This window comes from Camelina sativa, chromosome 9, assembly GCF_030686135.1.
Source record: "Camelina sativa cultivar CO46 ecotype springtype chromosome 9, ASM3068613v1".
Classification (NCBI taxonomy): Eukaryota; Viridiplantae; Streptophyta; class Magnoliopsida; order Brassicales; family Brassicaceae; genus Camelina; species Camelina sativa.
The window spans coordinates 15798046-15902348 of NC_141888.1; the positions used below are offsets into that span (position 1 = coordinate 15798046).

At 37.5% G+C, this 104303-nt stretch overlaps 7 protein-coding genes, 1 long non-coding RNA gene and 1 pseudogene across 12 annotated transcripts; 5 read left to right on the top strand and 4 right to left on the bottom strand.

The window, feature by feature from the left end:
- The first annotated feature begins 19176 nt into the window (after nucleotides 1-19176).
- Nucleotides 19177-20145, top strand: LOC147938130 (uncharacterized). Its single transcript, XR_015567058.1, has 2 exons — nucleotides 19177-19350; nucleotides 19849-20145. It is a non-coding gene; the product is annotated as an uncharacterized LOC147938130 (long non-coding RNA).
- Nucleotides 20146-20258: 113 nt separating this feature from the next.
- LOC104710913 (fatty acyl-CoA reductase 3) lies at nucleotides 20259-24528 on the bottom strand. The gene is made up of 10 exons (XM_010427567.3): nucleotides 24154-24528; nucleotides 23214-23320; nucleotides 22644-22849; nucleotides 22051-22151; nucleotides 21744-21936; nucleotides 21479-21640; nucleotides 21325-21406; nucleotides 20906-21172; nucleotides 20685-20812; nucleotides 20259-20578 (listed from the first exon to the last, which is right to left on the bottom strand). Exons 1-10 carry the CDS (start codon nucleotides 24242-24244, stop codon nucleotides 20425-20427), a joined length of 1491 nt encoding a protein of 496 aa, XP_010425869.2. The 5' UTR covers nucleotides 24245-24528; the 3' UTR covers nucleotides 20259-20424.
- A 2485-nt stretch (nucleotides 24529-27013) lies between these two features.
- LOC147938131 (uncharacterized) lies at nucleotides 27014-28573 on the bottom strand. The gene is made up of 3 exons (XM_087465488.1): nucleotides 28190-28573; nucleotides 27343-27996; nucleotides 27014-27031 (listed from the first exon to the last, which is right to left on the bottom strand). The coding sequence occupies exons 1-3, from the start codon at nucleotides 28571-28573 to the stop codon at nucleotides 27014-27016; spliced, it is 1056 nt and encodes a 351-aa protein (XP_087321614.1).
- Nucleotides 28574-41051: 12478 nt separating this feature from the next.
- LOC104771144 (protein CONTINUOUS VASCULAR RING 1) lies at nucleotides 41052-43566 on the top strand. 2 transcript variants are annotated; one of them, XM_087467418.1, is made up of 7 exons: nucleotides 41052-41292; nucleotides 41394-41702; nucleotides 42101-42153; nucleotides 42248-42357; nucleotides 42442-42609; nucleotides 42710-42807; nucleotides 43213-43566. In XM_087467418.1, exons 2-5 carry the CDS (start codon nucleotides 41511-41513, stop codon nucleotides 42546-42548), a joined length of 462 nt encoding a protein of 153 aa, XP_087323544.1. In that variant the 5' UTR covers nucleotides 41052-41292; nucleotides 41394-41510; the 3' UTR covers nucleotides 42549-42609; nucleotides 42710-42807; nucleotides 43213-43566. The 2 variants fall into 2 exon arrangements, with proteins under 2 accessions (XP_087323544.1, XP_087323545.1); XM_087467419.1 differs by having other exon boundaries at nucleotides 41068-41790.
- Nucleotides 43567-58639: 15073 nt separating this feature from the next.
- LOC104710910 (protein HIRA) lies at nucleotides 58640-64887 on the bottom strand. 2 transcript variants are annotated; one of them, XM_087465489.1, is made up of 11 exons: nucleotides 64574-64887; nucleotides 64038-64167; nucleotides 63085-63360; nucleotides 62735-62986; nucleotides 62167-62558; nucleotides 61017-62019; nucleotides 60532-60742; nucleotides 59971-60211; nucleotides 59761-59883; nucleotides 59343-59457; nucleotides 58640-59268 (listed from the first exon to the last, which is right to left on the bottom strand). In XM_087465489.1, the coding sequence occupies exons 2-11, from the start codon at nucleotides 64143-64145 to the stop codon at nucleotides 58909-58911; spliced, it is 3081 nt and encodes a 1026-aa protein (XP_087321615.1). In that variant the 5' UTR covers nucleotides 64146-64167; nucleotides 64574-64887; the 3' UTR covers nucleotides 58640-58908. The 2 variants fall into 2 exon arrangements, with proteins under 2 accessions (XP_087321615.1, XP_010425868.1); XM_010427566.2 differs by lacking the exon at nucleotides 64574-64887 and having other exon boundaries at nucleotides 64038-64527.
- Nucleotides 64888-70007: 5120 nt separating this feature from the next.
- On the top strand, nucleotides 70008-72788 carry LOC104710909 (uncharacterized). 2 transcript variants are annotated; one of them, XM_010427565.3, is made up of 4 exons: nucleotides 70008-70279; nucleotides 70680-70891; nucleotides 71523-71784; nucleotides 72293-72788. In XM_010427565.3, exons 1-4 carry the CDS (start codon nucleotides 70130-70132, stop codon nucleotides 72641-72643), a joined length of 975 nt encoding a protein of 324 aa, XP_010425867.1. In that variant the 5' UTR covers nucleotides 70008-70129; the 3' UTR covers nucleotides 72644-72788. The 2 variants fall into 2 exon arrangements, with proteins under 2 accessions (XP_010425867.1, XP_019085982.1); XM_019230437.2 differs by having other exon boundaries at nucleotides 70057-70279; nucleotides 70668-70891.
- A 189-nt stretch (nucleotides 72789-72977) lies between these two features.
- LOC104710908 (uncharacterized) lies at nucleotides 72978-74245 on the top strand. Its single transcript, XM_087467709.1, has one exon. The coding sequence runs from the start codon at nucleotides 73118-73120 to the stop codon at nucleotides 74162-74164; it is 1047 nt and encodes a 348-aa protein (XP_087323835.1). The 5' UTR covers nucleotides 72978-73117; the 3' UTR covers nucleotides 74165-74245.
- A 1802-nt stretch (nucleotides 74246-76047) lies between these two features.
- On the top strand, nucleotides 76048-78021 carry LOC104710907 (ABSCISIC ACID-INSENSITIVE 5-like protein 1). Its single transcript, XM_010427560.3, has 5 exons — nucleotides 76048-76142; nucleotides 76238-77079; nucleotides 77218-77289; nucleotides 77419-77448; nucleotides 77697-78021. The coding sequence occupies exons 2-5, from the start codon at nucleotides 76249-76251 to the stop codon at nucleotides 77781-77783; spliced, it is 1020 nt and encodes a 339-aa protein (XP_010425862.2). The 5' UTR covers nucleotides 76048-76142; nucleotides 76238-76248; the 3' UTR covers nucleotides 77784-78021.
- Nucleotides 78022-78412: 391 nt separating this feature from the next.
- LOC104715230 (putative F-box/LRR-repeat protein 19) lies at nucleotides 78413-79662 on the bottom strand (annotated as a pseudogene). Its single transcript, XR_015567275.1, has 2 exons — nucleotides 79250-79662; nucleotides 78413-79005 (listed from the first exon to the last, which is right to left on the bottom strand). The product of XR_015567275.1 is annotated as a putative F-box/LRR-repeat protein 19 (transcript).
- Nucleotides 79663-104303: the final 24641 nt, after the last annotated feature.

The following is a 104303-nucleotide window of genomic DNA, read 5'->3' on the forward strand; positions in this document are numbered from 1 at the left end:
CCGAGAGAGTTTGAGTCTGTGTGCTGTACCAGTGCTACTAGTCCCGAAGAAAGACGGATCATGGAGGATGTGCGTTGACTGTCGAGCCGTCAACAACATCACTATCAAATACCGCCACCCCATCCCACGCCTCGATGACATGCTAGACGAGCTTAGCGGCGCCAGTGTCTTCTCAAAGATCGATCTGAAGAGCGGCTACCATCAAGTTCGGATGAAAGAGGGTGACGAGTGGAAAACGGCCTTCAAGACAAAACAGGGTTTGTACGAATGGCTGGTAATGCAATTCGGTCTTTCTAACGCCCCCTCTACCTTTATGCGTCTTATGAACCATGTTTTGAGATCGTTTATCAATAAATTCGTAGTGGTTTATTTTGATGATATATTGGTATATAGATCTAGTTTGACTGATCATGTAAAACACCTAGAGGCTGTCTTGTTTACCCTCCGCGAAGAGCAACTCTATGCAAACTTGAAAAAGTGCGTGTTTGCTGCTGATGAATTGGTCTTTTTAGGCTTTGTTGTGAGTTCGCAGGGCCTCAAGGTCGATGGAGAGAAGATACGCGCAATAGAGGAGTGACCCACACCAACGAGCATCACTCAAGTCCGGTCGTTCCACGGCCTAGCCAGCTTTTACCGGAGGTTTGTGCGAGATTTCAGTACGATCGCCGCGCCTCTCACCTCCGTGATCAAGAAGAACAGCGAGTTTCGATGGGGAGAGGAACCAGACAAGGCGTTCACCAAGCTCAAGAAACGCCTCACGCAAGCACCCTTGCTTACATTGCCCGACTTCAACAAAACTTTTGAGGTTGAGTGCGATGCGTCGGGAGTTGGAGTCGGAGCTGTCCTGACTCAAGGAGGCAAACCGGTGGCATACTTTAGTGAGAAGCTTAGTGGAGCTACGCTTAATTACCCTACGTATGACAAGGAGTTATACGCCCTCGTTCGTGCCATGGAGGTTTGGCAACATTATCTATTGGCGAGAGAGTTTGTGATTCACACTGATCACGAAACTCTCAAGCACCTCCGCGGCCAGACCAACCTCAAGAGACGTCATGCGAAATGGTTGGAGTTCATTGAGTCGTTTCCATACGTCATTAAGTACAAGAAGGGCAAGGAGAACGTAGTCGCCGACGCCTTGTCGAGACGGCCTGCACTAATCACCACAATGGACGCGCGCGTATTGGGTTTTGAAAGCATCAAAGATGCTTATGCTGGAGATGCTGAGTTTGGAGATTGCTTCCAGAACCATGGGAAAGGAATCTACACCGAGTTCTACATTCACGAGGGTTTCCTGTTCAGAGGTCGAAGGCTGTGTATACCAAATGGTTCTATCTGGGAGTTGCTAGTTCGTGAAGCCCATAGTGGAGGTTTAGCGCGTCATTTTGGCATCACCAAGACCTTGGCCGTGCTCAAGGAGCATTTTTACTGGCCAAAGATGCGAAGTATGGTAGAGAAGCACGTCGGCCGTTGCATAGTTTGTCGCACCTCCAAGTCGACAACTCACCTGCATGGCCTCTACATGCCTTTGCCCGTGTCCACCGCACCATGGATCGATCTCTCCATGGATTTCATCCTCGGCCTACCCTTCTTGGCGCATAAAGATAGTATCATGGTGTTTGTTGATAAGTTCTCGAAGATGGCTCACTTCATTCCATGCAATAAGAACAATGATGCTGTGCAATTGGCGAACTTGTTCTTTAGTCAGGTCGTAAGGCTTCATGGCGTTCCGCGCACCATCATATCCGATCGGGATCCCAAGTTTCTTGGTCACTTCTGGCAAACTATTTGGCGCAAGCTCAGGACAAAGTTACTGTACTCCACCGCGGCTCACCCTCAGACCGACGGCCAAACGGAGGTCGTCAACAGATCAATAGGCGCCTTACTCCGCACAGCTATCGCCAGCAACAAAGGCTCCTGGCTCGAGTGCATTCCGATCATCGAGTTTGCATACAACCAAGCGGTGCATTCAGCTACGAAAAGGTCGCCATTCGAGGTCGCATACGGATTCAAGCCTTTGACGCCCCTGGATCTCCTCCCTATACCACCGAATGAAGCCGAGAATCAAGACGGAGTCGCATGAGCAGAAATGGTCAAGGCTTTGCACGAGGAGGTCCGAGCCAACATAGAGCGAAGGAACGAGCAGTATGCACGCTTTCTCAACCGAGGACGTAAACCGATGCTGTTCAAGCCTGGTGATTGGGTCTGGTTACATTTAAGGCCGGAGAGGTTCCAGCAGAAACGCAAGGACAAGCTCAGCCCGCGAGGAGATGGCCCATTCCGAGTCATGGAGAAGATCAACGATAACGCCTACCGACTTGAGCTGCCAGGTGAGTTTGGTACATCCACCTCATTCAATGTCACTGACCTCGTTCCGTTTGATGTAGGTGAAGACGAAGATGTTTTGGGGACAAAACCTTTTCAAGGGGGAGGGAATGATGTGATCGCAGGACGCGACCTCAGCCAAGAAGACCAAGACACGCCGGACGCGACCGAGACGCCTGACCAAGACGCATCGGACGCGACCAGGGCAACCTCTTCAGACGCGGCCAAGGCTCCAACGATCCTTCCCAGAGCCACCACACGTTCCAAGAGCTCAGCAAAGGCGGCCAAACAGCGGCTCAACCTATTTGTCCGAACCTACGTCCAACACCAGCCACCCCACGAAGACTCCGAAGGCTCAGTCCGCTTAGTCTTCACTCTTACCCAAGAGTGAAGACGGTCAAGTCGTTAAGCGAGGAAGTGTACTCTTTTTCCTCACTCCGGGTTTGTCTCAATGGGTTTACCGGAGGAGGTTTTAACGAGGCATAGAGCTAAACGCAAAACGCCTAAAGGCTAAGTTGCTTCACGCGCAAGGCCAAGGCGGTTATCTCTCTTTCCCTCTTATTTTTGGTTTAATTTTGAACTTGAGAATATTCTCTTTTGATCCTATGTTTGTGAACGTTGGAGAGTGTTTGTGGCTAAGCGTGTTAGTCAAAAGGTGGCGATGTGTTCTCTTTGTAAAGGGGACACATCAAAAGGACGATGTGCGGATCAAGATGAATCCGCGTGTCCTTAAGCTCCTATCTAGACCTAGCTATTTAAACTCTCCTTAATCCCTTGTTCCTCCTTAGACTTGTATGAAAATAAAACTTTTCCTCAAGAGAGATTCTTGAAACTTGTCTCACTCTTCTCTTTCTTCAATCCGGGATTGGACCATGAGAAAACCCTAACAAGCCGCGAACCGGGTTCGCCCTTGTTAGCGACCGTATCAAGAGGAGAGCCAAACCTCTTGTGTCGTCAATCGATCCATCCGTATTTCCCCTCACCTCGTTTCCATCTGTCCTCTTCTTAAACTCGAGTCCTCTTTCATCTTTCTCGAGCCCCCACGAACCACCTCAAATCATTCCCGCTATCGTTTCCTTCGAAGACGTCCACCCGCTCATTCCGCATCCGTACTGTCCGATTGAACCGTTCGTGGCTTCCCGAAGTATCTCCCAAACGGCTCGTTTGAATTCCTTCAAACTCCGTTTCCCTCGTTTGATTCTCTCCTAGATCCGAAGCCCAGAACCTCGGCCGAGAAAAGCTTCACCGACTGAAAGTTGACCGAGAGCTCAAGCCGCATCCGTACCGCGATCGTATCGTGACCGTGTCCCCGGGTCACATCAAGAGGTATCAATCCTAAATGAGTGTTTGTGAATAATTAAGATGTGCATATGAATCTAAGTTAAGACAAATGTAAAGATTGTTTGTCACTAACAATCCTAAGATGGAAATGTAAAGATGCAGAAAGTAAACTACAAGAACTAAGAACTAAATGCAAATGAAACTGGATGATTGCAACAGTAATGAAGCAAGAACAGAAATAGAAACTACTACTAATGAACTAATGCAAGACAATTAATGAACTGAAAACTAAATGAATGCAACTAGAATGAGACAGGAATGAAACAGGACAATCACAAATCATAAACAAGAGTTCTGGGGATGAACTCGAGCAAGCACTCGACCGAGTGTAGGTCGAGTGGGTGGTCGAGTTGGTTAAATCCAGAAAACAGAGCAACACAATAAAAACAAAGCAATGCAAATATGAATCAAACAACAAGCAAGCAACAGGATTAAGACTTTAAAATCAATAAACAAAGAAGGTCCTGAGGATGGATTCATGGGATGAACTAATCATTGTTGTTATCTAACTTGGTCAACAAATCTCAAGCAAACTTTGAGCTAACCTCTAGACATATAAATCTAAGACAAGTTTCTCCCACTCTCATGGTCAAGAAACAATCAAACCTATGCAATTCTAGACTTGTTCTCACACAGTAAAGAATCTACACAAGCAGGCATTAAGCAATACATCTCCAACCAAACAAGACCTCTAATCTCTTAGCAAGCCTAATAGTAAGCTCTAGATCTAGCCTTATCTATGCTTCTTAAACATTGGTGTGATGCTAAGAAGCTTGAAATCAGATCCTAACCTCTCAGTTCAGGATCAGCATTAAGAACATCTAGCCTAGAAGAGATCTACAACAATCAAGCTTGACCAAATCACACAAACCACAAGATCAATCCATCCTAACCCATCCTCAAGATCCTAAGCAAACTACTCACAACAATACATGATGAACAAAGTCAAAAACACAGAAAATATTAAAACTTGCATTATTAGAAAGATGAAACAAAGATCTTCAATATTGATGAAAGGATCAAACTCAAATTCTCAATATTAAGAAAGTCATGAAACCAACAATATTGAGGAATTTAGTCTTTTTCAAGTACAAGATCTAAGGAAAATAAAGTGCAAAAAGAATAATTCCCAAAAAGGGTAAAAACTAGGTTTAGAGAATATCTAAAAAGCTGGACTCTTTTGGTGGCTGCAGGTACAAGGCTTTATATAGGAGAGGAGGTGGAAGCTCTAAAAATACAAAAAGTCAAAGTAGTCAACGGCTCGGTCGAGTGGGTTGGTCGAGCTGGCTTCTCTCGTGCAATCTCCACTCGGTCGAGTCCTCCTCAGCACACGGTCGAGTGTCTGGTCGAGTGTGCGGTCGAGTTGGACTCTGGACCTTGGTTCTTCAGCCTTAACTCCCTTGTTTCCTCCTCATGATTGCTTCACATCTCTTCTCCATTGCTTCCATGCTCCTTAAGCTCCAGAATCACCTGTTTATGCATGAAAAGATGCAAATGCAATGCAACTAAACTCTAATGCATGATTAGTGCTAAAGCTACACAATAATGGCCTAAATGGATAACAAAAGATGTGAATAAACTAAGGGAAAACAAGGTAAAATATATGAACATCAACACCCCCAAACTTAGTCTTTGCTTGCCCTCAAGCAAATAAGCAAGACATAAGAAGGTAAGTGAGGTTTAAAAATGGGATCTCCGCTCCTAAAGCTTGCAAATAGACCATCTAGAATCAATGTCCAAGTTACTAGTACTATGATGCAAGTTGAATGAGCTGGAATCAAAGACTTTAGACAAGCATTTCACAACCTTTATTGATTTGAACCTAAGACATCCACATGCATTCAAATCAACCATTTCCTTTAACATTCATTAAACAAGAACATGAATCAATTCTATGCAATGCTTAAACTCATTTGGCTTGGTAATAAAGGGTTTTGAGACAATGATGGTCTCTCTTTAGAGTGGGGCTTGTCAATATCAAGGTTCTCTCATGAAAATGAATTGAGCTTTAGAAGAATGCTAAAGGTAAGAACACCTAGACACATACAAGAATAAAACCTTGCATACAAGGAATTCCACACAAAGCTTGTAGCCGGTTTGGTCTTGAGGTATTAAATCAAACCCAAGCTTGCGATCTAGTGGCGGTATGTGATCAAAGGGACCAATGTGGGTAAGCAACGGATGCAACCAAACTGGTGGTACATGTTCAGATTTAGCATTACACATAGCATACTTCCAAGGAACATTAATCAACCAGCCTCGACAAACAAATATATCAAACAATTCCAAAGACATCACAGTTCTGCTATCGAGGAAACCTCGACTTGACTAAGCAGAGACCGGAACTAGAGAAATTGGTCTTGACGTTAATCTACTACAACCAGACCTAGGTAGAGGAGTACTACAGCTAGAGTTCCAATGTCGGGTAGGAGCCAGGAAGGTTACAAAAACTTGCATCACTAACCAGGGTATAAACCTATCAACAGCGGATCTTGGAGGATTTAGACTCGATACAGGACCATATAGCAGGGAGACTTCCTGCGCATCACGTCCCATGGTCGAGAAAATAACGACTCCACAAAAATATATTAATAAGCATCCATCCGGTGACAAGTAAAATCCAATATCCATAAGGTTTCGAGAGTTGAATAATCTAGTTTTCTCTAAAAACAATGCTCCTATGATCGAATGGGAGACTCTCACCATTATCACGCAAGCACGTTTCTGAGATAAACTAAGCAGGGCTTTTAAAAATTTAAACCTGGATATGGGCCATAGGGAGGTTGATGGGCCGCAAGGGTAGTTGAAGCCCAGCTTGGCAAAGTCTAGGGTTGTTGGTGTTGAGTGATGAGAAAAGGGGTCGCCGCCGTTCTGTAGAGTTGGAATCGGGATGACGTTCGACGGTGAAACACCTAGAGGGACCATCCGCCAGCTGTTGAGCTCACCGTGTGCCGTCGGTGTTCTCACTGGAAGGGGCACATCTGATGGTCCAAGAAAAATTCCTGCCATCAACGAGATCCAGTGGGAAGGGAACAAAGATGGTATCGGTGCTAGTCCAGATTTGAGCCACAAGGTGAAGCAGTAGGACCTTGCCCAGATGTATGAGATAAGGAGCAGCTGGATTGGTGAGGAGCTGTTACTGTCGGGTTCACGAGCGGGGTCACACACAAGATCTGATTCAGGTTGGTGCTTGTAGGGTAACAAAATACCCTTCCGTCGTGTAGAGGAACCTTTGAGAAGCAAACTCCTTTCAAAGTTTCAGTTGGATTTTTAGGGGAAAGGGAAGTGGAACTAGAACAAACTAGAAGAGTAAATTTTAAGAAGATTTGAGAAAGAATAGAAAGGTTTGTCACCCCCCGACGCCGGCGAACATAGGTCTCACCGGCGCCGGAAGGCATGGTTAGAAGAGGAGTCTTGATTACCGTGCCTGGGAGCGTTTCTTATTGTTTATTTTTTCTTCCATCATGTATACATTTATATGGACTAAATATTATGGAAACATCATTTTTTATGTCAACTTAGGTTTTATGGATACAAAATTTTTAAGTTTATTGTTTAACTCGCGTTTTTTATTAATACACTAGTTTTGTAGATACAAAAGCAATAACTATTAATTTAGATATTCATAATAATATGTCCATGATAACATATCCACTTAAAATTTTCAATATGGAAATGCCTTTGAAATTTTAGTGGTGAAATGTGTTTTTATTTTTAATATTTGGATGTTTTATTAGGGTTAAAAGAAAAATGAAAAAAAAAAGAGTAAAATTTTTTGAGTAAAAAGGTATCTCAAAAAGAGAGGAATGAATTGGTTATAAGGAAAGTGTTTAGTCAAGGGTGTTGTAGACATTACATATCAAAAAAGTGTGTCATGGTTGAGAAGTGTGCTAGTTAGTAAATAAGTTTTGTAAAAGTGTGCTAGAATGCTATTTTTCTATATAATTTTATCCAGTTTCCCAAATATAGCAACTAGACAGCCTTTAGATGCAATCTTTTCAAAAAAAAGAAGTTTCTCTCTCTTCTCTCTCTTTCATCTTTCGGAGAGAAAGAATACTTTTCCTTTCTTGCTTAGCTGGTGTTTATTTTCTGGTGATTCTTGTAACATCCGTGAACCGGAATCCCGGTTTGGGATGTGCATCGATCGATGCAGTAGGAGCATCGGTCGATGCTGGCTCAATTCTCTGCGTTTTGACTTAAGTCAAACGCTGCGTTTTGGGGAAAGAAACCCTTAAGATCGTGGTTTTTGTCTCATGCGCGTGTGGAGCCGTTTTTGAGAGAAACGAAAAGAGAGATTGTTCTTGAGAGTTCCCGGTGATTTCTGGAGATTTGAGGTGTTTCTTGGTGAGATCTGTAGGAGCTTCCTAGAGGCTTGGTCTTGTGTGTTTAAGGTTCAGATTCTTCTGTGGCAAAGGTAAGTGCATGACCATGGCTTATCTAAGCTAGAGAACTCATTAATCTTCCTATTGTGTGTTGTTAGACGTATTAGGATGTTGCTATGGACGTTAGGAAGCTTTCTTGTGGCTTGGGATCGAGTTATGTGGTTGTAGGAACGAAGATCCGGCGAGAAGCTTCGGGGAAATCACGGTGCTCCACGTTACGTCGATCGATGCATATCGTGCGTCGGTCGATGCAAGTGCGAGGACGGCGCGTAAACTCTAGAGTTTTCGTGTTACGTCGAGCATGCGTCGGCCGATGCAGACTGGGTATCGGTCGATGCAAGTTACACTTGCATCGTTCGATGCAGCTTCTGTGTCGATCGATGCTTCCCCATTTGGCATCGGTCGATGCATGTGTGGTGTCGGTCGATGCTAAGTCCTGGTTTGTTATTGCCGTTTGTTGATTGTTGTGTGTTGGTTATTGATACTCTATTGCTTGTGTGTATAGCCCAGTAGATGGGAGGATTGCCTTACTGAGTGTTTATAAAATACTCATGCATTGCAATATGTGTTTGTGGTGCAGGTAAAGGCAAAGTGTAATCGTGGAATCCAAGCAATAAAGAGGAAGATGTTCTAGGGACTGTGTTTTATGTTCTCTGACTTTGCTAGGTTGCTAGAGTTGGGTCATTAGAACATTGCTAGGTTGCTGGTTCTATGATTCTTGTTGTTTTGGATATTGATTATGTTGGAATATGGTTATATTTTATTATTGGATTATTATTGAATATTGGTTGGTTAATTTTGCTGTTGAATGTGTTTGTGGTTAGGTGGCTAGTGGGTATGGGACCACTAGTTGTAGTTTATTTTATTATATTATATTTATTATTTATTATTAAAAAAAAAGGGGTCGGTCGTTTCAATTCTCGTCCCGTTTAAGCAAGGTTCTTGTCTGGCTACACTGGCTCTCTCAGAGGTGTAGGGTGGCTTTGTTTCCGGCGTAAATGGCTTCGTTAGCATGCATCTTCGAATGGATTTGCTTCCAACGTAAATGGCTTCGTTGGCATCTTCGGCCGGCTACCACATTGGTGTCGGTCGACACCCTTCGCGACACAAGAAAAGCCTGAGTTTCTCAAGTTTTAAAGACTATTAAAAGATGTCCCAAAGTTTTATCTATTTGCAATATAGGTCCCTGACGTGAATTAAACATATATAATCAAAATTATTCTTGGCTGCAAATCTTGAGAGAGAGATTCAGAGAGCTTTGGAGAAACAAGTCAGAAGTTGATCTTGTTGAGAGATATTTCGAACTCCTTTATTTTCCTACTCTTTTTCTTAATACTATTTATTCAAATTATGATTTGTGTTTCTGCAATTATGTCTGAGTAATCCACTTGTTAGGTTTAGGGATTTTCATTAGGGATTTTGTATTATGTTAGATTGATTGACTTATTTGGATTCATATTCTTCTATGTTATTCATCATTGGTTGATTTTATTGCTTAGTCTAGATTGATCACTTAGAATTAAGATTTTAGGATAATCAATTTATACGAGAGTCTGGTTGATTTCCTAATAAAAAACTTTGATGAACAAAATTTCTTTTTACAAGAGATTTGACTTTGCGATTTTGTGAACAAACTAAACTTCAACTTTAATGCTGGTCTAATTCTTGGAATTTGCAAACAAATTTGATTTTTTGATTTTTAATCTTAGATAATATATGCAGTGAGAACCGATTTATTTTACAATTGTGTTTAGAGTTCAAGAACGGTTTTAATTAACTGAATCCTGATTTTTTAATTGATTTGATTTTTTGTGATTTTCAATTTAAATACAAACATTTATGTTTAGCATAATTAAAGAACTTATAAGTCTGTTGTGTGAGTTTAAAGTCTTTATGGATACGACTCCCAAGTACTACAACTGCAAGGTTGTTAGTACTTCTAGGATATTACAATTTGAGCATATCATTTCTGACACCGGCGGTCAGGCTCTGGACCCTAGCATCAAGCGGCTTTTTTAGCGTTGATGGCTGGCTTATCACTAGTGTTCTCTCCGCTCATCTCTTGGGCAAGACTCCGCTACTTTTTGGATTTAGTCTTTTCATTTCTCTCCTTGTATTTCAATGGTGTATCGGTTTCAATTTAATCCAAATTTTTTGATTGGTTGGGAGTTGTGGATTGGTGTCTCTCTTGGTTCTTTGGGATGATTTAGAAGCAATTACAGTAACTGATGGTATAATTCATATGCCGATGGATAGAGGGAGTTTTTTTGTTTTGCATGTTAAATGGCGGAAGCTTTGGTCCATTCTGGATTTGTTCGAGGGAAGTTATGTTGTTTAGAATCTGGCAGGTAAAGGCAAAGTGTAATTGTGGAATCCAGGCAATGAACAGGAGGATGTTCTAGGGACTCGGTTTTATGTTGTCTGGCTTTGCTAGGTTGCTAGAGTTGGGTTATTAGAACATTGATAGGTTGCTGGTTCTATGATTCCTGTTGTTTTGGATATTGATTATGTTAGAATATGGTTATATTTTATTATTGGATTATTATTGAATATTGGTTGGTTAATTCTGCTGTTGAATGTGTTTGTGGTTAGGTGGCTAGTGGGTATGGGACCACTAGTTGTAGTTTATTTTATTATATTATATTTATTATTTATTATTAAAAAAAAGGGGGTCGGTCGTTTTATTTTGGTATCAGAGCCCTTACGGTTCTAGGTTTGGGTTCACTAGGTTTCTGTTGTAGATGTTTGGGATTGCATGTCTTGATTGATTATGTAAGTTAGTCAATTGTGTGTGGCATGGAGTCCTAGAAAATCCTCTTTGAGCCGAGTGTGTGATTCCACGGTGAGTTTATGTTTCTGTGTTATAATAGAAATTGTTTGCTTAGCCTTCTGTTCATGGTAGTGCAGATGGTTAGAGAGGATGTTGTGGCTGGTCGAGGTCGTGGACGCGGATGTGGTCGTGGACGCGGACGTGGTCGTGGTAGGGGTAGAGTCCCAGTGGTTAGTGAGACCGAGGACCAGAGTGTGACAGCTGAGGGTGTTGGCGAGTCGCAGGGTGTTCCAGAGGATTCCGTGAGTGAGGCAGGAGGGGGCGGTGTTGATGCTCCAGTGGCCGGTGATGCTAGGGCTCCAGGTGTGGGAGTTCCAGCGGGAGGAGTCCCTGGTACTGACTTTGCGGCTCTGCTAGCACAGGTGTTGGAGCGGTTACCACCAGCGGTACCGGCTCAAGTTCAGGTAGTACCACCAGTGGTGGCGGAGGAGCGGCAGCCAGTGGCTGCAGATGTGGGAGTTCATGGATGTTATTTGTCTATGCTCAAGGAGATGAAGGGTCTGTTCACTGAGAGGTTTTCGGGTGGTACAGATCATACTGTTGCGGATGCATGGAGGACGAGTGTGGAACGTAACTTCCATATTCTGAGATGTTCTAAGGAGTTTTGGGTGGACATAGGGGTCTACTATTTGAGTGGTGATGCTGAGTTGTGGTGGAGATCAGTGGCTGCTAGGAGAATGCAGCGGGAGATGACTTGGGCTGACTTCGTCTTGGAGTTCAACCGCAAGTATTTTCCTAGAGAGGCATTGGATCGGTTGGAGGTGCAGTTCCTTCAGTTGTCTCAGGGGACACGGTCAGTACGGGAGCTGGACTTGGAGTTCAGTCGACTTCTTTGTTATGGGGGTCGGGCTTTGGAGTCTGAGGAGGCTCAGATCAGGAGGTTTTTGAGGGCTCTACGTGATGAGTTGAGAGTTCACTGTAGAGAGCGGAGTTATGCTACGCGTGCAGAGTTGGTTGAGACTGCAGCAGAGATTGAGGAGGATATCCGGGCACAGTCAGTGGCGGTAGCTCCAGCAGTTCAGCCTAGTAAGGCTCAGCAGCAGGGTGGTTCTAGCAGGGGCGGTAGGCATGCTCAGGGAACCAAGAGGAAGTGGGAGGCTACGCAGAAGCCGAGTGGTGTGGGATGTTTCGGTTGTGGGAGCAAGGATCACAGGGTTCTTAGTTGTCCCAAGAGGAGTGTTCCGACGACAGGACCTCGGGTATGTTATCATTGTAGGGAGACAGGGCACATCAGGCCTTTTTGTCCCAAGTTGCAGCCGGCAGCAGTGGCAGCGTTGCAGCAGGTGCAGCCTGGAGGTCAGTAGGTGGCACGGATTGAGCAGACGCCACGTGCTTACACGACAGTAGAGACTGGTGGAACCAGTGCCGGGGCGATCACAGGTATAATTTCTGGTACTTAATCTTTGTGAATTTAGTAGGGTCAGATTTTATGTTTTCCTGTGATAAAGTGTTAGGTTCTCAACACATGAAGTTTGTGTAGGGACCTTGTTGGTGGGCGGGTTTAAGTCCCATGTTATGTTTGATTCTGGAGATTCTCATAGCTTCATTAATCCGGAGTGTGCAGAGTGTGCGGGGATCAGCGGGGATCCTGGAGAGCGTGCAGGAGTTGTCATGGTTGCGGGAGGTGAGTTCCTGAGAGTGATTGGACGGGCTAGAGGAATTGATATTCAGATCGCAGGAGAGTCGTGGCCAGCGGATTTGCTTACCAGTCTAGTGGAGCTATATGATGTTATTCTCGGGATGGATTGGTTGCATCGGCATAGGGTGCATTTGGATTGCTATCGGGGTAGAGTGGAGTTTGAGCGTTCAGGAGGGAAGTTGGTTTTTCAGGGTATTAGAACGACTTCGGGGAGTCTCATGATCTCAGCCATTCAGGCTGGGAAGATGATCGAGAAGGGCCGTGAGGCTTATTTGGTTACTATATATATGCCAGAGTCAATGGGGAAGTCTACAGTGAGCGGTATCCCGGTAGTGGAGGAGTGTGAGGATGTGTTTCAGTCTTTGCAGGGATTACCACCATCTCGGTCGGATCCTTTTACCATTGAACTGGAACCAAGGACGATGCCGTTATCCAAGGCTCCTTACAGGATGGCTCCAGCAGAGATGGCAGAGCTGAAGAAGCAGCTAGAGGATTTACTGAGTAAGGGATTCATCCGTCCTAGTGTATCACCGTGGGGAGCGCCGGTGTTGTTTGTGAAGAAGAAGGATAGGAGTTTCAGGTTGTGTATTGATTATCGGGGTTTGAACCGGGTCACTGTGAAGAACAAGTATCCTCTTCCTAGGATTGATGAGTTGTTGGATCAGTTGAGGGGTGCTACTTGGTTCTCCAAGGTAGATCTGGCATTGGGTTATCATCAGATACCGATAGATGAGGCAGATGTGAGGAAGACTGCTTTCAGGACTAGGTATGGGCATTATGAGTTTGTGGTGATGCCTTTTGGATTGACTAACGTGCCAGCAGCGTTTATGAGATTGATGAACAGTGTGTTTCAGGAGTTTCTGGATGTATCTGTCATCATTTTCATCGACGATATCTTGGTTTATTCTAAGAGTCATGAGGAGCATGCAGTGCATTTGAGGGCGGTTATAGAGAAGCTGCGGGAGCAGAAGTTCTTTGCCAAGTTGAGCAAGTGTAGTTTTTGGCAGCGTGAGATGGGCTTTCTGGGTCACATTGTTTCTGCAGAGGGGGTTTCTGTAGATCCAGAGAAGATTCAGGCTATTAGGGATTGGCCTAGACCGCAGAATGCCACAAAGATCAGGAGTTTTCTTGGATTGGCAGGTTACTACAGGAGATTTGTGCAGGGATTTGCAAGCAGAGCACGTCCTATGACTAAGTTGACAGGGAAGGATGTTCCTTTTGTTTGGTCAGAAGAGTGTGAGGAAGGCTTTGCAAGCCTGAAGGAGATGTTGACTACTGCGCCAGTGTTGGCTTTGCCTGAGCAGGGAGAACCCTATGTGGTTTATACAGATGCATCTAGAGTTGGTTTGGGTTGTGTACTGATGCAGCATGGGAAGGTGATTGCCTATGCTTCACGGCAGTTGCGGGTGCATGAAGGCAATTATCCTACTCATGATTTGGAGATGGGTGTTGTTGTTTTTTCCCTGAAGATTTGGACATCTTATCTTTATGGTGCAAAGGTACAGGTGTTTACAGATCATAAGAGTCTAAAGTATATATTCACTCAGCCTGAGCTGAATCTGAGACAGAGGCGGTGGATGGAGCTTGTGGCGGATTATAATTTAGAGATAGCATATCATCCTAGTAAGGCTAACACGGTTGCAGATGCTCTGAGTCGGAAGAGGGTAGCTTTGGCTCAGGAGCATGAGATGGAGTCTCTGGTAGGGGAGACCAGTGCTTTGAGCTTATGTGCTGTTTCACAGGAACCGTTGGGTTTGGAAGCAGTAGATAGAGCAGATCTTCTGAGTAGAGTGCGGTTGGCTCAGGAGAAGGATTTGGGGCTGGTGAATGCCTCTAAGGATGTGGATTCAGAGTATCAGGTCTCAGACAATGGTACTATCTTGGTGCACGGTCGGGTTTGTGTGCCCAAGGATGAGGAGTTGAGGCAGGAGATTCTGAGAGAGGCTCATGCGAGCAAGTTGTCCATTCATCCGGGAGTGACTAAGATGTACCGTGATCTCAAGAGGTACTATCATTGGGTCGGGATGAAGAAGGATGTAGCGAGTTGGGTTTCGAGGTGTGATGTGTGTGAGCTAGTGAAGGCTGAGCATCAGGTTCCTGGCGGGTTACTAAAGAGTCTACCCATTCCTGAGTGGAAGTGGGATATGATCACTATGGATTTTGTGGTAGGATTGCCAGTGTCATGGACCTTTGATGCTATTTGGGTTATTGTGGACCGGTTGACTAAGTCAGCACATTTTCTGGCCATTAAGAAGACTGATGGAGCACTGATCTTGGCTAAGAAGTATGTGAGAGAGATAGTCAGATTGCATGGGGTGCCAGCGAGCATTGTGTCTGATAGAGATTCTAAGTTCACTTCGGTGTTCTGGAAGGCATTTCAGGCAGAGATGGGCACTAAGGTGCATATGAGTACAGCTTATCATCCCCAGACAGATGGACAGTCTGAGAGGACGATCCAGACGCTGGAGGATTTGCTGAGGATGTGTGTGTTGGATTGGGGTGGCCATTGGGCAGATCACCTGAACCTGGTAGAATTTGCTTACAACAACAGTTATCAGGCGAGTATTAAGATGGCTCCTTATGAGGCTTTGTATGGGAGACCATGTCGTACACCATTATGGTGGGCTCAGGTGGGGGAGAGGAGCATGTTTGGTGCTAGTTTTGTTCTGGAGACCTTAGAGAAGATTCGGGTTCTCAAGCTGAACATGAAGGAGGCTCAGGATAGGCAGAGGAGTTATGCTGATAAGAGGAGGAGAGATCTTGAGTTTCAGGTGGGAGACAGAGTGTACCTCAAGATGGCCATGTTGCGGGGTCCGAACAGGTCTTTGTCAGAGACTAAGTTGAGTCCGAGGTATATGGGTCCATTCAGGGTGATCGAGCGGGTTGGACCTGTGGCATATAGACTGGAGTTACCCGAGGTTATGCGTGCATTCCATAAGGTTTTCCATGTGTCTATGTTGCGGAAGTGTCTCCGTGAGGGTGAGCAGGTGTTGGCTAAGATTCCTGAGGATCTTCAGCCTAACATGACTTTAGAGGCGAGACCAGTGAGGGTTCTCGAGAGGAGGATCAAGAAACTTCGGAAGAAGAAGATTCCTTTGATGAGAGTCCTGTGGGACTGTGATGGTGTTGAGGAGCAGACTTGGGAGCCTGAGGCAAAGATGAAGGCAAGGTTCAAAAAGTGGTATGAGAAGCAAGCCGCGACTTGAGCTTGTTTAGCCTGGTACCATCTGTAATCCGTGGCTGGAGCGGGAATGGAGTATTCCAGCCCATCTCTCTTGTTACTCGGTCGCTTGGGGTGGTTGGTTGTGCGACTCAGTAACAAGATGAGGTGGTGTTCGGGGTACAAAGTTTCCGTGAGGCGGGGTTTTGGAGGAAAGTTTCCTGGAATAGAGGTTTCCAAAAGTGGAGAGTTTTCCAAGAATTTGTCCATTTTTAGCGGTGGGGAGCCTTGGAGGGGCTTGTGTGTGGCCTTGGTGGCGCACTTTTGAGTCAGTGTGCCAGTGTGCGGTGGTCTTTTTGACGTTGTGTGGTCTTTGTGACGGTCCTTCAGGACAGATGGTCTTTGTGACGGGCTTTTTAGCCAGAGTGCATTGGTAGCGGTCCTCTTTAGGACATTTGTTTGGCCTTGGTGGCGGTCCTCTTTAGGACATTTGTTTGGCCTTGGTGGCGGTCCTCTTTAGGACATTTGTTTGGCCTTTGTGGCGGGCTGTTTAGCCAGAGTGTCTTTGTGACGGTCCTTCGGGACTGATGGTCTTTGTGACGGGCTTTTTAGCCAGAGTGCCTTGGTGGCGGTCCTCTTTAGGACATTTGTTTGGCCTTGGTGGCGGTCCTCTTTAGGACATTTGTTTGGCCTTGGTGGCGGTCCTCTTTAGGACATTTGTTTGGCCTTGGTGGCGGTCCTCTTTAGGACATTTTGTTTGGCCTTGGTGGCGGTCCTCTTTAGGACATTTTTGTTTGGCCTTTGTGGCGGCCCTTGTGGCATGTATATTATCCTTGTGTGGTCATGAGTTATTCCAGTGAGGGGATATGTGGCTGGTAGGACATTGAGATGTTTTACGCGAGCCACGGGAAGGAAACCTGGATAGGGATAGGACTCAGACGTGTTCAGAATCGTTTGCTCGCGACTCTTGGAGGACTTAGGTTCTCCTAGTACTTCCATATTCAGAGACTTTGTGACTTGGGAATATGGTTGGTATATCGACTTCGGATGACGATCCGGGGGCGCGCTGTAGGGTGGCAACCCGAGAGACGAGTTGGATTTTTCCTTACATATTATGGCATGCGGGTCTAGGCCCGATGAGGAGCCAACATTATGGCATGTAGACTTAGGTCTGATGAGGAGCCAATAAAAACTCAAGGTTTAGGCCTATGAGTAAAGGAAAGTCCAAAAGTCGAGAGCAAATGACGCCTGGAGCGTGAGTCAATCGCCTAGAGGTGACCTTCTGTGGATCAGTCGGAGGAGTGCGGGCCGTGGAGACGGTTGCACGGGAGTCCTTGGCTGATGGTTATTCGAGATTCGAGGACAAATCCAGTTTGGTGGGGGAGAATTGTAACATCCGTGAACCAGAATCCCGGTTTGGGATGTGCATCGATCGATGCAGTAGGAGCATCGGTCGATGCTGGCTCAATTCTCTGCGTTTTGACTTAAGTCAAACGCTGCATTTTGGGGAAAGAAACCCTTAGATCGTGGTTTTTGTCTCATTCGCGTGTGAAGCCGTTTTTGAGAGAAACGAAAAGAGAGAGACTATTCTTGAGAGTTCCTGGTGATTTCTGGAGATTTGAGGCGTTTCTTGGTGAGATCTGTAGCTGGGATCGTTGTAGGAGCTTCCTAGAGGCTTGTTCTTGTGTGTTTAAGGTTCAGATTCTTCTGTGGCAAAGGTAAGTGCATGACCATGGCTTATCTAAGCTAGAGAACTCATTAATCTTCCTGTTGTGTGTTGTTAGACGTATTAGGATGTTGCTATGGACGTTAGGAAGCTTTCTTGTGGCTTGGGATCGAGTTCTGTGGTTGTAGGAACGAAGATCTGGCGAGAAGCTTCGGGGAAATCACGGTGCTCGACGTGGCGTCGATCGATGCATATCGTGCGTCGGTCGATGCAAGTGCGAGGACGGCGCGTAAACTCTAGAGTTTTCGTGTTACGTCGAGCATGTGTCGGTCGATGCAGACTGGGTATCGGTCGATGCAAGTTACACTTGCATCGGTCGATGCAGCTTCTGTGTCGATCGATGCTTCCCCATTTGGCATCGGTCGATGCATGTGTGGTGTCGGTCGATGCTAAGTCCTGGTTTGTTATTGCCGTTTGTTGATTGTTGTGTGTTGGTTATTGATACTCTACTGCTTGTGTGTATAGCCCAGTAGATGGGAGGATTGCCTTACTGAGTGTTTATAAAATACTCATGCATTGCAATATGTGTTTGTGGTGCAGGTAAAAGCAAAGTGTAATCGTGGAATCCAAGCAATAAAGAGGAGGATGTTCTAGGGACTCGGTTTTATGTTGTCTGGCTTTGCTAGGTTGCTAGAGTTGGGTCATTAGAACATTGCTAGGTTGCTGGTTCTATGATTCCTGTTGTTTTGGATATTGATTATGTTGGAATATGGTTATATTTTATTATTGGATTATTATTGAATATTGGTTGGTTAATTCCGCTGTTGAATGTGTTTGTGGTTAGGTGGCTAGTGGGTATGGAACAACTAGTTGTAGTTTATTTTATTATATTATATTTATTATTTATTATTAAAAAAAAAAAGGGGTCGGTCGTTTCAATTCTCGTCCCGTTTAGCATGCATCTTCGAATGGATTTGCTTCCAACGTAAATGGCTTCGTTGGCATCTTCGGCCGGCTACCACATTGGTGTCGGTCGACACCCTTCGCGACACAAGAAAAGCTTGAGTTTCTCAAGTTTTAAAGACTATTAAAAGATGACCCAAAGTTTTCTCTATTTGCAATATAGGTCCCTGACGTGTATTAAACATATATAATCAAAATTATTCTTGGCTGCAAATTTTGAGAGAGAGATTCAGAGAGCTTTGGAGAAACAAGTCAGAAGTTGATCTTGTTGAGAGATATTTCGAACTCCTTTATTTTCCTACTCTTTTTCTTAATACTATTTATTCAAATTATGATTTGTGTTTCTGCAATTATGTCTGAGTAATCCACTTGTTAGGTTTAGGGATTTTCATTAGGGATTTTGTATTATGTTAGATTGATTGACTTATTTGGATTCATATTCTTCTATGTTATGTATCATTGGTTGATTTTATTGCTTAGTCTAGATTGTTCACTTAGAATTAAGATTTTAGGATAATCAATTTATACGAGAGTCTGGTTGATTTCCTAATAAAAAACTTTGATGAACAAAATTTCTTTTTACAAGAGATTTGACTTTGCGATTTTGTGAACAAACTAAACTTCAACTTTAATGCTGGTCTAATTCTTGGAATTTGCAAACAAATTTGATTTTTTGATTTTTAATCTTAGATAATATATGCAGTGAGAACCGATTTATTTGCAATTGTGTTTAGAGTTCAAGAATGGTTTTAATTAACTGAATCCTGATTTTTTAATTGATTTGATTTTTTGTGCTTTTCAATTTAAATACAAACATTTCTGTTTAGCATAATTAAAGAACTTATAAGTCTGTTGTGTGATTTATAATTTCTTTATGGATATGACTCCCATGTACTACAACTGCAAGGTTGTTAGTACTTCTAGGATATTACAATTTGAGCATATTATTTCTGACACCGGTGGTCAGGCTCTGGACCCTAGCATCAAGCGGCTTTTTTAGCGTTGATGGCTGGCTTATCACTAGTGTTCTCTCCGCTCATCTCTTGGGCAAGACTCCGCTACTTTTGGCTCCATTTTTTTTGGATTTAGTCTTTTCATTTCTCTCCTTGTATTTCAATGGTGTATCGGTTTCAATTGTTTTTAATTGCATGTATTTTCTTTTAATCCAAATTTTTTGATTGGTTGGGAGTTGTGGATTGGTGTCTCTCTTGGTTCTTTGGGATGATTTAGAAGCAATTACAGTAACTGATGGTATAATTCATATGCCGATGGATAGAGGGAGTTTGTTTGTTTTGCATGTTAAATGGCGGAAGCTTTGGTCCATTCTGGATTTGTTCGAGGGAAGTTATGTTGTTTAGAATCTGGAGTTCAAAGCTTTAGTCTAGTTGTTTTTGGATTCAAAATAGTTTGGAGAAAAGCTTGTGTTCGCTAGTTCTTTAATGATTGAAAAACTGCTAATTGAAGATGAAAAAGATTTACAGATTTGCATTAAGTGGAGTCTTATTCTCATTAAGTTAAACTAAAATCTTGCCTTTGTTTCTTTAGGTAAAGATTGAGATCAGTCGAGTAGTAAGTTTTCCGGCTATTTCGGGTAGACTAGAAGCTTTCCGGTGAGACAACAACTGTCAGTGATCGGAGATTTCATCTCTTTCTCTTTCTCTTTCCATATGTCTACCAACATTTTCTCCAAAAGTTACGTGTTATGTGTTGTGTTCAAGCTTTTTATTGGGTTTTGCTTAGTTTTATTGGGCTAACATCTTGTTTGTAAAATATTGGTCCGTTACTTTGGTTTTGTACGATGAATAAAACACAGTTGCGACAAAAAGACAAAAAAAAACAAAACAAGCAACTAGCAAGACAATCTAACCAAAAAATATATCAATCTGTCGCATTTAAGAATCTTATCTTTTAGACAAGATAGACAATCTGTGACCTACAAGATTGAGGATAAATAATGAGATAAAGAAAAAAGAAGATAAGAAATTTGCATGTTGTACATTTGTATCGTGGTTATAGCACGGTTGTCTACTTGTCTTAGCTGGTACAAATTGTCTACATAATTTATTAATTTATATAAATTCTTAGGGACAGATAAATAGGACAAATATACTATAAACGGAATCACTTGAAGACATACTTAACCAACCCAGGAAGATGTGTATACATAAAATAGTCGTCCCAATTGATAATCTTCGGATCAATATAGAAAATCTCGGTCTCCGCTCCTGTCACTGGCAACAGTTTTTGTAAATTTGCCGTATTTGTATCATCGAATCTGCGTGTATTTATACGTCATATTTTGTTATTATAGTTGGATATGTTTATAGTATTAGGTCAGGTAAAAAGGAACCAGCCAGGTTGAGATTAGGACCAAAACTTACATTCCATAGAAAAAGAGGTAAGGCTGATAGAGATCGACAAGCCTCAATACCAAACGTATCTTCCTATTGAGATCCCTAAATTTCTTCTCTAATGACTTAAAAAGTACCATGTTCAGTAACTCAAGCCCCTATACAGGCCAGAATTAGCATACGGATATAGTTAAGCAATTGATGTAAATTCAAAATATAATAAATTCACAGCATATGGTCAGAAACATTACCTTCAGAGGAAGTATATAACGGATGGTCATGTATCTATGGAAACTAGGCATAGAACTCAAAATGTCTACTTTCCCGACCCGAACCACCTTCCCTTCTTTGTTGGTCCATGGTTTGGTTGTAAAATACCTGTACGCTATCTCCGGCATTTTCTCGTTTTTGAATGGATTTTTCATTGAAGAAGTCACATGATAAATCGTCTCTTTCTGTCTAGCAGCCTGAGCAGCCATTGATACTAGCATTGTATTAACAACCATATCCGCAGGTATCTGGTCGTCCATCAAGTACGTCAAACATATCAAATAAAAACAACTCAGTAATATATCTATAAAGTTTCTCTATGTGGGGAACATGATATTAAACAAAACAAAAGAGCCATATATATATATATATATATATATATAATGATGAAAGTAGGTACCACATCCGAAACAGAATTAATATCACCAAGGAAGCATGTGAGTTTTCCAGTACCGTATCCAACAGCTAGACTATCAATTGTCCTATACATTGATCAAAGAGTCGTTACTTCACTATTGTTTAAGACTAATAAATAAATTATCATCTTATTTTACCTGATGCCCTCGGTCCAACCGGGGAATGGTTCTTTGTAGGTGCTGGTAACAATCGAAGGACGAATTATCACGAGCGACATATCTTCTCTTTTTGCTCCAACAATCATTTCCCCCATTGCCTTCGTAAACACGTATGTGTTTGGCCATCCGTACACCTTTGCCCTATTTTATATATTGTATTATTATTAAAGAAAATTAGAATGAGCTAGAAATACAACTTTGACATATACAGGACCAAATGACCAATGTAAATCATAGGGATCACCTTGCATGTCCAAAATCTTTCATGGCTTTTGTGATGGTCTCGGGGGAGGCTCCGGTGGCTTGAAGCTGGCTAAGTTTCTCCTTAACCAACTTCTGCTCTTGATTGATATCTAGGCCGATGGCTCCGTTTAAAGTCTCACCCATACGGTAAGGTGTTTCCATTACCACTCCCGATTTTTCTCCACTTACGTAAGCTACATATATACATAATAATGTTCTTAGAATTTAAATTATGGACTGGATTTGATTTAGAATATTTTTTTCTGACAGTTTTTTTTTGTCAGTTTCGTGTTTATATATATAGATACCTGTCGACACATGAACAAAGACTTTAACCTTAGCACATCTCTTGGCAAAGTTTAGGGCATTGGCAGCACCCAACGTGTTTATCCCAAGTGCTACATCATATCTGTAATTGATTAACGTATTTTAAAACTATGACATTGTTAGAAAATTTACAAAGTTGAAAAAGGAAAATCTATAAATGATATAAACCGATTTATTGATGCCAACTGGGTGTTTTTAAATAAATTGTTTTATATAGAAAAGAAAATAAAAACTATGATAAAATATATCAATAGTATTGTCCAATATTCCAATTTATTTTATGCGGAATGGATTTGAATTAGAACTCCACAAATTATGATAGAAACATATCTAGTAATGAATAATAGATCACTATCTAAACAGATGGACCATACATGGGTAACGCTATTAAAATATGAATAGACTGATAACGTATTAATTATATATTTGATATCACTATAATATTAGAATTCCTTATGAAGAAGCATTTGAAAACCCTTTTTAATAATTAATTATTACATTTTTTAGCGTCGATGATAGTCAAGTTTATTTCATAATAAAGAAAAAAAAATTGAGTGTTGTAATTCATATTTACCTTTCATCAAAATTAGTAGTTGCAGCTAAATTAATAATGGCATCAAGTTGCTGGACCATTTGATCTTCCAACTCGGAGTCTATATGATTCAGACCCAAGTTGTCAAGGCAAATGTCTCCATTCACAATAGTGACCTTTTCCAAAATAAGATTTAGATTTTGTCCATATTTTTCCTTCACCACCTTGAATAGGTCTTTTCCCAAAATCTATAGACAACATTTGGAACAATTCATGGGTTATATAGCAATTCTATAGACTAGCATCGCTCCACGCTAAATATATTCATCTAAAAAATATGCTGTTAGATCAGAATTTTTTGTCTGTATCAGTATTTTAATATAACCGGACAAATCTTAAACCCAAATTTATGGTAAGTCGAGGTTTCATTCACTCGATATAGTTATGGATCTGTGGTTTATATATATAAAGTATATTGTAGCAACCACAAAGAGGTAATTATTATCTCGTGCCCCTGACTAATTAAGAGGGCAAATCCTCAATTACTATGGTAGGGGGATGTGTGACTCTTTGATTAAATCAAAGTTTTGCAAAGTAAGAAATGATACAAACCTCGTCGTTAAACCTCTCAGTAGCAGATTTCTCGCCTGATGATGCTCTTAGAAGAAGATACAATTTCCTCACCTTTGGTGCAACCCGAAGTATCTTCTCCACAAAAACTGCAGACATGGGTAGTATACTAACATAAAAATTATTTATAACTAATAATATCTAATGTAGAATAACTTTCATTTTTTAATCTACGGGATTATAATATACACACATAGGAGTAGGTAGCATATATATGGTATCGTACCAAATTTTCCCTCGAGAGAAGCAAAAAAAATTATATAAATCTATGATATCCAAATGGAAACAAAACTAACACCCTACAAGGACAGATTCGTACGTCCCTACCTAACAAATACGATGATCTACAAATACTTGCATGCATGGGATATTCTTAATTTCTTATTCAGATATAGTACTATGTACTATCCAAAAATCTTTGCCAGTTCAGTTATTTCTGGGTCGTAAATGGTATAGTGGACTTTCACTCAAACATAAAATGACTCACGTAACTTTTTTTAAATATTCCGCACAACATATATCTGTGGACTGGTTGATAATTAATTCCTACATGACTACATTTATCTATTAGACTTTAGTTTTAATAACTAACCTGTTTTATAATTATGAGAATTATAAAAACTAATCCATTTTTTGCATTTAATATGCTATATTAAGATTTCGACTTTTGTAATTTAAAAAATGCTTCCTAGAGAGAACGTGTAGACAGCGACTATGTAAATGTATATGTAGTATGATTTTATAAGAATTAGATAGCAAATGTACCCCTTAATTACAATTACTAATAAGGTAGACGTCACGAAACTTTATTCTTGATGATATATCTAGAGAGAGAGAGAGAGAGAGAGAGAGAGAGAGAGAGAGAGAGAGAGAGAGAGAGAGAGAGAGAGAGAGAGAGAGAGAGAGAGAGAGAGATCAGTACTCTTTCCTAAGAACCCGGCAGCTCCGATCACCAATATAGATTTGTTGTCAAGGTACTGAAGAACACTTACGAACTCCTTCTCAGTCGACATATTGTGTGTGGACAGAGTACAACAACAACAACAACAACAACAAAAATTTGTGTGGAGAGTTTAAGATTTCTAATGGCTTTATAGAGACAAACGCTAACGACCGCACCGACACTACATTCCCATAAAAAGATGTTATTTGTGGTTGATAATATACATAATAATTTCAAGGGTGACGAAACAAAACTAATAAATTTAATATCTTCCCCACTTTCTAAACTCTTTTTTTATATGCACCAGAAAAATTAGAAAGTACATGTTTTTTTTTTATAGATAAATAAATATATAATTGAAAAGAGTAGAAACGTTGAGTTATTAAATTCTTTCCACTTAGAGAATGGTCGATCTTTAACCACAAGCGATGGGTTATTAAATGCATATTTAATATCCACTTACAGAACAATCGACGTTTTGTGGGCATCCACAATTAGATTATAGCTTATTCGTACGTAAGTTGTAAGATCTAATCTACAAAGAGTCTAAACAAAAACAAAACTTTATTTGTACATATCTAAGCATCAATTAGTATGTTGATCAGCTTTTTAGCAATTAGCAAGCATAGAGAGAATGTATATTTTACTAACCCTCCTTTACATTCTATAATAATAATATTTTCAGATTTTAGGGATCAAATAAATAAAAGCAATATTTTTTTTTCAGCATAAATAAAAGCAATATATATGTGGTAGTTAGGTATGTCAATTAGGGCCGAAGCCCACGGGCTGGCCTGGTCCGGCCCTGAAAAACACAGGGCTCGAGCTTCAATATATATGTCCAGCAAAAATCGGGCTTTTCGGACTCAGCCCGTTTGGGCTATAAAATTTTTCGGGTTTAACCCGACTGGGCTCGGGCTAGTCCGAAAAGCCCTTTAACAAATATATTTGTACCTTTTTGTTAACATTTTTGTTTGATTGTAATATTTATTAACAATTTATTGTAAATAAAGTTTTAAACTCTAATCCTAGTTTCATATTTACTTAATAACCATACTTAATACTTAAAAAAATTTATTAATGATATTTTATATGAATTATATATTGATTTATTTAGTTAAAGTAATCGAAATTTTATTTAGTTTTAAACCTTTTCTATTAAATTAAATTGGTTTTCGTGAATATAGATGATTTATTAAATTTTTGATTGATTTGTTTTATATTGCTCCTTCAAACACTGCTTTTTAGGGCTTATAAGTTAGAATTTTTGATCGGTAAGATAAGCCCGAAAAAGTTCGAAAAGCCCTGTAGCCCTGTTAGGGCCGGGCTCGGACTTTAAAATATAGGCTTGGAAATATTTCGGGCCGGGCCGGGCTTAAACATATGCTGGCTTTACGGGTTTCGGGCCGGGCCGGGCCAGCCCGATTGACACCCCTAGTGGTACTAGAGACGAAATAACATTTTCATCTATTATATATAAACTTTAAAAACGAAAATTTATTTGATTGGTGGTTAATAAATTGTTATTGATTAAAATTATTGGTTACTATTGATTATTGATTATTATTAATTTAAATTATTGATTATTGATTACTATTGATTAAAATTTATTTGATTGGTGGTTAACATTTTTTTTTGGTGAATTGGTGGTTAACATTTTCATCTACAAGTGTGATTAATACAAAATTTATTTTTTTTATCTATAATTATGATTATTTATTGCATAATTATATATTTATAATTAAGCAATTAATTATAAATACGTATTTTAAGGTGTCATGCACCACGCATATGTAGAGTTACCTAAGAGATAATGCGTTTTTCAATTTGTTAGACGTAACAACAAATTAAAGTGAATTTTTTTTTGGTATTTTAGAATATCGCAAACCAATATAATTTATTTAATTGGTGTAATTAATGCAGATTTTTTTTTTTTTGGAAAAACACCCTGTTCCTTTTATGTTGCCATTCATCGCCTAAGTATATTAGTTTCTTCTTTTATTAGTTAACCATTTTTCTCTTGTTAGATGAATTGTCTGAAGAGAACAATATTCCCTCCGTTCTAATTTAGTTGTCGTTCTAGGATTTAATTTTTGTTTCATATTAGTTGTCGTTTTAGATTTTCAATGCAGATGTTTGATGAATATTCCAATCTTATCCCTGCTGTTTTAAAGTTTCAACCAATGAAAAAAGTATAAAATATATTAATGAAGGGCAAAACATAAAATTTAATAGTTTACTTAATTTGTATGCAAAAACCTTAAACAACAGTTAAATTAGAACGGAGGGAATAGATCTTTACACCGGCCGGGGAATGTTTGGGATGCATCATGCATGACACCACCATTTAATTTTTAGTATATCCTTTTCGGGATTAGTAGAGTTGGGGAGACACAATCATTGAATGGTCATCTATCGCATATGGTATTGAAAAATAGGAGTTTGTTGCTCAGCATGAGCTGGAAAAATATATACCTTGGGACTATTAGCGATTTAATATACAGAAATTATCAAGCGATGCACTTGCACATGAACTAGATCAAGAGCCCTGAGCAGTTCAGGATCATTTTAAACTATTAATATTTTATTTGATTACCTTTTGAAAAACTAAAATACTTTCGTTGATAACAGTCGCAAATAAGCAACAACGATATCATCTATTTGAATCTATTTTTCCAGTTTGAACGTAGTTTTTTTCGAACTTACAGTGTGTCGTTTACTAGCCATGTGATGTCATCATCGTTGTTTTGCCAAAGTAACTCGTAATGAACTAGCAATGGTTGTTTACTTTTAAACAAGTTTCTAATTTAATTAACCACTGGCACTAAGTAGTCGATCATTACTGACGAATATTGACCTGCCAAAAACGTTGCTGATTATTGATGGATCAGTTAATCACTTAAGCATTTTTAAAATGGGTTAACAACGTTTATGATTTAATCGTGTGTTTTCTTGTAAATTGTAATGGTCATAGACCATGTATATGTACCGTGCAGTTGCATTTTGTTTAAGAAAATTCAGAAACACATGAACTTTGAATGTTTTTCTTTGTCAATTAAACATTAATTAAAAGATAACTCTTAGGTTGGTAGTCCAAACCAGAGGAAAAATATTTACATAGAAAATTGCTGAAATTAAATATCTAGACGAGCGAGCTAGACAATCTACTTTAAAATTCGCCGAGCGAGGAATGTTGGACAATGAGAAGTGAGGGAAGGCGGTCTGAAGCAAGTGGAAATAGTCAAGAATAGTAGAAAAAACAGGCCAGTCCTCAGAAGAATGAATCATTTCTATTTGTTCTGCACAATCAGTCTCGAAGCGCTGACAAACAACTATGTTTGCAATGAGACACTCCATGGCCCAAAGCAGAACTTCCAACTCTGCGTGGAGCGGGGAAGGGCTTCGCCGAAGACATATTGGACCCATCAATAAAGTCTGAGCATCACTATTGCTACACCACCTACCTAAACCTGAATTGGGATCAGATGCTTTCCATGAGCCATCAATTTGAGAACACGGACCCTGGACCGGGTTCACTGAGAGAGCCAAAGAATCTAAAGGGATGGAGCTTCCTGAAGAAACCATTGCCTGAGACTGTGCATCTTCCCATGCTAAGTGTTCACTTACTGCCTGATTAATCACCTCAGCTGGTGCGAGCTGGGAACCTTGGAAAACTTTTTTATTTTTGTCCTTCCAAATCGACCATAATATACAAGGTAACTGATGAAGAGAATCTTGATCACCTGAAAGAGAGGAACCTCTCCAATAGATAAAATCGAGATTCAAAAATACAGAACCATAAGGAAAACCTCCTAGAGAAGCCTGAATCGGAGACAAACCCCAAATTTGACATGAGCGAGGACACTCAAAAAGAGCATGGTTAATTGTCTCACACGCTAAATCACATGTTTTACACCTGGTATCACATTGGACACCTCGGTAAGCTAAGCGATCTGTCACTGGGAGAGTATCAAGATGCAATTTGCCAAAAGAAATGCTTAATCTTTGGTGGAACCTGGAGTTTCCATGCTTGAGCTCTTAAAGCTGTGCATGTTGGATCATAATGTACCTCTTCCACCATCTCCCTAGCCAATCCATATCCCGATCTGACCGAATATTTTCCATACTTTGAATAATGCCAGATCAGTCGATCTGGCTTTAAAGACTTGCTTATAGACATACTCTGAATAATCTGGATATCCTCTGGGTCCATAAACTTCTGAAGAATAGGTAAATGCCACTCCCTAGTGACCGGATTAATTAAATGATTAACCATTAAATTTGGATGCAAAAATCTACCCCAACCATTAGCGGGTCGAGGATGGTGATCAGGAATCCAAGGATCGCGCCATACAGAAATACTTGAACCCGTTCCCACTAGCCACCTTGCACCGCGCATTACTAAATTTTTTGTCGCAAAAATGCTCCTCCAGCCAAACGACGGGGAATGCGGTTTTTTAGCCAATAAAAGATGTTTGTTCCAAAAATACCGACCCTGCAATACTCGCGAAAACGAGGAAGTTGGGAATTGAATCAATCGCCAATACTGCTTAGCAAGCATCATATCATTAAATTTATCTAGAGCTCTAAATTCCAAACCGCCGTTATTTTTGCCTTCACACAACTTATCCCAGGCCACCCAATGTAAACTTCTATCCTTACCGCTTGAACTCCACCAAAAATTTGAAATAGCACTCGTTAACTTGGATGTTAATTCCTGAGGAAGTTTAAAACAGGACATGGCATTGGTTGGGATTGCCAAGGAAACTGATTTAATCAATACTTCTTTCCCACCCTTTGTTAAATATTTCACCGACCAACCATCCACCCGATCATCCAACCTGTCACTAACATAGCTGAAGATCTTATTACGTGAACCCTCAAAGCTTTCAGGATACCCAGATAAGAGTCCATTCCCCCTTCTTTAGAAATACCAATTACGGTTTTAAGCTACTCTCGAACTTGTTTTCGTACTTTCTTCCCAAACAGAATAGACGATTTTGCTAGATTGACCTCCTGACCGAGGCTTTACCATACTGACCAATGATATCCATAATTGTTTTACACTCATCCTCTTTTGCTTTACAGAAAAAGAGACTATCATCTGCAAATATAAATGGGAAATAGGTGGACAATCACGAGCTAACTTTATACCCGTAATATTCTCCTCCCTCTCAGCCTTTTTAATATTAGCTATCAAAACCTCCATACAAAGAATAAACAAATACGGAGAAAGAGAGTCTCCTTGACGTAAACCCCGCTCCGGGGATATTGAACCTTGGGGCTGACCATTTAGAAGGACTTGATAAGAGACTAAACTAACACACCACATAATCTAAAAAATTCATTTGCCATCAAATCCCAACCAACGCAGGACCGCTTCCAGAAACGACCATTCAATCCGTTTTAAATGCTAGAAAATCTTAATTACACTGTCGATTAGTATTTAACCCATGAAACATCTCCTGGGCAATAAAAATATTATATGTAATCAACCGTCCAGAAACAAAAGCCGACTGAGTTTCTGAAATAAGGGAGGGTAAAATTTTCTTTAGCCGAAAACACTAGATTTTAGAGATAATCTTGTAACTTACATTACAAAGACTAATGGGCCTAAATTTCACAATTCTTTCTGGCTTATCCACCTTTGGGATAAGACAATTATTTGTTTCATTTAATTTATTATCAAACTTACCATATCGAAAAAATTCTTTGACTAGAGCTACCAAGTCCCCTTTTAAAGAGTGCCAAAACCACTGATAGAACAGGGCCGTCATTCCATCTGGTCCTGGTATTTTTCCGGATGCATAGCAAACAAAGCTTTACGCACCTCTGCCTCAGAGATCTCCCTCATTAACTCCCTATTCATACTCTCCATAATCAATGGGGTTACTTCTTGAACCATCTCTGAAATACCACTCACATTGGACTCACACTGAACCATCTCCGAAAAATAAGAAGAAGCAACATTCTCCATACCGGAATCAGACTCCACCCATGAATATATCAGCACCATACAAACCAACTATTTTATTTCTAACACTCTGCTGCTTAGTAGAAGCATGAAAATACTTTTGTATTCTTATCCCCTACCCGTAACCAAAATTTCCTACTGTTCTGTTGCCAGTATATTTTCAAACTTTGAGTATTTTTATTTATTTAAATATTTTGTTTAAGGATTCTCTCACTAAGAAAAAAAATGGAACTTAAATGTAAGCGTTCGTCGGCACCATGTGGAGGTTGGTCTACACTGTTAGGATTTTCGAGGATATCGAGTAGGTGTCGGTCGACACCAGTTGGACGTCGGTCGAAGCCATATTGCCAGTGTTGGTCGACACTTTCCCAAGCAGGCAGCTGATGTTGTGTTTTCTTTGTGTATTGTCTGATTTGTTTGTTATTTGTTAATCATGACATGTAGAGATCTTATTGCTTGTTTGTATAGCCCAGTAGATGGGAGGATTGCTACACTAAGTATTTCTGGAAATACTTACGCATCTCTTTTGTGTTGCGGTGTAGGTAAAGGTAAAGTGTGATAGTAGAATCAAGGCGATGAAGAGGAGGATGTTCTAGAAGCTCGGTTGTTTGTTTTACACTTCTGCTAGGTTGCTAGATTGGAACGTTGTGTCTAGAACAGATGTTTATGTTCCTATTTTTGTGAGGTTGTTTCATGCTTTTGGTATTGTTGGATGGTTATTGGTTATTCATTTAATGATAATGGTTATGTTGTTGAATGTTATCCGCTGGTTGTATTTGATTAGGGTTAAGATGTTAGTGAGTATGAGATCACTAGTAGTTATTGTATTAAGAAAACAGGTTGGGTTGTTTCACAACGTATCCACCATAGCAATAACAAGCCACAGAGAACACGAAAATCACACAAACATTCAAGGGAATCAATCTTACAACTCATAGAACACAAAACAGAGATTCTCAAGCTTAGATAACCATAGTCATGCACTCACCTCTTTCAAAGGAAAATTCAGACAACCAAAGACGAATCCAACACCATAGCCAATCCTAACACGCTATGCAGAAACTGCACTTACTTAACTTAGCAAACAACTTCTCCTCCTACAGCCTCTCTAGAACTGCTCTCAAATGTATTGCATGCTCCGTAGGACTCTTGGAGTACACTAGAATATCGTCGATAAATAAAATGACAGAAATATCTAGAAACTTCTAAAACATACTGTTTATCAACCTCATAAATGTTGTTGGTACTTTAGTCAACCCGAAAGGCATCACCACGAACTCATATTGCTCATACCTCGTCCTAAAACCCATCTGCCTCATCTATCATAATTTGATGGTCTGTGCTTATGGATTTCCATTTCAACTTTATACAGTACCTATGGCCAGCTCTTGCCAAAGCTTTGCCTCCTGGAGATGCAATGGTACCTGCAAATCGCTTCCCCATCTCCGGACAGCCGCCACCGCTGCTCGCTCACTCCAGCTTGGTCAACCAGCAAGAAAGTAGGGTTTCTTCTGGTGGGCCTTGTCTTCTTTGTCGGCCCATTAAGCTTATCAAAAGCTAAGCCCACTACCAGTAAAACCAGGTCAGACGTTTCTAAACTTTTGCAAAACCCATTAACAAGTTTTCTTCGATATGTTGATTGTAAGGACCGAAGTCTACAACCTCTATCGACATCCTTGTTTGGGATACAAGATTGGCAATTCCAAATCCCTGGTTCAAAGTAATTCTGCAACAAATTCTTATCATCTAAGCTCTTGGCTATTGGGAATTATGCTTCTAGTTTCTAGCCACACCAATAGATTAAGGAATAACGGTATTATGACCCCGGTCTCACGGACCGTTGGTTACCGAAACCTCCTCAATCCTCTGCTTCCATTCTCCCTGTTCACTGAGCCTAGTCATGTTCAATCTACCAATTGCAGGGATAATCTTCCTAACTCCATTCTCAGGTCTGTTCCTAATTTCTTTGGGTCAAGTCAAATACAAGCCTTGTGTGGACTTCTTAATCTCTATGTCCATTGGTTCCACTAGAGAGAGAACCCACCTGCTCTGTTTCAGCTTCACAACCATCATAGGCCAATCCTGCTCCCACCTTCCAATGCACCCAAATTGTTGTGTAATCATGGCTGTTCAGATCAGAATTCAAATTGTTATTGGCCTGACCTCGGTCACTTCCCGACAATTCTAGCTAGATACCTCAACTCCCAACCTTCTGCCACCAATGCTAAGACCTGGATCCTATACTACAAAGCAGTTTCAACAGATGGTCTAGAGATTCTAGTTTGGTTTTTGAAACAAGTTTCAACCGATTATACTACCATAATCACATGTGGTATGGTCTCTTCGCTATTTCAAATAGCAGTTCTCGTACCGGCGAGAGTCACAGCCATACTCCCTCTATCAACGTCATCTCGTCTTTATTGGACTTTGACTAATGCGTCTACCATCGACCTGTTCGTGGGAGACTGTTTGGCAACCCTTGACCTCACATGTCTCAAAGTGCTTGTTAGCCTTTTCCTCATAGCTCTCTTGGAACCTTTGTCAACCTTTTTCTGTTACTTTTGTATGGCATTGGGGAATGTCTCACTTTGTTTTGTTGTATTGTCTGGGATTCTAAAATATCTTTCTCTGTACCTGGTTTGATTTTAAATGAAATCAAGTATTTGTTCAAAAAAAAAAAAAAAAGATCAATCTTGGATAACCAAATAGCATCTCTCAACTAATCCAACAACTCATCAATCCTGGGAAGAAGGTAGTTGTTCTTCAAAGTGACCCGGTTCAGACCCCAATAATCAATGCACAACATCGGCTCTCCCCACGGTAAAATGCTAAACGAATGAATCCCTTTCTCAACAGATCTTCCAGCTGCTTTTTTATCTCTATCATCTCTGCTGGAATCATCCTGTAGGGTACCTTAGATAACGACGTTGTCCACTCTCATTGCGTAACTCCGCCCTCTGCAATGGACCCTCAAGTCATCACGAAACACCCTCATGAAACTCCGGACCTACGACTCCTCAGAATCCATCGCCAGGCCCCTTTACACCAAAAGCTGACTGAACTCCAAGTGAAGCTCACGAACTGACCGAGTCCCCTACGTAAACTGTAGGAACCGCATCTCCATTCGGTCTAGTGTCTCGTGAGGAAAATATTTGCGGTTGAACTCATCCACAAAATCAACCCAATTCATGTCTCTCTACACTCTCCTGGCAGCCATTGACCTCCACCACACATGAGCATCATCTGCCAAGTAGTAAACCCCTATGGTTACCAAATACGCCTCAGGACACTTGAGAGGTAGAAGTTGCATTCCATCCTCGTCATCTATGCATCAACCACAATAGGGTCAGTACTCGGTACCATCAGAGAACTGAACCATACCGATCCTACGTATCTCCCCCAGCATAATGTGTGCTGTGAATGATCTACTACAACTGCAGCCATCAGCTGCGGCACCTTTGCCACTGTCGGCGGCACCACCAGATTCAGCACCAGAACAGCTCCCGGAAATTCGGTCATCTCGACCAGAGGCTCCACCTGCTGCGACCCCAGCACCTGGAAGCCCAGCTCCACCAGCCTCAGCCATCACACTTGATCCACGGTCTCACAATCAATTGGGCCTCTGCCCCTACCACGATCACGATCGCGTCCACGACCATGACTGTGTCCACGACAAGCAACAGCACCACATCTAACCATCTGCACTACCAAAGACAGAAGGCTAAGCACACAATTCAAATGGCACACAAAAGTACATGTTTTACCGTGGAATCTCATTGAAGGCTCGACGAGGATATTCTAGGTCTCCATGCCACACATCACTGATTAACTCACATAATCAATCAAGCATGCAATCTAAACATCAACGCACAAAGTACATAGCAAACCTGTACCTAAAACCGTAAGGGCTATGATACCAAACCGAAACGACTCGACCCATTTTTTGTTTTTAGATATAATAATTCTCTAGTGATCTCATACTCATTAACATCCTAACCCCAATCAAATACAACCAGCGGATAACAGTCAATATAATAAACCAGTATCATTAAACGAATGAAATTAATTAACGAATAAACCAGTATCAACTCCACAATACCAATAACATAAAAAATTCATAGAACCAGTAACTTAATCATTCGTTCTAGACAACCATGTTCCAATCTAGCAATGTAACAGAAGCATATACCAAACGATCGAGCCTCTAAAATATCCTCCTCTTCATTGTCCTGATTCCACGATCATACTTTGCATTTACCTGCACCACAAATAACAATTGAGATGAATGATTATTATCATAAATACTCAGTGAGGCAATCCTCTCATCTACTGGGCTACACAAACAAGCACTTGAGATCTCCAAATATCAAACAACAAATGACACAATCAAACCAGGTGTAACACCCGCAAACCAATTTTTGGTATTTTGGTAAGGGTGTCGATCGACACCTTCTAGTGAGACATCGATCGACACCAGTTATGGCCGGTTTGGTCGGTTCAATTTTAACTGTCCGGTTTGCGTGGTTGGTTTAGGGAATCCCTAAATCGAGTGTAAAAGAGGGGAAACGACCTAGGGTCGTGTTTTGGGGTTATTTGGCCGCTTTTAGAGAAAAAGAAAGAGAGAAAAGTGTTCTTGAGCTTTTGGGAAGAGATTGAGAGATTCCTTGCTGTTCTTGGGAGATCTAAGGCTGGGAAGGTGTTAGAAGCTTGCTAGGAGTGAGGGAATTCGTCCTTGTTGGTCAGAATCTTCTTGAAAGAGGTGAGTGCATGACCATGGCTTATCTAAGCTAAGATCTCTAGATTCTATGTGATTTGGTGCTTATGTGGTTGTTTCTTTGAGTTCCCTATGGTATTTTCGTCGCTGTTGTGGCTGGGTTTGGCTTCTGGGAGTGCAAGGAGCGGATTGGAGAAGATTGGAGGCGAGATTCGGAGTTTCTGATCGAGGGAAATCGCTGCTCGGCATCGGTGTCGGTCGACACCAGTTGGGGTGTCGGTCGACACCAACGCGAGGACGGCTCGGGACTTTGGCGAGTGTCGATCGATGCCATGTGGAGGTGTCGGTCGACACAAACTAGGGTTTTCGGGAGTGTCGGGCAGGGTGTCGGTCGACACCAGATAGTCAGTGTCGATCGACACCATCTGGTGTCGGTCGACACCCCTTGTTCAGTTACGATGGATGTTGCATGCTATGTATATTGCCTGGTTTGTTTTATTGATTGTTGTTTGTGGCATGTAGAGATCTTATTGCTTGTGTGTATAGCCCAGTAGATGGGAGGATTGCCTCACTGAGTGTTTATCAAATACTCATGCATCTCAATTTGTGTTTGTGGTGCAGGTAAAGGCAAATTGTGTAGCGTGGAATCATGGCGATGAGGAGGAGGATGATCTAGGGTCTCGTTTGTGTGGTGTTGGTTATATTATTTATGTTGGAACCTTGGTTAGAGTTGTGATAGGTTGCTGGATAGATTGGATAGGAATGTTATTGTATTGATGATGTATCGTTTCTGTATTATTGGTATGTTTCCGCTGTGCATATTGGTTGTTATTGGTTTAATGAGGAAATGGTGGTTTGGGTGGTTCAATTAAGTAGTATGGGATGCTTAATTATATGTTGTACTTATTATTAAAAAGAAAAAAAAGGGGGCGGTCGTTTCATTTTGGTATCACAGCCTTTACGGTTCTAGGATGGTTAAGTGGATGGTTAGAGCGGTTAGGAATTTAATTGGGTGAATTATTTTCTTTTTGCTTGATGCATGATGTTGTGTGATGGAATTGATTATGGGTAGTTAGTCAATTTGCATGTGGTATGGAGTCCTAGTATCATCCTCTTCGAGCCTTCAATGAGATTCCACGGTAAGATGTGTGTTTGTGTGCGGTTTTGATTTGTGTACTTAGCTTTCTGTTCTGGGTAGTGCAGATGGTTAAGGGTGGAGCTGTTGCTGGTCGTGGACGCGGACGTGGTGGGGGTCGCGGTCGTGGTCGTGGTCGTGGTCGTGGTAGGGGCAGAGTCCCAGCAATGAGTGAGTCTGTTGAGCAGAGTGTGACAGCTGAGGGTGTCGGCGAGTCGCAGGATTTCCAGGAGGGGTCCATGAGTGTGGCCGGTGGTGGTACTGATAGGAACGTAGGCGCTGAGGGGGTCGGTGCGGGCGGTGTCGGTGCTCGAGTGGCCGGTGGTGCTAGGGTTCCGGGTGTGGGAATCCCAGCAGGTGGGGCTCCTGTGGGAGGTGTGGACCTGGCGGGCTTGTTGACACAGCTGTTGGAGCGGATACCAGGTTTGGGTCCGGCTCAGGCTCAGGTAGTGCCACCAGTGGTGGTGGAGGAGCAGCAGCCAGTGGCTGCGGATGTGAGAGCTCATGCTCGTTATTTTTCTATGCTGAAGGAGATGTATAAACTTTATACTGAGAGGTTTTCGGGTGGTACAGACCCTACTGTGGCGGATGCGTGGAGGACGAGTGTGGAACATAACTTCCATACTCTGAGATGTCCTGAGGAGTTTTGGGTGGACATAGGGGTCCATCATTTGAGTGGTGATGCTGAGGTGTGGTGGAGATCGGTGGCTGCTAGGAGAGTGCAGCGGGAGATGACTTGGGCTGACTTCGTTTTGGAGTTCAACCGCAAGTATTTTCCTAGAGAGGCATTGGATCGTTTGGAGGTGCAGTTCTTTCAGTTGTCTCAGGGGACACGGTCAGTGCGGGAGCTGGACTTGGAGTTCAGTCGACTTCTTTGTTATGGGGGTCGGGCTATGGAGCCTGAGGAGGCTCAGATCAGGAGGTTCTTGAGGGCCCTACGTGATGACTTGAGAGTTCACTGTAGAGGGAGGAGTTATGCTACGCGTGCAGAGCTGGTTGAGACTGCAGCAGAGATTGAGGAAGATATCCGGGCACAGTCAGTGGTGGCCAGTCCAGCGGTTCAGACAGAGGAGACTTCGGAGCAGAACAATCCAAACAAGGGTAACAAGTCGGAGCAAAGGCATAAGAGGAAGCGGGAAGACACGTCAGGTATGCAGCAAGGTGGGCGAGGGTGCTTCGGATTTGGGAGCAAGAACCACAGGTTGGCAGACTGTCCCAAGAAAGGTGATTCACAAGAATATCGTCGATCGTGTTACCATTGTGGAGAGGAGGGGCACATCAGGCCTTTCTATCCTAAGTTGAGACAGATGATGGGGGGTGCGGCACAACCGAAGGGAGGACCGGGTGCTCAACTCGGAGATTAGTTTGGCTTCTGATTCTTTTTATTTCAGCTACGTATTTTCGTTTGGAGCTGTAAACGTTTATTGCACTTGAGGTTTTTAATAAAATGCAGTTTTTCTTTTTTTGGTTTTTGGAATTTGTGGATCTTGTGGAAAAGAAAATCGCTCGGGAATTCTATAAATGGAAAGTTTCCATGCGTAGGAAGTTTCTAAAAACATAAAGTTCTAGGAGTAGTTAGAACTTGTGTTAGTGGGAAGGGTGTTTGTAAACACCGAGGAGTTGGGATGTTAGTAGTGAGACCTGGGGGTGGCCATGGCTGTGGTTATATTCTCAGAGAGGATATGGGGTCGGTAGGACATTGAGATGTTCTATGCGGATCACGGGGGTGGTCTAGGTTGGAAAATGCTTATAGACGTTATGACCGTTTGCTTGAGGGACGGGGGGTCCTGAACAACTCATAAGGAGATGGGGGTTCTCCTGAGGGGACGGGGGGTTTCCTGGATACCGATAGCTCGAGGGACTGCGGTCCTGAGGGTGGCAGAGGAGATGGGGGTTCTCCTGAGGAGATGGGGGTTCTCCTGGTACCGTGATCTTAAGGGTGACGACCCGAGGGTGAGACGGTATGGCTCAAAGACGGGGGGTCTGAGAGTGTGATCGGTATGGCTTGAAGGTTGCGACCTAAGAGCAGATGAGTTGGTGGCAAAAGTGTCAAGGGCGTGGAAATAAGAATGGTAACCGGATGTGGAATTATGAGACTGATGGGGGTTCAATCTCAGGGTTACGGTTGAGATCGGAAGCGGATCTCGGGATTGATGGGGGTTCAGTCTCGGGGTTTTCTATGTGTTGACCGGGAGGGTCAGGTGTATGCTGGTCGGGGGGACCAGAGTGGTGATGACCAGTGGGTTCAGGGTGGTTTGGACCAGTGGTGTCCTTGTGGTGGCAGACCAAATGGGTGGATGGTAGGAACCGTTGCGACGGTGTTTTGGTGAGTTTGCGGATGAGTGGCGGTGTGTTCAGATTCGAGGACGAATCTTCTGTTAGTGGGGGAGAATTGTAACACCCGCAAACCAATTTTTGGTATTTTGGTAAGGGTGTCGATCGACACCTTCTAGTGAGGCATCGATCGACACCAGTTATGGCCGGTTTGGTCGGTTCAATTTTAACTGTCCGGTTTGCATGGTTGGTTTAGGGAATCCCTAAATCGAGTGTCAAAGAGGGGAAACGACCTAGGGTCGTGTTTTGGGGTTATTTGGCCGCTTTTAGAGAAAAAGAAAGAGAGAAAAGTGTTCTTGAGCTTTTGGGAAGAGATTGAGAGATTCCTTGCTGTTCTTGGGAGATCTAAGGCTGGGAAGGTGTTAGAAGCTTGCTAGGAGTGAGGGAATTCGTCCTTGTTGGTCAGAATCTTCTTGAAAGAGGTGAGTGCATGACCATGGCTTATCTAAGCTAAGATCTCTAGATTCTATGTGATTTGGTGCTTATGTGGTTGTTTCTTTGAGTTCCCTATGGTATTTTCGTCGCTGTTGTGGCTGGGTTTGGCTTCTGGGAGTGCAAGGAGCGGATTGGAGAAGATTGGAGGCGAGATTCGGAGTTTCTGATCGAGGGAAATCGCTGCTCGGCATCGGTGTCGGTCGACACCAGTTGGGGTGTCGGTCGACACCAACGCGAGGACGGCTCGGGACTTTGGCGAGTGTCGATCGATGCCATGTGGAGGTGTCGGTTGACACAAACTAGGGTTTTCGGGAGTGTCGGGCAGGGTGTCGGTCGACACCCCTTGTTCAGTTACGATGGATGTTGCATGCTATGTATATTGCCTGGTTTGTTTTATTGATTGTTGTTTGTGGCATGTAGAGATCTTATTGCTTGTGTGTATAGCCCAGTAGATGGGAGGATTGCCTCACTGAGTGTTTATCAAATACTCATGCATCTCAATTTGTGTTTGTGGTGCAGGTAAAGGCAAATTGTGTAGCGTGGAATCATGGCGATGAGGAGGAGGATGATCTAGGGTCTCGTTTGTGTGGTGTTGGTTATATTATTTATGTTGGAACCTTGGTTAGAGTTGTGATAGGTTGCTGGATAGATTGGATAGGAATGTTATTGTATTGATGATGTATCGTTTCTGTATTATTGGTATGTTTCCGCTGTGCATATTGGTTGTTATTGGTTTAATGAGGAAATGGTGGTTTGGGTGGTTCAATTAAGTAGTATGGGAAACTTAATTATATGTTGTACTTATTATTAAAAAGAAAAAAAAGGGGGCGGTCGTTTCACCAGGTAACAAACAAAGATCAGCCACTGCTGAAGGTTGGTGTCGACCGACATCCTCCTGGTGTCGATCGACATCCTCCTAGTGTCGACTGACATCTTCCTGGTGTCGACCGACACCTGCTCGACATTCTCCAAAAATCATAGCTCGTGTTGACCGACCCCTCCACATGGTCTTGACCGACACTCGTTAGAGTATTCGTGATGTCCTTGCATTAGTGTCGACCAACACCGATGCCGAGCATCGTTCTTCTTTGATCTCTAGCTTAGATCTCCACCTCCAATCGCCTCTCACTTGACCAAGGCATCCACATAAGCGAAAATAAGCCACAGAGAGCAGAAAAATCATACAAACATTCAAGGGATTCAATCACACAATTCATTGAACACCAACACAGAAAATCTCAAGTTTAGATCAGCTATAGTCATGCATTCACCTCTTTCAAAAAAAGTTTCTGAATAACGAATCCAACACTACAGCAAGTCCCTCGCACATATTTCTTATACATAATTGAAAGTATTATTTATAATTTATTAACGTTATTTATAATAGAATTCAACTTCTAATAGTTACTTATTCTCAATATTAACTCTTCTCATCTTTTTCAAAATATTATTTATTTCTACTAATAAAATATTTGTCTTAATCACTATACTATTATGATCGTTCTTTTTAATTTAAGATTATTATAAGTAAAATAAAGTATTAGGAACATCTTTTACTGATGAAGTTGTAAGAAATTATTGAGACTGATAAAGGTTAAGAAGATATTTATACATTAAAAATATCCATTTTTCTATAAATATAAAATCTAAAACATTATAAATTACTATATATGTATGTAATATAAGTAAGTTTACACACACAGAATATTAGATGAAAGGAGATGTTGATTTTTAAAGAGATTCCAAAACAATTAAGCTCTACATTTAATGTGAATCAATATTTAGTTAATAAAAATAAAAATATTCATAATTCGAGATCTCGAATATTTGTTTTAAGATTTAAAAATATTAGATTATATAATCATGATATTAAGCAAATTGTAATACCTTTTAAATTTATATGTAACCTAACCATTAAAATGCAAATCAAATTAGTTACCATAACATTGACTTAAACTTTATAATAATATTAATCATACTAACATCACATGGAAATAATCATAGGATTTTGTATATGGTAAAATATTTTGCATATAATAATGATGCAAGTATTTAAAAAAACCTTCAAATTCAAATAAATCATTAAAACTACACATTTTTTGCATATTGTATTTTGTACATAGTTTTAAGGGAAATTACCTAGAATATTGCATAAAAGTAGGTTTATTACTAGACTAACACGTTGAGATTTCTGTCTTACTAGAATAACACATAAAAGTTTGCAAATTACTTTTATATCTGAGTTGTGTGTTTTATTACGGTTTATGCCATTTATAATTAAATTTGGTCAAAAAAAAACTTGAGATCTTATGTTCTTGCTCTTGTTTTCCTGTTTTTGTTTTTATTTCTTTTTGAATCGATGTTTGTTTGATTTTTGTCAAATCCTCCTTTACTCTGATTCTGCAAGAAAAGAATGGACTGTTGGATAAATTCCTTTACGATGCAAGAAAAGAAGCTTCACTTCTCCACCAAATAAAGTTTCAATCTTTTGGTTCACAACTAGTTATTAATCTTTAAGTAATTTGGGTAATTTAGCATCCGTTTTTAGATCAGGAGAGAAAAATCTAAAAACGACAGAGAGCTTCAAGTTGGAGTTAGCTTAGCCACTTTTTTTTTTTTGTGCTCAGAAGAAAGAACAGTCGCCGGCAAAAAAGTCTCAACCTTTTCCCTCTCCGCTCGTTCACTGGTCACCGGCATTTCTCTCTTCTCCGACTTGATTTCCTTATCGCCTGAGTTTCACGGCGATGGGAGACGAGAAGCCGGCGGTTGTGATGGCCAATCGAGAAAGAGATCGAGAGCTTCTGATTCCCGTCGCTGATTCCGGCGACAAAGACGATGGTCCTTCTTCGAAGCCTTCTTCTTCTGCTTCCTCTTCCTCTTCTTCTTCTTCTTCTTCTTCTTCTTCTTCTTCTTCTTCGCATCAATCCAGCCACGAGGTCTAGTTTCATCTCCTGATCTAGAATCTTGTTCTTCGTTTTCTCATTTCAAGATTCATGCTTAATTAACAGTTGAATTGGATTTATAGTAAGCTCTTAGTTCCTTTCAAGATTTATTCTTCTTCATAGATTTATTTGTTTCCCCTTAGTTCATAATCTTGGAACTTGTTTTACCCTAGATTCAATCTATCACCAAACAACACTTCCTGGAACTTGTGTGAACTAGCCAAACACTTGTCTTTATTATGCAGAAGCTTGTAAATTCCTGATTGAGTCAAGTATGAATTTGCTAGGATCTGTCGATTCTTGAGTCTTGTGATGTTTATGGTCATTCATGTTTTCAAGCATATATAACAACATAGAGCATTGTGGTCTGATGCTTTAGCTATTTCCTGCAGACTTTAAGCTTGTTCATTAGGGGTTGGGCGTCCAAGAAGTTCATGACAGGCTGGTAAGCAACACTTGAATTTTTTTGCCATTTGATTGTAGTTGGCATAGATTCAGAATTTGTGCTGATAGTTTTAAATCCCAATTTCTCTTTGCAGTGTTATCCTACTTCCTATTGCAATTACTTTCTATATAACATGGTGGTTTATTCACTTTGTGGATCGATTCTTCTCTCCAATATATGCACAACTTGGAATCAACGTATTTGGTAAGCATTTGAATGGTCCCTCTTTATCGAATCAACTACTTGATATGATCTATTGCTCACATGAGTTTGATTTTGGTTTTGTAGGTTTTGGTTTTTTGACTTCCATAGCATTCATCTTCTTGGTCGGGGTGTTCATGTCTTCGTGGTTGGGAGCATCGGTTCTGAACTTAGGAGAGTGGTTTATCAAGTGAATGCCATTTGTTCGTCATATCTACAACGCCTCTAAGCAGAACAGTACTGCCATATCTCCTGGTATCGCTTAAGAAAAGGCTTATTTTACATTTTCAGCATTATAAGTTAATTATAATTTTCTAATCTCAACTTGCTCATATCCAGTTCTTTCTCTGTTCAGATCAAAATACACAAGCTTTCAAGGAAGTTGCAATCATTAGGCATCCCCGAATAGGCGAATATGCATTTGGCTTCATTACATCGACAGTTGTTCTCCAGGTGAGTGAAACTGCTTGGTTCAAGGATTTTGTTATTGTTTTCAGAACTTTTCTTGTAGGATACAGAGGGCATAATTGCAACATTTTTGCATGTGAAGGAATTTATTAGAATGTTCAATTCCAGTGTTATTCGTGTACACGTTTTATAAATTCTTCTCAATTCAGGTGTTATTGGATTAGTGCTTTTAATCATTCTTTTAAATTCTAGTGCTATTCGATGTTATAGAATTTTTTAAAGCAACATGATTTAACAAGAATGTGAAAGAATTGTTAGTGCAAATTGTGAATAATGAATTCTGACCTTTTAAGCCGAGATTTGGTTAGATATAGAGACAACCTCACATGTGTTCTTCCCTTTTGGATACACGAAGAACAATCACCACTCACTAACGACTGATTGCTCCAGATTCACGAAGAACAGTCACCGGCGGCGATTAACTACGACGACTGCGGCAGTCGCAGTGGGGCTGTACTTGGCGGTAGAGATGAAGAAGAATTGTATTTGTCCCTTGTGATTGATGAATCCACCTTACGATCTAAAAACCTTTCTATTTACGAATCTATTGTTATATATCTCTTACTTTAGTTGCAGCATTGAGATTTATGTCTTATTATGTCTTCCTTTCGAAAAAACTGTGGGGAACGAACGATTGAGTTTCTGATAATCTCTCTCCGGTTCATTTTTTGACAATATCTGTAATATATTTGTCCATTCTACTGCAATTATTTGAGTTAAAGATTGATTCAGTTTTGTTTTCAATTTGCTTGACAATTGAATTTGAGCTAGAAGTCAGTATTTGAATCTTACAAGTTTTTGGATCACTTCAAGATTTTCATGTTTCTGTATTTGAGCTATAAGTCAAGTCAGTATTCAGATGTAAGATCCATTACAGTAATATTCAGTTGTATCATCAAATTCGTTCTCTGTTTGAAATTCAATTCTCTGTTTTGTTCTATCCTTCAGCTTCTTGGTTAAGATGGTGATATTGGTTGTGATGCCATGGAGTTCTTGTTGTAAACGTAACTTTCCTCTATCTTTTCTTTTATGCATTTCACTCTTTGCAAGAGATGTCTTTGCTTCGTGATTGTTAAACTGCAAGCTTATAATCTAAAAGTTGTCACGAGACTGGTCATTAATTGAATTTGCAAAGTCTGTTCTCACAAAGATTTAACTCCCTTGATATGGCTATACGTTCTTTGTCTCCTCTTTCAAACCACCATTTACTCCATTTGGCGAGAACGTAACAGACTCTGCAATCGGCATCATCAACTTTTTCATCGATGCAACAGAACGTAACAGACATAGCAGAGACAACGCATTTATCTAACAAGTTGTTTATCACCCCTACATAAATTTATGGGCATAAGCCCGGTTACTCAACAAGGATTACTTCACATGTAAGTTTGTTTCATTATGTCTGGTAGCTAATTTTCTACGCTAGAGGGAAATTAGAAGACTTTATCTATATTCAATTCTATTAAGAATTCTATTCGATTCTGATAAAATATAGTAGTTAGAATCAGACAGAAAGATTTGTAAATCCTTTACAATATATGAAAATCTATTATTTTGTCATTAATTCCTGTCTATTAAATTCTTTCACAATATGGTGTCCAATACCACCCCCTAAGCATTGTTTGTTAAAATTAGATCCTTTCTATAGTAAAATGTAATAATGCTCTGTCATTGCAGAACTATCCAACTGAGGAGATAAAATGTTTTTTCTTGATACCTGTCTGTAAGAATACCGATGTTCTTGATTTGCATTACTGAGAAAGATTGAAAATAGGAAAAATGGTGAAGAATAAGTCCACTGATGATTTTTTTATTGTACTTGATGATGAAGCCATGTGTGCACAACATATATTGTACTAGCTTGAAGAAAGATTAGAAAAGACTGTACATTGAGTATATGATGTCCTATAGTTGTAGTAGCAAATGCCAAGAAGTATAGCCAGTCCACCTGACATTAACATACATACATGACCATGGATCTCATCAGCTGGTTTCTACAGACAGAAAACGTAAAAATTTCCTGATAATATAAAGTGAGCTATAACCTTCTCATGGTATGCGAAAATTCGTATCAAAACTGACCACATGTCTGCCGTGAGTAACGAGAGGTTGAACATGTACAAATTTTTTGGAACAGGCAAGGATGTTTTTCATTGAGTTTGACCACAAAACTTTTCACTATTAATTAGATATACAAGTAAATCCATAACACAATGTTCATAAAAACTTGGTTTTCACCTCTTTTGCTTCATTTCAGGTGATCACTTACTAAATTTTCCTTATACTATAAAGAGTGTCTTATGTGAAAACGATAGTATGTATTAGAAAGTGATTAATTTTTGTATTGTTGATTAAACATAGTTCTTTAATAGTTCAATATGTAAAGAAATTCGTATAAACATTAATTATCATTTTCATATTTTAAATATAAATGCAAATCTAAATATATATTTAGTTGTACCTAGTTGAACTGAGTATTGTATATTTATGTTATCTAAATATTACCCTCTATAGTTAAAATGTAATTTTGTGTGGTTATTGTTCATTACCTCTCGAAAATATGATAAATAAATAAACAATTACGAATTACTTAGGTTGTTCTAGTAACATATCTTACTTTTTCTAGTAACATCTCTTACTTGTTCCATTTCCGGTGAACAACAACGACAATATTAGCTAGGGTTGCAGAAGAAGATATGTTGAAGATAACTACAAAATTACAATAATATCGTTTATTAAAACGGATTTATGGACACTAAGCAAAAGAACGTTATGTACGTACACTAATCTCAAGAACGTTATGTACGTATGCGTTCATATGTACGTACACGTTTATGTGTACGTACACGTTTATGTGTACGTACACGTTTGCTTTTAGGTTTAATGAACCCGAAATTACCAGAATATCCTCGTCTTCTACCTCTAACATACGACTGAAAACCCTAATTTTCCCTGCCTCACTTGATTTTTTCACGACTTATGTCTATTTTTTTGGTTTCACTTGTGGGGTTTTTACTCAACTATTATAGATTTTCATCTCAACATCTGATTTCTAAATTAAAAACCTATAAAAAGTGAGTTATATAGATCCTCCAATAATGATATCTTGCTCTTCCATGGATGAACCCAGAGGAAAGATTTCCGAAACTGAGTAGGAAAAAGACGTTTGCTCCGGCCGATAAACAGAACACAATTGATGAATCTTCTACAAACTTTATTACATGAACACCATTAATCGGAAGAACAGCAAACCTGTTTAGATCTTCCTCCAATAAGTCTATCGCAACGCTAGACTGTCTTTGCCAGCTCAAACAAATTCGTGTTATTCTGGTAAGACTTTACAGCTGTCAATCTTTCTTACTAAATCTACCACGGACAAGAAGCCTACCACAACACTATGAAAACTATTTCAAAAAACAAACAAAGTATACCAAAAATATCTGTAAGGAGAGAAGGCTGTCGCAAAAATCTGTCGTAACAGGCCATTAGTCTACCATAAATATCTTCCCACCCTTTTACGTTTTCCGCTACACGCGCTAAAAACAAAAGTCTATCATCAAAGAGAAATTCCTCTACCAACTTAATCTACCGAATCGATTTCATGCACGTCCACCGATAAGTGTACCAACACTACAACTAAGTGTACCATCTACAGTGACCGATAAGTGTACCAAGACTACAACTAAGTGTACCAAAAATATCTGACGTACACCTTTAATCAGTCCACGTGTATAAATCTACCATCAAAGGATCGGTAGACTTAGTCCCAACTTCCAATGTTTTTTTTTTCCTAATGGCATTAGCCGTAATTACGTGTTTTCCCAACACTAGTTTCAGGGGTAGAATAGGTACAATGTGTTAGTCTAGTAATTACAAACAATTGTATGTTACTTTTGTAATAAGGAAGCTTTTATGCAATATTCTAGTAACTCACCCTAATTTTAAATGTATTTTGTACATAATTTTAAAATTTATTTTGCATTCTTTCTTTTATGTATTGTGCTTATAAAAAAAATTAGCATAAATACATATTATAGCTTAGAAACACATAGTAAGAAAAGAAAAATCTGTCAACAAAAAAATGTTGTAAAGTCCTGTATGTGGTCCCCAGTAAAATAGTGTTTCATCTAGGTTACCCCTGTACTTTAATGCTCTACCTATTTTCCCCTAGACAACATATATTCTTCTCAATTCCACCTATATTAATTCATTTCTATCTAATTAACCAAAATAAATTAAGCTGTAATAAATCAACGTTTTGCGTTTTAAAATTGATAATTCGCAATTACTGTACCGCGATTGGCTTAACCCAACAAAAAATATTAGACCCGAAACATTATTTTCTTTACCCATAAAACCAAATCGATTTGGGGAAAATTTGAAATTAGGTCGTCTTCTTCTCTTCTCTTCTTCTTCTTCCTCGAGACCAAGAAAATCAAGTTCTTCTTTCTCGATTCAATTTATTCTTCTTCTTTCTCCGTTTGTTTATTTCGCTTTAACTGGAAGTATGAGCCAGTTTTCTTCTTCTAATTCGTCTTATCTGACTTCGGGGAAGAAATTGAATCGAGGAAGAAGAAGAAGACGACCAAATTTCAAATTTTCTCCAAATCGATTTGGTTTAATGGATAAAGAAAATAATGTTTCGGCTCTAATATTTTTGGTCGGATTAAGCCAATCGCGGTACAGTAATTGCGAATTATCAATTTTAAAACGCAAAACGTTGATTTATTACAGCTTAATTTATTTTGGTTAATTAGATAGAAATGAATTAATATAGATGGAATTGGGAAGAATATATGTTGTCTAGGAGGAAATAGGTAGAGCCTTAAAGTACAGGGGTAACCTAGTTGAAACCCTATTTTACAGGGGGCCACGTAGAGGCAGCCCTTAATTATTTAGTACATTTAGCTTGACTACTTACGTAATGTAATATAAAATTAGTAGATTTTTACAATAATGATAAACAAAGCCAGAAAATTAAAAGAACATATGTGATAGTTGAAAAAATGGCTAATTAGAAATTTGTATGATAACTTGATAAGTATGCAACATTATTGTTATCATTTCTTAAACTCATGTGTAACTTCATAATTATACTCATAAGTTTAATTAACCAATCATCATTTGTAACTTCTAACAAGCAATAACTATTTATAACTTCTTATGTTTTATCATTTAATGTTTCTATAATCTAGGTAATTTAAATTACAGTCAACACTTAAATTTTAGAACAAATTATTGTATTAATAAGATAAAACATTTCAAAATATGAAAATAATGAGATTGTGAAAGAAAATTGTATTTTGTGAAGAAAATTATATAATTTTTAAACATTCACTACAATTGTTTTTAAAAATATATGTAAAAATAAAAGTGTCAACTCAAAGAGTGAAATTTTACTTTTATGTACATTATTTTCTTTATTCATTCTCTAACTTTTTTTATTACCAACATCATGTCACTTTTTCATGAGAAATATGTACAAAAATTGTCTGCTATTTATTCATCTAACTACATACATGATGCATATAATAGATCCTTAATTAAAAAAGGTAGCAAAATGAACATTTTTCAAATGTCCCCTATATATACAAAGTATTACTAAAAGAATAACTTCAGTATTATAATTATTATAAATTTTATTTTAATCTCGTCTTATCTTTTTAAAAATACCTAATTAATTATGTTTATAGTCTATGATTATCTGACGTATTTTGCTTTATATATTTGAGTGCTTCTACACTCAGAAATTATTTTAATTAATTAAAAATAAGTGGAAATAGTCTTAGGGATTTCTTATGTATTGTTTATCTCTATATACTTATTTAAGTAAGTTAAAAATTTAACCCTACTATTATGTGGCATATTACAAAAATACCATTACATTTTAATTAATTTAATATCTAACAAAAGAAAATCTTATATTGATGTATAAATAATAAAACAATATTTTCAAAATTATTTAACAGATTTCATTTATTGTTTCAGAAATCTTAGGAAACAATAACAAACTATTTCAAACAATTATAAAACTAAATTTTATTTATTAAATTAAGATTAAATATATACATTCCTAAATCGTTTAATAATGACATGTATATTTTTAAACTAAGATACAGCATTGCTTATATTTTTAAAAAAATATATATTATATATAATTTATTAAATATTTTTTTACACTGCATATCGACGCAGTGACATCTTATTAAAATCTAAAATATCACAAATGTTATATTTTACTTAATATAATATATACAACTAAAAAATCAAAAAATTAAATCGAGATTTCTAAACATGACCACTTCAATACGAGTTTTGTTTTATTTTCTGGATTTTCCTAAATTTATATGATTCACAGATTTAAGTATTGTATCATGTACCAAACACGGACTGAAATCAGAGGATGAAACCAAGTAAATTAAGTGTAAAAGATTATAAAATGTATAGAGTAAATCAAATAAACTTCTACTATTATTTTATAACTATCAAATTACAGTAAAGAGTACGCGGACATTTCCCCGTGGTTTCCATCACGAATAACTATCTACTTCATTCTATAATCTAATACTTGAATTTTGAAACTAAGTAATCATATACATGCAGTCAGAGCCGGCCCAAGACACAAGCTGATGAAGCATCAGCTTGTGGCCGCAAAATATATAGCTCTATAATCGGCCCTATTTCACAGAAAGTTCTTTTAGCCTAGTGGTATAAGCAGTGGAAAAGAGTCTAAGATATCATGAGTTCGACCCTCAAACTCTTATTTATTTGTGTTTTCATTAAAAAAAAAATTTAACAGACCTAAATATATTTTTGGGCTTGTGGCCTCATAATTCTCTGCGACGGCCAAACTTAAAAATTTTGATATAATATATATCAAAGAATTATATTTAAATGAAATGAAATTTCAAATAAACATATAAAACTGAATAGAAAAGCAATAGAAATGGTTTTTCAAAGAATTAGAGTTAGTTTCATATATAAATTTGTTATGATTAATTAGAGAATTGACCAATACTAAAAGCATGTCTATCATAATATATGAACCATCAACCTGACTAGATGAGGTTTTTTTAATAACATTATGCATAACTTAAACATAGTTATACTCGACTTGTATATTATTCTCCTTGTGTTTATTTTTTTCTCAAGGTTTTAAAGACAAGAAAAATAAAACTAAAACTTTAGTAGATCTATAATCATAAGTATAATTTATATGATTTTGTGATGGATTCTACGAATAATATTAACTAAAACATAACTCTCAAGTTGGAGGTCGAAGGTTCTAGTATAATAATTAGGGTTAAGTATATATAACTTTAATAATAGGTGTGTGAGATAAACACTAAAAACAGAAAGATTGCATGAGTTTTACCAGGTAAATTCTAATGCTATGAATGTAATGGTTATACTGTATATTAGCATATAATACCTAAATTCTTCTAAACAAGAGATTTAGACTTTATATAGGTTGAAATTACGTATGCAATTTATAGCACTATTAAAGTTTATTTTCTGCAAATTATTATCATCGCTAATCATGAGTAACATCATACCATGACCTGCAGATCAATTGGTGACAGCTTGTCTTGTGGGAAGGTTGTTAAAGGGTGGGGACCAGGGTTCGAGGAACGTCTGGCGCACCAATAACCTACTGTGGATTTGGATGAATAGTTCCATTTGCCCGGTGAGGGGTTAGGATCGATGCCCTGCAGGGCCAGCTTCGGGCCTATGGGGGCAAGCTAGCAGTGGGCTAGTGGGGTCAACGGGACGGGTTGTCACACATCCGCACTGAGATTGGGTACTTCTCGTGAGATTTTTTGTCCCTATATAGATTGCTGCAATTTGTGCCATCAGTTGATAGCTACAGTGTTGGATCATCTAGTGATTAGGGGTTTGGATCAGAAATACAAGAGAAATTCATGTTGGAGTGATAAGCCAGCTGATGATCCGAAATCTGACTTAGATGCTTATGACTTGATTAGGACTGTTCTCTTTGATGGTGATTCACAGCCGATGAGCCACTTTGAAGATCAGGCAGATGATGTTGATAGCAAAGAAGAGTCCGAGTTTAGGAAGAAGTTAGAAGATGTTGAAACTCTAATATACTCCAGCTGTCCCAACTACACCAAGGTGTATGCAAGTACGGGGATTTACCGCATCAAAGTGAAGAGTGAAATGTTAGAGAACTATTTTGATCAGCTTCTCACGATGGTTCATGATATGCTTCCCACAGATAATATTCTCCTGAAATCAACATATGGGATAATGAAGTTCCTGAAGATGTTTGGCTTTGGATATGATGTGATTCATGCATGCAAGAACGATTGTATTCTTTACCAGAGCAATACGAGGTTATGGAAAGTTGTCCAAGGTGTAGTATTTCAAGATGGGAAAGGGATAAGCAAACTGGTGAGGAAAAAAAAAAGGGATATCAGTCAAGTTATTAAGATATTTTCCAATCAAAGACAGAGTGAGATAGCTATTTAGATCCAAAAGGACAGCTGAAAAGATTCGTTGGCATGTCAACAATACTAGTTCAGATGGTACAATAAGGCATCTAGTGGACTCTTTAATTTGGGCCAATGTGACTGATAAATGGCTAGAATTTTCAACTGAATTAAGAAACCTCTGCTTTGTTATTTCTACAGATGGGATGAATCCTTTCTCCCTTCAAAACATCACGTACAGCACATGGCCAGTGTTATTAGTTAACTACAACATACATCCAACATTGTGTATGAAATCAGAAAATATAATGCTAACTCTGTTGATTCCGGGACCTACATTATCATGCAACAACATTGACGTCCATCTAACTCCTTTGATAGTTGACCTAAAGGAATTGTGGTTTACGATTCATTTATGAAGGAGAATTTTACCCTTAAAGCAATGTCATTGTGGAGTATCACTGATTATCCTGCCTTAGGAACATTAACTAGGTGTAAAGTGAAAGGTAAATAGGCATCTAATGTGTGTGGAAAGGATACATCTTTACGTGGTCGAAATTTAGTCGAAAGCATGTTTATTTGGGAAACAGAAAAAGACTTAGACCTGGACATCCTTAGAAGAAGAAAAAAATGGTTTGACAACATTGTGGAGGAAGGTAGTGCGAGTAGAATTCAAAGTGGAGCAGAACTTTTTAATATACTCAAGGATTTCATAAATGAGTTTGGAAAACCGTTTGTGGAAAAAAATTATAAAAAAAACGAAAAAGGGTCTGTGAAGATGAGATGACTCTAGACGAGGAAAACGATGAATACAATGATAACTAGAGGTGGAAGAAACGGTCTATTCTATTTGATATACCGTATTGGAAGGTAAATTTTTAATAAAACTTTTGAGTGTTGTAAATTTCAATAACTTACTTGCATATTCTTTTTAAAATTGATTTTTTAACTTAGTCTTTATCTTATGTATTAGGATATGCCGGTTCGTCACAATATTAATATGATGCTGTGGAGAAGAATGTGTCTAATGCTATATTGTTTATTTTTATGCAATCTGCTAAATCGAAAAATGGTTTGAAGACACGGAAAACCTTAGAAGATATGAAGATTCGAGGAAACTTACACATTCAGAATAAATGAAGAGAATACTTACCTCCAACTTTTTTTTGGCTGTCCAAAGGAAAAAAAACAAGATATTTTGCGAGAGGTTAAGTTCATTCAGAAGATAAGATGAATACTGTACAAATAATTATTTTATATGTGTAGCATGATCCATATAATAACTATTTTTTGACTTTTTGTGACTATTTTGATTGTGAGTGCAACACCTCAATCGAAAAATAAAATCACGTCAACTTAAAACTTCAAAAACATACTTCATTAAAATTTAAACAAGTATTTGAAAATCTATGAATCTATTATATTTTTAATAAAATTCACCTAAATCCACATATAACCTCATGAAGATTGTCTCGCACACACTAACACAACTTTTCACCTGCATCATGAAACAAAAATAACAAATTACTTATTGAAGATAAATCATTTTTACCCATGACCTAAAGGGATAATCCAAGTAATGATTTACTCTAAAGCTCACGACACATAACAAACATTAATCGCATAACCACACTTACTTATTGAAGATAAATCATTTTTACCCATGGCCTAAAGGGATAATCCAAGTATGATTTACTCTAAAGCTCATGACACATAATAAACATTAATCGCATAACCATGCTCACTTAAACATATACATGTTGTGATGCATATAGTGTAGAGCTAGACTAATCTTAATCACCATGAATCTAGAACGTCTCATTTTCGGACATATTCCACTATCTCAACCATATACTCTTCGGATATCTTATTTGGCACGTCTTTCTAAACTTAGTAATGACAGATTTTGAATTCATTGTTCTGTCTACCTCGATCATCACAACCATTAACTAAATTTATGTAGATTCGTTGGGATTTATTGTGGCTATATGTGTTTCTGGATTTGTCCACGGCTTTCAAATAATAATACTTTTTGAATTATTGTGGATTGTGTGGATTTAAAATGATGTTAGATCATTTCATATGAATTATATTCAGCGAGTCTTTGCTGGAAAAAGAAATTATAGTTTGTAACAACTTGCAAGTGTCCCTTTTGGTATCTGAATGTGTATTAGTGTATTAAGGGTTTGTACTTATAGTATTTAATATATCCCTTATATATTAATTGAGAAGCACATTCTTGAAAAAGCTGATGTATCGCCACCAGAACTTTGTGCACCTATTAGCAAATTACCCTTAATGTTTTACTTAATTACATTAACATGCCATTATATTAATAAAAACAATTAACTGAATAATAATTTGTTATGTCATTATTTTTTACATAAATTTAAATATCACATATTAAATCTAATTAAATAATTACATACTATTTTAAGACAAAATTTCACTACAATTTACTTACAAATATACAAGTCAAAGTTATATTGATTTCTTAAAATTAATATAAATATTAATTTCTTAAAATCAATATAAATATTAATTTCTTAAAATCAATATAAATAAAATATTCTAAAAAGGCTATAAAACATATCAATTAATATAAATTTAACAAAAATAAAGAACATATAACTTATTAAACATATAACTTATTAACATAATCATATAAAAATGAAATGTTAATTTTTATGATAATATTATTACCATAATAATTTAAATAACAAGTTTTCAATAGTTATTATAATTGATTATAGAAAGAAGTATATTACCCGTGAATTATCTCCAATTCATTAAAAGAAACTTAATACCCAAAAAATATAGATTTATATATATTCATAAATAAATATAAAAATGACAACAAATTAGGTGATATCATGATGTGTGATTATTTATATATATCTAAGTATGTAAACTAATTAATCTCAACATTTAGTGTGATTATTCATTAAAAATGGAAAATTTGATAACCGAATAGGAATATATGTTCTAATTGTATATTCATCTATGTGCTATTAAAAAGGAATGGGACAATAACTCATATCATTATAAATAAACTTAGTACCCAAAAAAATCATAATATATTTTAAATGAGTGATTATATAGATGCAAAATTGTTATAGTTACTCGATAAACGATAAATATAAATTTGATGTTTAAAACACACAAAATATATATATTGCCATAAATTATAATAATTTTATAAATATTTATCTTTACCACGTTCACATATTTCACGGATGAAATATATTCTTACATGAATGCGTTGGTTTTGGAATTTTATTAATTTTTTCATAATGGTTTTTTTAATAATAATCGGTTATTTATAAAAAATATTAACTCAAAAGATTTAAATAGCCTAACCAAAAAATTAAATCAATAAATTATATTATCTTCAGAAATTTTAGTTTAGAATTCTATTGTTACTAACATATGTTTTTTTTGTTACATAAGAAACATGCAAAATTGTTATGATTACAAAATAAAACATAAGACGATATGAATTTGATTTTTAAACTACACAAAAGACATGTTGCAATAAATAATAACATTTTATCAATATTTTCTCTACCATACAACCTCTTACACATTCAAAGATTTCACAGGTGAAATGTATTTTTTTACACGAAAAATGCAGCTTTGAATAAATAAATAAATAACTTTAGTTACATATTATGTTTGACACAAATAGATATTATATCTAGGATAATAATTTTCTTTAAATCGATTTATTCCGCACATAGTGCGGGTTGTTACCTAGTTTTCTAAATTAAACCAGTAATATAATAGAAATGTTTTTGGTACCGAGGCTGGTTGAAGTTCGAGTACTTAAACCAGTATCCAAACTCTCTAATTGGGTCATGATTCGAGTCAAGATCGACTATTTCGGTAATTTGTATAATTTTAAGATACTTTAGACTTTTGCAAAAAAAAAAATTGATAATTTTGGAACTAATTTAAAAAGGTAAACTAAAATGTTACTCTACTATTTACTTTGTCATATTCCTCCATGAATTACTATAAAACTGTGGTAGATTTATCAACATCATTTTTAGCTAAATTGAGTTGTTACCATTTGAACCTATATAGTTTTTATTTGCTTTTGTTTGCTTAATATTCTATTTCTGAATAACTAACTCGATCGTTATAAATAAGTCGAACAGAAAATTTATCATTTTAATGAACAACAGTAAAAATATATAAATGGGATCCAAAAAAATTACCCAGAAAATGAATAGTAAAAACCATGTAAAAGAGATTGACCACAAAAAATAAGCTGAGAGTAAAATATAAGCCAAGTGACTTACAAAGTGAGTAAAACATACTCCCTCTGTTTCATATTAAGTGTCATTTTAGGCTGAATATTTTGTTACAAAATAAGTGTCATTTTGTATTTCCAAGGTAGATGTTTCTTAAATTTTTCAATTTTATCCCTACCAATTTAATGTATTGACTAATAGAAAAAAATATATATATATTGATAAAAGGTAAAATAGAAAATTTAATGATTTTCTTAATCTGTGTGAAGATTCTAAAATGACACTTAATATGAAACAGAGGGAATATAAATTAATAAAAGGAAAGATTTAAGTTGTTAGTGTAAGAACACTGATGATGTCGGCCTACCAAAAAAAAAGAACACTGATGATGTTAATAAAAAAAATCATTGGATTAAAAAATAATTTAACAGCTCAAAGCATCGGCTTGTTTGAGCTAATTCATTAAAGAAAAAAAAAATTAACAGCTCAAACACAAGTCGATGACAAAAATTCTAAAGTTGGTTTCATAGTAAGTGTTGAATTAGGTTTTTTCTACAGATTGTTTGTAATGTTTTCAGTTTTATCCATACTATTTCGATGTTTTGATCTAACGAATTTTAATTATAATGTATTAAATAAAATAAAAATAGAAAAATTATTTTATTTTATAATATGTGTGAACAATACATTATTGAAATGGAGGGAGTGTAAGTCAGCAATATGGTTAATTTGGCAGTATCAAAATTTATCCCAAAAAATATCTTTTAAAAATTCATGAAATATATAAGACATAATGATATTTTGGAAGTTCATAATTTAAAACAAAACTACAAAATCCCTTTCAAATGACAAGTACTTTACATATTATAAAAATAATTAAGGAATTCGTAAAAATGTCATAACAGAAATTTAATTGATGGGGTAGTTGAAACGTAACGAGTGTTTGCTTTTTCATTTGTTATGATCGATCTTTCATAATTAAGATATAGTAGGCGCAGAAATTAATTTCTTTTGTATTCCCAACTAGTAGGATGTTGACTTTGCTAAACTAAAACAAACAAAAATATCTTAGAAAATTGAAAACATAAATAATCAAATGATCTTTTCTTCTCTTACGTTAACATGTTTTCTTAATTGTCCTTACAAAATATAATTATTTACCAAATTTTATAGTTTTCCGAATATAATTTTATAAGCTTATCCAAAATAATTTCATAAATCTTCGTACTAACTATCATGTGGCCAAAGCAAGGCTTCAACTGTTATTTTCATGATACTGGATATTTTTGTATTAAACAATTCTGGAAGCCATTTCAAAAAACGTTGACAAAGCTTTATAATTTCCAGAAATTTCTAAAATCAATCTTTACATGTAGTCATGTAGAGATCACTTTCATGGTCATTTCTATTATAATTTGGGATAGTATTTTGCTATTTTCTGTATAAACAACTTACTTTTGGAATTCACCTAATCTTGTTTAGTCTTTCTTACCTAATTTAACTTTTTCCTTAGAACCAAAAATACATACTATTGTATTCATTTTTTCTTTTTTGTCAACCATTGGGTTACAATAGGCCGGTCCATTAACCAAAATTTTACATTCGTAGGAAGTGGAACTCGATCCCTGGTGTGATGGTGCATTTTGCATTAAGAACTTACCATTGACTACTGCACTAAGGTTACTTCACATTATTTTTTTATAAAAAGGATACATACAAAAAGGGATCATATTTGTTTCCAAAAATAGATATAACCCAAAAATTATAGGGATATAAAAGCCCATATTCCAATGAACAAAATTCTGAAAAGGATTTTTTAAAGTAATTGTATTTATAATAAAACACCAAAAACTTATTATAAATACAGTAAAATAATATTAACAATGATACAGATTAAAAAGAAAAAAAAATTGCCCAAAGGCCTTTAATTTTCCTTGGGTCGGAGTTGGGTAGTCTAAGGTCTAAGCACATTCAGTAATTTATGTCCCATATAAGTAGGGGTGGGCGTTCGGTTTTTCGGTTTGGTTTAGGTTCGGTTTTTTCGGTTTACGGTTTTTTTGGTTTTATAAAAATAGAACCATAACGAAACCATATGTAATTCGGTTTGGTTACGGTTAGGTTTTTTCGGTTTATGGTTTTTTTGGTTTCATAAAAAATGGAACCATATAAAAACCATATGTATCACAGTTTGGTTCAGTTTCGGTTTGGTTCCGGTTTTTAATAGTTATTTTATACTTTTAAAAAATAGATAGTTGATACATAACTAAAAATAAACATAAAAGTAAAACCTAAACATAAAAAAAAAAAATAGAATCCAAATTTAGTTTTGTAATTCGATAGATTACTAAGAGATCAATAACTATAAGCCCAATAAAGAAAAAAAAATATTGATATTGTTATACAATTTAAAGTTATAAGTTGGAGAAATTAATTATATCTAATTTATTCTAAATTTTTTTAAAAAACCATTCGGTTTTACGGTTTTTAACCAGACCAAACCTAAACCAAATGCTTAACTAAAATGAAAACCAAACGGATTTTTAGACTTAACCATAACCAAACCAAACCTATTATTTCGGTTCGGTTCGGTTCGGTTTTTTGGATTTCGGTTTTTTTGCCCACCCCTACATATAAGTATTGAACGCATAAAAATCATGTATTATCCACATTAGCATTGTAGTTTTTTTTTGGGCCCGGGAATGACCATGTGAAAGCCTCTAACTCAATGGAAATGATTAGTACTTCGCGATTGGGGGTAACTAATTTCTGGTCTAAACCAACAGGGCAACTCCTATCCTCAAATGAAAATGATCGGTCCAGCCAAGGACTGCATCATCCAAGCTCCTCAAAAGTAGTCATTTACTCTGTATCCAAGTAGGTTCCCCTTTTCATTACCTGAAACAAAAGAAGCTATCGACAAACACTTTGTTAATGTTGCTAGCTTCGTTGTCACTTCGTTAAGCACTTGGTTTGAGCATTGAAAGATATCCCATATAATGGCCAATAAATCAATCATCTTGAGCTTTGGAACCTTCGCCTAAAATTACATTTCACATTTTTCTTTGACATTTGACAGAGTTAACAGAGTATGTTAAAATTAAAAACATTGTATTTTAGAATGGTAAGACTTAACAAATAAATAAATAAAAACCGATTGATACAAAATATTGTTAATTTTGTGATAAGTAAAAATAAAACTAAAACAAATACCATCTCACTCATAATGGGATACTAAACCGGGTCACTCTATAACTAACCTGAGAACATTCCTCTCTTACGTCTCATCATTTTTCTCTGTTATCAATCTTAAAAGACGCCTAAACTGAGAACCTTTACACAGCTCTCTGAGCTTGATATACAAAAGAAACATAAAGAGAAGTTCAAGAACCCGAGTCTTTTGAGTTCTGGTCTTGTCTATCCCCGTTTTCAGAACCCGGTTTCTCGGACACACTTATCTCCAAAGCCGCTGAATTTACCAGAGAAACTGGCTTGTCATTGTCTGTTGTCATAGGAGTAGTAGCTGTCATGGCTGGAGGGTCAGAGCCTATTTGATCCAGTGAAGATGGGACTCCACCACAGTTCATGGTAGGTGTCGAGCCCTTAGCGCCAGGATCTGCCGTTTCTGCGTCTTCGTATTCAGATAAAAGATCCATAAACTCATTGAGTAGACGCTGCACTTTTCTGTTTGACGCCATTGCAGGGAGAATATCGTTTCTCAAAAGTTTACGCTTCTTCACCCCCTGGAAATTAAAGCAAGTTTTGGAGTATTCTGATTTGGAATAGGTTTAGACCTTGATAAAGAGAAAGTATTTACCAGAACATAAGGATCCCAAGACAAGTTTTTGTCTGAAGATGCTGCTTCAGCCATACCAGTTGGAGGTCCAAGAAAGCTCTCGCAGACTTCTCTTAATCTAGACTCGTCTGCCTCTCTGCACAAAAAGACACTGACGTATGTGCAATATGATAGAGTTGAAAAAGACGCAGACATAGAACTTTATTGTCAAGACAAAGAACGACAACGAATCTGAAGCTGGGAATATATTTTCTCCTCGGTATAAAATGTTTAAGCCCTCACAAAGCCAATAAACCTCCAAAGATTCCTCTAACTTGGATGAGTTTCGCAAATGAGAGACCTAATCCTTATTTATACTAAAATGTATCCACATTTGAACTGAAAGATTTTATATGAGACATTTGAACTGAAAGATTTTATATGAGAAAAGGGCACATACCTTGTTAAAAACCTCACATAGGCGAGGAGACACTGACGGTATTCATTAGGGGACTCAAGTGCAAGGGAAGAGGCAAGTTGAGATTCCAAATGTGCACGTGTTTGCATTCCGTCATCAGTTATCCTGTAAAATGAAATAAGCGTCTTTAAGAACTTGGAATAGGTGGTCCATCTCAGGGCCAACATCGAAGGAATGGAAGAAAAGCCCAACCTGTTCCACCCTGGCTTTCTAGCCATGTACTTTCTGACATCAACCTGCAAACCAGCAAGCTCGCCGCATGGAGCTGAGCCCAAATTCCAGGAGCTACTGAAATTTGAGGCCGGGAAGCAGTCATCAGCCACTCTCAGCCAGCACAATAAACTCGTGTCGAAGAGGAATGCATGACGTGTGGCTAGAACAACAAGTGGTGAACCAGATTTGGATAATTTCACAGATATCACTTTTATCGTTCCTGCATAATCGTAACAATGTGTCAACAGAGCTTGTCGCATCACACAGGGTTAAATTTTTTAAACAGATTCCACTAGGTAAGTAAAACAGTCCAAACCAATAAGCTATCTTCATGAATTGCTATAAGACATAACATCTCATTCAAAAACCAAGTTAGAATCTCCACTACCAAGTCACCCACGAGATCAAATTAATAAATACTAGTTTTCATTCTTTTTACTGGATTGCCCATCCCATCCATTTCAAAATATAGTATGGTGCCTCAAGAGACATGTTTTGGACGATGGGGAGCCAGAAATGTATTCTAGTATTGGAGCATACCTTTTACTGTGGAAGATAAATTGACATCGGAAGAGACCAAAGAAGATAGAGAGTCATGGAGAACACATTTTCTATTGAATAGATCCCATACATATAGAGATCCTTTTCTTGTCACAAGCAACAATTTCCAGCTATCATCGCAATCAATAAATGTTGCGGCAGACCCCATCATCATTGTAGGCATAGCACGCCTTCCACACTTAGTGTACACCTTTAAAAAAAAAAAGAGAGTACACATGTTATCGCATATTATCCCGAGAACCACATCGCATTCAGGTTATATTTGTCACTCAAAGCCTCAGATCTTGAACTAAGCATTTTCTAAGTGGATCAGGTCCCGAAAGAAATATTACTAATGGTGTAAAGTTCAGTGACTCAGAATATCAACACCAAGAGAGAGTGCTGTTATAAAATTCCAAATTATAAATGAGGGTGTTTGAATAGGAATGATATCAATGATACCAAATGCCGAAAGCGGAAAGTACCTGGAGGCTTCCGTCTTCGCATCCAACAGCCCAAAAATTTGGATTTCCAGCCAAAACAGTGACTCTCCCCATAATCCGATCAGACCAAAGAGTTTCGCCTGATTTTTTGCAAATAATTTCAGTTTCCTTGACCATAGATGTACTTACTGCACCAACAGTGTCCAAAGCATGCTCCCTTGGAAAAGCTTCTAAGCAAACAGGTGGTGCAGCCTCCCCTTCTTTCCAATCAAACACCCTTATCAACAGATCTGTGCTAGAAGATTCTTTTATACCTACGGATTGCTCAACATTTAAAACTCCATCGTTACCAGAGGTTCCAGGAACCTTATCAATCACAAGGCTCTCAGTTATGGTAGCACGAGCTGTAATCCTTGAACGCTCTTTAAGATCAGGATTCCTGCACACTATTTCTTTCACAGATGAATTCCTATTGCTAATCTCCACAGGAAAATCTCCATTATCTCCCGTACCAGGAGCAGCAGTGATAGCAGGCAAAAAAATTTGAGCTTGCCCAATCCCATTAACCGCGATATTATTCTCCTGTTGGGGAACTCCAACAGCTTCAGGAATGATCCTCTTTCTTCCGTCGGGCCTTCTATACACTTTTTGATTCACAGGACTAGATACCCTATTTAAGATAGATGCTTTATTTAATGTGTCACCAGTAGCATCTGCTGTCTTATTCCGATCATCGACTTGCGATTTACGCCTCTTTGCAGTACTCTCAACACTAGCAGATGGTTTTGCGGTTGCCTGATTTTGTTGAACATCCGATGCCGACCTCTTAGTACCTGTTTGCTTTGTCAAGGCAGTTTCAAGTAATAACTGGGCTGGGCACTCAACTAAGTTTGCTTGCCGGCCTCTGACATCTCCATATCGACTTTTCTTCAATTCTTCGAGTTCAGTATCGGTCAGCCTGACGCCTAGTTCTTTAGGGTCAAAGTGAATCATCGCGACTGTTCCATCCAAGGAACATGCGAAAAGTGAATATCCATCAGGACTCCTGTAATTTCCGAAGGTTATATATATGATTTAAAAGATCAATGCACTTTTGAGACACAAACAAAAACCTATTATGAAGACATAACTGCAAATCATGAATTCACTGGATATGCAGATTTCTGAACAAAAGAAAAAGGGAAAACTTTACCATGATAGATCCACAACACTTTGCCCAAAGAAATGCTTCGCGACGAAAAGAGGACGCGCACTTCCAGTTGTCCATACAGTTACAGTACGGTCTTGACTTCCTATTGCAATAACATTGTATGACTGCAAATCTTTCCCCCCTGACTTTGATGTTCCATTGCTCCACCCAACTCGTTTAGTATCCTGGGTACTAGAGGGGGTTCTTTTAAACATTGAATTATTGAACTTAACAACAATGATTGGAGCACTATGACCTAAGAAGTCATATGCTACAGACCATTCCCCTCTTTCTAACACAGGAGCAGAATGCTTCGGCTTCTGAAACCCATGAGTGGTAGTAAGGAAGTGGCCACAAGGGGACCACCCAAGTCGCCTGAAAAATGTGGATCCAAGCTAGAAAGAAAAAAATATATATATTAGCAGATCCTATTAGCAGTAAACGCCCTAAGAGAACAGGGAAGCAAAAACTTTCACATAACAGAGTTGGAATCACTAATTAAATTCTTTATACAATCATTTCTTTTTACGTTAAACATTCTAACAGAACAGCTAAAACAAATATTGCATACCGATTTTGCCCAGTGACCATCTGTTCTGTGAGCCATGCCCCAGTCGCTTGTTCGCCATATTATCACAGTTTTGTCATCCGATTGGCTAGCAATAAATGACCCTATTGGATCCCAGGTTACGCCTTTAACCAAGCTCAAGTGACCCCTGAGAACAGTAGTGCAGATACCAGTGCGCATATTCCATATATGAACTGTGTTGTCCAGACTCCCACTAGCAAGCATCGAATCATCTGGAGACCAATTAAGATCCACCTACTTCAAGGATAATTAGTAAAAAAAATACCTCAGTTATTACATAACCACTGAAATTACCACTGAAGATAATAGAAAAGAATAAGAATGGCGTTTACCACATCGGCAGAGTGGCCCCTTAAAGTCATTACAGCTTTCCAGTTCTCAACATCGGGGGCTTCTCCACTACCAAACTCAGTGGTGCCTGAACCAGGCTTCCTCTCATGAATTTGAATCACCTGATCATCAGAACCAGATGCCACGTACCTACTGTGCTTAGCCCACCTAACACAATTGACTGAACCAAAGTGGTCACGAAGAGTTGCGAGAAGCCTCTCTTTTGTATCTATGTTTTGCAAATCCTTGTCAACAGACTTCATGTTCCATATGCGGACCTATATTCATATTTATAGACTACGATTACTAAAACTACCAAGCACAATTAAGAGAAAGGTTCAGCTATGTATTCACTCACTAATCAATTACAACCATGTAAGCAAAAACAGTATCGAGTATCCAACAGATGTATTCCTTTATCCCATATATTAACAGCTTAAAAACCACTTCCTAACTTATGAAAGCAATACTCTCAACTAAAAGTCTCCTCTGTTCCATTCAATGAGGGAAAAGGATAAACAGATCAATGCCAGTGACATGGATACAAATGATACAAAGCCTACAATTTTAATCAAGCCAAGAGGAACACAAGCACTGGTATAACAAACCACAGTTTGTAGATTCAAGGTAATCAACATCTACAATTCATATAGAGTTAAATAAGACAAACATTCTCAAATCTCAAAAGAAAGCAGCAGTACTAAATCCAAACAAGAAACAAAGATTCAAGAACCACACATGTACATACATACTAAGCAGTGAAAAGAACCAGCCTTAAGAAATTTAGCTCTAAGAAGCAGTTGCACCAATCTCACAGCAAAGATGCATCAAATCCCAATTCAAACAAGCTAGCAAACTTAGGTGCAAATCAATCAATAACGAAACCACAGAACAATAAGCAAACTACCATCAGGGAAACAAAAGCAATAGAAGAAGAAGAGAAATAGAAGAAAACCTTGTGGTCACCACCGCCTGTAGCAAACCTTTCACCATTAGGCTGAACATCAATGGAAAATATCTGTAACCCTTCATGTTTAACCCAAACAGGTTTCTCCGCAATCATCTCTTCTCTTCTCAATTCGAAACTAAAGAAAAATCGAAAATTAGAAAAACCCCATTGAGATCACAAACAAAGCTCGGGGGAAGTTTACTAAAGGACTCAGCAAAAACAGTTCTGAACAACACGAAGAAGACGAATTCATGGACGAAACCAAAAACCCAGAAAGAAGATACTCTAGGAACTGGAGAATGAAGTCAATTTCGAGGTTAATTTTTTCTTTCCTCGTCCGGTAAATTTTTTTCTTTAGAGAAGAATAAAAAAAAAAAAAAAAAAAAAACCCTAATTTTTCGTGGTTAGAGCAGAGACAAAGTAGAAAACCTAAAACAATTGGGGCTAAATGTGACAAAATTTGGAAGACAAGACTTGTGTTTGTGTGTTTGTGTATAATAAAACTGATGATATGTGAGACAGTGAGAGAATAAAAACCCTACCTTTGGAGAAATGAGCTTCTTCTTGTAAGATTCTCGATTTAATAAGCTTTTTTCAATCTAAATTACAAATTACAATTTCTTTGGTATAAGTTTATCGAACTCAAAAGAAAAAGTCTTTTTAAGGATAATTAGTCGTCATGCAACTACTACCAATGTAGATGTTTGGCAAATGGCTTTTAGTATCTTGATTTTGGATTACTTCTAGCAAACGAACCAATGCTCCTAGTGCCATTGGGTGGTGGTGCTTAGTTTCTCGAATCATATATAGTCTCATGCTCATACACACTAAGCTAATAGCAATGCTCGACATGTACAATTCTGGACCCTTGTTCACGGCCACAATACTTTGAGGCTCAGCTAATCTTGGTCACCAATTTTCTCGAATCCATTACCACGACCATCTGGCCCACGAGTATTATGCTCACCATATTTTATAGGGTATCCCCGTTACATAATTTACGGCTTTAAGACCAAAAAATTATTTTGGCCATCTTTACTAAATATGTACTGTGTGGGAGTGTAGAATACTTGACATAAAAATAAAATAAAACATTAAGGGTTTTCAAAATAAATTTACTTTTTAAAGTTTTGGACTTTTTTTTAACAAGGGAAACATATGCCGGCGGACTACAACAATGTCCCCAGAGTCATTAGCCCACAAAAGGGAAACACAGCCCCAAAGTAAAGGGAACCAAGATTACAAACAATCGATAATATATGGAGAAGAAAAAAGAACTAAGCTCTATATTTGAACACAAGCATGAGAGATTTCCACCAAGCTTCTCTATAAACCCTGTAAATGTCAAAAGCACTAGAAGACCGGAATACCACACACCAAGGACAACCAGAGAGCAAATCGACAGAGAGGAAAGCAGGAACCCAACACGACCAGAGACACAAATACAACTTTCAGCACACCTCACCAGCCGATTAGAGAGAACTAAAAACAATAGGGAGAAGGCCAAAACCTTAAAAACGACAGAAGACAAGCCACGCAAGATCAGCTATTCTTACACGCGGAAACTCGTCGAACCAGCTTCAGCCACCTACATACTTAAAACTGACGACGTCCTCGCAAGAGAAAAAATAGAGAATGATTCCACTGCTTCGACTAAAACCTAACTCTAAAACTTCAAAAAGGAAACTCGAATGAAGGCTAGTAGGTGACTCAGCAACAAAATACCATCCAAATGGCTCACACCAAGAACGAAACTAGAGCAAAAACTAATCTCAAACCAGCAAGAGGACTCTAAGAAGAGGTAGAACAAAATTCCAGATTCAAACCCCCAAACATATCAACAACCGAGAATAAAAGACTAAGAACTGACTAAACAACGATACCACTAAAGCCACCACCAAGCAAACTGGGGATATACCAAACGAGCTTGACTTGATGAGAATGTTGCCAAAGGTAACCTCAACACTTTCTAAACAAAGAGACCTAAGGCAGCACTATCAGGACAGGAGAATACAAAGGTCAGATGTTATCAGAGAGGTGGCAAAAAACATCTCGGCAGCAGTAAAAACCAACGACCCGTCTATCACCATCAAACGCCCAAGGCCAATGAAAACCAGATCTGAAATTACGCTCAATAACGCCATCGACGAGACAGGGCAAATCGTGGTTCACCATCGCGAGCCAAAAGGAGACGACGCTCAGGGAAGATCTCGCTGAAACCGGAGAAGATACAAATTTGAAGCCGTTCCAAAACCTTCGAAACTGTAACATCCGCGAACCAAATTCCCGGTTTAGGGATTGCATCGGTCAATGCAAGGTTGGTTTTCTGCGGTTCGACTTAATTTAAACGCTGCGTTTTGGGTTAGAAAAGCCCATAAGTCGTGTTTTTGTCTCATTTGACGAGCTTGGCCGTTTCTGAGAGAAAACAAAAGAGAAAAGAGTTCATATCGGTTCTTATGCGTTTTTGGGAGATTCTTGGAGGTTAGTGGCGTTTCCTGGTGAGATCTGAGGCTTAGAATATCGTAGGAGCTTGCTAGGAGTGTAGATCTTGCGTTTTAGAGTCAGAATCGTCTTTGGCAAAGATAAGTGCATGACTATGGCTTATCTAAGCTGGAGATCTCTCTGATTTGCTTGTTATGTGTTGTTAGGCTTGTTAGATTGTTATTTGGGACGTTAAAAAAGCTTTCTTGTGGCTTGGGATCGAGTTTTGTGGTTGTAGGAACGAAGATCCGGCGAGAAGCTTTGGGGAAAACGATGCTCGGCATGTGCATCGGTCGATGCACTTTGTGCGTCGGTCGATGCAAGTGCGAGGACGGCGCGTAAAACCTAGGATTTTTGTGCTATGTCGAGCATGCGTCGGTCGATGCAATGGGAGTATCGGTCGATGCAAGTGAACCTTGCATCAGTCGATGCATATCATGCGTCGATCGACGCAACCCCAACTGGTGTCGGTCGATGCACGCTTGGTGTCGGTCGATGCAAAGTCCTGGTTTGTTATTGTTGATTATTGATTATTGGTTGATGGTTAGAGATGTCTCTATTGCTTGTGTGTATAGCTCAGTAGATGGGAGGATTGTCTTACTGAGTGTTTATAAAATACTCATGCATTGCAATTTGTGTTTGTGGTGCAGGTAAAGGCAAAGTGTGATCGTGGAATCAAGACAATGAAGAGGAGGATGTTCTAGGGACTCGATTGGTTGTTGTCTGGCATTGCTAGGTTGCTAGGGTTGGATCATTAGAAACATTGCTAGGTTGCTGGTTCTATGATTCATGTTGGTTGAATTTTGGATATTGTTTATGTTATAATTATTGGGTTATCATTGGATATTTATTGGTATTATTTATTTTTGCTGTTGGTTGTGTGTGGTTAGGTGGCTAGTGGGTATGGGACCACTATCCTAGTTATTTATTATATTTATTCTATTTATTATTTCTTATTTAAAAAAAACGGGTTAGATCGTTTCAGAAACTATCCGCCGGAGAAAGACTGGGAAAGGCTCATGATTAACTAGACATAAAGGAAACAGACAAAGGATGACCCTCTCACGACTCCGGCGAGAAGCGCCGGTGGCCGGAGAGGTCAGATCGAGGTAAAGGCTTGACGGCGGTTAGGGCGAACTTCTTTTTTCGAGAGAGAAAACGAAGAAAAAAAGTCGTATGACTAAATAGAAAACTCTTTGTTCTACAGCTAAAATTGGAATTAGATAGACTCGTTTTATTATCCTTTCAATATATTTTTAAAATTTTGGATCTAAATCAAGTAAAACCTGTGAAAACTTTAAATTTTTGGCCTATTTTTTTCAAACTTTTATATAAATCTCAAAAAAAAAAAATTGAACTTTTTGGCCTAATTTAATTAATTATTTTTAAATAGGCCTCTTTAGAAGATTAATTTTTAGAATTGACCAAAAGTCTTCGTGGACAGTCACACTTCTATCTACCTTGAGCTGGACATGTTTACACCCCAAATAAACACCATTTTCCACCCAAAATAAACACCATTTTCCACCCAAAACAATAAACGGATTTCAACTAACCTATTGAGAATGTTATTTATACAATGACCTAAATTATCTTTGTCCAAAAACGAGATGAGCAATTAATCAATAACTCAAGTTATTTTCAGTAATGACTTTTTTACCAAATTTTTTAATAAATCATTTAATTTACATAATTTTGACAGTAAAGCCTAAAACATTCAATCAGTAAATCGATCGAAGTAAGGTAACATGAAGTCACAAATTTCACATTCTCACGCTGGTCGATCTACCAATCCAAAGATTATGGATCGTTTACAAAATCTCCTACGAACTTCCACCTCTCATCCTCCTTCCACGACTTCTTTATCTAGAATATGGGACAAAGTAAACAAATATCAGAAAATACTCCAACGACTTCGGAGAGGAAGAGTAGGATGTTAGCGAAAAAGAGAGATCAAATGAAAATGATAGTTTAATGGAAACAATATGAACACTAAAATCGGATTTTAACCATTAAAAAAAACGATTTATCATAACACAATGTATGCAAATCTATATTAACATTTTTTAAGTACATTTTGTGTTATGCCTTTTTAATTGTAGTTATTAAAAAAATTATTTACAATTTTAACCCCTAGAAAATTTCCTAAACTAACAATTGCATCAGATTTTGTTTCCTAAATATTTTATATTTCATTTCTACTAGAAATGTAATAAACTGCAATCAATATTATATGGAAACAGAAGCTATACTATATTAATGATACCTTCTATTGTTTTTGAAGATATTCTATCTCTAAATTCTTTGCAAACAAAGAAAACAACAATTTAATTTCTATTTTGTTTTTCAAAACATATTAGTTTCGATTCTTAATGTAGATAAAAATGTTAATATAGATAACAACTTTGATTCTCATTTTTTATATCATATTTTGATATATATATAAACTTAATAAAAGTTTAAAATATTATAAATAAAAGCTTATAAAAATTTTAAAATATTATACAATGTTGTTATATAGTAAGACGGTTATAAAAAAGACATGTTGTAATTAATAAAATATCATTAAATTTGTGCATAAACACGGGTTAAATCTTTATTTTATTATTTGTCAACACTACTAATATTAGAATATTTGACATATCAAATCAACTTACTTTAACTAAGATTTTGTAAAATAAGTAAATCATTATGAAAATATGACTTAATCACAGCTTATAAATTACTTATTATGTATATAAATCCTTTATTTTTTGTTCTAATAACTAAAAAACCAAATAGAATCTCAAACACTAAATAAAAACAAACTAATTTAACAAAAAAATAGTCACACAGTGTATCGTAGGTTAAGAATTAATATTAACATTTTAGCCGTTTGAACGGCTGAAAATTTTAATTATTCCTTAAGCGGCTGAAAATTTTAGTTATTCTTTTATTTACAAAACAACCACAATTTAACAAGCAAATACAATATAAATTATAGATAATAATAAAATTTATAGACCTATGGTGTACCACGGGTTAAAATCTAGTTCATTGACATATTTGCAAGATTTTATTATGAAGTTAGAATTTTGAAAGTAGAAAGGGTTTGGAGTTAACTATGTCTTGATACTTAAAACTAGTGTTCTCAGTGATAAGTAAGCTTTAAGGTCAAGGCCGGATTAGCCTAAGTGAATCGCCATGAGAGGAGGCCAGATGGAGCACTAATTTTTCACACTCCTTTTTACAGTTTTTCTAGACATAGCAAAAAATATCAAGATGAATACTGATTTGAGTGAATTTTTATACAAAAATAGCAAAAAATATAAATTTTAACAAAGAATTTTGTAAATTGTTCTTTCTTTCTCCGGCTCCCTCCCTCTATCCTTCAAAGCAGCTCCGAATATTCCAATGATCCCTAAAGTATTCTATTTAAAAGTTGATAATCAAACCAATAAGAGAAACCCAATCTTTGTTATATAAAATAAAATAATACTTATTTAACAGTACTATATAATTACAATAATGATACTACTACTAATAATTCCAGCTAGATCCCTTTCTCCCTAGTCTTAATGCTTTAACATATTTATTCTCCTTCTTCGTTTCTCTTCTTCACGAGGTCAACACCAACAATGGCGGATCATCAAGGAAGAATCAAACTTCGAGATGGTAGATACTTGGCTTACAAGGAAAGAGGTGTCCCCAAGGATGATGCAAAGTTCACCATCGTTCTTGTTCATGGATTTGGTAGCTCCAAAGATATGAACTTCAATGTCTCACAAGTATACACTGATCCTTTATTCCTAGATCCTCTTGATTCCTATGTTTTTTTTTTCCTGAGTCATTTCTTTGAATTACTTCTAAGTTCTAATCACATAGATCCAAAACTATATGCTTCAAATTCTGACAATTGAAGTGGAAAAAGAAACAAAAAAACAAACTTTCTTCTGCCTTCTTTTTTGGGTTTTGGGTTCAGCATCTTCGGATTCCAGTCCATTACAAGGTTCAAGAAACTGACTTCTAGAGATCACCTATGATTTTTTTCCTTGTACTCTTTAATGTGGAATGTCTGAAATGTTTTTGTGTACCAAAAAAAAAGTAAAAATTAAGTTAGAAAATGAGATTTTATTAGACAGTAGCTGGTTGGAAGACTAATGAGACTTGTTTTAGTTATAATCTCAGGAGCTTGTGAATGAAATTGGGATATCCTTTGTGTTATACGATCGAGCTGGTTACGGAGAAAGCGACCCAAATCCGAAACGTTCGTTGAAGAGCGAAGCCTACGATGTCGAAGAACTGGCGGATCGGTTACAGATCGGATCCAGGTTTTATTTGATCGGAATCTCAATGGGTTCGTACACTGTTTGGAGTTGCCTTAAACACATTCCTCAAAGGTAAACAAAACTAATATGTCGACTAAATAAATTTACTTATTATAATGCTTAAAAGTCAGTCTTCCAAGTCAAGACACATGTTGTAAAAATATTTCCTTCAAGATTGGCCAAATTTGTCAGAGAATTAACACGTTCAAATTCATATTGTAGGATCAATTTTTGTTTTGAAACTTTTTGACAAAAAGCTCATAACAATAACTGATGCTTTATATTTAAACCTTCACTATAGTCTAGTCTATAGCACGTACACAGCTGTTTTTTTTCTTCTTCCTTGTCGCACCAATAATTGTACCCAACTAACACAGTCTATGCAACACCTTAGTCCTGTTTTAGTTTGCTTTTTTTTTTCCTTTTCTTTTTTTTTTTATATATTATATCTCATTATAAAAAAAACTTGTTATTCAGGATGGTTGATTGGATCTAATTAATTTTGATTTGATTCGGTTTCGATTAATTTAGACCTTATGAGTAGTGTAATTTCTTGGATTCGAACTCATTGATCCACATTATGCTGTTATCGAATGAATTTGACAAAAATAGGAACACAAATTACAAATGCAAGAATAATGTGTTTGTTATATTAGTTACCATCAAATTTATGGATTGTTCACAAATAAATGAAACTGAACAGGCTAGCAGGAGTGGCAATGGTGGCTCCGGTGGTGAATTATAGATGGCCGTCGATTCCAAAGAGTCTGATGCAAAAAGACTACAGAAGAGAAGTGGCGAAATGGTCACTTTGGATCGCAAAGTATTTTCCGGGACTTCTACATTGGTTAGTGACTCAGAACATGTTCTCTACAACTTCGATGCTAGAGAAAAACCCTGTTTACTTCAATGACCAAGACATCGAAGTCCTCAAGCACACCAAAGGCTTCCCAATGCTCACGAAGGTTACTATTATTACTCTTTTCTTGAAGCTTTTCTCGATATATTTCATTAATTTCTAAATTATTGTCTAACTTCTAAGTTCTAATTTATCACCAAATGTACGTACCCAATATTATCCATGACCTGATCTAGGAGAAAAAAAATTCAAAGCCATGTATTTACAACCAATTAAATAAGAAATTATACTATAGTTAAATTAATTATTTTAGTGTTAGTGTTGCCGATTGTTATTATAAACTGGGTTTTTGGGTTCTAGACGACAACAAAAAAAAATGTGATACTGAAAATAAGCATCTATCTATGGGGAAATATATAGAATTTACTATTTGAATAAGTTTTGGGCTATCAAGAGTCATGTTACTTCAATTTGTTTCTGACAAATTCCATCAGGCTTATTTTTAGTTACAAAAATAAAGTTGTAGCAAAATCTGATAACCTTCATAATTTTTCTAAATTTTAGTTTATGAATACTCTCATATAGTCATATATATTAAACACATGTGTCCACAGGAGAAGTTACGAGAACATGGCGTCTTCGAAACGCTAAGAAGCGATTTTTTGGTAGCCTTCGACGAGTGGGACTTCGACCCGGCAGACCTACCCAACCCGTTTTTGTCTGAACCCAAAAATATCTCATCTTCTGTTCAAATATGGCAAGGCTACGAAGACAAAGTGATACCGTTTCAGCTGCAAAGATGTTTGTGCCGCAAGCTACCATGGATTAGGTACCATGAGGTCCCTAAAGGAGGCCACCTGATCGTGCACTACGATGGAGTCTGCGATGCGATTTTAAAATCACTTCTTTTAGGAGAAGATCTCCCAATGTACAAACCAAAAACTGTGATTATTGAGCCAGTTTAGAGACTAAGTCATTGTTTCTAATTTATTCGTTTTCTTGCTTGATTCGTTGATTTTGATTGACAAACATTGAATTTGTGTTTGTAAAATATTTGTGTTTTTGACATAGTATTTGTTTTATCCACTAAAAGAAAAGGTAAATTCTCTATAGCCATTTTTGTCCTAAATTCATCTCAATGACTGTTTTAGATGGATTTTGATCCGTTAATATATGATCCTCTCCTAGTCAACATATTGATCTATTATAGTTAGTATATAATAAATTTAAAGTGTTTTTTCCAATAAAATATAGATTTAATAACACAGGCACGAAAACCAAGGAGCCGCTACTTCCACAAGATGAGCTTTTTCCACCAGCGACGTTTCTCCGGCAATCTCCTTTCCTGATCTGTTTCGCTTTGCTAAGGTGAGATTTCTCGGGTGATTCTCTTATCCGGTGACGTAACTGTTTTCCGGCGAGATTCTTCACACGACGAGATGACTTCTTCCTTGATTCTGTCGATTTCGAGCCACTCTCGCTGCTTACCGATGTCTTCGGTTGATTTCCTCCGCTTGAGGCCCCCTCGTGCACCACCGCCGGAGCCTCTTTCTCCGCTGACTCCACCGGAACCACCGGATCCACCGGACCCTCAGATCTGCTTCTCCTTTGGTGAATCTCTTGTCCAGCCGCTGAATCTCTCCTCCTTCAGAGCGTGTGACTTGTTCATCGTCCCTCTCTCCTCCACACTGGGCTTTCCGTCGCCGACTGATGCCCTCACCTTACTTCACCAGATGTTCCCTCAGGTATGCTCTTACTCGCCCTCTAAACCTTCTTCTAAGTCGGGAAGGTCATGGATGTTGGTTGAGTTTGCGGCTCTGTTTTTGTGGTATTTGGATGAAGTTATGGACTTAGATACTGTTGTGTCTACTTTAATGCTCTCTTGCATTAACCTTATTGCTTTGATGCGATCATTTACCGCAGTATGCGGATCCTATCTCGATTTGGCTTTGTTAAAACTTGTCTTGTGGCAGCTTGGACAAAGTTCTTTGAATCTATACAACCGACCAGTTCATCTGGTTCATCGGGGCTTTTGTAGCTCTCATCTCTCCTTTATGGAGCCTTTATTCCTTCCATATACTTCACTTGTGTTTAGTGGTAGTGTTACAGGGAGCATTGTGTTAACTGTTCTGCTTGAAGTAGAAGCGGGGATTGTTGTTCAAGACTGTTCTCGTTCAGCATTTGTTGACTGTTTAACGTTTGTGTCTTTGAAGTTTCCTTTCCCAAAATTCCCTCTTGTTTGGAGGGGTTTGGATGATCAAGACTTGTCGGTATTGCAAAGTTCTTCCTCCCGACTGATGGTTATTATGGATGCGATCTATCAAGAAACTGCTGAGATTGTACTTGTTTGTTGGTCTCTTATGTTCTCTTCCTATGATTTGTATCTTATCTATCCTTTGCTTAGCCATCTTTTGATGGTTTTCTTTGGCTTTTGTTGCCTTTATTTCTTTTGTTTTGGATGTATTTCCTCTCTTGTTAGAGGTTGAAACTCTTTTTATCTTAATGAAAGTGAAGTGTTTGACCAAAAAAAAAATATAGATTTAATAACACTTCACATATTAAGCTAATTGATAATCTAGCTTATTATCTCAACCTAACGCCCAACTTGTTAAGAATTTCAATGCACTTTGTAACATTGTAACAACCTCTAGATCGTGATATATTACAAAAAAAAATCTTTCAATTAGGTCGTTTGGCTGAATTTGCTTGTATCTTTGTTTGATAAAGTAACGGCCGATTATGATTTAGTCCATGCCGAGTTTCAGGAGAAAGTAATCGTGATTTCTGGCGGAAACAAACAAAAGAATTAAAGTTTCTTAAAAAAAAACTAACGTCTTATGAAAATAGTATTAGGTAAAAAAAAAAAAATTTGTCAAGAAGCTTCGTTAAATAAATTAATTTGAATATCAAAATATTTAGTTTTATATGCTTAATAATTTTATCAAAATTAGATAACAACAAAAATTAGATAAATATCAATGTTTTGGCTAGTAAAAGTGAATTAGTTTGATTTTACTCCATTTAAAAATATTGAAAAATTACCTGATTAATTATTTATTAAACATACATTTGGATGTAAATTTCAATCCATAAAAGTTGTCCACAAAACTTTCACAAATGTAGTTGCTGAAAAAAGGCCCGATGGTTATATCACAAATCTAGATTTGTCCCCAAAGCTGAAACTAGATGTTACCATAGGTTAATAAAAATTGTTTTAAGTTAATATTTTTTAAAAATAAATCTTTAATTTATTCAGTAATTTAAATTAAATTTACTTAAATAATACGTACCACAACATCTACACACAAAAAAATAATGTTACCCATCACTTATTTTTTATCAACTATTACCCATCAAATTTTTTTATAAAATTAAATCATTTTTTGTAGTAACTCAAAACATGTATCTGCAGTTTTCACTACATATTTTTTTACATGTTACCAACCGAAGCCATAGCTTATCAGTCATAAATTCGTATCCCAAATTTCTACATGTAAATACATGTCTTTAGTTCTGTCTCTCTTTTTACGCTTTTGTCAAATTCATGTCTTATTTTGATTCTATTATTCATTACTTTCTATTAACTGATGCTATTATTCATAATATTTTCAAGACTGTAAAAACTGATATAAATTTTGGATTAATTACTACCATTAACAATCTTCAACAACAAAATAACATTTTCTAATTTATTTTATATTTTAAAAAGTTAAACGTTATTTACTTCTTCACATTGCCCTGACATCATCTAGTTGCAGCATATGTGAAAGCAAGCAGCACTTATTTACGCCAATACATCTAAATTTCTTTGTTTGTATTGTGTTAAGGTTGTAGCTTCAAGAAAACGCTTATAACCTTCTAGAAGATATATTCCATGCATATACGTCATATTGTAAAACATTTCAAATGTATTGTAAACGTGTAGAATATCTACTGTAAATCTTGCAATATAAAACTATTGTGTTAAAAAAAAAAAAGACACTCAAACAAACGTTTCCGATAGAATTCAATGAATAGCCAATTAGCTACGAGGTAAAAATCCCGTATTAGAGTGAAAAAATAAGATAACACAATTTCGTAAGAAGAATATAAGATAGATTTTTAGCAGAACGTTTGAGACAAGTGTCATGGACGTGTCAATCGGTAAACAAAGAGGCAAAATAATAGAATCCAGATTCGACGTACCATATTAATCAATGTCAAAATATTTTATTTTAAATTTGGTAGCTTTTGTCAGTTACAATTTACACTCTTCTACTTCACTACTACTCCAATAAACGTGTTTTTATAATTAAAAAATGAAAATAAACATCACAATCGCATGCATGCATATTGCATATATATATCTACACCATTGTAGACTCCGCCTCTTCTTCACTTTAAAAGTATCAGTTTCCACTGACACAATCCTAAACTATTTACCTTTCTTCTTCTTCTTCCTTCTTACAACTTTTTTTTTTCAAGGTAACAAACCTTATCTTTTTCTTTTTTTTTTGTATTACTTTGGTAACATCTGTTTCCTATATATGAATGCATGTTAACAATTTCAAGATTTCTAGGTGTTCAGACGATGTCTGCTGTTTTTGAAACGGAGACTTCAATCTTCCATATGTACAACCACGACCTCCCGCAAACGCAAATGCAAACGTTTGTTCAAGAACCCGTGGAGGAGGCACCGGTTGCTAGACAAAACTCGATCTTGTCGCTAACTCTTGACGAGATTCAGATGAAAAGCGGCAAGAGCTTCGGGGCGATGAACATGGACGAGTTCCTTGCGAACTTGTGGACGACCGTTGAAGAAAACGACAACAACGGAGGAGGAGGAGGAAGTGTGGCTCACCACGGGGAGAAGCCGGCGGTGCTGCCACGGCAAGGTTCGTTGTCCCTCCCGGTTCCTTTGTGCAAGAAGACCGTGGACGAGGTTTGGCTCGAGATACAAAACGGTGTACAACAGCATCACCGTTCGTCAACTTCCCGTCAAAACTCCGACGAAGATATCCGCCGGCAACAAACCCTTGGTGAGATCACTCTCGAGGATTTTCTTGTTAAGGCTGGTGTTGTACAAGAACCATTGAAGACAACTATGAGGATGTCCAGTGCTGATTTTGATTATAATAACCCGGAGTTTGGAGTCGGTTTACATTGTCAGAACCAAAACAATTACGGTGATAACCGGTCGGTTTACAAAGAAAACCGGCCGTATTACTCGGTTTTGGGAGACTCTTCAAGCTGTATGACCGGGAATGGGAGGATCAGTAATAATCAGTACATAACCGGTTTAGATGCTTTTAGGATCAAGAAACGGATCATTGACGGTCCACCTGAGGTTTTGATGGAGCGGAGACAACGCCGGATGATCAAAAACCGCGAATCTGCGGCTCGGTCTCGTGCCAGGAGACAAGTAAGTCGGAGTTAATTATGAACCAAAAAAAATATAGAAACTGCACTTTGTATAACATGAACTAGGGTCATTTCGTTAAATCCGTTTTGCAATTTTTATTTCTTTTTGGTTATGTTAATATGGCTTCACTCGTTATAGGCTTATACTGTGGAATTGGAGTTGGAAGTGCACAACCTTACCGAAGAAAACACGAAGCTGAAGGAAACTGTGGTAATTTTTAAGTTTCTTTTTAAACATTGTTATAATTCCACAACTAGCTAGTGTTCGCCAAATTTCTTATTTGAAAAATAATATCATATTAACCATTTTCAATTTATTTATACTTTTTTGTATTGCTAGGAGGAGAATGAGAAGAAAAGAAGACAAGAGGTAATTAACATTCCAATCTCCATTTGTACTAAAACGGTTACTTAACGAATATAGATTTATCATCATATTGGATTTATGTGTGGTATTGTTGGATTCAAAGTTGACTTTATACTAGGAGTTTGCATGGGTTTTGTAAAGAGCGTTATAAAGTTAACAATATCGTTATCCAACAAATATTTTACAAAATTAATGCGTTTTGTTTTGGAAAACTTTAATGATAATTAATTAATGAATTGGCATATATGTAGATAATAAATAGAAGCAAACATGTGACAAAAGAGAAGAGCGGAGACAAATTGAGAAAGATTCGGAGGATGGCTAGCGCCGGGTGGTAGATAAGAAAGATATCAGATATGAGAGTTTGTGTAATTTACATATTATATTGGTCATTTCAATCTATACAAATGTATAAATACTTATATATCTATTTGTGTATATGATCATCTATTTATATATATACTCATAAATAACGTATCTCCGGGTACTTATTTTCCTTCTTATGAAAGTGTGTAATGGTTTGAAAACTGAATTGAGTCTTTGTGTGTAAATCTGAATAAGAGATAAATTAGTTAATTTCGTTACTAAAAGTTACATCAATCTGTCATCCCCTTCTTCATCAATCTTAAACTGCAACTCCTCTGCTTCTTCATATTTTTCTTCTCCTCTAAATCGTTAGCTTTCTCCTTGTCGTCAGTACCACCGTTGCTGCTTTCTCCTTGCTGTCACCACCGCCGTCGCTGCTTTCCTTCAATCTCTCCAACTCCTTTCAAATCAGAATCAGATGAAATTTGTGATTTTGTGATACCTATAGGAAAACTGCTCCTCAAGTGAAAACCATTATACCATCACCACTTGATTTAAAAAGACAAACTTTTGTGAAACAAAAAAAAATATAATCTAATAATTTTCTTAGAAATTAAAATAATTTTTTGTTGTCAAATGAAAAACCAATTAAATGAGAAGATAAAAGAAACCCCAAAATAGAGTTCAACTGAAATGTTCAAATTCAACCAAGGAGGAGAAGAATAGTATTATTACAAAACCATAAGAGATTATTAAAAGAATAAAGCTCTAAAATTTGGCTTCTTGATTTCCTTCAAATTCTTCAAAGTCGAGGTACTGTTAATCACACCATACATCGTCAAGTTTTGACACCCGAACAAGTCAAGATACTCTAGTTTTGGACATTGTTTACAAATACTAGCAAGTGCTTTATCAGTTTTTGTTAAGAATCGAAGTTCCAGGTGCTTAAGTTGTTGCATATGACACCTAATCGCATGAGGATCAACACTCCCTATAGGAATGATAGGTAGATTCTCCATGTAGTTTTCAAAAGACTCGAACCTCGAGACCTCGGATAGTGCCGTAAAATTTTGTTTTATAATCTGAAGATTCTTGCAGTTCTTACCAAACATTTCCATACACCCAGAAGATAATGCATAAGAGCAGCTGATATCAAGTTCCATGATCTTAGGGCACTTTAAAGCTATCTTTTCCATTGATTTATCTGTAACATTTGGGCAATGCTTAACCCAAAGTACCTCAAGATGAGGGCATCTACAATTAAGGTCAATGAAACAATATGGAATTTGATAAGATTTTCATATACCGAGAATATTTTCAAATTAAGAAGTATGAGTTTCCATCTGATCTCGAAATAAATTTGTTGGGTGGATAGGATCACATAACTTAAATATTACTTCAAGACATTCAATGCATGATACCATTCTAATATAATTAGATCAAAACTTTTATGGAATCAAGCAAAAATATAAAATATCATATTTTTCCATAGACGTACCTATCAGCGACATACAAGAGAGATTCATCTGTGCAGTGCCTCACCCGAATCTCTTTGAGACTGCCCTTACTTCGTTCAACAACAGACATGAGCATGCAGTCGACTTTTTTCGAAAATTCAAAACTCCACCGGTTGCATGTTTCGGTGGAAGTTAGAAACCAAGTTTCAAGATCAAATACCGAGTTGAGCAACGGGTCTTTGCACACGTCCACGGTCCATCCACGTCTTGCAAACCAACATAGGTGCATTCCACCTTTGTTCCATGCTTGTTGTTGCGAGATTTAGTACCCCGACATACCGGTATAAACCAAGGCAAACCGGATTCTTAATTAACTCAGAAATTCACTCAAATCAGCGATTTGGGCTTTCGAATGAAAGCCCAACGAATTTGACAAGTCCAGAAGAATCAATTAACCGACTTCCAGATCGCCCTACGGCCGACCTAACGGAGAAAAATAAACTTTCCTAAAATCAGTTCGAGTTCTAAGGAAAGTAGACATATTTTGTAATCTAAGACAATATATAAATAGATTGGATTCCTCCTCCTTGTAAAGTATCTAGCAATTAATACAAAAACCCTAACTTCTTCCTAAAGAGATTTCAATCCCTTTTTGTTTCTCAGCTTTGATCCGATTTTTGAGAGAGAGTTCTTAAGTGAATTTGTTTTCCCCATCAAACGAATTCATTGTGTGAAACCCAGTTTCTACAATGCTCAACCGTGAGAATATATCGATGAGACATTCCCAAGTCAGCTCAGTCCAGTCAGGGATGAGTTCTGCTCCCAACTTTGCATTTGCTTCGCGTTGTTGACTTCCATGAAATTCAAAGCTTTGACGAAATAGAGTTCTTTCAGTTTGACTGATGTTAAACAATAACAAAATATAAGAGAAATGGAAACTAAAAAGCAAATATACAAAAATGCTTTTGGTCAACATATATTCTCTAGTCCTCTATGAAACATTTATTTTAACACAGTTTTTTTTTTCTACTAAATACAAATCTACATAATAAACTAAATAATCAGTTGACGACACAATTTTATGAATTTAGTAGCTGAAGGATGAAGGTTTTGAAAACATGTAAAGATTCAAAATTTAGATCTCTTTATTCGGTATTATTTTAGTACTGAAATCTTGAACCAAAACATGTAGATTTCTTTTCTACTTTATACAAAAATATCTTGTACAAAGTCAAAATAAATTCAATTATCCCAATAATACGGAGAAAATAATGTTGTTGAAGATACTGAAAAAAAGCAAAGATTTACCTCTAGCGTCGCCGCACAGATTGGAGAAGGAGAGTCGAAAACTTGTCCCAACTATTGAATAGGGTTTCAAAAGGGAGAGGACGATTCATTAAAAGGCTAAATGTATTTTTCTACATTGGGTTCGACGTATGGAAAAGCTCAATACCATTTGTAAGTAACTTCAAAAAGAACGTCTTGCAGGCCCGTTTTGTAAGAGTAAAATTTTTGGGGGTCAAATTTAGATTTTATAACATAAAAGGCTTACACCTCATGAGAAATTGATCACAAAGCACAAATCTGAATATAGCTAGAAAAACATGACAACATTTTTTGAATACGGCATGAACTAGGAGAAAAACTCTAAGAAAGAGGCACTTAAACAACTTGTATTTTAGCTTGGCTTTAAGCAACACAAGATAAGCCAATTTCTCTCAGACACGGTTATCAAGATACTTTCCGCAACCAAGCTACCCGGCGCTGGTGAGGTCTTTGGCCGCCAGCGTCGGGACAAAATCGATCAATCTCTCGCTCAGTTCTTCTCTGTTTTCTCTAGTGTAGCTCTTTCTAATTTTTTTCCCCAACTTGTTATTTTTTTTAACCCTTTCCAAACCCTAATAAAACCTATCTCAAATCACACCAGTGAAAACCGTCTGTGTCCGCCGATCTGCTACTCACCGGAGAGAACCTCTTCACAAAGCTCGGACACCAACCATACTCTTTCCTCACCGTGGCTCTTTCAAGCGAAACTAGGATTTTCCCCAGTGGACCTAGGTTCCATCGCCGATCCAAACCGAGGTCACCGGCTGTTCCCGCCAATCTTTAAATCACCGGAGTTGCGCTTTGCAGCACAAACCCCTCCATTAGTCCCGGGAAGCCGCCACATCTCTGTTTCATCTTGGCAATCGGTTTCAAAGTTATTATTTTCTCCAGTGGACCTAACTACCAATGACGATCTTTATCACGGATACCGCACGATGCCGCTGCTCTCTCAATCACCGGAGAAGTCTCCTGCACCGCAGATCTCGCTGCAGCTCTCGGACGGTGACCTTTCTTGACATCCTGCGCGGCTCCTCCTGCTGAAACTAGGGTTTTCCCTAGTGGACCTAGTCTTCAGCTTAGGCCCATTAAGCCAAAAAAGCCCTGAGGCCTTCAAATCTTACCAAATAGGCTTCAATAGCGTCTCACAGCCTAACTCCTCACTGCCTATGAATCACCATTGCCTTGATCTGATCTGTTTCCCGATAACTGATGGTCGAAGAATCCATCGGTGAAAGGTAACACCAGCTCTGCTTTGGCTACTCATACATCCTATACAGAACCTGACTTTAGATGTTTTTAGGGGCTTGCGGTTTGAGGATGAATCAATATGGTTCCCTAGTTTATGCTTCTCGATCTGTTCTAGCACTAGTGATAAATTTGGCTTTGAATTGCTCATTGACGATTATCACTTAAGCTGGTCACCTGATGATTCAAAGCATCTTTTTCGTCCCACCCCTACCACTCGGATCCCAGACCAACTAACTTTTAATGCTAATTATCGATATGATCCAATCATCATGCTTTGTTTGGTAAAGCAATATTGTCCTGACTATAAAACCATAGTCTCCCAGCCGTTCGCTAAGAACACCTTTTCAACGTCATTAAGTCTTTGCTTGACTATGACCAACTTGTCTACCATTGAGCTACTCATGGAAGACCTCTCAACAAACCTTGATCTCACATGTGGCAACCTGCTATCTAGCTTTTGCTTCAAAGCTCTCTTGGACTCTTTATTGATCTATTTTATCTTTCCTTGTTTGGCATTGGGGAGTGCCTCTTTTGTTGTATGGTTTAAACTTTTGATCTTTGAATCCTCTTCCTTGTATTTTGTTTAGAAATGAATGAAATCAAGTGTTTGACAAAAAAAAAAACAACTTGTATTTTAGATGAGTCGTTTTAACTCATTAATAATACCATTTGAGATGATGAGGAAAATAAGAAACTTCTGATTTGGGACCAATACAAGAACTTGAATACTAGAAATTATAATCAAAATCGATGTTAACATTGAATTTTCACCTATTTTCATTATCATTTTAATAAGTTTTTAATAAATATTTAGTGCGGTTTTTATGCTTTTTGACCACATTTCCACCGTTTGTACTTTTGTAGTCTAAAATATCTTTTATATAGATAAACGAAGAGAAAACAAAGCAAATCAAGTGTTTCGCGAATCAGAACATCTTTCATGTGGACGAAATGGCTACCTACCCCCATTCTTAGTCACATTTGGAGCCATAATTGATTGATCAAACATCTAATATATTAAAGGAGAAGTCGAGAAAGCTCACAACCATTCTCACAAAAAATTACGTCGTTTACCCTTAATGAAAAATACCCCTGAAAAATTTTCGGACAAGCTTTTGTTCTCTATTTAGGTTGCTGAAATGCACCACATTCATCCTCAGACTTAAGATTACTAATTTGCCATTAATGAGATTCAAAACTGGACCTTTTTACCCTTCAATTAATTAGAAAATTATAAAAGTTTAAATTTCTTAAATATCTAATCTATATAATCGTCAAAACATGATTTTATAAATTTTAAAACGCTAAAACCTAAACTAATGGGCTTTATATAAAACCCAAACAACATATACCGACCTATTCGAAACCCTAAATTTATAGTTTGTTAACTAATATATAAATATGTACAACCCTAATTATTCTCCATAATCCGAAATCTTTAAAACAGAGAAAACCCTAATTTTCTCTCATGTTCTTGAAATTATATATGTATTATAGTCTTGATGATCCTTTATATGGTTCTTCGTATTCGTGTTCGTGTTCTAATGATTCATATCCTTTTTCTGTAGTATTTGTTTGGAACGCAAGTTCGAGCATTACCAAAACTTTGTGTATGGTTCATTACTTCTTATATTATATTGTACAGGTTTCTTGATTTATTTAAAGTTTTGTAAAAACGATTATACTAATTCTTATGTTTCAGGTGAGTTAGTAGATGGTCGTGATCTTAGTTCTATGTTCCCGCACAAGAAATTGAGGTATTTTATTTTTGTATACTTTAAACTTTATTCTTTATATTTTGATGATGCTAAATAAAAAGGCTTATGTTTATAGTTGCAGGAAAGCTTCTGAATATGATCATATTAATGAGAGATGTTTGGTAATTTAAATAGTAAACTAATCTATCATCGTTATTAAATTTTATTTATGTGTTTGTGGCTCTAATAAATGAATATAAATGAATAGGTGGAGGTGGTGAGGACTATCGAACATAATTATTTGAATTTTGCATCTTCATCCATGCTAAAAGGTATGATGCTAAATTTTAAATTCTTTTTATTAATATATTTCTAATGATTTGATTAAATTAAAACATTGTTTAGATGAATCTACCAATGATCGTATGGTAAAAAACAGGTATTTTTTTTACATTCTATAAGAAAATTATATATATATATATATATATATATATATTTGATTCAGAAAATCATATTAACATTTGTAGTTACTGATTATTGTTGCAGAGAGACTATGAATGGTGCTAATAATATCCCAACATTTACGGTATATTTTTAAATAAATGATTTTGTTATTGTTTTAAATTAATTACTCTTATTTTTTCGGATATAACATCATTTAGTGTGATTAATCAACAGATTAGAGATGCAGAGTCAGCAATACAACGTCTTTCGGCTATTGTTCGGTAGTAAATTTATATTAAAAGGCAGATTTGACCCTAATTCTTTGTTTGAATCATCTTCTAACGTTTGTTACTAATTTTTTTATTTGGTATTAACACGGAAACAATTTGTGTTTAAAAGTTATCCTGATACTAATATTTTAATAAAACATTTTACTAGCGTTTTCGTAAATCTTGATCCTAACCCTATTTTTGTTAATATCTGCAGAGAAGCTATTGATCGCAAAGAAACAGAGTCGTTTCCTTTCCATTTAAAATACACGGTAATTATCTTAAAATATTCTCAATAAAATTCCATTAGATATAAAATATGACATTGTTATTATTTTAAAAATAGAATGCGTATGGAAGAAGAAATGATTGGTATCGTTGCAAAAAATCAGGCGTGAAGAGAGGAGATGAACAAAATTTAGAGAATAGTATGATGAATGTAATGAGATCTTATAATCGTATTTTTTGGATATTTTTTTAGATGGATATTTTATGAAATAGAAAAAATTCAAGGATTATTTATTTTAATAATTAAAAATGTTGTACTATAATAATGACGACCAAATATAATAATAGTGAAATACAATTATAAACAATTCAAATGACCGGGTAACAAGGTTCTTGATGATTATGAAAGAATTAAATAAAATAATGAAATGCTATATTCATAACTATTATTAAGAAAAAAAAGTGATAAATATTATGTACAAAATTTTGAATAATATTGTTAAATTAATGTAAATAATCTGGAAGAAGAAATCCTTGGTGTCGTAGCTCATATTCAGGCGTGAGGAGAAGATAAGCATGATATTTAGAGAATAGTATGATGAATATTATGATATCCAATCGACCGGTTACTAAAGTTCTTGATTATTATTTAAATTTGAAAAACAAAATGCCATATTGATAGCTAATATTCTTTAAAATGTGATAATTATTATGTTCAATATTTTGAAGATTATTGTTAGGAAAATCTAATGTTGTTATTTTACGTAACGTAAAGTAGGGTGGATAATCTTAAGAGATATTCTATATTTAAAACAGAATAGGATATAGTGTATCATCACGATTTATGTAAAAATAGAAAATGTAAATACGCATTAAAAGCCGTAATGATAAACATTAAGAAGATTACTATTTATCTCTAAAATAAAGGGAAGTGTAAAGATATTAATGTCTGGAGATCTGTACAAATTAGTTAAATGATTTTCTAAACAAAAATTTTAAAATATCACTTTCGAAAAATAAATGTAAATTATGTATATATTAAATTGCATATATATATATATATACGTCTATTCGATTCTTTTGATTTCAACCTAAATCAAAGAAGAAAAAAAAAACAGAAAACTATGGTTAGGTATAGCCTTTTCGATGATGTTTTGCGTTTGAACTCTTCAAAATATGAATGGAAAATTCGTGTGAAGGTCTTGTGTCTGTGGGAAGAGAAAGGTCCAAGTTTGGAGATGGTTTTATCTGATATTAAGGTATTTACCTTATTCTAATTATAAGCTCATTATATATTTCAAACAACAAGCTTATATGCAATTATACCTGAAAGTAAAAATTACAAGTATTTTAGAATAATTTTTGACATATAAAATTGTATTATGCGATAATTATTAATCCTATGTTTTATTAGGGTGTAAAGGTCCAATGTTCCTTTCGTGGAGATGTTTATGATCGTTTTGTCTCAAAGTTCAAGGTTGGTGATTGGCTTGATTTTGAAGACTTTAAGGTTGTTGAGCAGAATGGTTCATGTTTGGCTACCACACATCGTTACAAAATTATAATTTTGTATAATACCAAGATCAAAGAGAATTCAATTGTTGGAGGGGAAGATTTCTATGATTTCGTCGATTTCAAACTCATTAATGATGGTACCCAATGTGAAGATTACTTAGTGGGTGAGCAATAATTTCGTTTTTAAAACATAAATTCAATAATTATTTATAAATCTCTGTATTTGAACTAATTTTAATTTAATACAGATGTCATCGGTGAGATTGTCAATATTGGGGAATTCAGCTGTAATTTCAGGAAACTGCAACAAAAAGATGAAATCAATATGTCAGAAAATCATCAGAAACATGTGGACGTAAGACAAAGTGATAATATCCGTGAGTTGTTTAAGTATTGCACTCGATTGGGTTCATCCAAGAAGAAAAACAATACTTTTCATGATCACTCAGAATCAGATTGCACAGTCTTTGAAGAATCTGATGATGACACTGATGTTGGAGATCAGGATGATGATGATTATATACAAGAAAGAAGTGATGAGGAAGATGATGTTTGTTATGATACAATGGATGAAGAAGAGGATGATACTGAAGAAGAAACTGATGTTGATGGCGAATACCAGTCAGATAATAGTGATAACGATGATCATAATGAGGATAAATATGTCCAAGATTTAGATGAGGATGAAAAGGTCGATGAGATACAAAGTACTGAAGAAATTCTGGAAATAAATAATAAAGCAGAGGATTACTCGATTAACCACAAAATATCTTTTGATCTACGTGATTTCAGGTAAATTATAATACTCATATATATATATATATGTTATACATAATAATAATCTGGAAATATATTGAAACATAATGTTTAAATTTTTGAAATTTTAGTGGAACCCTAATAAGGTGTGAATTATTCGAAACATCGGCTGCAAAGTTATATGATACTTTAAAAAATTTCCAGGGTGATCGCTTGGTTTGTGTTATTCGATGGGCTCTAATTGAAGTTTTCCAAGGTATACATAAATTTGATGATAGTTCCTGCACAGTTTTGATGATCAGGTATTAAAAGAATTGTTTCTCTTATAACTTTGCAGGACAAAGAAGTATATCTTCTACAGTTTGTACGCAAATAATACTCAATTCCCAAGTTCCTGAGGTGGCGAAGATGATGGAATTGTAAGATTATCCTATCTGTTCATGCTATATATTAAATTAAAATATTATAGAATAACGTTTATAATCTTCTTTTCATGTTTAAACTAAATGATTTATAGGAGACCAAGGAAGAGGACTCACAAATAGAAGACTCACTTCCTCAATTTTTTTTTGGCTTATTAGGGATATTATAGGGTTTTAACTATTATATATTTTAATACTATATGGATTATATTTATTTAAAAACATAAATTAAAGTTTTAATATATTTACAGAAATCGTTTTATGGTTAATTTAACCAAAATATTGTTCTTTTAACAATATTTTGATAAAAATAACGACATATAAAGTACTTTCAAAAAAATTGGAAAGACAGAGACTTTTAAGTTTCCAATAAAGTTTCAACAAAAACCGTAACAAATATATGATAGTCCAATGCATGATAATAAAAAGATGTCAGCATGCAAGTTGAAAAAATACAAAGTTAGAACTTCAATTTGAAATTTAGAGTTTCAACCGTCCAATTAAAAATTAAAAATAAATTATTTTGAAAAAATAAAAAACATTGTTCATTCTTATCGAACAGAGACTCATGCAGCTTTCTCTGTGTATATCACGGGTTTTAATACAATCCACATAAATCTAGAACTCTGATTTTATAATCTTATCTTTTTTGGAGTTTTAATATGTGAACTTCAAATAAATTATTAAAGTGTTTGGAACTTCTCACTGAGACTTCTCTTTGCTTCTAAATACACACAACACCAAAAAAAAAAAAAAAGGATGGTGTTGTACTTAAAAGATATGAATCCTACGTTACATAACCCAAAAGTTGCTGTGAAAATTCTTAGAGAATGGCCACCCCAATTCATTTAAGGACAGCCTTTTTATCAAAGTTTGATTTTGGTAGACGAAAGGGTAAATCTTCATCCCCTTCCCCGTAATTTTCACATATCAGATGAGTTATACAACATAAATAAATCAATGAAATGCTATAATGTGTTTTAATTATAGGGAAATAGGATTGATGCCAAGAAAGATGCAGAACTCTATTTAGACAGTTACTATGGAAAGATCAAGGAAGGAGACTGGTACGAGATTTCTGGATTTTTAGTGATTGAAGGTTAACAATTATTCCAAAACTCAAACCACCCGTTTGAGATTCTGATCCAGGTTCAAATAAAAATGACTCCAATATATCCTCGAAGTACTGACAATTTTATCCTTCTGTATGATGCATTGAAAATGCAAAATTCGACGCCTGACGAGAAGAACTGTTGTGTAGGTAAGCTTTAATATTCATTTTATCTTAAAAATTTCGTCCTTATCTGATGATATTCTACTTTAAAGATGATGTCTTTGTTTTGAACGTTTTCTAATTTTTTTTTATATTGGAATAATCTTATTTTCTAGATGCCATAGGCATGTTGAAACATGTGAACGAGACTGTGGTTGGAGCAGCTAGCTATAAATTCATTTCTCAATTTTTCTTATTTTATTAACTTTACTATTGTTGTTTTAGACGTTATAAAAATAATTTGATGAAACTTTGGACATAAATATTCGTGTTTACTTATGTTTGGAATTTTCATTATTTTTGTCATTACAAGTTAATTCTAATATCACTGTTTTACTAATATAAATATCTTTAAAAGTAGTTTGAAAAAAAAAATCTATCTTAAAAGTAGTATGAGTTAATCCTGAGTAAACTTTATTATTTTAAATTTCGTCAGTCTATAACGAATTTTCTTGGGTAATCTAGATGGGCCTGATCTTAATAGACGTCAATACGAAAGCCTTCACGGCTGTTAAAACTAATATTTAACCATTCTATGTCTCTGTAATAATATTGTGACCTTTTGTTTTCCCCTCTCAAGAAAGAAGAAAAAAAGGTTTGTTGTCATCCATAACCTTGTGGTAAGATCTCAATCGTTATTTACTTAATTTTTTCGTTTCCTGAGTTCTTAGGTTAGAAGTTAAAATTTTTTCATATATATTTTCAGAATTTGAGATGGAAGGTGGAAGTTCTAAGAAACGCAAAGAGCTCATGTCAGATTTCGAATGGGAAGATGGAGCAATCGAGACGGTTAAACAAGCGTTTCAAAAATCGAGAGACGTGGTACTAAAGGAAACGACAAGACATTTCACTGCGATCCTTTATATGTTGAAAGAGTATATCAAGAAAAAAGAAGAATCTGTTGGCTTAAACTATCAGCTTGAAACAATCGATGCTCAGATCTCACTAATAAACGATATCTTGGAGAGGCAAATCGACTTGGTTGAAGAGCGTAACAGGCTAGAGGATGTTAGGGTTGTTATTGAGAAAGATGAAAAAGAATGTGTTGTTCCTAATATTGATTGGGATAAACTTCGTGTTCCGTTTAGTGGTTAACAATATTAAGAATTTTATCTTAATCGTTTGCTGTTCTTGAATATTTTTATTTTTATTATCTGACATAAAATATAATTGATACTTTATTTTATTATTCTAAAACCTAACAATTCGTTAAAGCGATAATATAAAATAGAGATATTGACCTAATTACGAAATCTAAAATTTAGTTTAAAGTTATTCTTATAAATCATAAATAAACATAATTTAGGGGGTGTATTCAACTTGACATTTTAAGTGATTTGTGTGAAACTTACAAATCCTATATTATTCAATCATGTATTTTAAAAAGTCTATTAAAATCCACTGTTATTGAACTGATGATTTAAAAATCTACTTTAAAATCCACTGTTATTCAAAATAGTTTGTGGATTTGGATTTTAATGATTTTTGAGATTCTGGAGGATTTAGGTGGGATTTGTTTAGTTAAAAATAGAGAAATCCAAATCTCATGGTTTTATATGGGATTTGAAAGAGTTTTACAATAAATCATATCAACTTCCCTAAAATCTTTCAAAATTCCAAATTTTCTAAATCCCATCAAATCTTCCAAAATCATGGTTTCAATACACCCTCCTTAGTCTTGGACTTCAATATTTTCCAAAAATGTACATGGTTATATAGTTCCTATATTCACTGAATGAGATATCTATACAAATATTTAAAACTTTTTAAAATCGTATGTTTCTAAAAAGATTAGGTAAATATAAAAAGTTTAGGTAAATATAAAAATATATTGATGATTACTGAAAAATGAATATATACCATCGATTTTATCTAATGATAAAGGAATATTGAGTTTTGACAATATCATAAAATGCAAAAATTCCAAAAAAAAAAAATGTATTATGTATATATATATTTTTGTTAACAACTTTATAAAATCGAGATCGTAGGTTTAGTTTTACCATAAGATTTTTTCTCCTTTTATAAACATGGCATGCCTTCTGTCCGATCCTATTAAAAAAAAAACGGGAAGAGAGACTATTTTTATGATGTGGATGACCTAAACCCTTTCATTCATGAATGGACGATTAACGTCAAAATACTGAGGAAGTTTGAGGTCTGTCATCCTATTTTCAAATCAACAGACTTGATTGTAGTTGATGATAAGGTAATTTTACAGTACATATCCCGTTTGATAAATTTCAAAAAAAAAAAAAAATGTTGCTTATATATTTTTTAATGTAGGGTAAAAAAATTCGAGTGACGATGCGTCCTCCTTATCGTGACATATTTTTAAACGATCTGGAAGAAGGTGACTGGATAATGTTATCAAGATTCTCACTAACCATGGTTGATGGGGATTTTAAGTTAACTGATCATCGTTTTATAATACATTGGGGAGACAAGACATGGTTTAGAAAAATTAATCCTTTGTCTTCCAAGCAGTTTCATTCTTTTGTATCATTTAATGATATCAAATGAGGGAAATTATACCCTGATTATTGTGTAGGTGAGATTAAAAAACTATATTATAAATTTACAAATACCTGTTAATTACATTCTAATAGAAATTTTATGAACAGACATTATTGGAAGAGTGTACACTGTTGGAAATCGTTTTGATGAAGGTCCCCCATATAAAAAATGGGATGAGTTGTACGTCGTTTTGGAAAATATTGAGCAAGTCGTTCTATTATCAAAATTTGATTTAATAATACAATCGTATTCATTAATGTCTCTAATTGTACAGAACGTATAATTGTAGGTTTGAACGATTATCATGTCGTTTACCAAAAGACTACGCGAATGTCTTTTTCAATAACTGGATACATTGTGATTTTGATATCATATGTGTGTTACGTTTTGCCAAACTTGAGACTATCAAAGGTTTGTATTATTTCTACATATTGAAAATATTATTGCTTAGAATATAAAAATATGTTAATAAAATATATATTGTTAATGTAGATACATGGATGGCAACAACAATGCACAATTGTACAATGGTCATGATCAAACCCAAATGTTCTCAAGTCACGCAGATGTTTGAGGATTTTGCCTTAATGGAGAACTGATATTAAGAAATTTTAAAGTGTAATTTGATATGTCATAAAATATCTATGATATTTGAGCTTGGATATTAATTTGATATTTTAAATTTACGAAATTATCTTTTTGGTAATTATCATATAATAATCTTATTTTGAAGTAATTCTCAGAGAGATTTGTATTAATAAATTAATTGACATTAAAATTGTTTGAATTTAATTTAAATAAATTTAAACTAAGCAAAACAAATTATAGTATGATCTAATCAATGAATTATATTGTATCAAATATATAAATATTTATATAAATACTAACAATTAATTATGGTAATTATATAACAATTATGAAGATAATATAGAATATTAATATGAAATTAAATCTATTTTGTAAAAAGGTTTGCAATCAGGTTCAAAAAAAAGAAAAAATATATATATGTATATAATATAAAAAAAATATTTGGAATTTTTTATTATCTCGAAATCTTTGTGTTGATAACATAATTTGGAATGTAAATATCTAAAAAATATTGAATACTTATACAAAACGGAATTTTTACAAAAATATCGAGAAACGTAACAACAATGATTTAGTAATTAATCATTATTTTACAAATACCATTAAATTTTTGACGATGATAAATATTATGAATATTTGACAATATCTTTAGATGTAAATATTCCAAAACAGAATTCTGTATTATGAATATATAAATACGTTTTGAAGATAGAATGTATAATTCTTTTATAAAGGTTTTTATAAAGGTTTTTCAAACAAAAGTATGGCTAACCTTCTATCCAATGCTATAAAAAAAAGGTTCGGAAAGAGAGACTATTTTTACGATGTTGACGACTTGAACCCCTTCGTTCATGAGTGGAAAATTAACATAAAATTCTGAGGAAATTTAATTGTCGTCATCCTCTTTTCAAATCAATAGACTTAATCGTAGTCGATGAGAAAGTATATTTTCATTATATTATATAGTGATTACTTAAATTTTATTTATTTAATTTTATGTACTTATATATAACGTTTACGTAGGGTACGAAAATCCATGTATTGATGGGTACTCCTTATCGTGACATCTTTCTAAACAATTTGGAAGAAGGTGAATGGATAATGTTATCAAGTTTCTCATTAAGCAATGTTGATGGCGGTTTTAGGCCAACTGACCATCGTTTTAGAATACATTGGAGAGATGGGACATGGTTTAAGAAAATCCTTCCTTTGTCTTCAGATCTATTCTTCTCTTTTGTATCATTCAGTGATATCAAAAGTGGATATTTTGATTCTGAATATTTTGTAGGTAAGAGTAATAATTTATTATTATATTATAAGTTAAGTTTGAAGTGTTTGATTAGTTTAACTATAGGAAAATAATCGTAAATCTTATCGGAAGAGTCTTTAGTGTTGGAAATAGCTTGGAACAAGGTCCACCATACAAAGAATGGAATGAGTTATTTGTTGTTCTTGAAAATATTGAGTAAGTTGTTCTAAACTATTAAGCTTTATATTTAAAATTTCCGAAGATTTGAAAGGTACTGAATGATGATAATTTGCAGGGGTGATCGTTTCTCATGTTGTTTACCAAAAGGACTACGCGAATGGCTTCTATAATCATTAGATACATCGTGACAATGATATTATCATATGTGTATTACGTTTTGCCAAACTTGAAAGTAATAAAGGTTTGAATCATTTATTGCTGATATATTCGTAATTGCTTTCGTTATAAAAAAGTTAACTAATTATAAAATTTTATTAATGTAGATACATGGATGGCAACCACAGTGCACAATTGTACCAGTGTCATGATCAATCCTCCATGTCCTCAAGTCACACAGATGTTGGATGCCTTTGCTGAAATGGAAATTTGAATTTAAATTTAAAGTTTATGTTTTTTATATTTCATGTTTATAAAAAATGATACTTTAAACCCCTATAATAATGTGATTGGATTTAAATTTGATTTATAATACTATTTCATTTATTATATATTACATAAATCAAATTCTTATATTATATTAATCCCCTTTTGTATTATAAATACTTTTCCCGTCTGTATAATACAATGATATCAACATATTCATAAACCTTTCAATTATTTAGTCTACAGGTGTGTGTTGTAACATCCCTTCGAGTCAATACTTTTGATGCAACCATTAACACCTTATAGATACTTATAGTCGAGTTAAAAATCTTAAAACTAATCAATTACCTTTTCAACTTCTACATTTCACTCCCTTTCTAAAGTTCTCTCAAACACAAAAAACTTTTGATTTTTTTTTTTAAATGACGAGTTTTGTAATGCTTGACAAATTGAATCCGTGGACAATAGGATGTATGATTTGTGTCAAGGTTTTCCGTTCATGGAGAGTGAGAGATTATTTGAATGATGTATCGACTAAGCTAATATTGGTAGACGAAGAGGTATGTTTTTCAAATTTATTTCGTCGTTTTTTAATATGTATGATGTGTCTAATACCTTGGATAATCATACTTTGAATTAGGGTACATTTGGACATGCTACTATCCCGGCATCATTCTATGGTGTTGCGGAATTTAATATGTCAGAGGATCGAACTTATTTTATAGAGAATTTCGAAGTCAAGGACGACAGAGAACAAATCCAGAAAACTAATCTCGGTTATCGGATTTTCTTCACAGAAAAAACTATAATCAGTTTTGCAAGTGATCCTATCATTTGCAAACCTTTTGATAATAAAGATTTTAAACGTGTTTATGATAATACGTTTCATGGAAGATGGTCATACGGTAAGTCATACTTTATTATGTATTGTTTTAGAAAACTTATATCTATTTATTTATAATACATATTTGTCGTTTTTATGGTAGTTAATTTAATTGGATGCATTACCAATTTGGGTGAAATTAAGAGTTTCAAAAAAGAAGGTAGTGCCGATCGTTGGAGTTTGATGGATCGATACATAAAATTTACTATCGAGTCGATTGAGTAAGTTTATATATGAATGGAAATATTTTTTGAATCTGTTATATGTACTTGATAAAATGTGTTGGTTGACCTTTTTGATATAAAAAATTATTGTTTTCAAGGGGATATGTACTTGACTGCTTCGCAACAGGAGTCTATGCCAATCATATGTTCAAAACTTTCAAACTGCGTAACAGGAAGAGGGCCTGTCTGTTCAAGATGTGGAAAGCACTAAGATTTGGAGGCGATTACATTTGTTTATAAATATTATTTAAGAAATTCTATGCAATTAATTATGATAATGAATAATTTATTAATTTTATAATCGGTGATGCTAGATGATAATGTTCTCCTATCCAACGGTGATGGATGCTCGGAAATTATCGAGGACCCAAAGAGTGAAGAATTTGCAGACTACATGTACATGTAAGTCAGAGTCTGTAACACCCGCGAACCGGAATCCCGGTTTAGGGTGTGCATCGATCAATGCAGTTGGAGCATCGGTCGATGCTGACTCAATTCTCTGCGTTTTGACTTAAGTCAAACGCTCCATTTTGGGCAAAAGGGAGAAGGGAAAACCCTTAAGTCGTTTTTTGTCTCATTAGTCGTGGCAGTTAGCCGTTTTTGGGAGAAAAGAAAAGAGAGAAAAAGTTATTGAGAGTTCTTGGTGATTTCTGGAGATTTGTGGCGTTTGTTGGTGAGATCTGTAGCTGGGATCGTTGTAGGAGCTTCCTAGAGGCTTGTTCTTGTTTGTTAGAGGTTCAGATTCTTCTGTGGCAAAGGTAAGTGCATGACCATGGCTTATCTAAGCTAGAGGACTCTTTAATCCGTTTTTTGTGTGATGTTAGACTTGTTAGATCGTTGCTATGGACGTTAGGAAGCTTTCTTGTGGCTTGGGATCGAGTTTTGTGGTTGTAGGAACGAAGATCCGGCAAGAAGCTTCGGGAAAAATGAAACAACCGACCCTTTTTTTTTTAATAAATAAATAATAAATAATAATATAATTAAATAACTACAACTAGTGGTCCCATATCCACTAGCCACCTAACCACATTCACAATCCAACAGCGGAACCACATACCAATAAATATCCAATAAAACAATATCCAATAACCAAATAAGTAATATCCAGCATTAATCCCAAACAGCATAAATCAAACAACCAGCAATCCTAACAATGCTCTAAGACTCAATTCTAGCAACCTAACAATGCCAGATAACCATACAATCAAGTCCCTAGAACATCCTCCTCTTCATTGCCTTTGATTCCACGATCACACTTTGCCTTTACCTGCACCACAAACACAAATTGAGATGCATGAGTATTTGATAAACACTCAGTGAGGCAATCCTCCCATCTACTGGGCTATACACTCAAGCAATAAGATCTCTACATGCCACAAACAACAATCAATAAAACAAACCAGGCAATATACATAGCATGCAACGACCATCGTAACTGAACAATGGGTGTCGACCGACACCAGATGGTGTCGATCGACACTGACTATCTGGTGTCGACCGACACCAAACTGGTGTCGACCGACACCCTGCCCGACACTCCCGAAAACCCTAGTTTGCGTCGACCGACACCTCCACATGGCATCGTTCGACACTCGCTAAAGTCCCGAGCCGTCCTCGCGTTGGTGTCGACCGACACCCCAACTGGTGTCGACCGACACCGATGCCGAGCAGCAATTTTCCTCGATCAGAAACTCCGAATCTCGCCTCCAAGCTTCTCCAATCCGCTCCTTGCACTCCCAGAAGCCAAACCCAGCCCAGACAGCAACGAAATATCATAGAGAACTCAAAGAAACAACCACATAAGCACCAAATCACATAGAATCTAGAGATCTTAGCTTAGATAAGCCATAGTCATGCACTCACCTCTTTGCAGGAAGATTCTGACCAACAAGAACGAATTCCCTCACTCCTAGCAAGCTTCTAGCACCTTCCCAGCCTTGGATCTCCCAAGAACAGCAAGGAATCTCTCAATCTCTTCCCAATAGCTCAAGAACACTCTCTCTTTGTGTTTTCTCTCAAAAACGGCGAATAAGACAAAACAACACGACCCTAGGTCGTTTTCTTCCTTTAAAACTCGATTTAGGGATTCCCTAAACCAACCACGCAAACCGGACAATTAAAATTGAACCGACCAAACCGACCACAATTGGTGTCGATCGATGCCTCACTAGGAGGTGTCGATCGACACCCTTACCAAAATACCAAAATTTGGTTTGCGGGTGTTATAGAAAACACGGTGCTCGATGTTGCGTTGATCGATGCATAACTTGCGTCGGTCGATGCAAGTGCGAGGACGGCGCGTAAAACTCTAGGGTTTTCGCGTTACGTCGAGCATGCGTCAGTCGATGCGGATTGGGTATCGGTCGATGCAAGTGTAACTTGCATCGGTCAATGCAGCTTCTGTGTCGATCGATGTTTCCTCATTTGGCATCGGTCGATGCATGTTGGCGTCGGTCGATGCTGAGTCATGGTTTGTTAATTGTCGTTTGTTGATTGTTGTGTGTTGGTTATTGATACTCTATTGCTTGTGTTTATAGCCCAGTAGATGGGAGGATTGCCTTACTGAGTGTTTATAAAATACTTATGCATTGCAATATGTGTTTGTGGTACAGGTAAAGGCAAAGTGTGACCGTGGAATCAAGACAATGAAGAGGAGGATGTTCTAGTGGTTCGCTTGGTTGTCTAGCTTCTGTTAGGTTGCTAGAGTTGAGTCATAGAATGTTGCTTAGGATTGCTGGTTCACCGGTTTATGTTGTTTGGATTATTAGTTATGATTGGAATTAATACTGGCTAATATATTTATTGGATATTATTTATTGGTTATTGAGATTGGTTATTCCGCTGTTGGTTGTGATTGTGATTAGGTGGCTAGTGGATATGGGACCACTAGCTGTAGTTTATTTATTATATTATTTATTATTTATTAAAAAAAAAGGTCGGTCATTTCATTTTGGTATCAGAGCCCTTACGGTTCTAGGTTTGGGTTCACTAGGTTTTTGTTGTAGATGTTTGGGATTTGCATGCTTTGATTGATTATGTGAGTTAGTCAATTGTGTGTGGCATGGAGTCCTAGAACATCCTCTTCGAGCCGACTGTGTGATTCCACGGTGAGTTTATGTTTCTGTGTTTAAATAGTAATTGTTTGCTTAGCCTTCTGTTCATGGTAGTGCAGATAGTTAGAGGTGAGGCTGTGGCTGGTCGTCGTCGTGGACGCGGACATGGTCGTGGTAGGGGCAGAGTCCCAGTGGTTAGTGAGACCGAGGACCAGAGTGTGACAGCTGAGGATGTTGGCGAGTCGCAGGGTGTTCTGGGGGATTCAGTGAGTGTGGCAGGAGGGGGCGGTGTTGATGCTCTAGTGGCCGGTGATGCTAGGGTCCCGGATGTGGGAGTCCCAGCGGGTGGAGTCCCTGGTACTAACGTTGCGGCTATGCTAGCAGAGGTGTTAGCACGGTTACCACCAGTGGTACCGGCGCAGGCTCAGGTAGTGCCACCAGTGGTGGCGGAGGAGCAACAGCCAGTGGCTGCGGATGTGGGAGTCCATTCTCGTTATCTCAGCATGCTAACAGAGATGGGCCGTATTCGTACTGAGCAGTTTTCAGGAGGTGTAGATCCGACTGCGGCGGATGCATGGAGGGCAATTGTGGAACGTAACTTCCATACTCTGAGATGCCCTGAGGAGTTTTGGGTGGACATAGGGGTCCATCATTTGGTTGGTGATGCTCAGATATGGTGGAGATCAGTGGCTGCTAGGAGGGTGCAGAGGGAGATGACTTGGGCTGACTTTGTCTTGGAGTTCAACCGCAAGTATTTTCCTAGAGAGGTATTGGACCGGTTGGAGGTGCAGTTCCTTCAGTTATCTCAGGGGATGCGGTCAGTGCGGGAGCTGGACTTGGAGTTCAGTCGACTTCTTTGTTATGGGGGTCGGGCTATGGAGCCTGAGGAGGCTCAGATCAGAAGGTTTTTGAGGGCTCTACGTGATGATTTGAGAGTTCACTGTAGAGGGTGGAGTTATGCTACGCGTGCAGAGCTGGTTGAGACTGCAGCAGAGATTGAGGAGGATATTCGGGCACAGTCAGTGGCGGTAGCTCCAGCAGTTCAGCCTAGTAAGGCTCAGCAGCAGGGTGGTTCTAGCAGCGGCGGTAGGTTTGCAAAGGGAACCAAGAGGAGATGGGAGGCTACGCAGAAGCCGAGTGGTGCGAGTTGCTTTGGTTGTGGGAGCAAGGATCACAGAGTTGCTAGTTGTCCCAAGAGGAGTGCTCCGACGACAGGGCCTCGGGTATGTTATCATTGTAGGGAGACTGGGCACATCAGGCCTTTTTTGTCCCAAGTTGCAGCCGGCAGCAGTGGCAGCGTTGCAGCAGGTGCAGCCTGGAGGTCAGTAGGTGGCACGGATTGAGCAGACGCCACATGTTTACACGACAGTAGAGACTGGTGGAACCAGTGCCGGGGCGATCACAAGTATATTTTCTGGTACTTAAACTTTGTGAATTTTAGTAGGTTCAGATTGTATATGTTTCCTGTGATAAAGTGTTAGGTTCTCAACACATGAGGTTTGTGTAGGGACCTTGTTGGTGGGTGGGTTTAAGTCCCATGTTATGTTTGATTCTAGAGCTTCTCATAGCTTCATTACTCCAGAGTGTGCAGAGTGTGCGGGGATCAGCGGGGATCCTGGAGAGCGTGCAGGAGTTGTTAGGGTTGCGGGAGGCGAGTTCATGAGAGTGATTGGACGAGCCAGGGGAATTGATATTCAGATCGCAGGAGAGTCGTGGCCAGCCGATTTGCTTATCAGTCCAGTGGAGTTATATAATGTTATTCTCGGGATGGATTGGTTACATCGGCATAGGGTGCATTTGGATTGCCATCGGGGTAGAGTGGAGTTTGAGCGTTCAGGAGGGAAGTTGGTTTTTCAGGGTATTAGACCGACATCAGGGAGTCTCGTGATCTCAGCCATTCAGGCTGGGAAGATGATCGAGAAGGGCCGTGAGGCTTATCTGGTTACTATATCTATGCCAGAGTCAGTGGGGAAGTCGATGGTTAGCGGTATTCCGGTAGTGGAGGAGTTTGAGGATGTGTTTCAGTCTTTGCAGGGATTACCACCATCTCGGTCGGATCCTTTTACCATTGAACTGGAACCGGGGACAATGACGTTACCCAAGGCTCCTTACAGGATGGCTCCAGCAGAGATGGCAGAGCTGAAGAAGCAGCTAGAGGATTTATTGAATAAGGGATTCATCCGTCCTAGTGTATCACCGTGGGGAGCGCCGGTGTTGTTTGTGAAGAAGAAGGACGGGAGTTTCAGGTTGTGCATTGATTATCGGGGTTTGAACCGGGTCACTGTGAAGAACTAGTACCCTCTTCCTAGGATCGATGAGTTGTTGGATCAGTTGAGGGGTGCTACTTGGTTCTCTATGGTAGATCTGGCGTCGGGTTATCATCAGATACCGATAGATGAGGCAGATGTGAGGAAGACTGCTTTCAGGACTAGGTATGGGTATTATGAGTTTGTGGTGATGCCTTTCGGGTTGACCAACGCGCCAGCAGTGTTTATGAGATTGATGAACAGCGTGTTTCAGGAATTTCTGGATGTGTCTGTCATCATTTTCATCGACGATATCCTGGTTTATTCTAAGAGTCCTGAGGAGCATCCAGTGCATTTGATGGCAATTATGGAGAAGCTGCGAGAGCAGAAGTTGTTTGCCAAGTTGAGCAAGTGTAGCTTTTGGCAGCGTGAGATGGGCTTTCTGGGTCACATTGTTTTTGCAGAGGGGGTTTCTGTAGATCCAGAGAAGATTCAAGCTATCAGAGATTGGCCTAGACCGCAGAATGCCACAGAGATCAGGAGTTTTCTTGGGTTGGCAGGATACTACAGGAGGTTTGTGCATGGGATTGCGAGCAGAGCACATCCTATGACTAAGTTGATAGGGAAGGATGTTCCTTTTTTTTGGTCAGAAGAGTGTGAGGAAGGCTTTGCAAGCCTGAAGGAGATGTTGACTACTGCGCCAGTGTTGGCTTTGCCTGAGCAGGGAGAACCCTATGTGGTCTATACAAATGCATCTAGAGTTGGCTTGGGATGTGTTCTGGTGCAGCATGGGAAGGTGATTGCCTATGCTTCGCGGCAGTTACGGGTGCATGAAGGCAACTATCCTACTCATGATTTGGAGATGGGTGCTGTAGTTTTTGCTCTGAAGATTTGGAGATCTTATCTTTATGGTGCAAAGGTACATGTGTTTACAGATCATAAGAGCCTGAAGTATATATTCACTCAGCCTGAGCTGAATTTAAGACAGAGGCGGTGGATGGAGCTTGTGGCGGATTTTGATTTGGAGATAGCCTATCATCCTGGTAAGGCTAATACGGTTGCAGATGCTCTGAGTCGGAAGAGGGTAGCTTCGGCTCAGGAGCAAGAGATGGAGTCTTTGGTAGGAGAGATCAGTGCTTTGAGCTTGTATGCTGTTTCACAGGAACCGTTGGGTTTGGAAGCAGTAGATAGAGCAGATCTTCTGAGTAGGGTGTGGTTGGCTCAGGAGAAGCATTTGGGGCTGGTGAATGCCTCCAAGGATGTGGATTCAGAGTATCAGGTCTCAGATAATGGTACTATCTTGGTGCATGGTCGGGTTTGTGTGCCCAAGGATGAGGAGTTGAGACAGGAGATTCTGAGAGAGGCTCATGCGAGCAAGTTGTCCATTCATCCAGGAGCGACTAAGATGTACCGTGATCTCAAAAGGTACTATCATTGGGTCGGGATGAAGAAGGATGTAGCTAGTTGGGTTTCGAGGTGTGATGTGTGTCAGCTAGTGAAGGCTGGGCATCAGGTTCCTGGCGGTTTACTGAAGAGTTTACCCATTCCTGAGTGGAAGTGGGATATGATCACCATGGATTTTGTGGTAGGATTGCCAGTGTCACGGACCTTTGATGTTATTTGGGTCATTGTGGACCGGTTGACTAAGTCAGCACATTTTCTGGCCATTAAGAAGACTGATGGAGCAGCGGTCTTGGCTAAGAAGTATGTGAGAGAGATAGTCAGATTGCATGGGGTGCCAGCGAGCATTGTGTCTGACAGAGATTCTAAGTTCACTTCGGTGTTCTGGAAGGCATTTCAGGGAGAGATGGGCGCTAAGGTGCATATGAGTACAGCTTATCATCCCCAAACAGATGGACAGTCTGAGAGGACGATCCAGACGCTGGAGGATTTGCTGAGGATGTGTGTGTTGGATTGGGGTGGCCATTGGGCAGATCACCTGAACCTGGTAGAGTTTGCTTACAACAACAGTTATCAGGCGAGTATTAAGATGGCTCCTTATGAGCCTTTATATGGGAGACCATGTCGTACACCATTATGCTGGACTCAGGTGGGGGAGAGGAGCATGTTTGGTGGTAGTTTTGTTCAGGAGACCTCAGAGAAGATTCAGGTTCTCAAGCTGAACATGAAGGAGGCTCAGGATAGGCAGAGGAGTTATGCTGATAGGAGGAGGAGAGATCTTGAGTTTCAGGTAGGAGATAGAGTGTACCTCAAGATGGCCATGTTGCGGGGTCCGAACAGGTCATTGTCAGAGACTAAGTTGAGTCCGAGGTATATGGGTCCATTCAGAGTGATTGAGCGGGTTGGAGCAGTGGCTTATAGACTGGAGTTACCTGAGGTGATGCGTGCATTCCATAAGTTTTTCCATGTGTCTATGTTGCGGAAGTGTCTTCGTGAGGGTGAGCAGGTGTTGGCTAAGATTCCTGAGGATCTTCAGCCTAACATGACATTGGAGGCGAGACCAGTGAGGGTTCTCGAGAGGAGGATCAAGGAACTTCGGAAGAAGAAGATTCCTTTGATGAGAGTCCTATGGGACTGTGATGGTGTTGAGGCGCAGACTTGGGAACCTGAGGCAAAGATGAAAGCAAGGTTCAAGAAGTGGTATGAGAAACAAGCCGCGACTTGAGCTTGTTTAGCCTGGTTCCATCTGTAATCCGTGGCTAGAGCGGGAATGGAGTATCCCAGCCAATCTCTCTTGTTACTCGGTCGCTTGGGGTGGTTGGTTGTGCGACTCAGTAACAAGATGAGGTGGTGTTCGGGGTACAAAGTTTCCGTGAGGCGGGGTTTTTGGAGGAAAGTTTCCTGAAATAGAAGTTTCCAAAAGTGGAAATTATGGAAAGTTTTACGGGGGTTAGAATTTGTCCATTTTAGCGGTGGAGAGCCTTGGAGGGGCTTGTGTGTGGCCTTAGTGGCAGACTTTCGAGTCAGTGTGCCTATGTGTGGCGGTCTTTTAGACATTGTGTGGCCTTTGTGGCGGGCTGTTTAGCCGTTGTGTGGTATTTGTGGCGGGCTGTTTAGCCAATTGCGTGGCCTTTGTGGCGGGCTATTTAGCCAGAGTGTCTTTGTGACTGTCCTTCGGGACAGATGGTCTTTGTGACGGTCCTTCGGGACAGATGGTCTTTGTGACGGGCTATTTAGCCAGAGTGTCTTTGTGATGGTCCTCTTTAGGACATTTGTTTGGCCTTGGTGGCGGTCCTCTTTAGGACATTTTGTTTGGCTTTTGTGGCGGCCCTTGTGGCATGTATATGATCCTTGTGTGGTCATGAGGTATTCCAGTGAGGGGATATGTGGTTGGTAGAAAATTGAGATGTTTTACACGAGCCACGAGAAGGAAACCTAGATAGGGATAGATTCAGAATTGTTTGCTCGCGGCTCTTGGAGGACTTAGGTTCTCCTAGTACTGCCATATTCAGAGACTTTGTGGCTTGGGAGTATGGTTGGTATATCGACTTCGGACGACGGCCTGGAGGCGCGCTGTAGGGTGACGACCCGAGAGACGAGTTTAGATTTTTCCTTATATATTATGGCATGCGGGTTTAGGCCCCATGAGGAGCCAACATTTGGCATGCAGACTTAGGTCTGATGAGGAGCCAAATAAGACCTCAAGGTCTAGGCCTATGAGTAAAGGAAACTCCAAAATTCGAGAGCAAATGACGCCTGGAGCGTGAGTCTATTGCCTAGAGGTGACCTTCTGTAGATCGGTCGGAGGAGTGCGGGCCGTGGAGACGGTTGCACGGGAGTCCTTGGCTGATGGTTGTTCAAGATTCAAGGACGAATCTAGTTTGGTGGGGGAGAATTGTAACACCCGCGAACCGGAATCCCGGTTTAGGGTGTGCATCGATCGATGCAGTTGGAGCATCGATCGATGCTGACTCAATTCTCTGCGTTTTGACTTAAGTCAAATGCTGCGTTTTGGGCAAAAGGGAGAAGGGAAAACCCTTAAGTCGTTTTTGTCTCATTAGTCGTGGGGGGTGGCCGTTTTTGGGAGAAATGAAAAGAGAGAAAAAGTTATTGAGAGTTCTTGGTGATTTCTGGAGATTTGTGGCGTTTCTTGGTGAGATCTGTAGCTGGGATCGTTGTAGGAGCTTCCTAGAGGCTTGTTCTTGTTTGTTAGAGGTTCAGATTCTTCTGTGGCAAAGGTAAGTGCATGACCATGGCTTATCTAAGCTAGAGGACTCTTTAATCCGTTTGTTGTGTGATGTTAGACTTGTTAGATCGTTGCTATGGACGTTAGGAAGCTTTCTTGTGGCTTGGGATCGAGTTTTGTGGTTGTAGGAACGAAGATCCGGCGAGAAGCTTCGGGGAAAACACGGTGCTCGACGTTGCGTCGATCGATGCATAACTTGCGTCGGTCGATGCAAGTGCGAGGACGGCGCGTAAAACTCTAGGGTTTTCGCGTTACGTCGAGCATGCGTCAGTCAATGCAGATTGGGTATCGGTCGATGCAAGTTACACTTGCATCGGTTAATGCAGCTTCTGTGTCGATCGATGTTTCCCCATTTGGCATCGGTCGATGCATGTTGGCGTCGGTCGATGCTGAGTCCTGGTTTGCTA

Bases quoted from the DNA above. Each gene is read 5' to 3' on its own strand.
- LOC104771144 (XM_087467418.1), top strand. From the start codon at position 41,511: ATGGGAGACGAGAAGCCGGCGGTTGTGATGGCCAATCGAGAAAGAGAT. The intron at 41,703-42,100 runs GTCTAGTTTCAT...TATTTCCTGCAG, and splicing joins CGCATCAATCCAGCCACGAG to ACTTTAAGCTTGTTCATTAG. The intron at 42,358-42,441 runs GTAAGCATTTGA...TTGGTTTTGTAG, and splicing joins ACTTGGAATCAACGTATTTG to GTTTTGGTTTTTTGACTTCC.
- LOC104710907 (XM_010427560.3), top strand. From the start codon at position 76,249: ATGTCTGCTGTTTTTGAAACGGAGACTTCAATCTTCCATATGTACAAC. The intron at 77,080-77,217 runs GTAAGTCGGAGT...CACTCGTTATAG, and splicing joins GGTCTCGTGCCAGGAGACAA to GCTTATACTGTGGAATTGGA. The intron at 77,449-77,696 runs GTAATTAACATT...GCATATATGTAG, and splicing joins AGAAGAAAAGAAGACAAGAG to ATAATAAATAGAAGCAAACA.
- LOC104710908 (XM_087467709.1), top strand. From the start codon at position 73,118: ATGACTTCTTCCTTGATTCTGTCGATTTCGAGCCACTCTCGCTGCTTA.
- LOC147938131 (XM_087465488.1), bottom strand. From the start codon at position 28,573: ATGCGCGGTGCAAGGTGGCTAGTGGGAACGGGTTCAAGTATTTCTGTA. The intron at 27,997-28,189 runs GTTCCACCAAAG...TCTCCGATTCAG, and splicing joins CTCAAGCATGGAAACTCCAG to GCTTCTCTAGGAGGTTTTCC.
- LOC104710909 (XM_010427565.3), top strand. From the start codon at position 70,130: ATGGCGGATCATCAAGGAAGAATCAAACTTCGAGATGGTAGATACTTG. The intron at 70,892-71,522 runs GTAAACAAAACT...GAAACTGAACAG, and splicing joins CTTAAACACATTCCTCAAAG to GCTAGCAGGAGTGGCAATGG. The intron at 71,785-72,292 runs GTTACTATTATT...ATGTGTCCACAG, and splicing joins GCTTCCCAATGCTCACGAAG to GAGAAGTTACGAGAACATGG.
- LOC104710910 (XM_087465489.1), bottom strand. From the start codon at position 64,145: ATGATTGCGGAGAAACCTGTTTGGGTTAAACATGAAGGGTTACAGATA. The intron at 62,987-63,084 runs GTAAACGCCATT...TCCTTGAAGTAG, and splicing joins GGGGCCACTCTGCCGATGTG to GTGGATCTTAATTGGTCTCC. The intron at 59,269-59,342 runs GTAAATACTTTC...TTTAATTTCCAG, and splicing joins CTTGGGATCCTTATGTTCTG to GGGGTGAAGAAGCGTAAACT.
- LOC104710913 (XM_010427567.3), bottom strand. From the start codon at position 24,244: ATGTCGACTGAGAAGGAGTTCGTAAGTGTTCTTCAGTACCTTGACAAC. The intron at 22,152-22,643 runs GTAAATATGAAT...AATCAATTACAG, and splicing joins ACTACTAATTTTGATGAAAG to ATATGATGTAGCACTTGGGA. The intron at 21,937-22,050 runs GTATCTATATAT...GTATATATGTAG, and splicing joins CTTTGTTCATGTGTCGACAG to CTTACGTAAGTGGAGAAAAA.